This window comes from Typha latifolia, chromosome 8, assembly GCF_019914945.1.
Source record: "Typha latifolia isolate L0001 chromosome 8, TyphaL0001v2, whole genome shotgun sequence".
Classification (NCBI taxonomy): domain Eukaryota; kingdom Viridiplantae; phylum Streptophyta; class Magnoliopsida; order Poales; family Typhaceae; genus Typha; species Typha latifolia.
Window position 1 is genome coordinate 11,011,118 of NC_133093.1, and position 138,079 is coordinate 11,149,196.

Genomic DNA, 138,079 nt, shown 5'->3' on the forward strand with positions numbered 1-138,079 from the left:
CGGTATGGACACCATAACTATAGACAAGAATGTGATTCATTTCAATGAAGACCAGAACAGTACCATGATAGGCAGCATAGAAAATACTCCAATTAAAGGAATTCTAACATAAAAAATTCTTCTTCTAAGTAGTCAGACTCAAAGAAAATACTTGATCATAGATTAAGAAGCAAAAGAATAAGCATGCAATCACCCATTCTAGTAGTTCCTTTCTGGGTCTTGATTCTTGAAGATATGATAACAGTGAGTAATTTATCAAGTATCCACACAAATATCGAGCCTACTGCAATCACCATACATAGTTATCACGTCTACTCATCTCACCGACGGGCTCTGTCCCCTATACTCGTCTACTAAAATTTCAGAGAAATGGAGAGAAAACAGCAAATCTGAGACAATACCCATTTAACAATTCAAATTGGTAAAAATATTCCTTGGTTATATGACAAACACGAGGAAAAGAGAAAGATTCGTCTTGCACTACCGAAAGCCATCAGATAACCATAAACTAAATGAATTCTAATGATCTCAAAAGTCATCAGAAAATTCTTTTCTGGCCACTATATTTATAGAAAATAAAATAAAGTTTACTTTCGGGAAGAACCGATCCACCTAAATAATTCATGCCCTGGTATTTTGATGGGAAAAGGACAGAAGCAGTCGCACCAATTAAAGAGAAAACCCTAGAGGAAAGAAGGGGAAGAGAAAAAAATTATAAAAGAGAAAAATTACCCCTTGCTTTCCAGGAATTGTGCAGTGCCACACCATGAGATTCACCGTTCCATCGGGCATCGTCTCAGGCTTCGCCACGAAACCCTACCAGACCGAAAAACAACAACAAAATCGTAGAAATTTAGGTAAAAGAAATAAAATTTTGGAGAGAGGAGAGAGAGAGAGAGAGAGATAGATTACATACATGGGGGTGATTCTTGCGCCAAGCCTTGCGCTCCTCTGCGAGACGACCACGAGCAATTCCTCCCGACATGGCGTTCGTCTACTCTTCTCCTCACTCAGTACTCTCCTCCTCTACGGCTTAAACTTAGCGACGAAGCTATCTGGTTCGGTTCTTCAATTCTATTCTCTAGCTTTCTCTCGAGGGGTATTAGTAGAATGACCACAATTGAGAAGAGACCCAAAAAGAGGGCAGTGCGACTTGACCTTCTAGAAGTAGCATCGTGGCTCAACGGCACGCATCCACTGGGGCGCAACTTGGGTTTTTATTGGGTTGAGTTGGAAGGTATTGGATTCCGCTATCAATATCACGTTACTCTTCTAAATTTTATTTTATATCACTATAGCTCTTATCCAGTTATAATAGTTAGATTTTCAGTTCACAGCTATCACTTATCTCTAAATAATAATCACTTTATTTCTCCCTATATATATATTGATACGGAACTGGATAATAGTGGATTTAATCCAATCTTTTTTCACCCCCAAGTTTCTCTCTAATTTTTTTTTTCTGATATATATGATATATATACTTATATTAATATTTTTCATAAATGTAAATTTCAGAGGGATAAAATAAATTTTACTCTGAAACACACGAGGGTAGGACGTATTTAAACCGATTTTGTTTATTTAGGGTTAGGGGGCATTGCCCAATTGGATTAATGACATAAGAAGCTAGTAAGAACTTCTTGTTGAGTTGACTTACTGTTATATTCTTGAAGTAATATTGGCTTTCTTTTAAGGTTTTTAAAATGGGCTAAGACTTTGGGATTAAGTTCCAATCAATTTTGTGTATAAGTGGAAATGGATTGAATATGAATCAAATGATAGTAAAATTATATTTATATATATATATATTTTTTTTCGGATATCGGTCCAAATATGGATCTGAACGAATAATACACTTAATTACTAAATGCGCTAAGTATAACTATGAAAATAAATCAGACATCACATATATTTGTTCAGTTGAATACGAAAAAATTTGTGATATAATTACTAAAATTTATACACGATTGATAAATATATGTGAAAGCGAGATTAGATATTAATATAAAAAGTATTTTACATCATTATTTTTATAATATTAATTTGGATGTTATTTTTTAATCTATATCCGTATCATTATATACTAGTTAGATCGGATACAAATTTAAATCTCAACTCATGTTTTACAAAACTCACATACGAAATCAGAGCTAATCCCACTAGTTTTCACCCTTTAGTTTGGTGGAAGAAATTAAGTGGAAGTCGACAAGCTCGGAATAAAGGTCAAAAAAAAAATTAAAAAATTATGGATGAATCACCTCAGCAAGCACTTGGACATTAAGATAATGCTTGAACATTCTGCTTCATTCCAACAAATATTTTTTAACATTACTAACTTTGGTTGAAGATTTTTATTTTTCTCTTGCTAGCTACTTGTAATATGCCTTTCATCCACATCGAATATTTTTCCTTTTCTCCTTATTCTTTATTCTCTTTGAAATGTTATTCAGTACGTAGCATCTGCATCTGCATCTGCCTACAAAACATGATATCTTATGCTTATTATCTCAATCCTACAGCTTTATAATTGCATAAATAGCCAAGAAAATCCAGCAAGAGAAGACATTGCGAAAGCCCCAACATCTCGTACATAAAGAGAAGTAATGAACAATAAAAGTTTTCAACAAATTTTGCAAATAATACATAGCAAAGACATCCACATTTAAATTACAAACAAGAGTATTTATTAGAATCTCGTCATTCATGCACGCCATAGGAGAAAGGGTTAAAGTCGAATTTATTTTTGAGAGAGAGAATTGCCTTAATTAAGGCTGATTAATAGGGTACTTCTTGGCCTGCTCCCGTATTCGTCGCTTGTACTCGTCGATATTCTGCAAATTTTCATATCTTCAAGTTAAAATCCATTGATGAAATGAATAGATTCAGCAATGGCCTTGGTAAAACACTTTGAATGACTAACCTCCCTGTAAACTTTAATACAATCACTAAAAGCAGGATCATTAGGATTGGGGTTATCAAGCAGCTCTTGTACTCCAACTAGAATTTGTTTCACGGTAATAGCTGGACTCCAACCCTTAAAAACCATAACATAAAATGATCATAGTTGTACTGCAAGATGCAAAACGATGTAACTGAGAGGACTTACTCTAGAGAGAATTGAAAGGCACACTTGTCCAGAAGGAAAGACATTTGGATGGAAGAATCCTGGAGGAAAATTGCACTTGGGAGGCTTGGAGGGGTAGTCCTCATCAAAATGGACACTGAGAGGGTAGTAACCACCCTCCCAGTCCGTCTGCCAAAATCGTCATTAGCGTGCATAATTAAATCACTAATAAAAGTTTTAGAAACAGAATCAAGAGGCCGAGGGAGGAGAGATGAATCTTACCCCTTTCTTACCGGGAATCCTGCAGTGCCAGACCATGAGATTGATCGAACCGGACGACGTCTCAGGCGTCGCCACGAAGCCCTATAGCAGAAAGAGGCAACAAAATTGTTTTAAGTATAAAGATACTGGGTTTAGAAAAAGGGAGAGGAGAGTGAGAGAGAAAGATTGCAGACGAAGGGGTGGTCCTTTCGCCATGCCTTGCGCTCCTCCGCAAGACGACCGCGAGCAATGCCTCCGGACATGGCGTTTCTCTTCTTCTCTTCTCTTCTCTTCTCTTCTCTTGTCTTCTCTACTTATGTTTGATCTATTTAACTATTCTGCAACCAAATGGGTTCTTTCTTAAGGAAGGTGGCAAGCAGGTTGTGTTAGGACTTGGACCCAGTCTATTGAATTGTTGATAATTAATTGCGGTTGACCCTTGGAGTACTCGATGACTTGGTAATCGAGTTCTCCTTAATTTCAAAAGTTTACTAGTTAAGCCTGATCAATTTCAGAGGGCAATTTTACCAACCTTGTTTGTTACTATCACTAAATTGATGATAAATACGGTTGATCACTGTAACCCATTAGTCGTTAGTCGGATCTCACTGGCCCCATAATGGACCTGAGTATGGGTAGCCCCACTCTCAAGAAGATTTATTCCATGGGCTGTTATTATATTAAATAAGACCAATTCTAAAACAAATATTTTAATTTTTAATACAGATTTTTTTAATAGCAATATAATTTATTATATTATTTAGTTAAATACTAGATAATGTGTAATCATTGTATTTGATACAATATAAATTTAATATTAAAAATATCGGAGAATAGTGAATTTGTACGGATAAGTATTGGAATTGGTGATGTTTTATACCAAATAATAAAATATTTTTTATTGGGTGTAGAGTAGTGATAATAATATATTTTTTAATTATCATATTTTTATTACAATTGTAAACTTAAAATGCTCAAGATATCTACACTAGGACCGCTTCGCCGCATTCTAAATACTTATAATAAAACTATTTTTTACTCCATTAAAATTAAAATTTATATGCATGTAGCAACTTATGTCCTTCGAGCATATCACTAGGTACTGCATCATAATGCAGAGTTATGTAACCATTATGCAGATATATAGTTATATAGTGCGTGGTAATGCAAAGATGTAACTATGTAGTGCATGATACTGTAAACTTATGTCTTTGTATTGTATCGGGAGAAAAGAGATAGAGAATGAATCTCAATTATAGTTGAGGTCATGTTAATTAAATATTATCTAATCTAGAGATAAAATAATAATTATAATAATTATTAAATTTATTTAAATATATATGGAATAAATGAGAGAGAATAATGAATTAGTATAGTGGAAGAAGTTAAATTATTGTTTAGTTACCGCATCAGAATAAGGCTTATTATTAAACCACATCAGAATAACGAGGCTTATTATTAAAAAAAGACTATTTATAATCTATAAGTGAATAGAGAAATTTGGAGTAGACCGGGTTTCAATTTTGACACCCAATCTATAATTGGGTCGGACTTGTGTTTAATTACAGCTCTAATGACTCAGTCCCAACTCGATACAATTAATACATTTATATTAAATTTTATGTTTACTATTTATACTATAATTTAATATACTTGTATCCGGGTATCTTAATGTTTGTTACATTATAATTTTTATTGTTAAGGGAGCAGGTTGAGCCTAAGTCCGAACCTGACCTGATCTTTAGCAAAGAATACTTATTCCAGGCCGGGTCAGTCTTGGGGTTTCCAAAATTGGTCAGGCTTGGAGTTGGGCTCGATTAGAAGAATGCTCAGCTCTATCCCATAATAGAAACCATAGCTTTAAATCTCCTATTGATGTTATGGTTAATATTTAGTGAACTTTTTATCACAGCGTTATATGTATATTGGTAACTAGTCAGATTATCCAGTCTATGATTAACCTATAGGCTCATTATCTATAAAAAAAAAGAAGAATCGATGATTAATAAATTCCATTGATTTAAGTGTAGAAGATTGGTTTGTTAGGAAGGAATCAAGCACATAGATAAGATGCTTAAAAAGATAAAGTACCAGGTATTATATAAAGAGATTATTGAGAGGGTTCAAACATATGAGAATATAATATCTTCTCAAAAAAAAAAGAAAAAAAAAGAGAATATAATAGACAACGTTGACAAAGTCCATAGTATTACCTGGTCTTCAATATCTGCCATTAGGTGCTAAAACAAAAAAAAGAGAGTTATATATATATATATATATATATATATATATATATATATATATATCTTACACAAATGACTCATATCCTTGAATAACGTCCACAAAATTTATAGGTTTAAAAATTAAATTCAGCTCCTATTTTGCCACTAGTTTTTCTTTACAGCATAGTACTATGCCTGCCATATCACACGCCATTACAGCAGAGATTAGAAGATATTTATGCTGACAAGAAGAAAGGCTCATTTCAATACTTTATTATATTTTATGTTATTAAAGCTCATTCCAATAATTATATGCAAGTTTAAATCACGAACTGTGTCCGATGGGATAGGATAGAAGCATATTAAGCCCAAATGCAATTTTCAATGTTTTATATGGTACTACTACACTAGAGACGCCATCACACACTTCCTATTCTTGCATCCTAAAGGTAAACAAGGTCTGGAAGGTAAAATAAACTGCAAAACTTGTAGAACATTCTTTTTTTTATTTTATTTTTTAAATAAAAATTATTGAGAGGTTTGTCATGTCTAATCTATTGTATCGGAAAAGGATAGCCGCTTTATAATCAACGGGTTCATAAACTATAAAAATAATTATAATTTTTTACCGAATTAAACGTCAATTAAAAGATTTTTCTGTAAAATATGCCTATTTTTATACATTTATGAGAGAAATAGATGAGCGTCTAAATTTTTCGGTTGAGAGAAGAGAATCCCTCTCAAATAATCTAATGTAATTTTTATTTAGAGATAACTATAGTTAAGCCTCGGTTTTATATTACACTCTTTGATTTTTTTTTATTATTCTCCTGGGATAGGTGGCGACACTGGTTAGAACCCTTAACTAATAGCCATATAAATCCTCAACAAAAAAACAAATTAACTCCACGAACAATCTGAACTAAGAATTTTTTTTAGGCAGAGAATGTCTATGCGGTAAAGAAAACGATGATAGTTTAGGAGGCTAAGTATAATTAACTATTTTATTTATTTACCTAAAAAAATTTAAAAATAATTTATTTCTCTAATAACTTAAAAAGTCGAAACTAATTTGAAAAAAATCAACTTAAAATTCTTCTCAGCAACTATGGGCAAATTGTGTCTTTCTTATTTGGTAATTAGATTAGAAAATATTTAATTACATATTCTTAAAATTATTATTTTTACAACAAAAGAAAAAAAAAGAAAAGGTAAAAACTCATATGTATTAAGAGCCACATAACGCTGTCAAAATAATTGAGCTCGGCTCAAAAATAGGTCGAGCGGAGATTTATCTTGAAACTAAGCTTGAAATTAAATTTTCCGAGGCTCAACTTCTCTCTCCCTCCACTAGAACTCTCCCAAGTCCAAGTTCTCAAACCTACCACTACCGGTTGACGCTGACCCGTACTTCATTGTTCTCCAACCAACTTTGTATCTCGGCGTATCACTTCACCTCCCCACGTCAGCATGCCGGCATATCGCTCCACCTTACACTGAGCAGTCTCCCTTGACTAGTAGTATGATTTTAAGCCGATATTAATTCAAACTTACTCCGATTCGAAAATGACTTAAATTAATAAGGCTTAAATTTACTAATTGAGTAGCTCGTTCAAAGTCAAGCTCAACTTAAGTTTGAAATAGATTCGAATTAAAATAATTTCAATTTAAATTTGATCATAAATCTAGGCCCAAAATTAATTTCAACTTAAAGCTTGGTCAGAGACGGGCTCGATCTAACTCTACTCGGTTACACCCGTGCAGCTGCAGTCATGTGTGAACACTTGATGTCATGCGATCGTATCCTGGCCGTTGGATGAGTAGCACAAATATTGGCCAACATGACGGTCCAAGAACATAACATAGATCTGGAAGAAAGGAGATGGTAAATTGGAATTTTCTTCAACCCTGAAAGACGACAAGCTCGGTGGTCCCGGAGCCGGTGGCGAGAGAATATGGTAAGTAAATTACCTACACACTTGTCTAAAAACGGGAAGAAAAAGTGGTGCAGGCGATCCAGGCCCCGTCGCACCGCAATACTGGTATACCACCCCAATGACAAAAAAGGTAGGTAAACCATTGTATATACCACCCTACCTTTAATAGATATTGTAATGCGCATCCTGCACTTTTACCTCATCTAAATTACTACTTCGGTGATATTTGATAAAATCCTAACGATAAAGATTCTTGCTCATTTGCGGGTCTTGAAGTGCAAATTAGCTTACATGCAAGGTGTTAAGTGTAAAAATTCCTAATAAATAAGACCGATGGGTAGTTATGTGCCCCACCAGCGCGGGGACCACCACGTTACCCAAGTTGTCTCCACAAATGGACGGCTGGACGCTCACTTTCCCTCCTCTTAGAATTAAAAAACTTCTCCACTTGCGGCTAGATGACTGCCACGTGTGCTTCTATTCCTGTATCCACTACTCCTTCCCTATGATTGGATTTGGCGCGGAGAGGTCCCACGCCTCAATCCCGGCCGTTGGTTGGACTCTCCCGCGCGCTCCGACCCGTTGAAACGATCGTAGACAAAGCTTATCGAGCACGCTAAACAATGAGATGTGGAGAATACCCAGGAAAACGGAAGAGGGGCAAAGTGTAAAGCAGATACGGAAGTCGGAGGCACGTGACGAGGTCCTTCTTGAGGAATCCCAATTGGATGGCAAACATAGTGATAAGCTCCCGTGCCCGTGCCTGTCGACATCGCTGTGGTCCATACGTACGGACTCGTCCGAGGATGCGGACAGTTTCCAACTCTCGTACGAGGTGGGCCCCACCGGCTCGGGATTGGCCCGAGAACTCCATAACAATTTCACACCTGGGTTTTTAAACGCCTTATATTTTTGCACAATGCCCCTCCTCTTCTCCTCGTAATAAGTTCACCCCCTTCTCCTTTTCCGGGTTGGTTTTAAATTTACCAGGCGGTTGCCATCACCTGATCATCACTTGGGGACATGGGGTTTGGACTTTCTCGGTTTCTTTACTTCACACGGAGCGGGATTTTTCCCGTTTCCACCCCCCACACACCCGCCCCCCCCCCTCTTCCTTTTTTTTTCGTTTTGTTTTGTTTTCGGCAGTGACGAATCGGAGAGCAGTCCTCCTTGTGGTTCTAAATAAAAGGGGGGATTCTTCTCCAAGAGGGAAAAAAAAATCCTGTTGCCATATTTGGTGAGTTCCGTTCTAGATCTCCTTTTCCTCTTACTTGTTTCCTTGTATAATTTCTCACCTTTTTTTCTTTCTTTCCGGTTTCTTTGATGCAATAAGAGTAGGTCGAGGAGATGGTGCGTGGGAAGACGGAGTTGAAGCGGATAGAGAACGCCACCAGCCGGCAAGTCACCTTCTCGAAACGGCGGAATGGGCTTCTCAAAAAGGCGTTCGAGCTCTCGGTGCTGTGCGACGCTGAGGTGGCGCTTATCGTGTTCTCTACAAGGGGAAAGCTCTACGAGTTCGCCAGCTCCAGGTTATTCTTCCTCTTCTTGATCTCTACCCGATGTTTTCTTTTTCTTCTTTTCTTTTCGTTTTTCGCTTTTCTTGATGATCTCGTACAACTCGGTAAGGAACAAAAGTTTGATATTCCACTTGCCTGCCAATCCACCTAGGGTTTTTGGTTTGTTTTCTTTTCCTTGTTCTGGGGTGTTCTTGAAACGCACCTACCGCAACGTCGTGTCTGAATCCTAATACATCTCTCGTTCTTGGCATGGAAGACATTTGGTTTGTTAAGATATTGATTACTAGCTCGACAACTCTTCTTGAATCACTAACAATCATATCCTTCAGTTTCCACAACTCTTACTATCGATCGTTAATAGCGATCTTTGATCTCTCTCTAGTTCATTCTCATTAATTTCGTGAGTCCAAATATAGTACATAAATTTGCACTCGTCGTCTCATCCTATTGTCCTATGTTCTCTTGTAAATGTCTACATTTTTTTTTTCTTACTATTATTATTTTCCTCATCTTCCCCTTGCAAGGGAGCTAAAAGCTTAGAAACTGGGGCAACCAATGGTAACTCCTGTTATGCTCAGGTACTTATCTTTATAATTTAGGACAAACAATGGTACGAGCTACCCCCACTAAATATGGACTCCTACTTCGAAAAAGAAGTAAGAAGTAACTGCTGCAAGAATAGGAAAAGTAACTGCTGCATTAATTATTTTTATCACACTTTCAATTAAATCTGTAAAGAGGTGCACCGAAGTCATATTACCTTTTCTTTCCCCCTTTCTATTTTTGAGCAGTACCATCTCTATAGCCGTGTTAGTGAACTATCACGTACCTCATGAATTGATATATAAAAGAACTTACAGTGAGATCCAATGCGATGTTTAATATCAATGATTATCTTTCTGGGAGTTATCTCAGAAAGGCAATGCATAAGATATTACTTAGAGATGTAGCTCTGTGACTTGCTTATAAGAGATCACGCATATTTATTCACTTGGATACTCCGTACTTTTATCATATATTGTATCAATTTGTATGGCCAAAGACTTATCCTACAGATCTCCAGACCTACTTAAAATGTAGCATATCTTTTCAGTCCAATCCATCAAGCAAGAATTTCTCTAGTTGAGCGGTTTTTGTTTCAGGTTAGCTGGCCGCAAGGGGATTTGATCTACTATTACCTAGCAAACCAAGTTTTTTCCTCCTTAATTCTCTCCTTATTGTGAACTCATATATCATTGGTTTTACTAGAATCATATTTAACCCTTCAAGTTCACTTATGAATTCAGCCCCTTAATGGCGTTCTATGAAATTTAGGGCTTCTGCTGAAAGATTAGAGAGAAATAATCTCACACCACTTCATAGTTCTATGCTGCAAAATAGGAAGTAACGTGGAAATCATTCCTTTATCCTTTTTTGAACTTTTGTGTTTTTATCTATTCTCTTCCTTGTTTGAGTCTATATGAATTGATAAATGCTCTAATTTATGTCATATAAAAATAAAAGCATTTCTGGCTGAAAATGCATGGCAATCTAATCTTTCAAGTAATTGGACTGCTACATATCTCATAATATTCTTAGAATCGAATGCCATCACTGGTAGGCAAATAATCAAGTTAATGACATAATTCTGACAAGGATGGTTGAATACTTTGTGTATGTGAAAATAATGCTAAAGAAGGAAAATGTTCAACAAGGAACGATCGTCTATAGGATGTTGCTTATAACCTTAAGTTGCTGTTAGTATTAATGGGATACATGTATAGTCCTAAAGGATTATGTGATAACTCCTTGTTTGATGCTATCATAATGTTAATTTGGAGTTACCTTTGTTGCATTAACTTTTCTTGGCTCTTATGGATAATAATCATATTTCCCTTACAAGAAAGGTATATGTTTACTTAGAATTATGTATCTGAGAACTACACAGAATCTCATATTTCATACCCTCTTCAGTGTTATCGCATATGTGATCTATATATTAGTTCATCTCTTATGTGTTCTTTTTAACGTACAATTTGTAGATTGGTTAATTGTCAAATTTTGGACTGTTATTAACAAGCTATAAATGCGTGTCTAGATTATAGTTACATCCTATATTTGGTACTTTGCATGACTGTACTTATGTCAAGGTGATTCAATTTTCCTTCTCCTCTAGTCTTTCGATAATAGTTTTAAACTTCTAATAGTAATGAAATATTATTGCAAAGTGACAGTATATCCTCTCAGTGCTAAGGATAATGTTCTATGAAGAGTCAGCTACATGCTTATAGTATCCAATTTACAAGTCGTACTTCCGGGCATATGTAGTCGTGTAAAGGAGAAAAGATCTCATAAACTATCTTTTAGTCTTGTAATTAACTTCCGTGGTTTTACATGCTTTCGAATCTCTAAAACATGAAATAGGCCACATGGGGCTCAAAATCATGTAAGAGTTTCAAAAGAAAACCTTTGTAGCGTGATATACATTTTAGGTTTATGACTTCTAGTGCAAATTCTGATGTACATGATTTATTGGATTTAAGAAGGTACAAGAACATTTGACAAAAAGTTGCTTTGTTGCAGCGACTATTTCCTGTTATTACATCTGGAGTTAAGCCGTTAAAATGCTGTCTCTTTGATGTGTAATCTGGATACACTTGCTACTTGAATATTGACTAGCTTTCTAAAATTAGAGAATTTTGTACTGAACTAAAAATCACAATAGATGGGCAATAAGTATTTTAGTTTTTTGAGAAAACAATAGATGGACAATTAACTTTAGATTTTTCTTCTGGCAGAAAGGCCTATATAGATGTCAATTCTAATGGCAACTGTGTTTTGTAATTTCTAGTAGTGCAACGTTATACAATGCAAACTTTTATATAGTTGCATGTGTTATCAAATAATCAAAATTTATGAGTCGTATTAAGAAACTTTATAACACATTAGTTTAAGTTTTTACAAACTTAAGTTAGGTTTATTGATAGGTAAATCAATGCACAAATTATTTACTTGGGGAATAAATATGTGATGCAAACAAAAGGAAGAAAAACTTGCATTTCATACATTTAATGCAAAGCTGAAAAAATAATTCTATAGGATGACTATTAGGGTATCATGTGGAACAGTATTTTTATCAAGTTGGGATATCTATACTGGATATAAGTTAGGACTTACATCCAGAATGGATAAGTTATCTTATCATGAACATGACACTGCATGATAGATACTTAGGAGTATTGCAGTTATGGCTTCGATGTACACTAGCTCTTTCTTTGGGTCAGTGGAGAATTTCTACTGAGTCCAATGTTAGAAATAAATGCACTTCCTTTCTCTCATGTCAAGAGAAGTTTCTCTAACTTATCTATTAAGTGCATGAGAAACATAAAGATGCAAGAGAAAAGGTAGTGTAACTCATGCGTTTTTCTCTGGGAACAAAATGTGGAATGTAAGAAGAAAAAAAAAAAAGCAAGCAAGAAGACAAATTTTTACGAGGTTCACCCAACTGGGGCTACGTCCACCGAGATTCCACTGATTTTATTATGTAGAATAAAATAGACTATAAGGAAGAAATCCTCTCAACTTAAAGCTAAGAACTTTGCGCTCTTCTTCTCTTTTTGTTCTCTTTAGAGCTCTCTAGGTTTTCCCAAAATTTTTATGCTCTTCAAACTCCTTTAGGAACAAGCTTTATTTACTGAAAAACCTAACCAAGTCCGACACATATTTGTTGGGGCAGTCAGACGCCTTGTCCATAACATCTCCCATGTGGAGATTAAATTGACTCGTGAAATTGGGTTCATCTTCAACATCTCTGTGGTGACAATCTTTGTTAACATATCAGTTTGGGTTCTGGTTTGTAAATATCTTCACTAGCTTCAAAGTTTCACTATCCATGTTGCCTTATGAAATGATGCTTGACACCAATGTGTGTAGTCTTTGAATAAAATGCTGAATTCTTCGCTAAATGTATAGTGCTTTGACTTTCGCTCTACTAATTGCAATTTTCTACTCCATTTCCAACTCCTTCAAGAAGTTCTTTTACGATATCATCTCTTTGCTAGCTTCTAAAGCTACAACATACTCTTGCTTCTAACGTTGACAAAACGACTTCTTTTATAACCTTGCCTAGGGTAAACACATACCTACTAGTACTCTTCCTTTTATCATAATCTCTTGTAAAGTTTTGAGTCAACAAAACCTTCTAGCTTAATCTTAGAACCTCCATAAGATAAAGAGATATATTTTGTGTCAATTAGATATCTAAATACCCACTTCACCACTTTCCAATGCTCTTTACCTTAATTTCTTATGTACCGCCTGATAACTCCCACGCTCACAATATCTGGTATTATATAGACCATAGTATACATCAAGCTCCCGACTACTGAGGCGAATGGAACCTGCACCATCTCTATTTTCACTTGTGTCTTTGTAGATTGCTAACCTGAAAGTTTAAAATGACCTCGAAGAGGTGTGCTAATTGGTTTAGTATTCTCCATGTTGAATCTCTTCAACACTATTACAACGTACTCCTTTTGGAATAGCCTCAAAAGTTGCCTTTCCCTACTTTTTTTAATTCTCATTCTGAGGATTTGCTTAGCTGAACCCAAATCCTTTATAGAGAAAATCTGAGACAATTAATTCTCTAAAGTTTAAATTCTTGATCTCATTCATGTTAGAACCTATAACTAACATATCATCCACATATAAAAGTAAAATAATATATAAATATTCAAACTTTCTAAAGTATCAAGAAAGATCTGAGTTTTAATGATTATACCAATGTTGTACTATTGCTTTGGAGTCCGTTCCGCTCCATATAAATTGTTCTTTAATTTACATACGAGTCCCTCAGATTTTGCTTGCAAATATTTTTTTGGTTGCTTAAAGTATATGCGCACCCTTAAATTTCCATAAAGGAATGCTGTTTTTATATCTGACTGTTTAAATGCAGATCTTCGGTAACTGTAATACTGAGCACAATCCTGATAGTAGACAACCTAGAAGGTCAATAGAAACTGAGTTTATCTTAGCTTCTCTATGGTGACAAGATTTCCTATCATGCTAGCTGGATTCTGACTTGTACGAATCTTCACTAGCTTTAAGGTTCATTGTCCAGATATTTCCTTATGAGTTAATACATGACATCAATGTGTTTCATCTTTGAATAAAATGGTGAATTTTTTTTGCTAAATGTATAGTGCTTTGACTTTCACCATACAAATTGCAATTTCTACTCCATTCTTAACTCCTTTAGGAAGCTCTTTAACCATATCATTTATTTGCTAGATTCTCAAGTCGCAACATACTCTTCTTCCATCGTTGACAAAGTGATTATCTTCTATAACTTTGAAACCCAAGAAATTGTTGCATTGCCTAGGATAAACACATACCTACTGGTACTCTTTCTTTTGTCATGATCTCCTGCAAAGTCTTGAGTTGACAAAACCTTCTAGCTTATTCTTAGAAACTCCATAGCATAAAGAGATATCTATGTACTCACTTCACTGCTCTTCAATATTCTTTAACCTAGATTTCTTATGTACCTGTTGATAACTCCCACTTCATACACAATATATAGTCTTATACAGACCATAGCACACATCAAGTTCTCGACTACTTATGGAACTTGCACCATCTCTATGTAACAGTTAGATAGTAGTTGCATGTGAAAGAATAAAGGTTCCAGCTGTCGAAAGAACCAATCTCGGGATTGGGCATTCGAACAGCTTTTTCGGCGTTTGAACGTCAGTTTCGAGAGCAGAAGAAGCTTTAACGCATTCGAACGAGCCCTCAAGGTGTTCGAATGCAAATTCCCAAATTCCCAAGAGCATGAGCTTTAAAGCGATCGAATGGCTCATCCGGACGTTCGAACGCAAATTCCCAAAAGCAAGAGAGTTAAGGCGTTCGAACGGCCTTGTGGGCGTTCGAATGCCTGACGACGAGGAGCCTAAGTCTAGGTGTTCTAATTAAATATTTTTCTACTTATGTTGGCAATAAGACTCGAGCTTGTTTGATCCTATTATTAAGTCTTGTTAAGCTAGGGAGCCACCTATAAATATTTGTGGTGCGTACCTAACTAGTCATCTTAAAATTAATCAAATATGAGGTCATCTTCTTCCTTCCTTGTTCGACTAGTCTAATCGCGGTATCCCTAACAACACCTAGAGCCGCCGTCGCTACCTTTTTCTTCATCTAATCGGCCCCCCTTGACTCTAAGGAATGGCCCCCACTTATTCTCTATCCCTTTTCTATTGATTACATCGATTTTTACCATTGCCATCTCCTCCACCTTACCACAATCCTAGGCCAATCATCACCATGCCTCTTCGGCCTTCCCTTTCCACGGTCCACTCCGATAGATTTATTTTCCATTCTAAATCTATCTCCTATTCAAAAGCACTAACTTTGGAGATATGTCATAACCGTAATTTTCTGCTTGAGAGTCGAAATCCAATTCCGTTTTCAGATTTGGATTTGTAGCGATCGTGGGGTTAGGAAGATGATAGTTATAGTGGTATCAGAGTCAGTCGAACCTTAGAACACCTTGAAGCTCCTTTAATGGTGAACACAAGGTCTCGAAGGAATTATGAAGAAATGATGAATATGGAAGACCATTAGATCACCGTGAATCAAGAAGAAAGATTGGGGACACTCCAATCGATCCTTGCCAATCGGAACTACTTACGGTTGGCCATGTTAGGTCAGAGAGGTAGACATGTCTCCACGGACATGCTACTACTCAGCATGTTGGAAGAAATAAGGGTGGAACGGGAGGCGGCAAGGGCAACCTAAGAGAAGATGGTGGTACTCTTAGCCGATGCACTTGCAGTTAGGTGACCGTCCCCACGCCTCTGGAGAAACCTAGGGAACACCTACAACCAAGGAATGAACCATTGCTGCCAACACCACAAGGGCAAGAAGAAGCAATAGAAGAGTTACCCGCTTTTGTGCCCATGCTTCCATATAGATCCAACCTTTATAGTAGGCTAGCTAAGCAGACAATAATGCGAAATCTAGGAAGGGAGATTCCATTACTTGTGTACTGATTTATTAGGTGAACCCAAGCAACTTCGTGTAAGACGGAGGGTGGTACTACTCCAAAGAGGATAAACCACATCATGATGTTATGAGAGGCGACCACCGAATAGGCCATGGGCACCCTCCTTACAGACCTGCATTGCGGTGCCCACCTGTGAAAGATCGGAACATTCACACTGAAATGACAAGCATTGACTTTCCCAAATTTAAAGGCGAAGAATTTGTCGAGTGGTTGTACTGTGTTGAGCAATTTTTTATTTTCCAATGGACTGAGGAAGATGCTAAGGTATTGCTAGTAAGTTTTTATTAGAAGAGCTTGCCCTTCATTGGTATAAGTCGACTTCTACTAACGACATTTTGGAGAACCTGGAGGAGTTAAATGCTAAAAATTTTTGACGTTTTAGCGCCGAAGGATTTTGACGCCCTCCTCACCAAGCTTGTGCAACAAACTATTGCTAGTGCTTACTAAGAGGAGTTCGAGAAAATTAATAGTAAATGCAACTTGACATGGCTAGATGCGCTACTATGGAGTTCTTTCATGTCGAGGCTGTAGGGAGAGATCCAAGTGGACGTGAGAAGATGCCTTCCAATTCACCATCCTAATGGAGAGGAAGCACTAAGAGATGAAGAACCAAAGCCGCACTATTGTATCGATTGGGACAGTTGCTACACAGCCCAATCGACTGCGGTGAAGCAGTAGTAGGTACTGCGACGCACTTGCAGCAGCACCTCCTGCTACTGCTGAAAACCTAAGAGATAGAGAGAGAGAAGGGGTGGAAACTGGAAAGAAGTAAAGAAAAAACTAGTATGATGGAATCACTTTTTGGAGCATCAAGTCTTAGGCATTATTATTTATAAGTTTATAGTGATTATGTGGATGAATATTAGAAATTTACGAGAGTCAATTCAGTATTTATCAAAGCTTTTAATTTTGAATAAGTTAATACATTTTCTAAGTTTTTAGGCTTCATATTTGAGTAATTTTATTTTTCTTATTTTACTATCACTTTTTCTAAATTTTTAGAAAATTTTATTCATTTTTAAATAATATTTAGAATTTTATATAATTAAAAAATAGTCCAATTTGATATGAACGGTCGATACATATTGTTTTTCCGGACGGCTGATCTTGATCTCTATCTCGATTCTGGGATCCTTGATTTAGAATAATTTTTACAACTAATGGCTTGTGAATGCGTAATTGGATCATCAATATCCCTAATATACTCAGATCCATGGTTCTCAAAATCATCTAATTCTAGTGCCGATCAAACATTAGTCAGCCAGTTTTAGTCGATTTATCTCGATTGTGTATTGGCTGGATTATTTGAAACTAGGTGAAAACTAATTTTTTTAAAGATTTAGGTTGAATCTAAAATGGGACTTGAAAACATTAATAAATTTTGTTCCCAGCTATAATATTTTGAAGCCTTTTGTTTTACCCTCTATCTCTCGTGCACACTCAACTATCATCTCTCACACTTCACTGAGTTTATTCGGTGTGCTCTTTGGTTACTCCGTACTCTGGTAAACTTGGTGACTGTTTTTTTTTTCTTTTACTTTTTTATTTCTTTCTCTTTCTCGCCCACTCTTTGATTATCTTTTTCTTATTACTGTAGAACAACAATGAAGATATATCGCATTTTCTCTCTCTCTTTATCTCACTTGTTTAGTAGTAATTAACAAGCATCAAAATTTATCAAATTTAGATCAACAATTTAGCATGAGTTTGATTGAGGTTTTTCTTTAGTTTTTTTAGGTTTTATATGTGACTAATTTTTATTTTTTTATTTTCAAAATTTATATTTTTTTTAACTTTTTAAAATAATATTTAGAATTATGTGATGAAAAAACAGTCTGATTTGATACGTGTGGGTGATACGGCTGATATAGTGATTACTTACGTTTTCTTCTAACTATCTATTCGGACTTACTCAGATTCTTACAAATGCACTACAAAATCATCAAAATAGCTACGCACCTAATTCTTTGGGATCTTCTTAATGCTAGTTTTTGTGGCACAATAGTTTCATTAGTTACGATCTCACTATGAGAATGTTTAGATTGTTGATTATTTATCTGTTATTCGTTATTGTTAATTAGTTCGACATCATTAGATACAACATGATTGTTATGAACTTGAGGTATAGGAGATTATATCCTGACTTCTTGAATGATCACATCCTTGACTTCATCACTCTCATTGACAATAACAATTTCAACAATTCTTCTAGTGCGATTAGGACAGCAAAATCTTTACCCCTTTGATTTTTCTGGGTACCCAATACAGAAATAAGTAAATTTTCTTGGGTTCATTTTCTTATCATATGAATTTTGAAGTCATGCTTCTGCCGGGAGCCCCAAACATGTAGGTGCCTCATGCTGTGTTTCCAATCTTTCAATAGTTGAAAAAGTGTCTTTGGAACTGCCTTAATATGAACCATATTTAAGATTTACACAACTATTTTAAGTGCATGCATCCATAATGATATGGGTAAATCAGTGTTATTTATCATACGGGTAACCATGTTCATAAAGGTACAATCGGGTATTCCAGCTACACCATTCTGCTAGGATGTGTCTAGCATTTATGTATTAGGCACAAATACCTAGGCGTTCAAGGAATTTGGCAAAAAGTCCTAGGTGTTTCTCCCTTTCGGTATATTTACCATAAAATTCGACCTCATTTTTAGATCTAATGATTTTACTTTTCTACCTAATTGTCTTTTGACTTCATTTATACAAATTTCAAGAACATTTAATGATTGAGATTTATATGCAATAAATATAGATAGCAATAACATGAAGAATAATCAATAAAAGTAATGGAGTATTTTTCTCTATCAAAAGATGGAACACTAAAAGGTCCACATATGATTGGATATATGTCAGTAATCTTTTATGCCATAGGTAAGATGAATGCTCATTAATTAAGCCACGTTTATTTGCAACATTATGATTCATAGTAAGGAGAGATTTAGAACCAACAAGATTAATCTGATATAAACCATTCACCTGTTACAAACCAGATTTGGACCGATTCGGATGTAATAAAATTATGAAAATTTAGCTGGTGATAGCCTAATGAGTTAGAGTTCTAATGGCTCTAGTTTCACATAAATTAAAAGTCTAGATGAAAAGATATAAATAAAATAATAGAGCAATGTCAGAAAAGGGCAGAACGGTAAATATTTGACGTTACGGTGGTCGTTGGAGGGCGACGGAAGGCCAAGGGTGGTGGTGGACGGCCGTATAATTGGGTGGTTGCTGGAGGAAGGTGGTGGCTAGGATTTGGGTGTTTGGATGAGTTCTATGGTTACGATCTACGGCTAAGATAAAAATGATAAATACGATAATAAGAAAATAATTAGACTTAATTAATTATTAATGCTTAGATGCTTGGATTAATAAACTAAGAAGTCCAGCCTCCTTATATATAGAAATCGGGTACAATGAGTTCTATTCGGACATAGTCCTAAAAGCTTATATGACTCAAAGTAGGATTTGCCCTAGAGACTTATATGACTTAATTGAACTTATTTTAGTGGCTTACATGACTTAACTATACATGCCTTAAGGGTTTACATAAAAATAAATAAATTAAAAGATAAATAGATTTGATCCATCGAGTCTAATATCCTTATAATGTAATCCAATTTGACCCGACGCATCATCATCCAACTTTCAGAATAAACACAGACATAAATTTCTAAATAAACTAAAATTATTAAACTCGAATGAGAAGCTACTGAGGATAAGTTTTGATAATGAAATTAAATTTCAAGATATCCAAGAAACATATAATGTCTCGGCGAGTTCTAAATTAAAATTTGAATTTAAAGGTAAATGAAATGTTTCAATGGCTTCACCAAGGCCTTTACCCGATTTCTCATATAAAGAAAGACTTTATTTGGCTTTGTAGTTTGGGTTGAAAGGTATCCCTACATCATATTAGAAACATGAGTACTCGAGCCAGAATATCCACCATATATTTGAAAGCACATCAATTAAATTTGATTATCTTTCTTTTTGAACCATGTCTAACGTTTCAGACAATCTTATAAAAATGTCCATTTTCTTTACAGAAGTGACTCATTATTTTTTATCCTTATTTAGGGCATTTTGAGCAAATTTATCTAACTTAGGTTGGTCATGCTTTATGTCTCTTCCGGCTTTCTTATTTTCATCACTTTTAACTGTCAAATGCTCCACATGTCCATTTTGTTGTTTAAGTTTTCCTACTTATTGGAACAACATATCTTACAGCTCATTTACATTTCACTTATCTTTAATGTTATGATTGAACTGTAAATGTTTATATCCTGGAAGTAAGAAATTTAGGATTGGAAGAGAAGTATCATCCATGGTTATTCCAACATTCTTAATTTTGTAGCCAAATTAGCTTCTTTTTTTGTTGTTGTCGATAAAGTAGCCAAATTACTTATTTCAATAATGTGATAATTCATGATACGAGTACCAATAAAATGTATAGTGATCAGTTCAGTCATAAGTTTTCCAGCAAGTGATTTATCAGCAGATCAAAAATGGTCACTGAGATTATTAAGATATTTTTTAGCATTTAGTATTTTAGGAAGAGATGTTTTGATATTTGCAACAATCGTCATGCGTAGGAACATTAGGATTGGACCTAGACTAGGCTTTATGAATGATCCTCACATTCTCACTGATTTCTTTAGTATTAGCAGCAGATTTGTCTAGAACCCCCCAAATTGAATTGCACTAGCTCATACCAATCAGAAAAAAGTAGTCTCATCAAATCTAGGAATGTCTGAGCTTGTGAACGAAGTACAATAGAGGTCGAAATTGTAGAATATATTTAAATATGCTTATATATTAATTTTATTCATAACAACATACAAAATAATAATTATATAAGAAAACAATAAAACTATTGAGTTTTTAAGAAGATTAATTGGGTGCTACATTAATGAACAAAATATGGCATTTGTGGATGCCCTATATTTTTTTAATAAAAATTATATGAACCTCGTAATATTTATTCAACTGATATAATTGGACTTGTGGGCGACCTAATATTATATTCATTATTAATTATTAAATTACGAATCAATTTAGGCTAGTGTGGTACTCGGGTGAATCATATACAATTCCTAGTCACTCTGTAAAGCCTTGGTTGCTGATTCTCTAAGTTATGGTGATGGAAGACATATCGACACAATGTGCTTTCTTAAGCCCGGTGGTTTTTTGGTCAATGTGGGGTCTTAATATATTCAGTTATTATATAGCCAATGCCGTTCTCATGCTTTTTGCTTGTTCAGATTGCTTTTATTCTTGCAAAGTTCCGCTGAAATAAGATAATAAAAACAGTAATATCTTACATAAACTTCACATAGCTGCCCTAATTTATTTTTCTGATAGTTATTTCTCTTTGAAACAACAATTGAGAAGACAAACGAGAACAATAAAAGAGCCAATTGGACCAAGAAGAAACATTGATGATCCGCATAAGGGATAAATCTGAGCTAACTAACATTATAGGCAGTAATATCTTACATAAACATCACGAGATTAAAAAAAAAGGTGTTTTGATATGAATTAGAAGACAGAACACTTTCTGTCTTCTGATTCATATCAACAAAATGGCATCATAGCGCCAATATGAAAGCGGGCTTTCTCAAAAAGGAAGTATTACTTCTATTATAGTTAGTGTAGAAAATTATAATTTTTAGAAGAATGAACGTTACTACTTTCGCAAGGTATATGTGGTGGAAGAAGGATACAGGAAGCATGAAGATGAGAGCCAAATCTTCACATGCATGCATGCAGAGAATAATAGGCTTGACGAAGAATGCAAAGATATTGTACCTCATCCAGTAAGAGTTGACAGTGATAATATTCTCCAAGGATTATTGAGGCCTCAAAAGCAAATGAGGCATGAGATTTCCTAAAAGAGGAATTCCAAGAAAATAATAGGGTAATAAGTATTAAACTCCTATTTTTAGAAACAAATCTGAAATTCATAAAATAAAACATGTTGATTATAAGGATGGTCGTGCCGCGACACTTGACATGGCTGCATGCCGACCTTCGTGTCGATGTGAAGCTATTTTTTTAATTTTTTATATTTTCATCAATTATTATTATAATAATTTTAATTATTTTCTTAACAAGCATAGTATGACATGAGGAGCTCATTTTTCTAACTTTTTTTAATTCTATTAATTAATTTTAATATGATGTGTTGAATATTATTATGTCAATTATATTTAGAGTAATCAATCTTATTATGGAATGTTCAATCATTAGCATTAGTTTTAACCAATATATTTAATTATATTATGTGTTGAATAATATTTATATTTAATTATTATTTATTTTTATAAAATAAGTTATTTATAAAAATAATATAAAGATAGAATACTATAATGTAGGTTTTAAAATATATAATTTAAATCAAAAACTAAATATTGGCATACAGAAAGAACCAATTTTTTTTAAAATATTTTAAATTTTTTATTAAGATTATATTAACGGTGTACCGGTGGCACGTCGAGTCGTGCCGACTGTGCCGACCGTGCCGGTTCGCACGGCCCGTGCCACTACCTCGGCTATTGTTATTGTTGGTAGATTTTTTATTTAAAATCATAAAAATCATTGATTAGATGAAGTTGCGTGAAGAAAAAGGTACCAAGCAAAGATAGTAAGAGAAAAATTCTTACTAGCCTACCAGAGAAATATGATTATATAGTTGCTGTAATAGAGGAGGTTAAAGATTTATCTACTTTATAAGCTCAAGAATTAATGAGTTCTCTACTTTCTCATAAGCAAAGAAAAATGAGTCCTACTTATTGGTTTATTGAAAGTGCATTCCAGTCACAGACACATCTAAACTTTCTCCATGAAGGATGGAGAAAATTATCAGAAGAAAGAAGAGAAGAAAGGACAAACAAAAAAAGTGGAGGAAATCAAGATCAAGACACAAAATAAGATAGAAGTAGAGGTATGAGTTCTGAAAATACTAGTCTTACTGCAAAACTTGTAAAAAAATTAAATTATACTACTTTTTAACTGCTTGTGTCATAAAAAGCAATGTTATAACTTATAACTGCAAAAGGTATGGCCATATGGAGAAAAATTGCATAAAGAATATCAAAGTTGGTTCAAATTTTGTCATTCTTTAGCTCAATCGTTGGAGCCAAGCTTATCAAATCAAGTCTTATAGTATATCCTAGCTTAGGTATGTTTCAGATAAATGACATATTTTTTTTTTAACATAACTCTTTCTTGATTTGGTTAGATGAACCTTCATTCATAAGGATTTGCTTCTTTCTAGTCATGTAATTGTGAGAATTTTGCATGTGATATATTGATATGCACGCATTCTAAGGGAGACGATTGTTTCTCTGGGTGATCGATAAGAAATAAATGTTCATACCCCCATATGAAATTTTCACCTTATCAGAATAGATGTCGTAACTCGAAGTCCTCAGCCAGTGTATTTCACTGACAAAACCGTCAATTAAAAATTTAGGTACTACTTTATAAAACTTAAATTGATTTACATGGGACGAGAGAGCACTCACTCGCGATGCTTTTGGTGTTTTTCTCTCACTCCGGTGACTCCTCGATGTGCAACTCCTGTGATGATGGCTCCGACAAGGTAAGAATGTATAAAAATGTATAAACAAGAAGATTAAAAAGAGGAAGTAGGAGATGACCCTCCCCCTAGAGGAGAATAAGCCCTGACTTATATAGGGAAAGAATTGTTATGGGTTTACAGATTCTTTTTTGACAAAATTGCCAAAAAAATTTATTCCTTCCGTTTCCGAAAAGGAGAAGGAAGAAGAATAGTGTCGCATGTGGCCCCAATTTCTTTTTTGAATGTTACAGTATTTTTATAATCTTTCTAGTATGGTTAACTAGTTTAGTTAGTTTAACTAACAGATCAAATAATAGAGGCTTTTTCTGTATATATTCACTAAATCATAAGGCTCGATTTACTCATAATAAAAATATGGAGTGTATTTTAAATTGGGGTGTCATAAACAAAATTTTCTATTAGTTTCAATGAATATATTCAATCATATTATGTGTTGAATAATATTTATATTTTATTATTACTTTATTTTTAAGAAAATAGGCTCATACAAAAATAATTTAAAAATAAAATACTATAATATAGGTTTTAATATATATATATATATAATTTAAACAAAAAATTAAAGATTGACATGCTGAAGAACCAAAAGATATCCTAAAATTTTTATTAAAATTATGCTAAATGTATGCCGGTGGCATGCTTGGGCATCCTGAGGCCATGCTAACCGGCACAGGCCATCGTTGGTAGATTTCATGAAAGATTATTTATTTAAAATTATAAAAATAATTTATTACATAAAATTGTGTGAAGAAAAAATTACCATGCAAAAGATAGTAAGAGGAATTCTTAATATGATTATATAGATGTTGTAATAAGGAGGCAAAAGAGCTATCTACTTTATTAGCTCAAGAATTAATGAGTTTCTACTTTCTCATGAGCAAAGAAAACTAAGCCTTGGATTATTGAAAGTGCATTCCACTCACAGACACGTCTAAAATTTCTCCATGAAGGATGGAGAAAATTATCATACGAAAGGAGACACAAAAAAAAAATTAAGGAATTCAAGATCAAGACACAATAAGATAGAAGTAGAGGTATCACTTCTGAAAATACTAATCTTATTGCAAAATATGTAAAATAAATAAATTATACTACTTCTAACCAACAATGGTCGTGCGGACCGACACAGGCCATGTTGGTTGGCACTTACCATGCTGGCAGCGTACTAGTATGTGGCACAAGGAGTGTCGCACGACACTCCATCTTAGCAGGGATTCGCTCACTGTCGAGCTTCCGTCGCCGCCGACCTTGATGTCGTCATCGCCCATTGCGCCGAAGAGCTTCGACAATGAAGGCATCGTCTCATCTCATCCCACATAAGGATGCCCTAGCCCGAGGAGAAAGATTCAAATCCACAACTTAAGTCTTTATTCACCTGCCTTGACCCATTCGAGGTCTTCTTCCTCCTCGGGCTAAGGCTAAGGCTAGGATTAGGCATCTCTGCATGGGATGCAATGCGACGACACTTTAATCGACGGTGCTCTTCGACAGCGAACGACGGGCGACGATAGCCGTGAACGGCGACGACGAGGTCGAAGAGTAAACTACTGCTAGTCTCCCTCTTCTTTTTCTCTCATTCTTCTCTCATTCTTTTACGGCACGTGCTGTGTCGACCAGTGGTCAGCACTGGTCGTGCCTGTTGCACGGCCATCCATGCTTATGATTGCTAACATCATAAAAAGCAGTGTTGTAACTTATAACTGCAAAAAGTATGGCCATGTGGAGAAAAATTGCATAAAGAATGTCAAAGTTGGTTAAAGTTTTGTCATTCTTTACCTCTAATAATCAATTATTAGAGCCAATCATATCAAGTCTTATAGTATTTCCTAACTTAAGTATGTTTTGGATAAATGACAGAAAAATCTTTCATAACCTTCATTCAGAAGGATTTCCTTCTGTCTAGTCATGCAATTACGAGAATTTTGCATGTGATATACTGATATGCACACATTCTAAGGGAAACAAAATATGTGACGATGATTGTTTCTTTGGGTGATCAATAAGAGATAAATTTTCATACCCCATGTGACTGACTCCACGATCAAGTTTACATTCAAATTATGAATTTATTTGGATTAGTTTAATAAAACTATGGAGTGAGTTATGTTGCTTTGGGTTTATTTGACTCAGATGGATTGGGTTAAATGAATGACATATATAAGAGAGCTTGGGTATACCTAAATGTCATTGGTAGGCAAGAAAGTTTCTCTCTTGTTCTCTTTTTTTAGTAAAGATAAGAGAAGGATCTCTAGGTTTTCTTGCTAATCCAAGGTCTCCAAGCTTTGTTGGAGATAGTGACTAGGACAATCTGAAAGCGGATTTACTTATAGGAGTGTAGAGCGAGAAGTTTTTCCTCTTGAAAGGTTTTATGTCCATTATAGCAGAGGTGATATTTCTCTACTTGTATCTCATATTCTTGACAGTGAAATGGTTCTTTTTAGCACTGCAGATGTAGCCTTGTATTAGGCGAACACATATATTTTGTGTTATGGTTATGCTTGTACCTCCCTCTCTCTTTGGTTTTTATCTTTCTCCATATTCTTGCACATCTTTGGGAGTGGGTGTTGCTAGAGCAAGTGCTTTGACGTTAGAGGTATTTTGGTTCTAGTGATGTATGGAAGAAACCCTCCTCTTCTAAATATGCCTCTATGGTGGAAAGTCAATTTGAGGTGGAGAAATCCAATCGGACGGAATTTTCAGCTTTGGAGGTTCAAGGTTTATGATCAACTAATGCTACAAGGTCAGCACAAGGTTTTACTTGATAGAAGAAAAAAATTCTGGAAGATGTCTTTAAAAAAAAATTGGATGAGATGGATATGAACGCTTATCTAATATTTGCTTGTTTTTAGCATATGAGTTCTCCTTGAGGTCATTGGGGAGATGTCTTTCGGCTTATGTGCAATGCTATAGAGCATGGAACATACTTCGATGGTAACCAATTAGGTCTTCATAGAGAGAAGATTGTTGTCTTTGAAGATAAAGCAAGGCACCAAGTTCTCCTACGATAGTGGAGATGGATGATGAGGATAAAGTCATTGCTTTGTTGTCCATATTGTTGGAAATTTGTGATGGTTTAGTCACAAATTTTGGTTCGTGTCAAGATTCTCTTTGCGTAAACACTTTGGCTAGTAGCGTGGAAGTAGTGGATGTAACACTAGAAAAGGACAACCAAAGGGAGTTAGGAAGTTGAAGGTTATGTAAGATAATGCATTGATACTTCAAAAGAGCTCAACAAGCAAAGTGGAGTATTGAAAATATCAAAGGGATGGAATGGCAGTGGATATTCATGCAATGACGAAAATATGACAACATACAAAGTTATTGGCTCTCATCAAAGGGTTGCTTGTGCTCATGAATTCTTTGTAGGCAGAAAAGGTAGGTTTTAAGGTGACTCCACGATCACTGAGATTGTGAATTGATGAATTTGTTGTCAAGGTGGAGATTGTTTGGTTTGTAATATCAAACTCACCATTCAAATCACGCACTCATTTGGGTTGGTAGTCGATGACAAGTTTCATTTTGTTCTTTCTTCTTATTGTAGAGAAGATAGGATTTAGGGTCTAAGGTCTCCAAATTTGCCGGGTATGATGATTAGGATACTTTGGAACTGGATTTCCTTATAGGAGGTGGAGCATGAAGATTGTATGTCTATTGTAGTAAAGAGGTGAGGTCCCTCTATTTGCATCTTATATTCTTGATAGTAGAATTGTTCCTCTTCGTGTTCTTGGACGTAGACTGGTTTTAAATGAACTGTGTATATTTTGTGTTTTAGTTATGCTTGTAGCTTTTTCTCTTGACTTTTCATCTTTTTTTATATTCTCATGCACCTTGGGTGTGGGTATTGCTAGAGCCAAGTGCTTTGGTATTATAAGTATTTTGGTTCTAGTGGTGCATAGAAAAGAGACCCTCTTATTTTCCTACCGTTAATAGGAAGTTTCAAGTAAACCTGTGCAGGATTGCCAAGGTAGGTCACGATGAAGCAAAATAATTTCCTCCTGCGGAATATGCTTTACCATAACAGGAATAATAATTTAAGATACATTTAAACACATATTTGTCACATTGCTATTGTTTAAGATGCTGTTCGTCAGATTGTATCGTAATCTTACACAAGTTTGCTGCATTTTGGAATGTTCAGCATGCTGAAAACAATTGATCGTTATGGAACATATTCAAAGGACAATGTTGATAACAGAGGAATAGAGCAGAACATACAGGTATGAATTCTTGATATACACACTTTAGATGTTTAAGTTTGACTAAATTATCACTTTATGGGACCTCAATTTTTAAGGCATGATAATCTTATTTTTGTGGATTTCCTTGGATCGCTGGTTTTCAATTTTTTGTGTGAAAAATTTCCTATCACTTCCAAATAAATCAATGCCAAAGATTGAAATTCAAATTAAAAGCTTCGGTTGCATGGGTGCATACATGAGACATTGTGGACCTATAACTCAAAAGTGAATTACTATAACTGTCTGAAAATGAATTGGTTCCAATGCAGCAATTAAAGTTTGAAATTGCAAGCATGTCAAATAAGTTGGAAGCACTTGAAGCCACCAAAAGGTGAGCATTCCAATTCTAGCCTCGTCCTCTTCATAGTAGACTAACAAAGGTTGTGCAGTTAATATTAGAAGTTCAGAGTTGTTAAACTCTGCATGTTTGCCATTGCTGCAGGAAGCTCTTAGGTGAAAATTTAGAATTGTGCTCTGCTGAAGAGCTACATGAATTGGAAGAAAAGCTTGACCAGAGCCTATATAGCATCAGAACAAAGAAGGTAAGTATCACAAGGATTGCATTGAATCTCTTTAGGTTCCGTTCGCTTATGGAAGTATAATTATTTCAATTTCTTATACTACCATAAAAGAGCTTATATCAATATTGAATATAACATAAAGTTAAAATGATAGTTTAAAAATGATTAAACTATTATTTTAATGAATGAATGTGAAGAAGAAAGAAAATAAAAGAGAGAATGATTGAAATGTTAGTTGATTCACGTGATAGTTTTTCGAAGGCAAAATAGTAATTCATAATTAGATAAAACAAGAGTGGAAAGAGAAGTAGATAATACTATACTAGTGTGTACTTAAGTGGTTGTTTATTTACTATACTAATGTAAAAAGACTTATAAATGGAATAAGTAGATTTTTATTCCACAAATGAACAGAGGCTTAAAGATCATCTAGAGATTGACATTCTTCTTGAGACTCTTTTGTATTACATGAACTCCAGACTCAGATGCTGGGAGCTCAAATTGCAAAGCTCAAAGAAAAGGTAGCTTAACATTTCCTACTCAATTGCAAACTGAGGGAAGAGCTACATTATTCATTGACATTATTTGACAGATCTCTGTCTAACATCTAGCCTTTTGATCTTTTGCATCAAAATTTAGGAGAAATTGCTGCTAAAGGAGAATGAAGCACTTCAGGAAAAGGTAGTAGCTACTAATATTTAATACCCTTCTTGACTGATGGAAAATTGAGTATCATGAGCTCCCCAATATTGATGGAGAAAAATCAAAACAAAACAAAATTTTCTAGTCAAAGGACTAACTTGTTTGATCTTTGTTATTGCACTGAAGTGTGAACTTCTGCCTCAGCAACCATTAGGTGATACCGGGGAGGATGCCAATCATCAAATGGAGGTAGAGACTGAATTGTATATAGGCTGGCCGCGGCGAAAGAAGAACCACAACAGGGAGCAAGATTGAATTAAAAAGATATCATCATCAAAGCTGCACATAAACTGGTGAAATGACTTAAGACTTATTCAGAACAATAAACTGGTTATGTCCTGGATTATGTTCCTGTTGTTTCAAATAATTGTGACTTAAAGACAGGAATGACACAATAAACTTAATGAATACCAAATGTGTGAGTAGTTCTCAAATTGCTATCTCAGTTGATGTTATCGCAGAGGAGGGAGGGTGTTTGATTTGGCATGGTCAACCGCGGCGGTGTTGCCCAATGAGTAATAAGTGGGTCCAATTGGAAAGTCAAAAGATATGGTCGGTTTCACGTGTTCCTATGGAAGAGAGCCGTCTTGGAACGAGCTCAAGATGGATAAACTTCAAGAAAAGTCAAGGAGAATGGTGATGGCAAAAAGAAGATTTTAAACACGAGTTTGCCATTTCAATGCGATTCATTTATTAAATGTGGACAATAAACGAGTCCCTTTCTTTTTTTTGATATTATTTATTGTTCTACTCGTGCTCTTTCTTATCTCGAATCACTCCTATTTTTCCTAATTTGGATTTAAGGGTGTAAAGAGGCTCAGCGTGATGGCTTTCGCTTAAGCTATATTCTCAATTAATTTCGAGTCTCAAGAGTTATTCCGGCTCATCATACTAATTTTCGAGATAGAGCTTTAATAATCTCACTTCAAGTTATTCCGAGTCGGGCTCAATTTGAGCCTAATTCGAGCTCAAGGCTTAAATGAGCTAAATTCAGTTAAACAAATCAAATTTAAGCCTTATTCAAACTGGTCAATCTTGAATTAAACAAAGTTTAGTTAGAACTTAAAATTAGGATGAGATAAGAAACATTAATTCTTAACCAAATAACTATGAATTATACACAGTATAAAATAATATAATATATTAATATTTTTGAATCTGATCAAGTCAAGCCTAAATCAGCCGGTTTGTGGTCAGCTCATGGCTTGAAATTACTTTCAAGTCTAAAAATTTATTCAACCTCAGCTCATTTACTTTACAGGCGAGTCTTAGCCGAGTTAAGCTCGACTTGCTTGTTAATTTGATAATGCTAGTTGGATAGCTCGATAAACTGAACATAAGAGAAATGAAGAGGGCCAAAAAAAAAAAAATTGAAATAATAAAAGATAAAACAAATCATTGTTTGAACCAACATTTTTTTCATTTAAAATATAAAAATGTGTTACGAACTAGAATTGGATCAATCTGAACGTAAGAAAATTATGAAAATTTACGTGGTAATATTCTCGTGAGTTAGAGTCTTAATGGCTCTAGTCTCACCAAATTGAAGGTTGAGATAAAAAAATAAAAATAAAAGAGCGGAGCAAGGTCAGAACGGTAAATATCCGACGTTGCAGCAGTCGTTGGAGAATAGCAGACAGCCAAGGGTGGTGGTGAACGGCCGTATAGTAGGGTGACTGTTGGAGAAAGATAGTGGTTAAGGTTTAGAAGCTTTTGAGGTTCTACAGATCTACTCCTAAAAATGTAAAGATGATCTAAGGACTATGATAAACGGTAAATACAATAATAAAAAAAAAATAAACTTAATTAATTCTCAATGCTTAAATGAATAAACAAAGAAGCTCAGCCCTCTATATATAAAGGTCGGTATAATAACTCATACTCGAGCTAGTCCTAAAGGCTTATACGACTCGAATTAGAACCTGTCTTATATGCTTACATAATTTAATTATATTTATCTTAGAGATTTACATGACTTAATTGGACTTACTTTTAAAGCTTACATGGTTTAACTATACTTGTCTTAAGGGCTTACATAAACATGAATCAATTAAAAGATAAATATGCTTAATTCGATCTGATTAGACTAGAATCGCATCAAAATGTATTCGGCTTGAATTTTAACAATTAGTTGGATGTCAAATTCTATTTAATTAGAAGATACGTTCTAGAATTGTCCTACTTAGACGATCTCTGAATGGCTATCAAACCATCTAAACAACTATTTAAGAAGTTAAAATTATCATAAACTGTGTACTGTTCTTAAAACGCTCAAATTCTAAAAAGGAAGTGTCAATATTATGTATCTTTCAATCATAAATATAGCTTTAGAATCCGTCCCCTCTTGCCTCATCATACCATCTCCAAATTAATTTCCAACTACTTCTGATAGGGATACCAAATCATATACATTGGTTCACATTTTTTTTATAAAGAAAAAAGAAGAAAAAAAATAAGAACAGAGAAGTACAATTAACTCCAAATTTAATAAACCTCTAAAATTTATTCCACCATTGGCGGCAAACCCGTCCTAATCTGCCAACCCAAATCCTGATCGCAATCCATCCGTCGATTTTATTACGAACAGTTAGTCGTCGTGATCACTGATCACACGTATCCTCGTTACGACCACTCACCAAATCCGAGCCATAAAATTTTCAATAATCCCACACCCCAAATCCCCCTTCCCCTCCTCGTCACCCAACAGCGGCGACCGGCACACCGGACACGTGGCCTGACCCACGTCGATCCACCCATCGATGCACCGTTGGTGGAATACATGGTCGCAGTTGCCGAGCTCCCGCACCTCGTCCCTCGCTCCGACGTCCTCCATGCAGAATACACACATTGGCCCGTCCAAGTGGCGCCCTCCCGGCGACCTCCAGGCCAGGGCCGCGAGCTCCACCACCCGCAGCCGATCCTTGATCTCCGAAGGGCTGAGAGGATCGGGTAAGAAGATTTGGATCCGATAAAGAGCCGGGTCGGGACGTGGGAAGCGGTAGAGTCCGAGATGGGAGAAGAAGAGTAGGATAAGATGCCTTATGGAGTCGAGAGAGTTGAAGAGGAGAATAAGAGGCTTGGGAGCTGCAATGCAATAAGAGACTAAGGGGAAGCCCATGAGGATCGATAAATTTAATTAGACGAAGGTGGTGTATGTTGAGATAGAAAGCGCCTTAATTTATATTTATATATATATATATATATATATATATATATATATGAAGGAGGTGTCGGCTGGGAGAACGTGAGGGAGTCTACTTTCGTTGAGTTTTTCTTTTTTACGCAAATGTTGATATCGTTCTTCGTTGTACTTTGACTTAGGAAGTAATAAATATATACCATAATATAACTAAGTTGCCTTTATCCAGGGTTGGTGGCATAAGATTATAATATATATATATAGAAATTACACTAAGATGCTATATAGAAATTACAGTGAAAAATGTTATTTAAAATTTGCTTACTTACTTCCTTATAATGTTGAGTTGTTATGTGTCATCATCTTTGTCGGTCTAAAAATTGACTACTTCACCAACTCGTTTCAAGTATTACATTATACAGGATTGCTTTTGTAGCACATCATAACGGTGACTATATTAACTTGAATGCATTTATCCGTCTTTCTTTAAGCTTTTAAAAGAAATTACCAGTTTCCTCTAAACCCAATTGGAATTTATATTAATCTCACCTTATAACTTAGCTGTGAACAACTTGGGCCCTCTAATTCACAGTGGAGACTAACTAACCACTTAAAAAACAAATTAAGGCATCCATTATTCATTCAATTGATGACCACTTTTGTACAATAAACAAAGAGATGGAATTATTAATAATGTAGGGCATGGGCAATAGGAGGATCCTATCACTTGATACTTTGTATCAACTATATATCATTCATTGAGTACTTGACTCTATCATGCAGTTGGGATAACTTTAACGCCAACTATCCAATCTAAGCACGGATTAGAGGGGTGGATAACTCTTATCGAATCTTGAATTGTCACAATCAATTAAGCTGGTGGAGAGCAACGTGGAAGGTTCTTCTAGGTGGCTTTCAACGTTAGCCCCCACATCTAAATATTATACATAAAATTATATCAATTAGACAACTAATGAAAGACTCTTATTGATGTGTGAAATGGACTGCAACCTAAAATTCTATTGTCTGGCTTCACCTCTAGCCTTAATTACAACACTAATATTGATAGAGACGCACTTGTCAGGGCCTACCTACCATTTGGGCTAAAAATATAATTATGGAGCACAAATAACTGAATAAGTTTTGGTTTATAAATTCATGGCTAGTCTTAGGGTAGTCGACTATATTATGAGGGAAAATTTCTATTCTTTATTTATTCTAAACTAAACCTTATGTTTTTTTAATTATTATCTAAAACGCCTCTTTCGTTAAGTCTTGAGATTATTTTGATAGTGAAAATATGAGTCGATTTGAATAGGAAAAAAAAACTAGGGGGTGAAGTAGAAATAGCATTAAAAGAAGGGGAAAGGTATTACAATATATATATATATATATATATATATATATATACATTAGAAAAGAAATTTTCTAATGTTATTGAGATTCGAGGGGGGTCTAGTTTCAGAGAATGTATGACGTATTATAGGACTAAAGATTGATGAAAAGATTGGATCTTTATCCAATTGTCACCGTATAATAATTGGATGGTGATGTATCCACCACCATGTATAAATATGTCTATTAATTTGTTTGGAAGCACTTTAGAAAATATCTTCATTTTCATAATAATTTATTAATAAATTTATAAGATACACCATATAGGTATTTATTATTGGACTATTATAATTTGCTTTTATTACTACAAAATATCCTAAATTTAAGTTTAACGTAGCAACTGCTGATGTAATAGAGAATATTTTATCACTTTTAAAAATAATAAACTAAAATTGTATAAATTACTATCGGGGTCATAAGGGTTGAATAATAAAATCCATATAATGTTAACAATAATATAATAATAAAAGTAAAAGATTGGGCGTAATTTCTTATAAATTTCTCTAATTTCTATTGTCAATGCTAGATCTTTTTATGTACGACTATTTTGAACTCTTAAAAACCCTTTATTTCCTATTGGAATTCTTTAAGGTCAACTAAGAGTAATTGGGCTCATGAGACATGCATATTCACTTAATGGGCTTAGATATGATAACCGGGCGGGCCGGGCCGGGCTTTTCGGGTCAAGCGGGCTTAAGTCTTTGTTCACGGCCCGACCCATTAATCACTCGGGCCGGGCCGGGTTCCGGCCGGGCTAGAATAGTCTAGCCCGTTACCGCCCGTTGGCCGTGAGAGATCGGGCCGGGCCAGCCCAACCCACCCATCACTCGGCCCAACCCATATTTCAGCTATTTTTAGAATTTTTTTAACTATTAGTTTTTTTTTAAATATTTATATTCCTCTATTTAAAAAAAATTAAAAAAAATTAAAATTTTTTAAAAGTCTGCTTAAAATAATGCAAAATGGTATAATACTAAAATATTTTTTACTGTAGCAATGGTGAATTACTGTAGCACGGGCAAAGCACTGTAGCAGACGGGCGGGCTTAGTTGCGGGCTAAACGGGCGGGCTTTCGAGCCGGGTCGGGCGGGCAAAGGGCTGGCCCGTGCCGCCCATGGGTAGTTCAGGCTCGGGCCGGGCCGGGCCTAAACCGGATCCGGGCCGGGCTTAGCCCGATCTAAACCGGGCAGGGTCGGGCCGGGCATGGGTGGGCTGGGCCATTTGATCATGTCCAAATGGGCTAGGACGTGATTATGCTTTGCGATATTCTATGGATCTTTCGATATGACTATCAAATATCAATCCAATCCTTTCTTATATTACTATAGTCTACTCTTTGAACTATATTAAGGCCGAGCTTGGCTTTAATTACACATAACCAATATTTTTTTTTTTAATAAATCTATATGATATTATTCACATAGTTTTTTGTTAATGATAGTAGCGTAGCACACTTGACATAGATACCAAAACCTTTGCATATACCTAGAATATAGGGTTGTTTGTGTACAACTATATAATAGTAGTTGAAATTTTGAATGCATGATTGTGTACAAAATAAAGCATCAAGCTGCATAATATCGTTTATTTATTTTTTTAAGAGATAATTATACGTAGATCTCCTTAACTATAATTATTTTTTGACACAGAGATCTTCCGAATTATTAAAAATATTTGATCCCCTTAACGACATAGATAAAAAAAATTAAAACTGTATAACTATTAACGTGATAATTTATAGATAAAAAAATATAACTAACGAAATGGGTGTGAGAGATATTTTAAATAGTTTAGAAAATTTACGTTAAAATTTTTTATGTCAGTGCCTCACTTGAGTGGGTTGGGCCAGAGTCCGACTCGAACTGTTGCTGGCCCAGTCGGTCGGTTTGGACGTACAAAAATTATTATTATTTTAGATTAGGTTGGGCTTGGCCCAACTAGAATTGATCCGGCTAACAGTTAGGCCCAATCGGATTCAAAGAATGATTAAGCCTAGTCAACTACTGCCCAGTAATATTCTTTATGTTACAAATTTTACATTTGACACCCAATATTTTTTCAGTAATACATTTTGAGCCTCTATGAGCTTGAAATTTAATAAACGATCAGTATTAATTATATTAATGACGTCATGACTCAGGCACGTATTTGCGTCAGCAATGACATCAAAGACAAACACGCCGTGTCAAACGGATTTAGAAGTGGTAGATGTCGATCCATGAACAGGCAATTAATTGCCACCGCGTCTACCACGCTGTTAGCGCGTACAAAGTTGACAAAATGTTACATCTTGCTGCGATTCGACGCGCCAAATGGTGGGAAGGAGAACAAATTTAAAGGACGATCGATGATTGATTAATTTGACCACGACGAGAAGAAGAAGATAAAATAAAATAAAAAAGAGGTTGGTAATGGCTGCAATGCAAGCACGAGGCAGAGAGTTCTATTCGGGCACGATGGTGATTAGATTGAGATAACTACACACCACGCACTCGTCGTCAGCTCCAATGTCGACAGACAGAGATAAGGGCAGGAAAAAAATAAGGCAAAATTCGTCAAATGACCAAGCAAACCTTATCTAGAAAGGTTCTTTTTTATTTTTATTTTTATTTTTATTTTTATTTTTATTATTACCATTCATGTTGTTTTTTTTCTAAGAAATGTGAAACCTCTTAGTGCCGGTCACTTGTATAATATTAGGTTTTAATACTTAATACTAAGTATAAGAAAGCTTATTTTGTTTTTTTTTTGGTTTTTTTTTTTTTTGGTGTGTGTGTATGTGTGTGAACTAATAGACATGATATAAGATTAAACTAACGGTTTCACAAATAACTAAATTAATCTTTTATAATTGATGGATGCTGAGATGAGAGGGAAAAAATTAGGAATGAGAGAGCGGTTAAAATAATAGTTTATTAAAATAATATTTTTGCAAGGATAAAATAAGAATCGGTAAATATAAAAATATTGAATGGAACCGAAGACGAGGGAGAAGTGGATATTACTATACCAGTATAAAGAGGCTAGAGTGAATCGTCGAAAAAGTGTCTCTATTTTTTAAATTTGGAAGAGGGTTCCTATCATAATTAAAAAGTAAACTTGCATCGTAGTCACATGTCGGCCAAAAGAGAAGAATATACATAGATATGTATGCATTCAACAATTCTACAAAATGAAATTGTCAAATTACAAATATTATATAAAAATAAGGAGATTTTATGCATTAGTCATATATATATATATTCTTTGTAGCTTGCTCTCTGAGGTATAAGGATTTTTTTCTCCCTTCTAGCTTAGGGTCTTTCTTCTACCACCCAATGACTTCTCTCTTTTGTCGTTTACTTACCTAGTGGTCAGAAGAGATAAGGGGCTTTCTTATCACCTATGAGATTATCTCTTTTTCTCTCCTCATCCTACTCCTCTCGTCTTGTTATTGCTATCGCATGTCATTCTCCGACTAAATTTGTTCACTTCAATCGTCTTAGTCTTCCCCATGTTCTCCCAACCAACCTCTTTCTCCCTCTCGGAACAGTTGCTCCAATGTTGTTGGCCCTGTCCCATATGAGGGCTAACCCTAGCAACCTTGGTGATAAGCTCAATCTAATTATTCACCAGTTTTCCAACCCATTTAGACCCTAACCCTCTTCTCTTCCTCCTTTCGCCTTTGCCTTTGCCTCTACTAGCTCCGTCCCTTCGCTGCCTCATAACTCTACTATTTCCGATGGAGTCTTTTCTAGGTGAGATTCCCTTAGAAATCCCGGCCCCTTTGACTCCCCGATGCCATCTTTACCTTGTACCACAGTTAGGCGTCCTGTAGGTTTGGGTGTGTTGTATCTTTTGTATTATTTTTTGGATTCATCTCAAATACTCTCCCTCTGTTCCTTTTGTTTACTTATATACTTTTTTTACAGTGATTAATATGTAGCGTCTCTTTTATGACATTAACAGAGCTACAAGATAAAATGGCTCTCTATTGTCTGTCTTCTCTCTAGCCGCCTATCGTGCTTTTTTGTAATCATCAAGAGCGACACTTGTTTTCATGATTGTTGTTATTTTTCTTCCATTTTTATTTGCATGAGTGCCTATATTTGATATCATTTACTTAATATTATGTTGCTTTGTTGTTCGATCTACGATGATTTGTTGCTCATTCTCTCCTTTTTCTTTCTTGTAATTAATTAAATTATAACTGTTTTCTTGAATTATCAATCTAGAAGCTTTTTCATAAAATATAAATGAAAAAACGTTTCTTTTCTGCGTAAGAGGAGGACTACGACCGTTTCTTGCGGTGATTCTGGTCGCGTCTTATATGCATTTCAGTATTATTGCGTTTGTATTGTAGCAGAGAGATGAAGTAATAATTCTAGTATTGATGAGTGTTTGTCCTGACAATTAATAATTCCAGGACTACTGCAGACCAGAAGAAGACAAGACAAGCATCCATTGAAAATTAAGCCCCTCCTAAAAAAAATCAACCATGAACTCAAACTTATTTATGACCAATTTATTTCAACAGAGGGAGGGCAGCGAGGTGAACGTACGGCAAAATGTGTGTGTGTGTGTGTGTGTGTGTGTTTTAAATATATGGCAAGTGTTTTTGTATGTTTTGTTTCTATTTTATTTTATTTTTTAACTTTTGTTAGGGAAAAGTTCATGGGATACCAAATAAGAGAAGTTATTTAGGTAGGTATGAACTTAACAACCTCATAAAAGTACCATTTGAGACCGTCTCATGCGCTGTAGTCTTCCCTAATTACCCCCCTCAAACGCGTTTTCGAATTATTAAAAGCAATAAAAAGAAAGTTAATGGAACCTCTTCAGTAGTAACTGGTGGGGGATTCAGATTACATCGGGTCGTGATGACGTATGAAGCTAACGTAAGCCTTTCAGGAAGACTTCAAGTCAACTCATCTCTGCTCATATTTTTCCGTCATCTCGAGCCCTTCTTCTAAGTTCTAATAATCGAGAACTCACTTCCTTTTTCTTCTTCTCTCTAATGGCGGACCTCCTCCTCTCCACTTCTTCTCGCCACGAGACTCTCCCAGAGAACTACGTCCGCCCCGAGTCGCAAAGGCCTCGCCTTAACGAAGTGGCCGCGGATTCCAACATCCCCGTCGTTGATATGAGCTCGTCAGATAAGATGCAGATCATCTCCCAAATAGCCTACGCTTGCCAATCCTATGGCTTCTTCCAGGTCTCGTTCTCTTACCTCCTCCAAAATCTCATCTTTTTTTGCCTCCTCTCTCTGTTTTACCAACTTGGCACCACTTCCTATTTCTTCACTCCAGGTCGTGAACCATGGGATTCCAGTGGAGTTGCTAACGGAGGTGATGGCAATAGCCTTGCAATTTTTCCGTCTTCCTCCTGAGGAGAAGGCGAAGTATTATTCCGACGACCCATCTAAAAAAATGAGACTTTCGACGAGTTTTAATGTCAGGAAGGAGACGATACACAACTGGCGAGACTATTTGCGGCTCCATTGCTACCCCCTCGAGGAGTTCGTACCTGATTGGCCTGCCACTCCTCCCTTATTTAAGTAAGATAATCTTTTACTAAACTATATATCTTCCTCTCGGTTTCCTCTGTTTCTTTACCAGGATTATAAACATAATTGCATACATGCATGTACTTGCTCTATTTTGCATGATTCCTATCTATTGTTCAACTCGGTACACTTCCCTAAGCTAGTATATTAATTTGGCACGGTTCAAGCTTCACAATTATGCGGCAATTGAATTATCCTCGTACATCGTACTATGAAGCTCATTTCCCGATGCCGGTGAGGAACACCGGCGTGCCTGTCGGCAGATTAACGTCTGTACCTTGTTTTGCTCTATGTCATCACCAATAATTTAGATAGTAAGGACTACAAGAGTCATTGACTTCAGATTCTAGAAGAATCATTTGCTTAATCTCCATGAAGAGTACTTGGTCATTCTCAAGATACCTATTCTTAATTATTTTTTCCCCCTTCATTCCAAGTGGGAAGCAAATCATGTTAGATAGATCTAGCCTGCCTGCTAGCCTTTACAACTTCCATTTATTACTGAGATCGATACCATGTAGTGTCTCCATTAGTACTGCTAGTATTGATCAAGCGGTCCCTTAGAGGAGATAACTCACCAGTGGAAGAGTAATGAACCTAGACTAACTACAAGACATGAAAAAGGCCCACCACACTTGCCATTGCAGTTTCCAGGATTCAGAAGTCCAGAAATCTTAAATAGCAATATGTGAAATCACATGCTGAGAATCTAAACATTGATCATGAGCAACTTGGTCATCCCCCAAATGCCATCATAAATCATGTACTAGGAGATATCTCAGTTACTGTTTTTTCTTTTCTTTTCTTTTCTTTTCTTTTTAACTAGTTCTAGCCTGATTGGCCTTTTTCGTCAATCATAACAGGGATATTATGAGCACATACTGTAAGGAAGTTCGACAATTAGGATTCCAATTGCTTGGCCTAATATCTTTGAGCCTAGGATTGGAAGAAGACTACATTGAGAGGGTTCTTGGTGAGCAAGAGCAGCACATGGCTGTAAACTACTACCCGCAATGCCCTGCGCCGGAGCTCACATATGGTCTTCCAGCCCACACAGATCCAAATGCCCTCACTATTCTTCTCCAGGACCAACATGTAGCTGGTTTGCAGGTTCTCAAGGAAGGGAAATGGATTGCAGTTGATCCACGACCCAATGCACTAGTCATCAACATAGGTGACCAGCTACAGGTGATATGTCCTAGATAATTAAACCATAAATTTTCTTTTATAAGAGAGTTTGATACAGTTGCAATGCATATATCTAATGTTGGTGGAAGATACCAAGAACGCATTTTTTTACTCAAAGCAAGATGCATCACCTAATCTTTTATATTTTGTGAGTAGGTTGGTTAGGTAGTAGGAGTTGCATCTCAGAAGATGTAAAATAAAACCTGTTTTACACATGTATAAAAATTCAAATTGAAGCAAAGCATGTGCTTCTTTCAGATCAGGTGCATTGGATGCTTTTCCTCATCTTTCCTTCAGTTGCAGAAAATTATAATTTGATGTTCTTCTGACAAGTAATCTTATGTTCCACAAAATTAAGATGCGGAAAATTCTATCAAAGCTGAGAAGATAATTTCATATTACTCATAAATTTAGGACTAAATATATCAGAACCTGGTTGCCGAATATAATTTTCTGTACAACTTGAGAAAAGAACAAAGGATTTGCTGTTCTAGATTCAGTTACTGTAAAAATTATAAAAAATAAATTAGATGCAACCTTCATTAGCTAAACTTTTTAATGCAGGCACTAAGTAATGGTAGATACAAGAGTGTTTGGCATCGGGCGGTCGTCAATGCCAACAGCGAAAGGATGTCAGTTGCATCCTTTCTTTGTCCGTGCAACAGCGCACTAATTAGCCCTCCGGAAAAGCTCACCGGCGAGGGATCCCCAGCCATATATAGGAGCTACACATACGCCGAATATTACAGCAAATTTTGGAGCAGAAACTTGGATCAGGAGCACTGCTTGGAGCTTTTCAGGAGCTAGTTGCACCTTCCATATAGTCCACACAAGTGTATGGGTAGCGATCTTTTGTCGGCGCACTATATTACAAGGAATCTGTTCATTGAGATCCATATTTTTTTTATGTTCATCACTGTTGCTTTCCATTCTCAGACCACTCAATGTGCTAGATTCCCTACTTGTTGCCCAGTGGCAGTGGATCGGCGCTTGTTTGGCTGCATATTACCTCTACTGCAACTAGCAAATTGTATCCTTAGTACTTATACCGCACTATCTTTTGAGTATATCTTGTACTGCATTATGTCCGACATACTTAGTTTTCATTACGATATCATGAGTTCTGAGAGAATCTGGTATATTAGGCCCACACCAGTGGCTGCAACTCATTATCTATCGTATATTAATCTCTTCCTTATTCTAATGCCCATGATGTTGGATCGCATTGCTATGTTGAACACTACTGCTATCTACTCTGTAAGGCACTTCATAATTATTGCATAATCCTTGTGTACATTACTAAAGCATAGCTTTGAAGCTCGTCAAGATTCCACCTTCATATAGTTTAGTACTTGTAATTCTTGGCTAGCTTGATGAGTTGCACAAAATAGTCTTACCATCTCTCTCCAACCCCCTAAGGTCGGTTGCCTTCGAGCCACTTATTTTAGTGTCACTTTTCCCCGAACTGACTTGATTCCAAAAGTGCAAAAAGCTTCTGCTAAAAATCTACAGAGTGGACCCTTGGATAAGTCCACTCCATGGGCTCCAGATCCACTAGTAAAGTGGTTGTTCCACTCAAAAGAAGAAAAGATATAGAGCTTTCTTGCTATTATGCCACAAATTCCACTTAAATGAGCTCGAAATAAGATTACTACAGTCAGAGTCTCAGAGATCATTTATTTATTTATTTTATTATTTAAGAGTATGAAAGCTAGATATAGAATTTTTAGATACGGAGATACTTAGACTTCTATTAAATTTTAGCTAATATAATAAGCTACTTAATCCGGGCTTCAAACTACTGTGTGCATTAAGCTGTCGCAGTATTGAGATATGTTATAAACTGTCGCGCTGCTATTTGCTTCTTCAAATCATCAATCGAGTCTGATCGTTGAGCCAAACTATCAAATTATCAAATATTTTTTCCGTATTGTCTAGCAATCAACCGAATTGAGTCAAACCACAAAATAATTAAATAACTTTTCCACAATATTATTTAGGATTGAAGTTGAACTTATAACCTCATTTATTATAGAAAAAGTAACCTACCAACTCTAGTCGGTAATTATTTGAGCTCGGAGTTATTAGCCCAAAATATTGCCTCTCGGGTGGCATTGTCGGTTAACTATAAACAGTGATGCACGACAAAGTCCAAACTGCAGAGCTCTACTGTTTGTGTACATGTATTGACGTGAAAGTTTCACTCATTGGGCTCCACCTTCTTGACCCAATTCTGTTCTCAGGTGCCTCACCGGCCACCCAAATGCTATTGCAATGAAGTGACGTGATGATATTAAGATGATTCTTGTCGGGAAAAATATCTAACCGAGCTTGAAGATATTTTACATTCTTTTTTCAAAAGATTCCGTATTCGAATCATAAAACGCGTGTTACAATTTCAGCCGGCACTTTGTTCGCCGACTGACTGCCTTTTTCAGATTTGCTGCATTTCCTTAGCGCGTTATCATCTGCTAGTCCGATTAATATTTAATATTTCTTAAAAAAAATATTGATATGTATTTTTTCTATATAAATAAATAATTATTATTGAAAAAATTACTTACTAACTCGGATCGATGATTTAGCTTGTTGGTTGTGCGGTAATTTGGAGAAACAGTTTGATAGTACGATAATTTAGAGCAATTGACTTAGCGTGATTTAATTTAAGTTGGAGCAATAGCTCGGTGGTGTAATAGGCAGACAATGGGCCGATTTACTGATAAGGGCTGGCAGGAAGCGTGGAGCCCATATTGCCGTACCGAAAATATGGGCTCCGAATGGGATTAGCCCAGATCAAATCGGACGGTTTTGGACCACACTTGATCGAATTGGTCATGTGTGAGATTAGAAGTAACACCAATTAAAAGTGGGGGTCGGATTCGAACAAAATCCCATGCCTGACTCGAACCTAATCTCACATTCTCACCCTCTCATATACCAAAGCTATCCTTTCTTTGTGGCTTTATCCGCTCACTCTTCTATCTATCTTTCTCCGCCTTCCTCCTCCCTCATGGCCGCATCCATGTCGACCTCCCTTTCACTACCTCCTCTCTCCTCTCCATCCCACAGTAAAACCAGGCTCTCCTCCTCTTTCCTCCCTTCCTTCTCCACCTCCTCCTCCTCCTCCTCCTGTTTGCGCTCATTCATCCGCAAAGCACATTCACCGCTTGTCACTTCGAGGCCTCTCACCATCAAATCTATGGCACCTCCGAAGCCCGGAGGAAAAGCCAAGAAGGGTATCCCGTTTTCTATTGGTTCCCTTTCGGTTTAGTGCTTCAAAATTGGCTTCTTGGTTTTGGGTCTCATCTGGGTCTTCTTGTTGGTTCCTGTTCTTGTTCTTGGATGCAGTGGTGGGAGTTATAAAGCTTGCTCTGGAGGCGGGTAAGGCGACTCCGGCGCCGCCGGTGGGGCCGGCGCTGGGTTCCAAGGGTGTCAATATCATGGCTTTCTGCAAGGAGTACAATGCCAAGACGGCAGAGAAGGCTGGATATGTGATTCCGGTGGAAATCACAGTCTATGATGTGAGATGTTTTCTTTTGCATTTGTCGGGAACTTAATTTTGCATCGAATTTTCTATGACTAAATTAATTGCGTGCCTGCTTATACTACTATACTGTGCACCACTCCTTTTGATTTAATTATACGATCCTGGGAATTGGTTAACTGAGCTAAGTGGGAAATTAATATTTTTTATGGGCAGGATAAGAGCTTTACGTTCATTTTGAAGACTCCTCCTGCCTCAGTTTTGCTACTCAAAGCTGCAGGTATGCTCTTTGTCGAATACTTGGATATAACTGAGAATAATTTTGGTTCCTTATTTCATTCATTAAAATGCTATGCAGTTCTCAGTATACCAACGATAAATTACATATCTTGTTTAGTAGGTTTTGTGATAAATGTACCTTTTGGTCTGTCTTATATCATAGCTGTTGTTTTCCACAGGAAATCTATTGCTGGCTTATATTAGTTTTTCTCTTATGTTGTGCTTGAAAACTCTGCTGGGGCAGGTCATTAGAAGTTGTACTTGTCGTTGTAGTTGAAGAACATTATTGCCATCGAAATGCTATCATAAGGATGAACTACTGAGATCCTACTTAGTTTGCATTTTACTTTTCATATTCTAAAAGTGAATTATTGTTTCCACCAAGCTTTAACATCTCTTTGTCACTTTAAATTTCACAAAATATGGTGTATAACGTACTTGTAAATGTGAGGGGACATAAAAAGTGCCTGCTTACTTTGTTGGTGGATTATGTAGTAGACCAAAGGGAGATGCTCTTTGGTGTCTTAGTTGAAAGAGTTCGTCAGATGTGTCAAATTCCTTTCAAATTTTTTTCTAGCTAGCAAAGCTAAAACACCCGATGGTTGGCTTCTATAAAGTACCTTATTTAAGGATGTTAATGCTAAAATAATATTAACTGTGTATGGAGTGTGGAAATTTTGTCAGTAATATATATATTTCTCCCTTGTACTCATTTTATTTTCTATGTCTGAAATAATATGCAAAGAGTGAAAGGGCTTATCAAGTGGCATTTAGTGACATTATTATAGTTCAGTATCACTTACAATCTATTGATAAACTACATACATAGTCTACACTTGCTATTTTTTTGAGTCTACACTTGCTATTTTTCTGAGGAAAATTAGTCAAGTTATTTGAACTCACTGTATGTCTTCTTTTTTCCTTGGCTTTTCCTGCAAGAAGAAATTCGTAATAATAGAAAAAACCAGCATGTACAAATTTGTGGATGTGGACTGAGCATTTTGAGTTCTAATGGGTCTGATCAGTGTTGTGTAACTTTATATTAATTTTCTGTATTTCTGTATTTCCTGTATGCTATTATGGTGGTCTTTTCAAACATATAAATCCCTAATGTGATGTATTCTGGTCTTTTATATTCGTGGGTTGTCCTCTGTCTTCTCCAAGTAGGATAAGTCCACTAAAATACAACATGATGCATTGTTCAGCTTTTCTTTGGAAAGTGTGATAGATATTTGATAGAGATGCAGGATTGAATATGGAACATTATAAGAAACTTATGCATGCCATCAAAAGAGGAACAAAATAAGTTTGTACCATTCATATTGTCAATTAGAGGATCATCTTGCTCAGAGTTGTTAATTTATTATTAATTGCCTCTATTTGTGATGCTCAGGTGCTGAAAAAGGTTCAAAAGAGCCAAATCGAGAGAAGGTCGGGAAGATAACAATTGAGCAGCTTCGTGCAATAGCCACAGAAAAATTGCCAGATTTAAACTGTACCACTATCGAGTCAGCCATGAGGATCATAGCAGGTACTGCAGCTAATATGGGCATCGACATTGACCCTCCAGTTCTTGAGCCGAAGAAGAAAGTACTTGTATAGCCTACATTTGCTCATCATTCCCTTGATATCCCTCTGTAGATTAGGATTTGTTGTTGTTCAAGAAGACACCATGTTGATCTTCAAAATTTTCTTGCTCTGCTCACGAGTTTGAGTAGAGCCCGCTATCTGAATGGTGCAAACCACTGAGTCTTTATTCTTTTCGTCAGTCAACAAGCCACAGCAGGTCAGGCTGAGGATGTACATGATACATGAATTATCACTTTCAAATCCTCAAAAATATGCTATTTGACCTGCTTTTATTTTGAATGAGATTGTGTCAAATCTACTACTAATAAGGAGCACAATATTGCAGGTGACATTCAAATAGTTGAGCAATTTGCGTGTCCAATTGTTTTGATAACTTACACTAGGAATCCTTTTCGTACTCTCCCCTCCCACCCCAAGCCTTAGGAATCCCACCAGTAATGGTTAGGGTATAGGGTTTTCATCCCTACTTAGCACCCTCTTAGTGCACGAGAAGGTGAGAAGGTGCTGAAGGGAAAGTTGGATTTTGCCCTCCACTTAGGGTCGGTGTTTGCTTGCCATCTTATTCGGCTTCCCTCTTTGCTAAGAGGAATATTCTCTTAAGCCGACAAAGTTCGATGAGTGAACTTGGGCAGTGGACGTGCTTTTATCATAATTATTTTTGCTGGATTTACATTGTAGTTTCTTTTATATTTATTTCGTTGCTCTGTTGGGTTTATTAATTATTAGGCTAAATATTGGGAGTTCTCAGAATTATACTTTTGCTGGATTTACATTGAAGTACAGGCAAGCATCTTTTGTTTAGTTGAATATGTACATTAACACTTGATACGATCGCCACCGTCCATCCACTCGATGCTATTGCACGAATCAAGAAGTCAGTCTAGGATCGACCAACAAAGGAAACGTGGAACATAGCATAAAAGAGCACAAAAAAAATTTTTTTTAATAAATGGAAAAAGTTAGCTTGCATCATTCTATAATAAAATTAATATTCATGAGCATCGAAGGTGCTCGACCGCGTTGCGATTCCCAAAACAAAAGGTCTCCATCTCCCCGAGAGAAAGAAGAGAGAAAGGTAGCGGAATGCATGAAGTGGAGTACCCAAAAATAAAAAACAAGAAAAAGAAAAAGAAAAAGAGATCATCACTGCTCTAGAAGAAGGGAAAGCTGGCGCTCTCTGCCGCCGCTGCTGCTGTTACTGTGTCCTTTCGTCACAGTCCTGCAGCAATACCCATGGACCACAACGACATCTCTTGATAAAAATTATACGTGTTAATAGAGGCGTCAGTTTCCCATCTCCTTTGACCTTCCACCTCACCTTCCATGTCAAAAGGGGCCATGATTCCACTTTTTTCTTTCTTTCTTTCTTTCTTCTTATTTTTTTGTGCAGCAATGCATCCATCGTCATCAATATCAGCAGCAAGCGCTGCTGTACGTGAAGATTTGGTGCACTGCCGTTGCAATCTCGTCCGCTGACCCGAGCTTGCAATCCTCCTCCATCTGTAAGAGAAAAAAATATATGAGAAATTTTCATATGACACCCTATAGTAAGCAAATTTGTGGTTAAATCTTTTTGATTAAAAGAAAACTAATAGAAAATAGAGCTCTGGAAAATGATTAAACCGAGGGGTAAATTTATACTCTTTGAGAAGTGAGAAGAACTGGGATGTTAAAAAGCGAGTTTCTGACCTGATCTGTTAATCTCCTCCCATATATATTACCATTCTACTGTAGTCTACAAATAATTTATAGAAGGCGTAAATTATTTTCTCAAAAGCACGCTGACGTAGTTACATAATAAATAATTAAAAAAACAGTAGCAGGATAATATTATTTTTTTTAATCAGAAGTAATAGATTGCTTAAAAAACTAGATATAAAGCGTTTCCCTAGAACTTAATCGCGGTCTGGATAGAAGGACATAAGGGCTTCTTTTCCATGCCGTCCACTCCAGTAAGGTCGAACTCAATCTAATAGAATGTATAATTTGACACATCTACGAAACTGAAGATTTAGAATGTAAAATAAGCATATTAAGAGAGAGAGGGACCTTGAGGTTGAGGGAGTAGAAAATTGCACTTTGGTCCAAAGAGGTGATGCTGAGATGGAGAACGGAGAGGCCAAGCCCCTCCATTGCCGCAATGGCTCTCACCAACTGCCCTGGCCGCCGCCTTCCGGCGACCTTCAGATTCACGTGGCCTTGCACCATCGAAGCCTCCACGTCCACCTCCTCTACCACTACCTCCACCTCTCTTTTGATGCCAGCTCTACATTTCCTCTGCGAGTAACTCGTGTACTGCGGCGATACGAAGAAACCATCGACCACTCCGGAGGCAGTCGCACCTCTCACCTGCTTCTCGGCTTGGAGCGAAACGAGGAGCTGCTCCATCTCCTTAACAAAGTCGATGGCCCCACCTATGATAGAGGCCTGGTCCCCCTGCACATACCCAAATCGGGAAAGAAATCATCAAATGACAGCCGTTAGATGAGCGATGAGGATAGCGTTGGGACGTACGCGTAGCACGAAGGAAGGAGGCACGAGGGAGCGGAGAGTGGAGAGGTGGTCGTTCATAAGCCGCCGGCGGTTTCGCTCCACGGCGATGTGGGTCATGCGCTGGATCTCGGTCTCCGTGGACTTCTTCGTCGCCGACGAGCGAGAGCGCTTCCTTTTCTTCGCCTCTCTCGACGTGGTTGGTTTCGCCGTGAGCAGCCCTTCTTGGGTGACGCAGCTCTCCGCCGTCGGATCTCGGCTCTGGTGGTTGTTTTGGAGGCGGAGGAGGAGCTGAAAGTGGGATTCCTCTTGCTCTGCCACCTCCCCTGCTTCAAAGATTGCTCCTTGGAGAAGTTGGAGGAACGGCATTTGCTGGTGGTGGCCCGTGATTAGGCTCCCAGAGCTTATCATCTCCTCACCAACCAACTGTTTTATTTCAACGATAAATTAAGATGGAAGTAGCAACTGGGTTCACTTAAAAATCGAAACTTTGCAACACGGATGGCTTTAAAATAGTTAAAGCTTAAGGAACTTGTTTTACTTCAACAATGAAATGGCATTAGCAACGTTGGAACAGGAATGGTTATAAAATAGGCAAAACTTACAAACCCAGAAAGGAAATCGCCTTTAGAAGGTCGAAAGGAACTTTTCAACACTTGCATTGCATTGAATGAAATGCCCATATGGAGGAATTCGTGCCCACCTCTCTTCCACCTAGAAATGGGTCTTCGCGAGAGAGAGAGAGAGAGAGAGAGAGAGAGAGGGTAGAATGTGGGGGAATTTAAGGACTTACAAAAGGGTTAATGGGGCCTTGCAGCCTCTCCATTAGAGCAGCAGCAGAAGCAGCACCACTAGTAGTAGTAGTAACAGCAGCAAGAGCAGAGGAGCACTAGTGATGGGAATTGACCACTCCCACTGCTGCACGCTCTACATGCAGTGGAAGGAAAGTACCTCTGACTCCGCTCCTAATTCCTTAAAACGATCCCCCAACCACCTCTTTCTCTTGGCAATCTGATCGAAAAGGGGGCTTCTTTAATTCTCTCTTCAACGCCCCACCTAGAGTAATAAATGTAAGCCACAATGACAAGCCCACCAAAGGAGCAAGGCCTATAATCCTTGTTTTGGTACTCAAAGGAAAGAAGAGGAGAGGAGAGACGATGAAAGGACGACTAAGTCACGGAAGGGAGCAAGGAACGAAATGTGAGAAATGCTAGGAAAAAGTGGGCACACAGTAATGCTTTATATAAGGTAACTAATGAGACAATATTAAATTTGGGTTAAATACAATTTCACCCTCTTTTACTCTGGTATAGAATCACTTTACCATTTAATTACTTTTTTGCTTATGACTGGTATGAGGTTAATGATGCCTTTAAATGAGTATTTAGAAGTACCTCAGTGCTCCTATTATTTTTGTTAGATAATAATTTAATAAGGATAGAAAGTTTTTATTTAAACAATAACAGCAATGTTTTCTTCCTCTATGCTCTAATATATGAGGCGATGTTTAACTCAATTTAAGTTTACATATGATAATAGAAGGATATTTTAGTCCTACGAAAGTTAATAAATGGTGGGAATCCAATTGGTTAACTATATATATATAAAATCTTAGGTGTGGACACCAGTAATTCAGATTGAAAATTTAACAGCTTTAAATTAATCATAAGTAGAATGTGATTAAATGATACAAAAATAAATTAGAAAGGAGTAAATTAATTTTATGCCGAAAGTACACGAGGTGAGACACATACAACCCTACTAATTTGAATGATGACAATATTATAGTTCATATCTCTGTTCCGTATTTTAATTATTTATTCTTATAGTAAGTATGCTAAAGAAATTTATGCATAAATTGTAGTACTTCATAAAATGCATAACATATATAAAGTTGAGACTGTGACAAGGCCGTAGATCCTCTTTATACTGAATCCTTGGTTTTCAAATGGATGCTTCAAAAGGCTGAGTTCATTGGCATCGAAAACAGATATAAGGAACTGTCATGCCATCTTCTATGTTTTCTGTGACCATAAACCTATTTCATTCTATAGACACTAATTCTAATACTTTCTGAGTCACTGGTGTTAGAAAGACTAACCTTTGGCTCCTCTTAATTTTTTTTTATTGGGTTAGAGAGGATTTTTATACTCTTTGTTAAGGTAACATAAATTAGGGTTAAAAGTGGAGGTTAGTAACATTTGGGGTTTGTCTTTCTTGCATGTGGCCATGCATTATTGCAGATTTGTCGGGTGACAGACATGAAGAAAAACCGTGGTGGCGGGGTCTCTCTCTTTCTCTCTCTCTCTCTCTCTGGCTCTCATCTCATTAATATTGGAAAGTCCTTTGTCCACCGCTTCATTTTACCGCACAAGCGAGCGAGAACCAACCGAGTGCATAATTGTTTGGAGAGATTTTAAAAACGGAAAGCGATGCAGGAGTTCATGCAGAGGACCCTCCGCTCCTCCTCTCTTGTCCCTTCTAACTATAAACCAATCAAACTGTAACCCTCCATCTCACACACACACACATCTTTTATTTTCTTTTCTTTTTTAATTTTAAAATTTTGACTGTTTGATGATTTCTTTTGTACGGTTTGCTTCGTCCTCACTCGTCATAGAAATAGTCTGCAGGCCATGTCCATCTGTCTACTATAGGGGGTAAGTCTGTGAACGGGACCTCGGAATAATTGGCCATAGGCTTTCGATCGCATTATATATGTTTTCTGGCATGTGATCCTGCCATTCCTAGCTATTTTTTCTAGAATTGGAACTGGATAGTATCGAAGCGACCAATTATTTACTAGATTACTGTATCTGTTGATACCGTAAGTAGGTAAATGATTTGAGAGTTAGTTGTTTATTAATCAGTTTATTAAAGATTTAACGATTAAGATTCTTAAGAATATAGTAGAAATATTAAAAATTTTAAAAATATTATCGGTTTAATAGATAATTCTTTTTTTTAATATATTATTTTGCATATTATTTTTATAATAATTATATTATCTTAATAATTTATCAAGTAAAAAACATATATTTCATTAAGTGAGAGTTTTGTATATATATATTAGAATAAGGGTATGGATGTCTTTTTATAATTAATTAATTTGATGAAATTTTAATTAAATTTGATCTCTTTGATTATTTTTTATTATTTACATATATCTCTTGTTAGTTTAAAATTAAATTTAATGGCAGATAGAGATAAAAAAAAATATATTTAAATTAAGTTATATCTCCAAATAATCAAATTTAAATTATTTAGTATTAAATGATATTTCCTATAACTAAGGCATAATCATATCTATCACAATCATAAATTATATCTAAGAGAGAGAAATTTTATGTGTAATTAAGAAGTTAGGCACACATAATTAAATCTTCTTAACTAATATGTCACTTTTTTTACATAATATAATTTTGGAATTGGTACCAAGTATAAAAACTAGCTATTGTAGCCGTTAGATTAATATTATAAATTTTAGAGGGGTATTAAAATATTTGCCTTATTTATTTTATAAATTAGTTGTGTGCTTGTTTGCTTGCAAAATATATAATACTCCTAGCCAAATCAAAATCATCATTTCAGAAATTAATCCTTATCTTACCCCTCTAAATCTAAATTATTTTTCACAAAACTAAATTAAAATCTCATTTCCTAAACTAAACCTTTTATTTTTTATTTCAAAAGGTAATTTAATATTTTTTTATATAAAATATTAAGCGTATTTTAATATAATACGCTTAATATGCCGAACAAATATCGTAATCATTTTATATACTTTTAACATTGAGATATATATATATATTATTAGTTTTTATAAAAAATTTCATCTAATTGTGAAAGACTCTCGTGTAGAAGTAGATGACAATGACTTGCATCCGCATAGATGATGCTATATATATATATATGCAACTATGCATGCAAATAGACTCATAGGTGAGACTGCTCTGCCTAAATTGAGGCATGACTGACATAAGTCAAATACCACAGTTAGTCTACCACTATTAGACTCAATAATTACTAGCATAGGTTTGACTCTACGGCTAGCTGGCATAAGAAAAGGTACAGATCCCTATCATGATTTGATCATCGATCTGATTGGGTTCGGATTCGAGTACGTATAGAATACTAGCAGGTCAATTAGGGCTCCATGGCAGCCTTTCGCCTAACCTTTCTCTCATTTAAAACAAGCTGTTAATGAAAGAAAACAATTTCTAATCACACCTCAATAGTGAAGAACACCCTTGCCTTAAGTATCAATACAAAATCTGAACTTCTTCTCAGAATATTTTTCTCAAAAGTTTTTTTTGGTTTTTTTTTTTTGTTTTGGAGAAAATCTATAAATATATTTAATTCATCCATTGGAAATCATTTGATATACAAATTGAGCGAGGATACTTTAGCACATGATAAGTATTACGACAATGAAATATAAAATATTAAGTATTAGGATACAAATAAGATATATAATGGCAACATAGAAAAATGTAATAGAGTGAGAGAACAAAAAATAGACAAATTAAATGACGAGAGAGGACAATGGCGATCAAAGGAGAGACAGATTTGAAGCTTATGAATGTGAAGAAGGCGAAAAATAAGATTTTAAAATAGAGAAAAGACAAGGAAGAAGATAAAGAAAAGATAAATAAGAGAAGAAGATCTTTACTTTTTTTAGCCACTCCGAGTAAGAGAGAGGAAGGGAGGGCAAAAGCTCACCGACGACGATAATAAGAGAAAGACCATGTAAAAGATGAGAGTAAACTATGATTAGTGTTGAATAGTTAAAAAATGTTTTAGAGGTATTTTCATTATTTTTCCATTAACATTGGGCAGTTAAAAGATTTTGCAATTAGATTCCTTTTTTTTCTATAATTTTTATATAACATTCTACTATTATAACTATTTCTAATCATAGTATATGATTTATATAACTCTATTAATTATATTACTGAAATACTCTTAATTGTTTTAAACGATATCTCATCATAATATGCGTCAGTAAATTGAAAACCTGTTTCTACATCTAATCACTCTACCTTTTCCACCAAAAAATAACTTAGATATTTTAAAAATTATTGTTAGTATTGTAACATAATATTTCTTGTTGATACCTTCAACCGAAGGATAATTTAGATATTTTAGATTTTACTTTTAGTATACTAACAGGATATTTCTTGGTTGATAATCTTTCATTTAAAAATAATTGAGTTTAATTAACTTAGGGAGTCATAAAAATGGGTTAAAAAATGTGAAAAAACAGAGTGCTAATAAAAAAATTGACTGTTATTTGCAGTGCTATGTAAAAATCATAGGAGAAGAGATGGATCGAATGACAAATAGCTCTACCACGAGTCGTCAAATTATAAACTGACTAAAAAAATGTAGAGGTTTATTTAAGTATTCCAAATTCTAGAAGAGATGGATTAACTCAGGGCTGTCATTAAGTAGTAGAGATCATAGAGAGACATGGAATCTCGAGACAAGACAAGATGGTGGCAGAGAGCAGTGTGTGTGGTGTGGGGGGGGGGGACTGGAGAGGAGTATGGTTTTAATATCAAAGAAGAGTTCAAAATCGTTCTGGGCTGCGCCAAAAAAATTGGCAGTGGTGAAGGAAGGAGGACTGCAACTGCAACGAGGGAGTCGGTGTTTTCGAGAAACTACGAGCTAAGTTTGGGCTACGCTGGATTAAATTGGATCATCTTATCTTCCAGACTGTAATAAAAACTTTTTCCCATCTCTGCAAGAAACCGGATAAAATAGTAACAAACACTCGATAGTCACATCTATCTATCTATCTATCTATCTATCTATCGTCACTTGGTGTGTCAAAGACTTTTCTTATCGTTTCTTCTTCTTCTTCTCTCCTTGGCTTCCAGTAAAGTATGGCTAGGCCCTGCTCTTTTGACCACGGAAGACGTATTCCCGAGGTCTGTCAGCTTTTACTCGGATAGATTTCTTCCTAAAACCTTTTTTTCCATTTTCAGCAGAAGATTGGAAGTATTCTAGATGGCCGAATTGGGTTTCGTGGAAAACAAAAAAGAATTCACAGATATTTAGGGGTAGATTTATTTCATCCATTTGTTACTGGATAATTATTTTGTGGTTGATGTATCGAACGGTTATAATCACATCTTTTTAAAGCCACTGATATTCTATAGGACATATTAAAAATATTGTTCTGATAGTAAAATATAATAAACTTAAAAATATTAATTTTCTTAAGCGGAATATTTGGGCTCTATATCTCTTTATTGACAACATATTATCTAAACTCACTTTGGATATTATTATTATTATTTTAATTTTTCTTAGTTTGGTCGCTGAATTTTATTAATTGCATCCCTATAACTTCCATGTTACGATGAACACTTCAAACACACACGCACCAAAAAAATATATATATATATATATATATATAATAATAATAATAATTGAAATTGAAATTGAAATTAATCGAATATTTGCAGAATCTCATTTTAATTCATTGCATTGCAAGGATTCCGGAAAGAAGAAAAGCCTCACCTCAAACTTCCATTTCAACGTAACCCACCGTCGTCCCTCCCTATCCACTTGACGCCCAAATGAACGGCTGCCGTTTCACGTAGCTCGCAAATATCTTCGCGCCAAACTAACCAAAACCAACGACCACTCCTCCGCAAACCCAACCAACTTTTAAAAGGCGAGGAGGCAGGGAGGGGAAGGCAACAACCCAGAGGACGCTAGAGTTACAATACCGCAGACCCATGGCTTCCACCACCGCCGCCACATGCGCCGCTACTTCGCCGGCCGCGGTGGAAGCGAAGCCCACCTTGCGCCGCCACATGCCGCACAGCATCGGCCTTCCGCCGCTGCCGTCACCGCCGCGCGCCGCGGCGCCGGGTCGCCTCCAGAATGCTTCCTACTGTGAGTGTTCTGTCCTTCTTGTTATAATAGTTCTTGATCTTTTACGCTAGGGAATAGTTTGATTTATTGGAAGTGGTTGCATCTAAGGTGTTTGACAGTTGGTCTTGCATAGTGTGTTGAGAAAGAAGTGCGAATTCTTGATGGCTATCTATCTGAAAAGGGGGAGTTTTTGTAGTGTTTTTGCTCGTCTATTGTTAGCTAAAATGTGTAAAACGTGTCATATTTGGAAATATTTGGAAGGGAACAAGGATGGACAAGGAAGCACACTAGATTCAAGGGGCATTTGAAACGGGTTTGTTAACGAAAGCAAAGTAATCTAGAAAGATTCATGGCGTTCCCTAGATTTAGGGGTTCATTTACCATATTGATCCGGTTCAAGTGCATGCGCCAACTCCCAATAACTCACATAGATAGTAAAAGTGATCTGTAGCAGAAGCAAAGCTTTTGTATTTTTTTGTATGTGTACATCCTAAAACTTTTCATGTTAAATAAATCGTACCATATTATAAATCTTATATGCCGCCAAAATCTTTAAAAGCCGCATATCTGCCTTTCTAATGAATTGTTGAAAGAGCTTCCTTTATTCATGTATTGTGCTTTCTGAGATGGCTGACCATACTATTGCATACATACTCGTTCACCATCTCGATGCCCTTTTTTCTTTCTTTTTCTTCTTTTTCCAATGAAGTGGCATAATGCTTTTGTTGAACTTTATGAATAGTTGTTATGCAAAAGACCAAGCAGAAACTAAGTATCTAACCAAACATTAGCTTCTTGTTCAAACTAATCTAGGTCGTAGAATTGCACGAGATGTTGTTGCCATGGCTGTAGGAGAAGCTTCAGCTGGAGTTGCAACTGAACTTCCTGAAATTGTGAATACCATACAAGGCGCGGTCAGTTTTTCACTGTCTTATCAGAATATTATGATGTCCTCTTCACCTCATGAAATAGTTACTCTTGTTTCTGGACAGTGGGACAGACTCGAGGATAAGTATGCTGTGACATCCCTAGCGTTTGCTGGTTTTATTGCACTCTGGAGTACATCTGGAATGATCTCGGTCTGAACACTTTTTACCACCAATATTAGCTCTCACAAGTTTTAGTTTGTAGATCAAGTAATTTGATACTCTATTTGAAGAATTCTAACAGCTTCGCTTATGGCAGGCTATAGACAGACTTCCTGTAGTTCCTGGCGCTCTTGAGCTTGTTGGAATTGGTTACTCAGGGGTAAGTTCTTAGTTCTTGCACATCATGTATTGAATATATACATCTGGTTAAGACAATGCAATTCGAATTTTGTTATCACATCTATTCTTGTAGTTCAGGTAGTGTCCCACTGGGCATACTGTTAATATAGCTGCTTGAAGGGATATACATATTATGCTTGAAATATGAAGTCTGACTATAATGTAGTAAACTCGCTGACCACATGTAGAGGAAATCTTCTGCTTACACAGATGATGCCTATGATTTCAACTTCATAAAATGGAAATTTTACTACAGAGTGATTATTTACTCACAAAGAACAAGTTGATGTAAAAGTTACTCTCAGCTGCAGCGCAAAATCTGCATGTCAGCAACTCAGCATTATTGCTTAAGTGCATATTGAACAACTTCACTCGATGTAGAATGACCTTTGTTGATTTTTTTTTTCTTGAATTCACATAAGAATCTTATGATGTCAAAGCTGATTTAGTGAGCAGTTAATTGATCTGTAGAGTTTTGAACTTATGTTAGTTCTGAGAACGACTTCTGTTAATTGCTATTTTCTGTTGTTTACAGTGGTTTGCATATCGTAACCTGGTCTTCAAGCCTGAGAGGTAAACTCCACCTCTCTATTTTTTTTTTTTCAATTCAGATTTTATACTAGCATTGCTGTGTATCCTTGTTGCTCATCCTACACTAAGCATTATTTCTATGAGAGTTGCAACTATCTGGCATTGGAGTGATGGTATTCTTTACAATCATTTTATGGTCTTTATTCTTGAATCTTGATTTTCCTTCAAGAAGATTGGAGCAAATAATTGTTTATGTTCACTGTTCCTTTGGATTTGTGCATGTCACTTTCCTCTGAAGTTTCATTGTCTATCTTTGTGTCCCTGTAATTGAACACTCAAATAGGTTTAGTGAACATGGCTTACCATGAAAATTATTGAATTTATGGTTCTCTGATAGGTACTACGCTAGCAGATTCTTAAGCAATTTTATTTTGCAACAATTTTGGTCATGATTTTTCCGTTGAATATGTTGTAGGGAAGCTTTGTTAACAAAGATAAAAGGCCTCTACAACGACATAATTGGGAGCAGCTAAATGAGAGAATATCTAGGATATTGCCACACGCTATGCAATGGAGGAATTACTTTGGAGGGAAGAAATAATGTGTAGCTTTTCATCATTTCTCCTATCATATGTCAGAATTATATACTTACCACAACACATTGAGTAATAGAAGATCTATCTGAATGTTTTTATGTAACTCGGTGATCTGAAATCAAGGTAATTGTCTCTATCCAGATAGAGAGGAAGCTACTACTAAGGAAGTTAAAGATATACTCTTTGAATTGCGAACGTTTCTATTGATAGATGAAACCTTCTTGTGAGGCATAGAGCTCTGTTTTGTGATGATAATAAGTGAGTTCTTTCATCTCTATGCTCTAGCAATGTGTTTAGATGCCTGCTAATTGTGCTAAGGAACAAGACTGTTCTTGAGAAACACTGTAGCTTATAAAACTATATGGGGGCAAGCGACCTTCACGTTCGTTGCTCAAGCAATGGCGAACATTTCTTCATACACCATCGTGTGAATAAGAAAGACTCCATTATTTCTCTGCAATGTATGATCAAGAAACCACGGATAATTAGTTCCTTTAATTTTTTTATCCAAAATAATAATAAAATACAAAAAAGTAAAAATTATATTAAAAATATCATAATTGGCAAATTCAAAACAAAAAAAAATGCATTTTAACCAAACATTTTCTAACTTCTGAGATCTAAGATTATAAACCCCAAATCCTACTTAATGTCCCAATTTACCTCCTTTTAAATATATTATAATGGAAGGAAAAAAAAATTCTAATAGGGGTATAAGTTTGATATTTACTAAAACAATAGAATTATTAAAATCACAGGGGCATTATAATAATTTATAATTTTTCGATTAGTTTGGATGAAAGAAATTAGTAATTACATATTAGTCTACATCGCATGTGACAAAGTAATACAAATACAAATTTAAAAATAATTTGATTTTAAGCATAAAATTACAAATTGTAATTTATCGTCGTTATTAAACTTTTCACGGGTTAAAGGGCAATTAGCATTTTTAAGCCACAAATTTCCTTTTCTGGAAGCGAGAGACACGGGAGCCACAAACAAATTAATGATCAAATGTGAGCTCGAAAAAGTCGAAGAAATAGCAATAATACAATGTGAGGTCAGAAAAAATTACAATTATATAATATGAGGCCAGAAACCTCCGGTTTAGGTCCGCCACATCAGCACGACACGGCAAGTACATCCACGTCATCACCATTCTCGGGTGCCAGGACGACAACGAGGCTGGCCGGTGTGAGCTCCTTTTTTTTAAAATACCTTTTTAGCCCTCTCTCTCTCTCTCTCTCTCTCTCTCCTCGACCTCATAAACTCGAATGGTCGAACCCCTCACTCCTCTCGCACTCTTTCTATCCTACTGTGTGGCTAAGGAAAGCCTCCCCTCTCTCCTCTTCTTTCTTTCTCTTGAGCCAAAAAGTGCGAAGTGGGGCCCAGCCCAAGCGCCACCCACTACGCTTTCGCCACATGGCTTTCCCTCCCCTCCCTTCCGCTCTCCTCTCTGCCTCCTTGGCCTTCTTCCAGCCTCAAGATCCCTGGGGATTCCCCAATTCCCTTGCATGGTATTTATTACCTTGGATTCTACTCGGTAAACTTTCCTCTCGGGGAAAGAAAACGAGGAGGAGCTCCATTAGTGGCTCAGGTTTCTCTTAGCTCTCTTTTGGAGGTGGTGGTGTGTTTACGTCTCGCCGAACGCGTTAGGCTCCCTGTTGGATCTCCTGAATCCTTATGAATAGCCCCCTCTCTTTGCATCCTCATCCATCGCCTCGGATCCCACGACCCGAGCGTTGCGGTGGAAGTGTCTATGTAGTGTTTGATTCTATAACTGAGTGAGTGAGGAATGAGGATGGTAAAGGTGAGAACTTTGGAGGTGTCTATGTACTGCTTTTTGAGTTTGTCGAATTGCTGAATTGTTTCTAAACTTTGGAAGCTAAATTTTGCAAGAACGCTATTTTGTTATAACTTATATGTGTTTAGGCAAATGGATGTGAGTTCTTCTTCTGAGGACTTGACGTCTTTAAAGGTGAATAGGTGATCACTGGGAGGAATAATATCTCATTGCATCAGTTGTATTTTGTAGATGAAGTTGGTCTTTCTGCTGACATGCTTAATTTGAAATTTTGTTAGAAGAGGAAGCCATACACAATAACGAAGCAACGGGAGAAGTGGACTGAGGAGGAGCATAGTAGGTTTTTGAAAGCTCTGAAACTTTATGGCAGAGCATGGCAGCGAATACAAGGTAAATTTATATATACTGTTAGCATATGATGATGCACTCTTTTCTTATAAAATTATCCTTTCGATATATCAAGGATCAAAAGATTATTGTAATTTATATTTTAGTTCAATCATCTCATGTTTACCAAAACAATAACTGTTGTTGTGCTGTTAGTATTTAAATCATTCTTCCATTACATGCTCATACTATTATCTGCTATGTTCACTGCACAGAGCATATTGGTACAAAGTCCGCTGTGCAAATCAGGAGCCATGCACAAAAGTTCTTCTCAAAGGTCAGATGGAATGTTTGTTTTTCTGATCTGAATATCTGATCCCAATTAATTGGAAAATTGGGGGTATTCAAGTGATCAAAAAAAAAATTTCCTACGTTTCTTTTGTTTAGCATTACCATTTTTTCTTTTGGTTTCAGGACTTTATTAGCTGCAAAATTAGTTCTTTTCTTCTTCTTTTTTATCACGATCGGAGTTTAGAAAGAGAGGTTTTCACTGATTTCATCTTGCCTTGTCGTTAAAACTTGTAGATCACAAAGGTGTTTCTTTTTTCTGGGTGAAAACACGATCTGACTTCTTTGTTGGTTACTGTATTTTGTAAACCATTTAACTTTGACCACGAACAGCTCATTTATTACCATTCTTATCTTAGGATTAATAGATTATGTAATGTTTTGACCACTTGTTGATGTCTAAGTATGAAATCTGAAGCATTCATCCCACAAGTACAAGTTGAAAAATGCATTCTCTTAGCATATGAACTTTTCCGTGGGAAGTTGCAAAATGTTGCCTTACGGAAACATAAAACTATTGGATGAGATGTTTCAATACACGGCATTGTACTTTTTACAGTATTATTCTGACATTATAAGGGAAAGGTAAATCATGTCCTTGTTACATAAAAGTATTAAAAATGCTCTGATCTAGCTGCAGTTGGAGAAAGAAGCTCTTGCAAAAGGCACTCCTGTGGGCCAATCTCATGACATAGAAATCCCTCCTCCACGCCCTAAGAGAAAACCAAATTGTCCATATCCTCGAAATACCGTTATGGTAGGTTCGAGCTCTCCAGGTGAAGAGGCAATTGATGGAAAAGTCACAAACTCTATTGCTTCTCCGGGTGGAAGTAAACTAGTATTCAACCATGATGGCGGTGCTTCTCATGAGGTACTTCGGTCCATTCATAGAACTCATGGTGATTATTTTCTTATTCAGAATATATTTCTTCTGATACACCTTAGCAAATTTTATCAGAAGCTTCTCGCAATAGAGAAACAGAGAAGGGCAAAGCAGACATCTGAAGAGGGAAGCTGCTCAGAAGTATTTAATCTTTTGCCAGTTGCTCCATGTTCTTCTATATCTTCAGCAAATAAGGGCTCATCAAATGTGTATACCTTCAAGCATTATTTGTCCCTTACAAAAGAAGACGAGAAGATTTCACCAAGTGAATCCTCCCAAACTGTCAAAAGGAGGCAGGAACAGGAGCAGGAGCAAAACAATGCCCATGCAGATGTAGATGATCTCAGACATAGAGGAGTTTGCATCAATTGGGAAGAGAAATTAGCACTTCAAAAGAAGATGGATGCTGTAGAGCAACATGAAAAATGCAGCCCACTATTCCATGACAATCTACAGAATACTCAATGCTACTCAAACCATGTCCAGGTGCAAAATGATAAGAGCAAGCAAATAACTTTTTCTGGTGATTATGTTCTGACGCAAACAACAGATCAATTTAACACAAATCCAAAAACTGACCATTTTTTAAATTCTACAACTACTGCAAAGGATGACTGCTGTACAGATAATACAATGTCTTCTATTTATCAACCTTGTCCAGCATTATCACCTGTTACTGAATCATCCAATTCTTCAAGTCTCATCATATCAACTTTGTTACAGAATCCACCAATTCATGCAGTAGCGAGCCTTGCAGCTTCATTCTGGCCGTCAGGTAATGTCAACGTCTCAATGAGTACAACTCCAGATATCACTGATGGGGTGGGCCAAAATGCACAGATGAACTCCCGAAGTATGTCGGCCATTGCAGCAGCCACAGTTGCAGCTGCATCTGCTTGGTGGGCAGCTAACGGCTTGCTGCCACTTTCCTATCCTCCTCAGCCAACCTATGTTTTTCCACCGCTACAGACAATGCCACTTTCCACAATGAAGACTACCCAAGCTCAAGAAAATAAAGAAAACGAGGATGTTGGAATTCTAAATCTTCTGCAGCCAAATGTAAATCCAGTAAACTCTGGAGATTTGAGGACGGGGCCAACAGATTCTAAATCAATGCTCTCATCAGAATCAGAAGACGATCATAGAAAAGGTGAAACATCACAGTCTGCTGTACTGAAATGTTCGATGGACGATAAGCCCAAGGCTGAGTTTCGTGATTCTAATAAAGCACAAGCTAGAAAGACCTCTGTTCGCTCTTCCAAAGGTTCTAACTCGCCTTCCAGCAGTGTTATAGATACCAAAAAAGTGATGAAGAAACAGAAGGAAGTAAATTCTGAAGCTGAACAAATTCATTTTGCTAATTATTGGCATAGGGAGGCTAGCAACTTTCAGCTTTGTAGTAGTGGTGGGATAAATAAGGAGTCACGGAAGGAGTTCTCTGGAGAGGTTGTTGTCATCTAATTATTCTTTATTTGTTGTTTTTTAGCACATATCTTACAAGTATTCATCACTAATCCTCTAATATCCTTCAATGTTGTTAGGGCCATCCAACCCCTCTAGCGCTTTTCACTGGAGAAAATTTGCCAAAGTCGCTGAACAACAAAGATGGCTTATGGAAGAAGGAAGACTCGACTGCATCGATTGTTGACCTCAATGGAGAAACATCTAAATCAAGTAATGAAGCTACTGTTTACCGCAAACAAGTTTCTTTGGTGGGGAAAAATCAACATGTAAAGCTGAAGGCAAGCCGAAGAGCATTTAAGCCTTACAAGAGATGTTCAGTTGAAGCAGAGAACCAAACAACTATAAATGCAGATAATACTGACAAGAGGTTCCCTCTCGAAGAATAAGCATATGGGTGTGACAGTTTGCATGAAAAATTTCTACGTACATGATTGGTTCTTCTGCACAAGCAATTAGCTTTAGTTTTAAAGAAATGAGCATGTTCTAGTAGTTAAGAACTTGCAGAATGTCATATCCTACGTTTTATTTTTCCAGTGATTCCATAGCCTGTCATGTGAGGTTCACCACTGCAGAATTGTCCTAAACTTAATTGTGCATCTTCAAAGCTCTCTTAATTGACGATATTGTCACTACGATGCACTACAGGAAAAGTTGAAGGATATCTTATCACGAGGTATAGGACATAAACTAGTCGTTTTAATCCTAAAATGAGCCAAAACTCCATTTTGATTTAGAGGTTCTTCTCAACTTAGGCGATTGTTGATAACTACAATCGCCAATTTGAGGGCTATGCAATATGAGCAGCTCCAAAGCCGTGCATTTCCATCTAAAGTTATTGATTCACATATTTCATGTATTGTCTTTGCTTCTTAATCAGATGTCCAGAATGCAAGAAATAAAAACTCCCACAAATATGAGATAAAATAGTGCAGGGTGGACCATACAGAATTAATCAAAACTTCCTCCCAAGGAAAAGAAAATTCACTAATGTCAAGTCAACCGCTTCTCTTTTAGACAGCGATACCTACGGAAGTCACGGGCCTCGATATGAAACTTATTATGCAGTCTTAAAAAGCTTATTGGTCATCGAATCACTTCAAAGAAAATGAACTTTTTTTTAATGCTTAACATGCTTAATTAGTCAAAGTCTCCACACTTGTTATAGAAAGCTGGATGTGACAGTGCATCATTGCATCACTTGCAACTCGGGTATGTTCTCAAATCAATAGTACATAGGACAAGAACTGCAATAACTTAACCATAAGAAGTGATCTATCTGTACAGCCTGTAGTTTTTCTTTTTCTTATTTACAAAAGGAGGCATTCATATTCACATTCATATTCATATTCTTCATCTGTGGATCTCTCCAATCAAAACCAATCTGATCCGATTGTGGATGTCCGCAATAAGTATCTTATTTTGCTATTGAATGCGGTCCACTAGTGCTATTGATTCTACTAAATTGTAGCTATACACTAGCAAGAACAGTCGTGAGTGTGCGTTGGATGTGGCTCCGCCATCTGAGTATTGCACATGCGAGTTCTTAAATTCATTATGTATTTGTGGATGCGGCGGTGATCTAAAGGAGAAAGGGAAAATTGTGGACTCAATTGTAGTGACATTGCTTCAACCATAATAAAGGTGAGCAATATGATTGCTTTTGAGTATGATGCCGCTGCACTGTTCCACTGTCCCATAAGCTCCTTTACCTGAAAAAAAAATTAATAGAAATAAACAGATAGATATAGGAAAGTTTCGCCTATCACTAGGTATAAAAAAACTATAATTTAAAATTTCCACTGAGCTGTCCAGAAATAACAGTTGCAAGTTGCAGCAGGCAAGCAACAAGCCAGTTGTTAAAGCTACAAGAGACAAAGTACAAGGTGAATGAATATCCCTGGGTGGCCATCCATCTAGAAGAACGACAGGAAAATGAAATAGAACCATTCTTTTGCTAAGACAAGATCCTCATTTTTCTAGTACAAAGCTTTAATAGATAACTAGTGTCTTTCTGTTCATGTAAATTCAGCAAGTAAAATATCGATCAAAACATATTATGCTAGAAGCAACTCAAGAATTGGTGAATGAGTATAGCTTTCAGAATGTCTAAATGAGAGACAAAAAGTTGGAACTAAACAAAAAGTTCAAAACTAATGATGGCATAATAAAATTGTGAGATCATTATGCTAAGGTGAGGAATAAATACAAGCCCACATATAAGGTATGAAGGATGTCATGATTTAAAAAGAGAAGAAAGAGATTCTCACAGCACCACTTCTCCCAGCCACTAGAGCTGTCTGAAATATGATCTCCATTGCATCGGGCATATCCACATTCTCTAAATAACCAAGGTGGTTAGGACTAAGAATCAATAAAAGAGCTCAAAAAAAGGAGCAGAAATCAACAGATATCAGCAAAAAAGCCAAACCATTAATTTCCTGCAAATGAGTGGATATCTCTTCTGCTCGATCATATGCACAAATAAATCCCCTTTCAGCCCAACGGGAAATAGACAATGCCAAGTCCGTCCCTTCTATGTTTGAGTCCATCCCTTCTATGTTTGGAGACATATTATGCTTCCAATGATGCAAATTGTCAGTAGCTGAAGTTTTAGGAACATCTCCCACAGGCATTTGGGCCATCCATATGCTACACAAACGAAGAGCCTCTTTCCATATTGCCAATATCACAAGTTCAACTGAAAATGATTCCATATGGAATCCTGCATAATGCTGTAAGAAATATATAATTCATCAGCAATACGCTTTTTAAGAAGGCCTTCATCATAATAGAGAAGAACAAGGGATCTTGTTAAAAAGATAAGTTATTCTATTAATTTGTTGCACATAATACAAATGAAAAGGCTCTTAACCTGTAGGCCACCAATTAATACTAGCTTGCAAGTTGCAATATCAACTGCAAATAGAGGAAGGATCAGGATCTTGTTTACAAATTCAATTAATTGGATGCGCAAAATGCAAATAAAAATGTTCTTGGCCTGTAAATGGATCTTAGTTTGCAAGTTGCAATATCAACCGCAACAATTAATCTATTTGAGTCAAACAATTAAAAAGCTAAAAGCCATGGATTGCGGTGCTGCAGAAGAGAGAGAAAAAGAGGAGGGAGACTAGTGGCGCTTCACTCTTCAACTTCGTCATCACCGCTCGCTACCGTCGTTTGCTGCCGGAGATTAGGGGTGTAAACGAGCCTGGCTCTGATCAAGCTTAGATTGAAACTAATTTCAAGCCTGGCTCTTTGATCAAGCTTGAATTGAAATAATTTCAATTTGAGCCAATTTTGAGCTTATTTCAAACTCGAGTCGAGCTCGAGCTTAGCAATTTCAAGCCTTATCAATTCAAGCTATTTTCAAGCATCAGCAAGCTTGAATTCATTTAGGTTTGAATTAAGCTTAAATCAAGTTTGAAATAAAACCTAATTCAACTATAAAGATATAAATATTATTAAAATATAAATTACAAGCAATAAAGATAATTATGTTAGAAAACTAGAAGCAACCCAAAATAATAATAATAATAATAATTATTATTATTATTATTATTATATATATATATTTTCGAGTCTTATCGAGCCAACTCGGGATCAAGCTGGGCTCGAATTTAATTTCAAGCCTAGCTTCAAGATCAAGTTCGGCTCAGCCTATTTTCGAGCCCAGCTTGATCGAGTCGAGGCGAGCTAGAGTCGGCTCGATTATTTCGGCAGCCCTACCGGAGATGAAAGCATCGTTGCATCCCACGCAAGGATGCATTAGCCCCAACCCTAGCCCGAGGAGGAAGATCTGGATCCTCAACTTATCTCTTTATTCACCCACCCTAACTCGCCCGAGATTTCCTCCCTCCTTGGGCTAGGGCATCTTCGGGTGGAATGCGACGACACCTTCATCGATGAAGCTCTTTGGCATGACAGGCGATGATGGTGGCGACGAAAGCTCGACAACGAGCAAATCGCCGCTAGGAGGAGTTTGTATAGCAACCCTCGTGTCACATGCCGGTACGCTGCCAACACGCTGCGTGCCAATCGACACAGCCATCATTGCTAAAAACTTATAAATATGCAATAGTCATAATGCAATCTTTCTTTTCACAAAGTCTTTTTGCTCAATGATCATAAAGCTTTTTATTCAAAGGAAAACAAATCAAAAGGCTAAACATCAACATATAGGGAGTAGGGCTGGATATAAAGGGATAAACTCGTAAAGGGCAGGTGATTTGAGAGAAGCTAGAAACCATTCCATTGTACTAATATGGTGAAGCTAAGTCTCGAAGAATGAAGCTAGAACTGCTATGATATCAAAAGACGTTAGTATTATTATATGGAACATACAGCAGATTTTCAGAAATTACTCTGTTAGTACCTTTTCCTCAGCAAGTTCTGTTAGAAAATGGATATATTGATTCAGGAGCCGAAGTCTAGAGAAAGGATGAAATGGCATCGCCTGCAAGTCTTCTACTGCTGATGATTCAGATAAAGGTAAGGGAGCAAAAGTACGGTTCTCCATGCTGTCCAGGTCATGTGTTGAATCTCCAGCTTGAATAAGGCTAGGACCATCGGTTGTCGGTGGTCCATCATTGGCAACTCTGCTTGAAGAACTATTTTGCATAGATATCTCGAGTGAAGAAGATAACAACTCCATTAAAGTGAAATCATGATCAACAATAACATATTCTCGTTCAATGGAGTCCAATAAATCAGAAACTGGATAAACAGACATCAATTTAGCTCCTGACAATTATAATAAAAAGTTCACAACAAACATAACGATGTACCACATGAATTGTGTGTGTACGGATGGCCTTTATTCATGCTGCTAGCATTAATATCAATAACATCGCACGGATCACGATCTCTTAATTTAGCAGTATTCCTTGTATCAACAACACCTGCATTTATACTGCAAAGAAGCATCCGACTGTCAGGATTTTTCCATATGGTATGGTTCATAGGTAGATAAAAGCAGATATACTGATACCAGATGGACTCTCACTTCATTCTCTGAGTGAGGACAATAAGTATGAAAAATCATATGAGCCAAATTTGGGAATACATCCAAATTACTTGGATACTCTTCTTTTAGCTAGAAGGAGAAAGATGTTACTTTTGAATTTTGATAAATCCCGACATCAAAAGTCATTTCTCCTTCATCTAGAATTTTCATGTCTAGAGGGACTTGAGGAAGGTTGTTCCTCCAATGCGTCGATCTAAGAATCTAAGATACAACCAATAAGAAGTAGCTTTGACCGCCGGTATCTTTATTGGTTTCATGCAGAGACCATCTCTTACTTGAGTAACTCTTTTGCTTGGAGCGAGACATAAAATCTCTGGAGGTTCTACATTATGTCGACAAGCAAGTTTCATTAATACTGCAAATTCTTTCTTGAAGCCTTCTCAATTTAAACTAAGATCTATAAAACCCCATGTGTCTTTACAAAGAAGATTTTAGCAAACAAATTCAGTGAGCTGTACCACAATTGGTATGTATTTACTAAAATCGAGTGCAAGAAAATGAAGATAATGACCTTGTTGCTGCCATGAACCCATGGTTGAAAAACTCCTCAAATGCTAATCTCTCCACTGCAAAATTATAAAATGTGAACTGTTAACTTTTTTATATTTCCTTTTTAAAATATTTACAGATAAGCACCAAACAAACTGCAACTGTTACATTTCTTCAGAAAGTTTTGGAGGATACTTTTGGAGGATACTCCAGATGACATAAAGGTGGTGCAGGAATCCAAAGTGAGAAAAAATTTCTTCTCTTTTCAAGGCTCCAAGTAAAAGATTTTGTAGAATGCCGATAGATGAAATTGAATATATTAAAAGGTACTACTAAATTGATTCATTATCACCAAGTAACAGATTTTGTAGAATGCCGATAGATGAAACTAAATACATTAAAAGGTACTACTAAATTGATTCTTAATTCTTTTTTTCACAAGTAACTACTCAGAAATATATACTGTTGCACCTTCAACTTTGAGAAAAGGTTATCTCATATCAAAGCAAATCATGTGCTAGATATTCACAACTTATCATAGTTCTGGGATGTATCTACACAAATTTAATAGTGACCTCAGAAACCTAAAGCATAGATACAAGCAAATATTGACTTCCAGAAAGATACAAATAACATTCAAACTCATTCTCCAGAAGACATAAGAAACCGCACCTGGATTTCGACGCAAAAGACCTCTACAGAGATCAATGCAATCAGGATGCAAATCCGCCAGAACTGTTGGTGGAAACTGCAGATCATCCGAGGCCATTATTCTCTGGAAAAGCTGTTATTAAAAAGAAAATAATAACAATAATAAGGTAATCTAATTTCTCATAATGGAAAAACCGTAAAAAAATAAATAAAATTTCTTAACCTGATAATGAGTTTTGCCATCAAATGGTAGATTTCCAGTGACTAGCTGAAAAAGAATTATTCCAATGCTCCACAAGTCGGCCTGAATTTATCAAATTCAAGCTTCTAAATATAAAAGATCTCAGAAATCCACCAGTAAGCATATGATAAATCGAACCTTAGCATCATATTTTCTGTCCTGCATGATTTCTGGAGCCATGTACAGCGGGGAACCACAAATCGTGTCAGCTAATCCTTGAGGCATCAGATATCTATCAAAGAGTTGACTCTTCAAAGAAGTTAAATAGGGCATCATATGAGACAGAGAGAGCAGTGAACTAATAAATTTGTTCACAAGCAGCTTGAGCTCAGATAAATAAGGGTAGTGCTCAAATAGTTAAAAGCAATGAGATTGAGTATAGTATTAACTATGTCTGAGAGTTCTTTCATTGTTATGTTCCTACATTTACACATAATCGAACTCGAGGGGACATAAATCTATGAGTTGAGCCAGTAAATTTCCAAAAGGTTGAAGCTTCACGAATGAAATGGAAAAATGAATTGAGGATCTTAGCATGACAACGTAACACCTGAAGTAACAGAAAATAAGCAATCGCATATACTGAATTTCTCTCAGGAACTGAGTGCAGCAGAATAAATCTATGAGTTGAGCCAGTAAATTTCCAAAAGGTTGAAGCTTCACAAATGAAATGGAAAAATGAATTGAGGATCTTAGCATGACAACGTAACACCTGAAGTAACAGAAAATAAGCAATCACATATACTGAATTTCTCTCAGGAACTGAGTGCAGCAGAATATAAATTTTCTATCATGCACATGAAACCAACCTGCTTTATTGTTTAAAAGCATCCAAATCAGTTGTAACTTCATCTGTGCTTCTTCAGATCTCGAGATAAATATATTTTAAATAACCAATTTATACTAGTTGAAATTTATATCCATGCTACCTCCAAGCTCCTAAGGTTGGGAGCGTAAAGCTTTTGGACTTGCAACTAATTCATGTCAAAAATACCATAAACTGAATCTAAAGAAATTTTCTCATGATAAGTCAGACAAAATTAAGAAAGGGCAAAAGTCAACAGAAGGTCCTCTAGTCATATGACCCTACCCATTTAAAAGGAACTCATACTGCAGAAATATTTTGCTTGTGAAATGGGACAGAGCTCGTCCAAAGACTGAAAAAAATATCAACGGAGGTTTATATTCTCACCTGGCGAACCCAAAATCAGCAATCTTCAAGACAGGGTTTTCAACACTAGTTGTCAAAAGAAGGTTCTGCAAATTTTAATATAGCATGGTCACTATGCTGAATGAACTTGTAAAAATATTCCATTTAAAAAAAAAGTGTTATCACGGACAAAATAATATTTGGCATGAGATCTCAAAAGGAACAAAATTGAGTTAAACAAATATTAACCTCTTATGGGTAAACCATCAGGAAACTTCCATATTATCATATAATAAATTATCATTTGTCATAGCAGCTAAAGTGAAAGCAGATGTAAAATAAAGGTGACAACTTCAAAACACAGACTGAGATGTTATCATATAAATTACTCTTGTTTCGGTTGTGCACAATCCATCAAATGAGCACCAAACAGCCGGTCTTTCCCCCAAGTTTGCATGGCATCTGCCAATTCATCAAACACTGATGGAGAGATGATTGAGATGAGGCAAACAATTGAACAGTCCACTAAATGCAGATTATAGCATACATCACAGCAGTTGCCTCTGATTTGACCGCCTTGAAACGGCTTGTGTCAGTCAAAGGATAATGCAGTTCCAAATAAGGATGCCTTTCAATTTGCCATTCTCAATTACCACTAATGTGTTAGTGAGAGAAGTGATTGAGTTGAGATCATGGATGGTGCCATGTGTTACCAACGGGTGTAGAGATTTATTAAGTAATGAACCTAGCCCAAGCTCCTTTTTGGCTAGGTTCATTACTTAATAAATATCTTACGGCAAGGTCAAGGTTTAATACAGCAAAACAATTCGTCCTTGTCCTCACAAGACCCTGCATTGGAGGGAGACTCGTGCAACAACCACCCTGGGTAGACTTCCCACATGTCCAACCTAAAGTCACTAGAGGTAGTACCCGAAATAGACAGGCCTCTAAAGCAGTTACATATGGAAACAAGAAAACGGAAAGGAGAAAAAAGATACTTATCATGTAAGGAACTTTCACCGATCGCATGCACAGTGAAAATAATTTAATACTCAATTTGAGCCCACCATTATGACATGATGCACCTAGCACTCCAGTAACTATGCAGCAATCAAGATATATCAGTACTAAAAAACAATTGTAAATATCTAAAGCCCTAAGTAACTAACTGCTCTCCTACTGCAAATAATCTAATCTGAAATAGAGTTAATCTAAGAAGATTAAGTATGAGCCTTCATTACAGGAACAAATTTGTCATAGAGATAACAAATCAAGCAATGGGATAAGAATACACAAGAGAACATTGGAATATTAGAACAAAAATTGCAATGCTTCAAAATGAAAGCCGACCTGTGGTTTCAAATCTCTATGGATCAGATTATTCTCCCGCAGAATTTTCAGCCCCTCAGCTGCATAAACCCCTCATAAATCTCACAACCCACCAAAAATTTCCCAAGGAAGAAGAGATTTAAAAAAACCAATTTTAAGCAGAAAAGGCTAATAAAAACCTACCCAATTGCCTCATAAAGCTCCTCGCGACCGCCTCCGAAACCCTACCGCGATTCCCGTGCCGCATAATATAGTCCGATAAATCGCCCCCGGAGCAGTACTCCAATATAAGGAATAACTTATCCTCCGTCTGTTCAACTCATCGATAACGATCAAAGATAAGAGGAACAAATCAAGAAAGGGAATAAGAATAAGCGATCGGCGGACCTGGATAGCCTGGTAATAGCGCACGATGTTGGGGTGGGAGATGTTTCGAAGGATGGTGAACTCTTTCAAGAACCCGTCCCTGACCTTGCTATCGACCTTGTTCTTATCGATCTCCTTCACCGCCACCACCCCGCCGTGATGGCGATGCCGCGCTCGCCAAACCACCGCGAACGATCCGGACCCGATCTTTTCTCCCAGAAGGTAATCTCCCACTGCTCGGACGCCTTCTTCCATCTCTTTCTGTCCCTCTCTCTAGGAATTGATCTCCTCCGTACTCTCTCTAGAAATTGCTCTCAAAGGAGGGAAGAGGAGGAAGAAGACTCGCGAAGGGCGTGAAACTGACGCTTCCAAGGTAAAACCTTTTCTATCCGACGGTGGATAGATGGGAAGGTCGTTGGGATTTCACACGCGGCGATCTCTCAGAGGGCGAGAAGTAGTCCTTTTTATAATGTGGATACCATTATCGTTATTTTATTATATTTGCAGATCACCACCTATAATTTAGTTTATTTCAGAACATGACTTCCGTACATGCCATCATCATGGGATAAAGGATATCGATAATTTGATATCCAAAAAGGAGGATTAAAGAGGGAACTAAACAGCCCCCTGAGGAGTTAATTTGTAAATATCCGGAAGGGAAGTCTTTTTTTCACAATGGCTAGAATCTAGGTGCTAATATGCAAGAAAAAAAAAAAACCTTTCGGCAAATCTTTGGCTAGTTAGTTGCGTGACATGGAAAAATTAAGATAGAATAAAATATGAATTTATCCCCGGATAGAGACGATGGTATCCCAGTTTCTTTCTTTCATATTTGGTTGAAAAAAAATAAAAATATAATGTAATAAGTTAACAACATCTTGATGGATAAAATATAAGGAATAAGAATATTGTGTAATTTTGATCCTTGAAGTAAGTGGTAAATTAGCCTTATTGCCCTTGCTTTGGTTTAATATAATTTTTTTTAAAGAAAGATGAGAAATCTTATTAGATTAAAATTAGATATAAAATATAATTTTATTTCACAACTATTATATTATATTATCTCGGTTATTTTTAGAATTTGTCGGATAAACTCTTTTATTCCAGCTTAAGTTCCCTTTGTTGCTTAACAAAGTAAGCAAGGATGTGCTTGAGGAGCAAGCCATAATTTTAGCAATAAGATAATAATAATTAATGCATGAAGAACTATATCACGCTAAGTGCCAACGTAGGTTCTTGAACGGTTCGACCTTCGTAATACTCTATAATGCACCATGATTGGGAATTATTCTTCTTTATTAAGACAAAGATGTGTTCTGCTAATATTCTTTGAGATGGCCCAGACAAAAGAACCAATACCAACAAAAATTAAGAGGCAAAATGTGATAGAATTTATTTGAAATTGTTGGATTTTTTAATTTCTTCTAGATAAGTTATATTTTACTTATTTTTAATTGAGTGCGTAAAGTGTAAAATATATAAAAGTAAATTAAAAATAGAGTTAAATTATAATTTATTTATTTTTATTGTAAAAGGTTAGAAGAGTTATTCCAGAATAATCTCGAAAGAGTTATTCCAGAACAATTGTAAAAGCATCAGCATTGTTTTTCTTTATGCACTTCTTTCCCTATCAAATAGCTTCACTGTAGTTAGATTTGGAAAATCCTATTCTTTTGACTGTTTGCGGTGTAATAGTGAAGGAATTTTCACGAAATGATGATAATTTTTTTTTGAAACCTATCCTTCTCCCTCCTACGCCGGCCCTAGCTCCTAAGGTTTGGTGCAAGAGCTTTCTCCCCCTTCTTGAGAAGGGAATTCTCCTTCCGGGCTTTCTTCCCCTCTCCTCTCCTAGCCAAAAGCGAAGAGTTGTTCTCCTCTCCCCTCTTTTACTTTATCTTATCTTTTTGTTTTTCTTTCTCCCTTTTTCTTTTACTTCTTTTCGATCCTCGTTGCTGCTGCCCTTTCTCATTGTCTATCGTCCTCCTCTCTTGCCGCTCTCCCTTTTGCACCGATGTTGCCCCCAACCTCTCTCTCTTCTCATCACATCTTACATCTTTTCTCATTCACCTTCATATTTCACCATCCCTTTCTTCCACGAGCAAATAATCATATCTTCCTCTCTTTCCTCCGCTCTCTATGGTCGCGTGTGTCACTAGAGGATTTAGCTCCGGTGGTATTGTTGCCTTCCTTGCCGTCGACGCCGTCCCTGCCAGATCTCCTCAACTTGAGTTGTTCCTTTTGTCACTACTCAAATCACTTCCTCTTCAATCAATACCTCTAGGTCCTAGTGGTGCTTGGTCGGTGTTTTTGTATTGCTCAAGTCTTGGCTTTGGCCACGATCAGATTGTTTGGTGTTGATCAGTTTAGGATTTGGGTAGACCTATCTCACGCTATGGTGTGTTATCTTTGTTAGGATTTTAGCTTTTGCAAGTTATAGCTTCAATCGTGATACCGCTCTTGATCAAGGGGAAGCTAATGCTGATGCTTATTTTTCTTGTTGTGCTAGTAGAGGGGCTCTCCAAAATATCCCCCCTTTTCCTTTATGTATCAAAATTGTAAAATTTCACTGAATGAAATGCCATTATCTATCTGGGAGCTTTGTACATTAAAAAAATAAAAAACTAGTCATAATTTTCCTCCCATTAAGCTGCCACTAGATCTTGATGTTATTAATGCACTAAAATAATTAAAATATATTTAAAATTTTCGTAACAAATATTAGCAATTTGGGTGAGCTGCTAATGGATTTTAATTGTTCCAATAATGAAGCGAAATGTCCCATCCCTAGACACGAATCCCAAGAGGAACCGAATTTATAGCTCTGGTGAGGCGCATCGCCGAGGTCTGTCAAGTCCGACAGACATCCTTAAATTGCGGGATCCGATCATCTCCTCTTTACACAACCAACCAGAGACAACATTCCAACAATAATTTCTGAAATTATTTGGAAGAAAAATAGACGAAGCGTGAGTTGGCAGAGTACAGAGCCTGTGCCCTGTTTGGATTTTAATACCCGATCCTGGCAGCCGTGTCTTGAAACCCACAAGTCTATCAAACACGGAGTCAGTCCCGCGTCCAGATGCTCATAAACATCTCCACATTTAATGCCATCAATCTCCGTACGTGGGAGAGAAAAGAGAAAGCTTGCAAGCTCTCAGACTTCCCATGGAGTTATTACTCCTGAGAGAACTCTCTCTCTACCTCTCTCTCTCTTGTTTTTTGCTCTGTTTGTTTGGATGCCGGTGTCTTATATGTATCATGGTCTCCAGCTGTATTTATTTTCATGCAAGTGTACTGCACAACGGGCAAGGGCAGTTCGTCGCAATTAATTTGTCTTTAAAAAAAAAAGAGAGTAAAAAGGCATCGAATTCGGATCCTATAGTTATGCTCAGTATCCACTGGATTATATTTGGTTCGACTCCGGTTCGAATTTTGGAATAGTTACTAAGAGCATCAGCCGTCGCCGCATGCATCCGTTGTCTATATATATATATATTATAAAATATTTCATCCACAATTTTGCTAATTTGTTTCTTGTTAATTGTCCTCTGAAAAATATGTGACTCACATAAATGTTTGGATATTATAAGGCAATTAGAAGGTTTTTTATAGTTAAAAAGTCAATATGTTATGTAAAAATAAGCGGCAGTACTAAGGTCTATATGTAATTATTCTTAATATTATCTTCTATGTTTTGAAGTAAATAACACTAAAATGTGATAATATACAAAAACTATATAATATTGTATAAACTATTTTATTTTTGGGATAAATAAAAATTTTAATCAAAATTTTTTTTTTAGAGGTTTGGTTGGAAAAAGAATGATAAGTGATAGGGATAAAAATATGAGATAAGACGTTAATTATGATAGTTATGATGAGGGATAAAACTAATAAAATTAATTTTATTATTATTTTTCCTAGTTTAATATGAATATATATTTATTTTGGAAAAATATGAAAATATTTGAAATTAAATATAAATTGTAATGTTTTTGCAACTATTATATTATCATATCATAAATTTTTTTAGATTTTTTTATCAAAAAATAATTTAACTTAATTCATCATAAATATTGCAATGTAAATACTATCACAAATAGAATTCAAATAGACATTTAGTATCAGCATATTTTCAGAGCACAACATTTTTTAATTTATTATATTATAATCATATTACAATCCAGTAATTTGGTAATTATATTAATTTAGCAACATATAATAATATATTATAGTTATATTATAATTCAGTAATTTAACTTTTTGAAAGAGGCAATTCATTAATTTAGAAAATTAGGATAAATTGTGAGATATCGCCATTTTCTCATCTCAATTAAAAACTAGAATAAAAATATCCGGATAAATAGAGTTTGTTTATTTTCTTATTCTGACAATAATTTTATGAAATAAAGAAGAGTTTATCCCGGCTAATCTCACTTATTCTAACTAACAAAACATAATAAGTCCGTCAGTTGGTAGTTTGCAATTTTACAATGGAAACGCAATTTCTTTCAGGGGTAAATTTGATATTATCAAACTTACTGAACGACCAGTTGTACAAAACCAACCTAAAAAAGAATTTAGATTACATGAGGGTGTGAAATGAAAATTCCAAGACATCCACTAAGTCCCGAGTCCGGACACCTCGACTGGCTGGGAACAGTTACTAATCTACTCACGAATGGGAACCAATCTAAAAAAGAATTTAGATTATATGAGGGTGTGAAATGAAAATTCCAAGACATCCATCAAAGTTCCGAGTCCGGACACCTCGACTGGCCGGGAACAGTTACTAATCTACTCACGAAGCCCATTCCTCCCCTTCTCCCGTGTGAACGCAACCGAACTACTTACACGAGCAATCCACCGAACTCCCTCGCAGCAGTTAAACTAAACCACCCCATCCCCACACGTGCGACCAAAACCGCCTCTAAACCTAAATGGTCTTAAAATAAAACCGCCCACCCACCCGTCTCTCTCTCTATTCCACTCGAAATAAACTCGAATCTGCCCCCACCTATCTCCGATTCCTCCCTTTCTCCTCTCCTTTTGCTCTTCCCCCCTGCTCCAATCTCTCTCAAGAATCCATCCCAAAGAAATCGAGATAAGAAGCGAAGAGAAGGGAGAGAGAGAGAGTCGCGTTGATACACCGATCGAATCTTCATCTCGCGAATAATATCTCGACCTCCGTTATATTTTCAGTTTCTCTCCTCAATTCTTGCGTGATTCGTACGGTATATCACCGCTCTTCTCTCTCTCCTCCTCCTCCCTCTCCTCCTACTCCTCCGTAGAAGAAGAAGAAGAAGAAGAAGAATAAGAAGAAGAAGAAAGGAAGTCACTTTTCTACTCTTCCACTCCTCTTTTATTACTCTTCCTAGTTACTTGAAAGTTGTGGCAGATATGGGAGACGACCCGGCGGTTAATGGAAGCCACTCGACCTCCTACTGGTTCGACGCCTGCGAGGACGACCGCTTGGTCGGCATCGACTTTGGCAGCGCCGCCGACTTTGACCCTTCCTTGCTCCCCGCATTCGACAACGGCTGCGACGATGGGTTCCTCTCCGAGATCGATCGCATTCTCGAGAGCATCAACTCTGAGCAAAACCCAGCTCCGCCACATCCACCACCTCCACCGCAGCCCAAGATCGAGGATTCGAAGGAGGAGGTGGCTGCGGCAGAGAATTCGGCGGTTGTGAATTGTACTGTGAATGGAAAGGTGGAGTCTTTGGATAGTAGCAAGAGGGGTAATTCTGTTTCTAAGAGAGATGGAAGCTCATTGAATGGGCATTGGAGGAATGGGAAGAGGATGAAGGAGGAGAGAGGAGGAAGGCATAACTGGCGGAGGTTTGCGCGCGACCGGGGGGAGGATTGCGGTGATCGGAGGAGGCGGGATGGTGATTGGGGCCGGAAGAGAGAAAGGGATGGCGGTGGGGATAGGAGGGAGAGCAGGGGGTATTGGGAAAGGGACAACAAGTCCGGGAAGGTGGTGTTTCGCGTCGGTTCTTGGGAGTCGGAATATGACAGGGAGGGGAAGAGGGCAAAACAGGACAGCCTGGAGAGGTCTAGGGCAAATTCCGAGAAGAAGGCGGAGGAGGAGGAGGAGGAGGAGGAGAGGAAGGAGAAGCCGGTGGAGGAGCAGGTGAGGCAATACCAGCTTGAAGTGTTGGAGCAAGCCAAGAGGAGGAATACGATTGCATTTTTGGAGACAGGGGCGGGGAAGACACTCATCGCGGTGCTCCTCATCAAGAGCATCTCTGAGCAATTGCTCAAGGAGAGCAGGAAGATGCTGGCCATCTTCTTGGTGCCAAAAGTTCCTCTTGTTTACCAGGTACTAATTCAATATCTATAGAATATTTTTTATATTTTGGTATATTGTTGCTGAGGGAGGGAATCCATTACAGCAAGCGGAGGTCATTCGGGAGAGGACTGGTTATAGAGTCGGACATTATTGCGGGGAGATGGGCCAAGATTTCTGGGATGCTCGGCGGTGGCAACGTGAATTCGAATCTAAACAGGCAAGTATTTCTTTTTTCAACCAATTCTTTTTTATTCATTTTCTTGCTTCTAGATTACTAGGTAGATATATGTTTCTGCAATGACTATTTCTCTGCATTCTCAGTCCTGTAGATGTAAATAAGTCTTTACTCGAAATTGGATGGATAATTTAGGAGAAGATGGAATCAACTGCTTACTTTTTTAGTTCCTCCACGAATAATTTTATGTGGTTTGAATAGTTCACCAAAGGAAAATGACTTTGCAACTATGGTGTGCTTCTTTAAGTATGTGAGAGAAACTGGCGTTGTTTGTTGGAGGGTCTTATGTGCAAGATAAACTGCATAGGATATCTTATCAGATTGGCTTCCAGCCAACAAACTACGTTTTTCTGTAATTAGAAAGAGAAAAGTCATCCACCTAGTGTGAGTTCATTCATTCCTTTTTTTGTGGTTTTTGTGTATAATAAACTTGGTTCATTTTCTTCCATCAGTTTCCTCTATAGCTGAGTTTGCAAGTTCAGCTGAGGACATTTTCCTAGTGAAATTTTGGACTGAAGTATGAAAAAATGTTGATGCATATGGTGCTATTTTTTTATTATCTTTTTGAGAAACAGCAAGAGACCTTCATACTTCATCGAACAAGATATTTTGCATTAAAAATGAGTCCTTCTTTGCAGGTATTAGTTATGACAGCTCAAATTTTACTAAACATCCTCAGGCACAGTATAATTAAAATGGAAGCTATCCATCTTCTAATTTTGGATGAGTGCCATCATGCTGTAAAAAAACATCCATATTCTTTAGTGATGTCTGAATTCTATCATACAACGTCGAAGGATAAAAGGCCAGCTGTTTTTGGTATGACGGCTTCTCCTGTCAATTTGAAGGGTATGGTCCTTTGTAGTTTCTCTTGCATAATTTTATTTCCATTTGTTTCCTTTCTCTGCTAGCCCTACTGATATTCTTTTTTCACAATTTTAGGTTTCTTGTATCTTGTTAATACAAAGTATCAATTTTTCTCGGTGCAGGTGTTTCTAGCCAAGAGGACTGTGCAATCAAGATCCGGAATCTTGAGAGCAAACTAGATTCTATAGTTTGTACAGTTAAAGATCGAAAGGAACTGGAGAAACATGTCCCTATGCCTCTAGAAATTGTTGTCCAATATGATAAGGCAGCTACTCTGTGGTCCCTGCATGAGAAAATTAAACAAATGGAAGTTGCTGTTGAAGAAGCTGCACTTTCTAGCTCTAGAAGAAGCAAGTGGCAGTTCATGGGAGCTAGAGATGCTGGATCAAGAGATGAGCTGCGCCTGGTGTATGGTGTTTCTGAAAGAACTGAAAGTGATGGTGCAGCTAATTTGATTCAGAAGTTGAGAGCTATAAATTATGCCTTGGGTGAACTAGGTCAATGGTGCTCCTATAAGGTACTCAATTGTGCCAAGTAATCAGGTAGGAAAACCTTATTACCATATCATCATTTTTAACAGCTCTCGTAAAACTGTTTTCAGGTTGCACTGTCATTTTTGACAGCTTTGCAGAATGATGAGAGGGCAAATTACCAACTTGATGTCAAGTTCCAAGAATCATATTTGAAGAAAGTTGTTACTTTATTGCAGTGTCAGCTATCTGAGGGAGCTGCTCCCACTGAAAATGATACCAATGTTGCAGATACATGCAATGGTGACAGCCATAGCATAGAAGAACTTGAGGAGGGAGAGCTGCCAAACAGTCATGGTCAGTGCTGCCATGTGCTCATCTTCTGAAAGCAGATGATATCCAAGTTTCATGTCTGCTATCTAGATTAGTCTTTTAAGTTATATTGCTTGAGCAATGGTGATGTTCTCTTTCAATTTTGCATAACTTCATCTGACTTTGTTTGCATTATGATACACTCTTGTAGCTGTTTCTGGTGGTGAACATGTGGATGTCATCATTGGAGCTGCTGTGGCAGATGGAAAAGTTACTCCTAAGGTGCAGGCTTTGATTAAAATACTTCTTAAGTACCAACAGACAGAGGATTTCCGTGCTATCATTTTTGTGGAGCGAGTTGTTACTGCACTAGTTCTTCCCAAGGTTAAATTTTTAAGATTTTTATTGTTCGTGTATGCTGCATTTTGAAAAGATTTTTTTTTTTGTAATGAGCTTGAATAACTTTAATTTAACTTTTATACATATCCAGGTCTTCACAGAGCTTCCATCTCTAAGTTTCATCAAATGTGCAAGTTTAATAGGACACAACAATAATCAGGAGATGCGCACATGCCAAATGCAGGACACAATTGCTAAATTTCGTGATGGTCGGGTATGTTTTTCTGTTCCTCTCTTGATTTATGACTTAACTTTTCAAGTCTGATTAACATCACAGAATTTACATGTTTTAAGTGAAGTTTTAGCATGTGTTGACTTCTTTAGTGTAGAAGCACTGTAACTGATAAGTTGCAGGAGTAATTTTTTTGCATCAAACGTTCAGGTTACTTTATTAGTAGCTACCAGTGTTGCTGAGGAAGGACTTGATATTCGGCAGTGCAATGTAGTTATTCGTTTTGACCTTGCAAAAACTGTTTTGGCCTATATCCAATCTAGAGGTCGTGCACGAAAGCCTGGATCTGACTACATATTGATGCTTGAAAGGTACATGATTGGAATTTGAGGCAGCTTGTTTGTATTGTTACTAATGTCTTGCTTTGCTAAACTAAGTTGATGTGCTGTCAGGGGAAATTTGTCACATGAAACTTTCTTGAGGAATGCCCGTAATAGTGAGGAAACATTGAGAAAAGAAGCTATAGAAAGAACAGATCTCAGTCATCTTAAAGATACTCCTAGGTTAACTCCTGTGGATATATTACCTGGTTCAATGTATCAGGTGGAATCAACAGGTGCTGTTGTCAGTTTGAATTCTGCTGTCGGGCTCATCCATTTTTACTGTTCCCAACTACCGAGTGACAGGTACTTGCTTTTGTTGGGATCTTAGTATATTGTCTTATCACATGACAAACTTTGGTTTCATATTTATGAATTATTTGCTTTTTATTAGATCTTAATATATTGTCTCTTCTCACATGACAAACTTTGGTTTCATATTTATGAATTATTTGCTTTTTATTAGATATTCAATACTTCGTCCCGAGTTCATTATGGAAAGACATGAGAGGCCGGGGGGCTCAACTGAATATTCATGCAAGCTTCAGCTACCTTGTAATGCTCCATTTGAGAAGCTTGAAGGTCCTGTATGCAGTTCAATGCGCTTAGCACAGCAAGTATGATGCCTTAAAAAATCAGAAATAAAAAATGTCTCTCGGTGATGTAATGTGGCATAGTTAACATTAGAATGATAGTGAACCCATGTTATCTTTATTGTGCAGGCTGTATGCTTGGCTGCTTGTAAGAAGCTACATGAGATGGGGGCATTTACAGACATGCTTTTGCCTGATAAGGGAAGTGGGGAGGAAGGTGAACAAGTTGGGCCGAATGATGAAGGTGATCCTCTTCCAGGAACAGCACGACATAGAGAGTTCTATCCTGAAGGTGTGGCAGAAGTTCTGCAGGTGAGTTCATTTTATACTGTCAACTTTTTCACAATGCTAATGTTTGTTTGAAGCTCCTAAATGAATTGCAATAAGACAGTTCTCTGTGGCAAATGTCACGTTATTTGACTAAGCTATGGATTTAAAAGAAATTAATTCACTTTAATGATTTGATTTCTATAGCAAATTCATGCCCCTACATTTACCATAGCCTTGCGGGAAAAAGCTAAGCCAAATGATGGTCTGACATCTTTGTTTGTACATTCTTTTTAGCCATTTTCTGTTTTCTTTGAGTTCTGTAAAGTTTTTGTCTATGATGAGTTAATACTGAGAGAAGTCTGCATGCTTATGCACATAGAGCCACAGATGTACATGTATACCACAATTAGCAAATAGTGCTGTTTTAAGCTACTCTTTGGATTATCGAATAATTTTTGGTAAGTTCCCTTTGATTCCACAAGCATAGTCATAGAATAGGTTTTTCCATGGAACTCAGTTTCAACTGATCCCGATCCTAAGCCGATACCCGATCAATATCGAGTCGGGATCGGCTGATCTTGCCCAATACGAGAGAGAGAGAGAAAATAAAATAAAATTTGGCTTGTGGCAGTAAGAGAGGAGGAAGAGAGATAGGATTTTTTTTAAGATAATACATTTTAAAAATTTTAGGCTTCATATGTAAGTAATTTTTATTTTCTTATTTTATTATCATTTTTTCTAAGTCTTTATAAATTTTTCTGCATTTTAAAATAATATTTATGATTTTACTTAATTAAAAAATAGTTCAATTCGATATGAGCGATCGATACAGCCGATACGAGTCGTATTTTGTTTTTCCGGAAGGCTGATCTCGATCCTGATACCGCGTTTCGGAACCTTTGGTGTTTCCCCTCTTTCTTGTTAGATGACTTCTTATTGGCAAGGCAATATTCTATTTGATAGCAATATGCAATACTTTTCCCTGAAGATGTAACCTTTTACCATTATTTCTGATTATTGTGAGATTTTTGGTTAGAAATTATCTGAGCCTCCGAGAGTTTCTTCTGTGATCATAGGGGGAGTGGATTTTATCTGGAAGAGATGGCTGTCATGATTCTCAATTGTTTAAACTGCATATTTATGCTGTAAACTGTGTTAACGTTGGGACTTCTAAGGATCCATTTCTTACACAAGTTTCGGATTTTGCTGTCCTTTTTGGCAATGAGCTGGATGCAGAGGTATATTGAACCATCATTTAACACATTTGAATCTGGAGATTTTGATATGAATCTCTCATACAAGTTATTTGCAGGTTTTATCGATGACGATGGATCTCTTTGTTGCTAGAACAATGATAACAAAGGCATCTCTCGTCTACCGGGGTCAACTAGAGATAAAGGAAACTCAGGTTAGTTGCCCTGTCAATATTTTTAGCATATATAATCATATGAATGGCAACTTTTTCTGATATTCATATTCATCATTTTTTATACTTTCTGTTTAGCTTCTTTTGCTGAAGAGCTTTCATGTTAGACTCATGAGCATTGTGCTTGATGTTGATGTTGATCCCTCGACTACTCCATGGGATCCTGCAAAAGGATATCTTTTTGTCCCACTTTTAGCTGAAAGCTGTCTTCATTCTGCAAAAGAAATTGACTGGACTTTGATCGAGAACATAGTGAAGGCTGATGCATGGATGAATCCACTTCAGAGAGCACGCCCTGATGTTCACCTTGGTACCAATGAGCGAACACTTGGTGGAGATAGGAGGGAGTATGGATTTGGAAAATTGCGTCATTGTATGGCTGTTGGCCAGAAAGCTCATCCTACATATGGTATCAGGGGAGCTGTTGCGGAATTTGATGTTGTGAAAGCTTCTGGATTAGTCCCCAGCCGTGATACTATAGGATGCACTGATGATGTTTATCTTACTCGAGGCAAATTATTTATGGCAGATTCTTGTATGGATGTGAAAGATCTTGTTGGGAAAATTGTAACTGCAGCACATTCAGGGAAAAGGTTCTATGTGGACTCAATTCGGTTTGATATGAATGCAGAGAATTCATTCCCGAGGAAGGAGGGCTACCTAGGGCCGCTAGAATACAGCTCATATGCTGATTACTACCGGCAGAAGTAAGATGATTATTTCTTAGTTGGACATCTATATATGAAGCTGTTACCGCTCTATAACTTGAACATTGGGATTCTATTATGATAGCATGCTGTGGCTATGGCTGTCAGACTATATAGTGTTTTACTTTTACATCTCATTTCCTTTTCCTGACTTGCAGATACGGGGTAGAGTTAATTTACAAGAAGCAGCCTCTCATACGAGGACGTGGTGTTTCATATTGCAAGAATCTTCTCTCCCCTAGATTTGAGCATTCTGAGGGTAGCAATATCCATCCATATGTCTCTTATTTTTCCCTTATGCTCCTTTCTTATAAAAGTTGGTTTTCCACTCACAGCACGAGAAGGTGAATCTGCAGAAAACCTGGACAAAACATATTATGTATTTTTACCACCTGAACTCTGTCTTGTTCATCCACTCTCTGGAGCCCTTGTTCGTGGTGCTCAAAGACTGCCCTCAATAATGAGAAGAGTGGAGAGCATGCTTCTTGCAGTTCAGCTGAAGGATACCATCAAATATCCTGTCCCTGCTGCAAAGGTACCTCCTACACAATCGTTTTTCTTCTCCATGCCTTTTATACTATCTTAAGAGAACATCTGGTCATCTGCGGTTATGTTTATTCCTCTTATGTTGTGCCTTAGGTGTTAGAAACCATTCGTTTGCTTCTTATCTGCTTGTCTAGTCTAATTGAGAGCATATTCTCCCGCAGATATTAGAAGCCTTGACTGCTGCTTCATGTCAGGAGACTTTCTGCTATGAAAGAGCAGAGCTGTTGGGTGATGCATATTTGAAGTGGGTTGTTAGCAGGTTTCTTTTCCTAAAATATCCCCAAAAACACGAGGGACAGCTGACCAGAATGAGGCAACAAATGGTGAGCAATATGGTTTTATATCAATATGCCCTAAATAGAGGGCTTCAATCTTATATACAAGCAGATCGTTTTGCCCCCTCGAGATGGGCTGCTCCAGGAGTGCTTCCTGTTTTTGATGAAGACAGCAAAGAATCAGAATCCTCCATTTTTGATGAGGAATCTCCTGTTGTTGAGACTGAAGTAGAAAAGGATTTCTTTGATGATTTCATCGACAATATCCGAGAAGATGGTGAAATCGAGGGTGATTCTAGCTGCTATAGGGTTCTGTCTAGCAAAACTTTAGCAGATGTTGTTGAAGCGCTTATTGGAGTCTATTATGTCGAAGGTGGGAAAAATGCTGCAAACCACCTTATGAAGTGGATTGGGATTCAAGTGGAGTTGGATTCTCAAGATATTCCTTCACCAAAGCCTTACAACATACCCGAAAGCATAATGAGAAGTATCGACTTTGATGCACTTGAAGGGGCACTGAATATCAAGTTCGAAGACAGAGGCTTGCTAGTTGAAGCCATTACACATGCTTCAAGGCCATCATCCGGTGTTTCCTGTTACCAACGTCTCGAATTTGTTGGTGATGCTGTATTGGATCATTTGATTACGAGGCATTTATTTTTTACATACACCAACTTGCCTCCTGGCCGACTCACAGACTTGCGAGCAGCAGCCGTAAATAATGAGAACTTTGCGCGGGTTGCAGTGAAACACAAGCTGCACATGCATCTTCGTCATGGGTCAAGTGCACTGGAGGCACAGGTTTGCACTTTTATTTTACAATCTATGATTCATTTTTATAGAAAATTTGTCTGAACCGTTTCTTTTTGGTTCTCTTTGAAGATTCGGGACTTTGTGAAGGATGTTCAAGAAGAGCTACTGAAACCAGGCTTCAACTCTTTTGGTCTTGGAGACTGTAAGGCTCCGAAAGTTCTTGGAGACATTGTAGAGTCTATTGCTGGTGCAATTTTCCTTGACAGTGCACGTGATACTTCAGTAGTCTGGAAGGTAATCCTGAGTTCTACAGCAATGACTTAATCAGAAAGCTTGCAACAGATCTCCCTAAAAGTTTGCAATTAATATTTCCTTATACTTCTGCTATCAGGTATTCCAACCTTTGCTGCATCCGATGGTGACTCCAGAGACTCTTCCAATGCATCCAGTGAGGGAGCTCCAAGAGCGATGCCAGCAGCAGGCAGAGGGTTTAGAGTATAAAGCAACACGGACAGGCAACATAGCTACTGTCGAAGTTTTCATCGACGGCGTGCAGATTGGTGTAGCTCAGAACCCACAGAAGAAAATGGCGCAGAAATTGGCCGCAAGGAATGCCCTCGTCGTCTTGAAGGAGAAAGAGGATGCATCAAAGAGGGATACAGAGAAAAATGGAGAGAAGAAGAATGGAGTTCAGATGTTCACGAGACAGACCCTTAATGACATCTGTCTGAGAAGGCAGTGGCCAATGCCCCAATACCGATGTGTCAACGAAGGGGGCCCTGCCCATGCTAAAAGATTCGTCTATGCAGTGCGTGTTAACACATCTGATCGCGGATGGACTGATGAGTGCGTTGGGGATCCCATGCCTAGTGTTAAGAAAGCCAAGGACTCCGCAGCTGTTCTTCTTCTCGAGCTTCTCAATCGGTGTTATCCTGATGGCTAGTAGTTTTGTTATTGTTATTGCTCTAGTTAGTATTGTAATAGTAATTTATACTGTATTCATTTAGTTATTTCTGACCTCGGCTCAATGGGAGCCTTCTGTGAAAGGGGAGGGCTATTTTTCGTACGAGTGAATCGTTGTCTAGGCATTAATTATTTATTGTTTAAATTTGTATGAGGGAAAATATGCTTGAGGTACTTTGTAAACATCCACTATTTTTCACGTTTAACACAGCTTTCTTATTGTCTATTCTAGAATAAATATTTTAATTTTTAATATCAGAAAAAGAGAATTAAGTTATTTTAATATTTAATTTAATGTTAGCATAAGAAGAAATAATTTATTTGATATGATATAAAGTTGATATTAAAGTATTAAAAAATATTTGAAAATTTATGATGTTTTATATTAAATAATAAAAATACTCTTAATTGAATGTAAAGATATAGTAATAATATATATTCATTTAAAATTATAATATTTTCTATTATATTTGCAGAATTAAAATATTTTATATATTCTCACTAAAAGAAAATAATTATACATTGGGAGATAATTTTCAATTAGTGCGGAATTACAACTCTGCACTATATTCTTACAAGCTCACGCTACGAAAAAAAAATTATGTACTACAATAATATTTTTAAATATTATAGGGAAAATAGCTATATAATATAATATTTTTAAATATTATAGGGAAAATAGCTATATAATATAAGGTAATTTTAGACCAATACATAGTTATAAGTCTACACTGCCAAAATTAACCTTGTACTTTAATAATATTTTCAAATATTACAAGAAAATATCTATGCAGTGTGAAGTTATTTTGTAAGAGTGCAGGCTTAATTTTCTTAAAATAATTTTTTGAATAATTTTTTAAGTTTAAGAAAAAAAAAGACTGAATCTCAACTATAAGTAAAATAGACTAATATTTAAGAGAAGAAATAGAGGATAGAGAAAATCTCATTGTAGCTAAGATGAGTGATATTAAAAAAAAAAAAAGAGGGAGAGAGAGGATAATCTCAATTATAGTTAAAGTGATGTGTAATTAAAAATTATTTAATCAAAAAATAAAATAGTAATTATGAGTTAATATTAAATTATTTTTAAAGAATTGTATAAAATAAGATGGAAGAGAACGATGAATTACTGTACCAGAATTAAGTAGCTGTTTAGTTATTATACTAAAATAAGAAGATTTATTTTAGAATAAGACTATTTATATTCAAGAAGTGAAATGGGCACATGCAGCCATTTCGTGACCATAAGATTTCTTCCCTCAGCTGGCATCTTCCACGGTTCTTAGGAGTTCATATTATAAGAATTTCACACGGTAATTGATTTGCCGGATCTTGTTCATATGCACTAGGTGTCAGTAAGCATTAAGATACGTCGGATACTTGTTTGGCATTCCATTATATGCTGCCAAATATATCGATTACAGGACTGTAGACTATCTGATACTCTTCAGTGTCAGACAGGTATAATGCTTATCCAACACGGCCTCTTTGTGAAAAAATACAAAAGAAAAGAAGTTGACAAATGGAAACGAAATAAAATACGTCGACTTCTCACACGCTGGCGTGATTCCTGCCGTCTATTGAGGCTTAAGTTTTGAATCATTGAAGAACATCGAGTCCAACAAAGAGTGCCCCAATCTTATTGTCCGATAGCAGTCGCCTTATGTCGATAAAAGTCCATGCTTTTAACCTTTAGCTAACATCTCACATTCCAACTTCGCCTATAATTTGGTCATATCTGCATGACCAAACTCGTCCAATCAATATGATCTTCTGCCACTGTACTATGCATAACTCCATCACCATAATTAATACCCTAGTGGCAATGGACGCCGATCCTGTTTGATTTATCCAAATGTGCGTTAATGTATTAATCATGTTTGTCTACCAGCCTTGATAGCGTTCGGATCGATCGATGTGCAAAAATTCATAAAAGAAAGAATAACGATAGCTCCTGTTTATCCTGCCATGCATGCACCGAACTCTAATTCCATGTGCGGAGCTTGTGAGAAGATGCAACTTCTTCAACGTATGGCCTACAAAACCGCATGCCATCTTTGGCACTATGCAACCGTGACAGCCAACCATTTTCGTCTCCATTGGTTAGTTTAATCTCCTCATCGCTCGATCACACCCTTGGCTAATAGTTTAGTGCCTCCTCCAGTACAAATCCACCTCGTTTCATCTCTTTCCTCTCCATTTCCTTTCTCCACTTGATCTTTGTTCCTATAACGCCATGGAGCCCAACTTGTATTTTGCCAAAATGGCCTTTTCCTATGCTGGCTACCCAATTGTTTCCATGACTTTTCCCCGTGTTCCCATATGCAAATTGCTTTATCTAATTGATAACCACGAGACCATTGCTCGTTACTCATATGTATATATATATATATATATATATATTGAGGTGGAAGAAGAGGACTACAGAGTGTGCTTGTGTCTGTGTGTGTGTGTGTGAGAGAGAGAGAGAGGGAGAGAATGGGGCTTAGGAAAGAAGTATTGTTAGCTTTCTTGGTGGTCTTCTGCTTGAGTAGTAGAGAGATCGAGGGTCAGATAGTGATAAGGATTCGGATAGGGTTCTATTTTGGAACATGCCCCCAGGCCGAGCTGATCGTCAGGGACGAGGTCAGGAAGGCGATCGCGAATAACGCCGGCGTCGCGCCGGGGCTCATCAGGATGCACTTCCACGACTGCTTCGTTAGGGTGTGGATAATTATGGATAAAAACCATACACTATCACTGTTTAATTTACAAATCCGATCCTCTAATATTCTAAAATTTTGACAGATCTTATCTCTGTTTGTAATTGTGAATATTGATAGGGGTGTGATGGGTCGGTTCTGATCGACTCGACTGCGTCGAACAGCGCCGAGAAGGACTCTCCGATCAACACTAGTCTTTTTGGGTTCGAAGTTATTGACAGAGCCAAGGCAAGACTGGAAGCTGCTTGCCCGGGAGTGGTCTCCTGTGCTGATATACTCGCCTTCGCTGCTAGGGATAGTGTTGCTCTGGTAATATTCCTAAAAACCCTTGCCTACAAATTAATCCTGTTAAAAGAAAAAAAAATGAGAGGAGAATAATTTCATAAAATCAAGATGGAATATTATGTTATTTTTTTTAAAAAAAGAGGGTGTGAACTGTAAATTTGAGTGAAAGTTATATGTGAGCAGACAGGTGGGTTCAGTTATCAGGTGCCATCTGGGAGAAGAGATGGAAGGGTATCATTAGCCTCAGAAACATTCGGTAATCTCCCACCTCCTTCCTTTAATCTCGACCAACTCACTCAAAGCTTCGCAGCCAAAGGGCTCTCCCAAGACGAGATGATCACTCTCTCTGGTAAGATAACAAGAAATATAATTGGGAGGTTGAGATATGTTATGATTACATTGGTTTAATTGTGACTCCTAAGTTTAAATTACTGTTAATTTACTTTGGCTCCTCGATCAGGTGCACATACTGTAGGCGTGTCCCAGTGCAACTCCTTCAGCAGCAGGCTCTACTCCTTCAACTCCACAGTGAGCCAAGACCCGAGCTTGGATCCAACCTACGCTATCCAACTCAAGCAGCAGTGCCCGCAAAATAGCAACGGGGTCGTCCCCATGGACCCTCGAAGCCCCACCACGTTTGACTCGAGCTACTACTCCAGCATCCTGGTGAACCGTGGGCTGTTCACTTCGGATCACACGCTTGCCTCGACCGCCGCCACTGCGGCCAAGGTCAGGGAGAACGCCTCCAATGAGGCGCGGTGGAAGTCCAAGTTCGCCGCGGCCATGGTTAAGATGGGCCAGATCGGCATGCTCACCGGAAGCAACGGGGAGATCCGTTCCAACTGTAGGGTTATCAACTGAGGGTGGAGAGGTTTTTCTGATGATCACCGAGTGTCTATTTATCCAAATGCAAACAATAAAATGATGTTTGAAATATGGACGTCTTTCTTAACGCGCATATTTGAGGCTCTGATCTTGCCAGCTCTAATTGTGCGACTCTTCTACATTCGCTTTTGAGTATGATAGGAATCATCAAATTAATAAAGAAAAGCACAAAGTCTCGAATTATAACTTCATACATAAAAAGAGAGGGAGAATAGAATGGCAATCATTTGACATAGTCACACACTTAAACTAAAGTAGATAGCACTACTAAGAAAAGCAAAGTGTCAATCTGCGTTATTCCACTTGATTCCACTTGAGAGTCTCTAACTTAATTAGAGGCTTTAATTAATTAGAGTGGATGATCTTGTTCCCATCGACGGCACTATCTATGCCACATTGCCACATGACCATCTCCAAATTAAGCCGCCCACCACATACTAAGCAATGTAAGTGCTATATGTCAAATAGATTATGTACATCAAAAGATTAAAAAAAAGGTCTTAGCTATCCACTCCAATTTTGCCACCTTAATTTGGTCAGCTCTCCATGACCAAGCTCGTCAAACCACTATATCCCCGCAGCCACTACTATACATACAATGTAATATATTATATATGTGTGCTCAAATCATCGAATTGTATGCATGTATTGCATCCATAAGTGCCCTCCTGACTTCCATTGTTATTTTTAATCTCGTAATGCTCAGAGAGCATGCAGCATGCATTTGGTGGAGGGCTCTACCGACATTGACGTGCCTTGTTTGATCTCTTCTTCACCATCTCCCTCTCCCCTTCCTCCAGTAAACTTTTGCCAAAAGATGGACTTCTCAAGACCCACTCATGAATTCCAGCCTGTTCTCCATATCGTATCTACCGCCCCCTAAGTGATAACTTGCCTAACTAGTCCTTTTTATATAATTGACTTGTATATATATATAGATGTAACATTGTGCTCTAGTTTACTTATAGAAGAGGGAGTTAGAAGAGATAAGAGAGAGAGAGAGAGAGAGAGAGAGAGAGAGAGAGAGAGAGAGAGAGAGAGAGAGAGAGAGAGAAGAGAGAGAGAGAGAGGAATGGGGTTAGTGAAAGCTACAACATTAGCTTTGGTGGTGTGTTTGTGCTTGATTATTGTGCATGTAGAGTCTCAGCTTCAAGTGGGGTTCTACCAGAGCACTTGTCCTCAGGCTGAGTTAATTGTGATGGATGAGGTCAGGAAGGCCATTTCTAGTAATGTGAGTCTGGCTGCAGGACTTCTAAGGATGCACTTCCATGATTGCTTTGTTAGGGTAATTATATAAGAATCCATCAGTTAATCATTTATTTACTCCTATAATTGTTTGATAAGTTTTTTAACCTTTACTTTTTGGCTATATAATTTGCCTTTAGGGTTGTGATGGGTCTGTACTCATTGACTCAAACTCGACAAACACTGCAGAGAAGGATTCTCCAATCAACAATCCCAGCCTTCACGGGTTTGAAGTCATCGACAGTGTGAAGACGAGGCTGGAAGCTGCATGCAAAGGAGTTGTCTCCTGTGCTGACATACTCGCCTTTGCAGCCAGGGATAGTGTTGTCCTGGTAATTAGTCCTAAATCTAGTCTTATATACTAATTAAAACATCTTAAGTGATGTATGATGTACTCTTATGCACTTTTCTTTTCTTTATTTCTTTCTTTAAATGAACAGACTGGAGGTAGAACATATCAGGTACAAGCTGGAAGAAGAGATGGAAGCGTCTCATTGGCATCAGAAACATTCTCCAATCTCCCAGCTCCAACTTTTGATGTCAGCCAACTCACTCAAAACTTTGCCGACAAGGGGCTCTCCCAGGATGAAATGGTCACTCTCTCTGGTAAGAGTTAATTGTAGACTAGGGATGTAATCAATTTGTGACCATAATCTGGATGTGTACAAATCACACACATCACATTCACTCTAGTCGTCAAGACTGTTGTATGCATGCGATTGATATACTAATGTAATATTCCTATGTCTACCTCGCAGGGAAATTAATTTTGAACCTAGGAAAACTGATCGAGTTTGACTCATCTAAATTTAAGCCAAGTTTAATGTAACCTAATAATGAACCGAGCTTGAGCCAGGGTGTAGGAATTTCCTACTTACATCAAGCCCACCTTTTAATTTAGGTTCACCATGAGTACTCAATCTCTGTCCATGTCTCAGGTGCACATACCATCGGCCGTTCTCACTGCGGCTCCTTCGACAGTAGACTCTACGACTTCAACGCCAGTGTGAGCCAAGACCCGAGCTTAAATCCAACATACGCCACCCAATTGGCGCAGCAATGCCCACAGAGCAGCAACGACACCAGCCTGGTTGTCCCAATGGACCCTCGTAGCCCAAACACATTTGATTCGAACTACTACGCCAACATTTTGGCGAGCCGTGGACTGTTTACATCTGACCAAGTCCTTTTGTCGAACACCTCGACTGCAGCCGGAGTGAGGGGGAACGCCTTCAATGGGATGCTTTGGAAGGCTAAGTTCGCTGCGGCAATGGTTAAGATGGGCCAGATTGGTGTGCTAACGGGAAGCAGTGGGGAGATACGTTTGAATTGTAGGGTTGTTAATTAAACTAATTAAAGGGTATGAGGTGTGTGCTGTCTTAGTTATGGTGTAAACCTTTTGTAATGGTTGGTTCATACATAGCCGTGTAATAATAGAAAGGGTAAATTACAAATTGCACCCTTTATAAACTTCCATTTATCACTTTGCCCCCTTATAAATATGGTTGATGAACTTGGTTTTCAGACTATGTGAAACTTGCTAATTTGTTTTATCGAAAAAATTTTAAAAATAATTATTGGGGAGAATTTTTCCCACCATTTGCATATTAAAATTTCTTAATTGTCCTTCTTCGTTATTAAATTTACTTATTATTATCATATTGTTAAAACTTTAAAATAAATGCACTTTCAACATCTTTTATCTTATACATCTAAGATTACAAGCTCAAATCTTAATTATCATAATAAACCTCTCTTTTGAATATGGATGAAATTTTTTAATCATCTTAAAACTATGGGTAAAAAATTAATACTCATATAGAAATTATAACAATTTAGAATGAAAAAATTAATTGTTTAATATTATTCTAAATCACACGGGGTAAAGATAATTAAAATTTACGCTAATAGAAATCCCCTATATTTTATCTGGAATTATATATATATATATATATATGTCTCAGGAAGTATAAAGACAAGCAATTTGCTCCCTGAATTATTTAAAATATATAAAAAAAATTATCGGGGCAAAGGTTAAATTATACCTTAAAATTTTCGAGGAGTGTAGTGTGATATTAATTCTAATTAAATGTCATTTGGATTTGTGCACATAACTTGGATTGAAAGATGGAATGAGGAGTAACAAAATACAAAAATTATGTGACAATATTTTAATTATTTTTCATTGATGAAGTTCTAAGACTTATTATTTGATAAACCATTGAAACTAGAAGCTTCTAATATAAATCCGAGCAAGACAAACACGAAAGCCGACTTAGTTATCACGTCTCTCCGATACGAAAAGGGTATAGAAGAGGGAAAGCAAACGAAAAAGGGGAAGAGGAATCCGTCCTCTGTTGCTCCTTCTCAACCGAAAAAGGTTCTCAATTCATGCTTCAATTCTTCTTCTCTTCTTATTTTCTCGTTCTATTGATATCTGTAAGTTGTATACTGCCAATCGCTTCTTCTCCTTTTGTTTTACAAGAAGTTTCTTGATACAATTCAATAGTTCTTGTTTCTTTTTTGGAATATTATTGATTAGTTGGTATGGTTAGTAATTTAGGGTTATTCCGTTGTTTCTGATATTTTAATTGGTTTATTAGATCAAAGGAGTTTTGGTAAAATTGGGACTAAGATTAGGGTTTTAGGAATCAATAATTCGATGTTTGGGATCGTTGGTTTCATGGTTGATCTCGAATCAAATGTATGGCGAGTTGAGATTAGGCTGAATGATCATTAGAAGAGGAATAATGGAGAATGAAAAGAAACTAGAAATATTTCGGAAAGAAATTTATCGCGGTCTATTTAGATGGTTGATCATCGTGTTATTGGTGACAATTGATTCAAAAGAAGCAGAAAAGTTCAGGCAAACTCGAAAGAAAGTTTGGCCTTTTTAATCATTACTTAAATTCAAGTTGTAATTGCTTGGAAGACAGTTGTGATATAATAAAGTATGATCATATTCTCTAATTTTCTGGGTAAGTATAAAAAGAAGGTTTGTGGATATTGGGAATATAGAAAAGCGTGTTTGCATTTTTTCACTTCCTTATATTGGTGTTAAATGAAGTTTATTCCTATTGGGAGGTTGTTATTAGCCAAACTGTGAAGGAAAGTTTTTTGGTAGCTTATGGATTTGAATCTTCTAAAAATGAATTTGTTTTTTTCCCCCACTTGCTGCATGCGAATGGATCCTGCTTCCTGCATCACACATATCTAATTTTGCAGGTCCTCTTTTCTTGTGTTATCACATTTCAGTAGCGTGAAATCAAAATTATATATTCTAGCATTTTTACCTCTGTACAACATGATATCTTGCTCGTGATGAAATCTAATTCTTCTACTTACTTTTCTTAGTTACACAAGTGTCTTAAGATTCGATTTTTGCTCAGTAAAAGTTTTAAGCAAGTAATCTAACTTAAAGAATCTAATATTGGTGCATTTTCTCTGCAGTAATGGCGGATTCATGGATGAGGGAGTTCAACGAGGCTTCCAGGCTTGCTGATGATGTTAGCGCCATGATCTCTGAAAGAGGTTCTTTGCCATCATCTGGTACAGATACACAACGTCATACATCTGCAATTCGAAGAAAGATAACAATTCTTGGTGCTAGACTCGATAGCTTGGAGGCCCTTCTGTTTAAGCTTCCTAGTAATCAACCAATGTATGCTGTCTCTGTTTTAGCTTACTACTCTGCCAGAAGTGATAACACTTCTACTATCTTTTAACAAGCTGATATTGCTGTTACTTCTCTGTTCTAGCTTTTCACTTTTTCCCTTAAATCAGGGAACAAATAATTAGAGTTCTATCATTGAATACTTGCTGTTTGTGACCCTATATATACACACACTTATATTTGTTTGTGTGTGTGTATATATACCTTATTTGCTTAAAGTTCTAAACCTCAATGTTTCTACCAACCTCTGGTTTTCGCAGCACGGACAAGGAGTTGCATAAGCGTCAAGATATGGTTTCCAATTTGAGATCTAAATCTAAACAGATGGCCTCTACATTAAATATGTCAAACTTTGCCAACAGGTTTGTCTCTACGGCGTGTCAACCTCTGAAATGACATCTCATCTCTTGCAGTTGTACTACAACATAATTTTATGGTTGCATTACCTGGATGTCTTTTTATTCTTGCGTTCTATTGTGAGCTAACTGTTGACAGGAATTATTAAAACGCCTTTTGTTAGATAACCAGTGTTTATATGAATATAAGCAAATCTATTTGTCAAATTTAGGGAAGACTTACTTGGACAAAGTAATAAAGCAGTCGATGAGTTAAGCCGAACTGCAGGTTTGGATAATCATGGTATTGTTGGTTTACAGAGGCAGACTATAAAAGGTACTTGATTTGTTTTGCACTTTATTAATACTCAACTTTCTCTTGATGCTTAATGCTATTTCTCACACTGCACAGAGCAAGATGAGGGCCTCGGTAAGTTAGAGGAGACAGTACTTAGCACAAAGCATATCGCTTTGGCAGTTAACGAAGAACTTGATCTGCATACAAGATTAATTGTATGTACCCTCATGGCACGAAAATAACTTTACCTTTTGATTTTTTAGTTCAGCTATGGATGATGACAACCTTAACTTCTATAATGCAGGATGACTTAGACCAGCATGTGGACATAACAGGCTCAAGGCTTCAGGTATTTATGCGATTGGCTATTTGAATTCATATATTGCACTAGCATTATCGTCTTGATTGGTGTTAAGATGAAATCAGTTCCAAAATTTCACTAGAAAAAGCTTCTCAAACTACCTAACTGCTGATGTATCGTTCTGCTTAAATCTTAATATAAGACCAAAAGAAAGCTAGAATTGCCATCGAAATTGTGAATTTATACTTTTATTGCTTCATTAAGTATTGTTGCAAAAAATTCCATTTGAGTTTTGACTATGTGAGAGGAGTTTGAGTAAGCTAACCATCTTTCAAGCATAGGGAATTCTTCTGACTAATATTTATGTTATTTTGATTCAGCGGGTGCAAAAAGTGCTAGTGGTTCTGAACAAACGCACAAAAGGTGGCTGTTCATGCATGTCTTTGCTCTTATCCGTTGTTGCAATAGTGATACTCATCGTTATAGGCTGGCTTCTCATCAAATACTTGTAACGATGGAGCTTGATTGCTCTTTGCTTGCTTCTCCGTTTGCCAGTAGTTGCTTTCAAATGAGCACACTCTGGAACTTTTAATCTTTCTCAACAGTGAGGTTTTATTTATTTTTCTTATGTAAAGAGCGCGACTATGTGAAGCTGAAACCTGTAAGAGACTATTTTGTGTGGATATATATAAATGTATTACAATTTGCTCATACTTGGTGCTCTGTTCTTTTTCTGTTGCAATAGTGATACTCGTCTGGCTTCTCATCAAAGTACTTGTAATGACGGAGCCAGTGCTTGCCTTGCTGCTCGTCGGGAGTTGCTTTCACACTCTGGACCTTTTATCTCTCTCCACAGTGAGGGTTTGTTCATTTTATTATGTAAAGAGCGAAACTACGTGAAGCTGAACCCTGTAAAAGACTATTTTGTGTGGGTATAAATGCACCACAATTTGCTCATACTCGATGCTCTGTTCTTTTTTCATTGATCGCATACCTATAATCTTTTGCATGTATGTCAAAATTTGTTGCTGTTCAAAATACACTCTTCAATGCATCCTAAAGAATTTGATATCTGAATACTCATATCTATCTGGCTTAATCTTGCTCCCTTTGTCATATAATATTTAAGAGATTTTTACTACTTTTCCGCTTTACAATTCTTATCTATTAATTAGATAAGTTTCTTGAAAGGACTTCACATATATTAAGTCTACACCTACATGTTCCTTGATTCCAGATCCTTTTTAGGTACCAACAAGTGCATCCATCATAGCATAGGGAAAGAAAGATCTCAACAGGGTCACAGGAGTACCCCACACCAACCGCATGCTCTACAGAACCACTCAATTCCAAGTGCATGCCGAGAACCTCTGTTCACATGCAGAGCTACTTCTTCACTTAAACCAAAAGCTAAACAACCCAAACCCTCGTTACATCATTACACCCAGATGCACGAACATCATAACAACCAGTAGAGCCCTCAACTGATCATCACCATTACCACAAACCTTAGCCTCACATGACATGGCAAGCATTGACATCATCGTCGTTGAACATGTTGCTGACCTTGTCCTCCCCACGTTGGGGGACCGGAACGTGCCCGTGCTTGTCGCCGTTGTACCCGTGCCTCCAGTAGTTGTAGCTCTCCCTGAAGGATTCCTCGTCGCGGAAGTAGTTGTTCGCCGACGTGAAGTAGAGAGGGATGTCGGGGTTCGGCCAGAACTCTGCCTTCTTGCCGCTCCTCCTCACCTCCTTCAGAACTTTGTTACGGTCGACGTATCCGGTCACCGTCACCTTCTCCATTGGCAAGTCCACCTCCACAGAGTCAACTCCTATAAATATTCAATAACTCCTTAAAAAAATGGCAATTTATATCATATATTTACTTATTCTTGTGTTATATATATTATCACCTCTTAGTTTTAAGAGAGCATGCTTGACAACCCTCTCGCACCCTGTGCAACACATCCTCACTTTAAGCTCCACTGTCTGCAAGAGAGACAAAGTGTTAATTAAAAAAAAAAAGAAAAAAGAAAATATGAGACAAAGATATGAACTAGTTAATAATTAATTCCAAATCCTGAAAGAAAACTTCAAAACAGAAACGGTCGAGAAGAAGAGAAGTAGAGGACTTGTAAACATACCTGCAAAGAGAGAGGCCTTCCCTTGCCCATCCTTCTAGTATGGTTGCTGCCTTGAGAGTAGTAGAAAGTGTCACTGCTGCTGTGGTTGCTGCTATAGTAGTAGGAGTTGCTTCTATTACTCCGATATCGATCTCCGCGATGGCGAAAGGGATAATATATAGTGGAGAAGATGGAGTCTATAGCCCTCCCAAGAGCAGTTGCCATGGTTCACTTCTTCTTCTAGCTTTAAAAAGAATAATGCTTGGATATGGTAAGAGACTTAGTTAAGGCAAGCAGCTCAAGATATTCCCGCTGAAGGCATCACTTTATTATTATCTCTTGCGTAATATTCCTCCATGGCTAAGTTACTCTTTCGAAATAATTCAGCCTTTTGGGCAGGGAATATGGTATCTAAAAGACACCTCTCCCCCTCTTATTAGTGCTCGAATTCTGGGTCAAGAGCCCCCACCGAGAGACATGCAGCTTAGTTTTATTACATTGGAAAGAGTGAATAAAGATGGGTTTCAAAGAGGGGGGGAAAATATATTTCGGAAATCGATCTTTTTATGCCTTTATTCAAAGTCTTTTGAGAGGCCTATATCCCATGTGTGAGTGACTTGGGCTGGCTAACAAAGTTGTGTACTTATGGTGTCCAAGCTTTTGTACACATTACATGCACTTAGTTTCTCTGCCTTTCTCTCTCTTTTGGTAGCTTTTACAGCAAAATTTGGCTCACCACCCATGCCATGTTCACTGTTCCATTGATATGGGTGATAAAAGTTTGCCATGATTTTGCTAGGAAAAAGAAAGCAGTGTCATGATCATAGGATATTATTAAGATGAGAGCAGCATTCAATTCTTTGATAGAACCAAAATGAATTTGAGTGTCTCTGAATGAATACTCTGAGGCTGACCGTAATTGGGTTGCTATACATATGATTTAAACTCGACCTAATCTATTTTTTTAAATACTATTTAATTATTAAACTTATATATTAGAAAGAGTTAGATTATAATTTGCTCATCTATTCCTGATCTTTAATTCTTTATATATATATATATATATATATAGAGAGAGAGAGAGAGAGAGAGAGAGAGAGAGAGAGAGAGAGAGAGAGAGAGAGGGAAAAGCAAACCCTAGGATAAAACTATTGTTGCTAGATTAGTGCTTGAATGCAGACCTATGTTGCAGCATGGATCTGAGCATCATAGCATTTAGAGAAAGATATAATTGGAAAATATAATTATGATGCTTTAAAGTACTATGTCCAGTACAGGCTATCATAGAATGGTAGAGCTTTAGCATCAAAGAATCCTCCAACTAGTAAATAATCCATAAATTCCACCAGTGAGTGAGCTAGCAATTAAAGATTCATTTAACAAAGATTAATCTTTAATCCATGATGCTTAAATTATCTTCTCATAGAAGCCATAGCAGTGTAACGGAGACAAGGCCTAATTAAGATCATTATATCAAAAGCTAGAAAAGTGTTGAGTCTAACACTGCCAAAATTGAGGTCAAATCTTTCAAATGTCACTAATAATGATCCAAATTCTCTTTCGGCCATGATCTTGTCTTCATCATGGCCACTAATTAATCTTTACCAACAAAATTGGTTGACTGAAATTTATTTAATTAATGAGGATTCTATCTTAAATATTTTAAGTTAATCAAATGGTCATATTGTATATTAAAGAAACAGCTTATTGCTTACTGAGCATCATCATTACAAACCACTCATCGCAATTGCATTTTGCTCTAATTTATTGGGCTAAGATCATAATGGGAGGTACGGTTTTGATAAAAGATAGTTTGTCAAGGACGAAAAAGAATAAATTAAGATGCTGGTTCTATAGGGCATTCTCAGTAGAAAAATTAAATTAAATGTTTACTTTTGCATAAAAGCCCTCGAGGAAAACACAAATCATTTCGTTCTACATGTAGTTTATGAAAACATTGCTCAAATCTTAAACCCTAAATCCTTTTATATATATATATATATATATATATATATATATATATGGAAGGAATATTTTTTGTTCCACTTATATTCGATGTTCATTGTATTATCCTTAGTTAGAATTATTTTTAGATAAAAGTATCCGATACTTTCTTTTTAAAGAAAGGGAAGTGATATTTACATAGTAAAAGCTTTCTAGAAGAGATAATTATACTTAGACACTTTAAATTATTACTTATTTTAATATATATACCTCTCATTTGTTATTTTACTCCCTTAATTATATAGAAACTTTGAAATGGTGTTTAATTTCTTTTTTAATTTCAGAAGCTCTATAGAGTGTTTTACTTTATTTTATAAAATAAGAGGAAATTTAAGAGTAAATTAGTTATTTGACGCGTTCCATTAACACATTCAGTGCCGAGAAATATTAGATTAAATACGAGGATTTTTATAAAAAATTAAGCGATAGTTTAAACAGTCACATTTAAAATGACTTATAAAATGACAAACAAACCTTTTTATTAATCCTGTGGTATAAATATCATTTAAAAGATATGGATAAGCATAGAAGTTGTTCTACATTCACAAAGATATTCCGCATAGCAAAAATGTTTCCACTTTATCCGAAAGTCCTCCATTTACTATTCTCCTATCTTTATTCTTCTGGATAGTAGTAGAATAGAACCCCCCAAAGCCTTGTCATCCATTAATCAAACCCACTATATATAATGACTAATTAATTAAAGCACTTTTAATAGAGAGTGGGCATCTCAAACAAAAGTAGCCGAAAGCTTAGTAATGACTACATGTTAAAAGCCTGGGTTTTACCATTATTATTGCTATCAAATTTTACCTAACAACAAAGACTACATTCATAACCTGAAAACTTTTTGAGAATTATATTAAAATCCTTACCACCTTCTTTATTCTTGTGGGAAAAAGAGTATATCTAAAGCTTAAACCCTGCGTGCTGATGCTTCCTATTTAGATAGAAACGAACTTAATAGATTCTGTGAGCACTTGAGAAGGGAATAAGATTACCTGGAGGGAGTTCCTTTGTTACTAAGTAATAAGAGGAATATATTCAGATGGAAGGATTGAGTTCAAGGTTCCTTTGCTGCATAAAGTATTGCTTAATGAATCGCAGCCGTTTTTTTTTTTACAACTTTGGATTGATCACTGGAGCAAATTAATTACAGTTTATCCCTCTTGGTTTAGCTCGATTTATCTTTGTATTTTAAACTTAAGCATGCAACCTACGTCTAGATTAAAGTGCAGTTGTTAAAGTTTTCGTTCAAAACTAATGGTATTTTATTAGCGCTAATATTTTTTTACCGTGAATAAATAGCAAAATGACTAAATAATCCATCAATCTACAAATTAAACTATACTTTTTGTAGGGGTAATTAAATCTTTCTTATGTCCCAGTTAATGCTTAATTAATCATTGCAAGTCAGTCTAAATCGCAAAAGGGATTCTGTACTTGAGTTTAAAGCATATGGAGGTAAGTTAAGAAGGTTAATTATAATTTTTTCTAATCACTATCTAGAATGCTCGTAAAACTTTGGATTAATCAATGGAGGAAATCATAGTTTATCCCTCTTAGTTTAACTCAATTTTAATTTATTCCCTTGTATTTCAATCTAAGTATTTAACCTTCATCTAGATTAAATTGCAATTCTGAAGATTTCATTGAAAACTAATAGTATTTCATTGGCGCTAATATTTTCACCATTGAAACTATCTCTCCGTCTACAAATTAGGCTGTAATTTTAGAGGGATAATTATATATCTTTATATCCCAATTAATATTTAATCTAACTGTTATAAGTTTGGTCTAAATCACGAGGGGGGATTAAGTGCTAAAGTTTAAAGAACTTAAAAAATAGGTGGTAAGTTAAAATTGGGCGAAATTACAAGAGGTTAAATAGTAACTTTTCCTATGTTTCTGAACTCAAATAAGCCGTTTAGAATAAGGTACTGAGGCCTACTACTAAGAGTTAGAGAATAAATGTGGGCTATCAAAGTTTAAACCTATGGCCTCTCAATATCATGTTAGATAACCAATTGATAAAAAGAAAAGAAAAATTGTTATTATAAATCATTTCTTCTAACAGTCCTAAATTTTGGAAATGATTTTGATTCATAAATCAAACAAACCACCTATAATTTAGGCTTAAATCCATGTTATAAGTAAAGCCAAGCCAAGAGCAGCATATAAATTGGAGTTGGAGGCCCATGATACTAACAAATTGAGCCTAGAAGAGGCTTTATTGGGCTAAATAACTCTGAGCCCTTTACAAATATTAATACTCGGGCCATATCTGCAATTAATTGTTTTTGCGAATAACTACCTACTTTTACAATTATTTTAAAAAACATCCTCCTACTCTTTTATGGGTATATTTGCGAAAAACCACCTTTGCCTACCTATGGCTATGGTAATAATTATGCTTAGAATAGAATATTCACTTATACTTTGATGATAAAATCGAGAATTTGGTCCCATTAAATTACCAAAGGCCCTTAGATTTTATTTTATTTACCAACTTTGGCAGGCCGAGTGGAACTTACCTTCCGACTAATGGGCCCGGATTGGGGCCCAACTAGCTTTCACATCAAGAGTAGTGACACGTGGCTCCTTCTGAAGAATTAATAAGTTTCTTCAATTATAAAACTATTTCAAGAACCTTTTTGTTTCGGAATCCTTCGACTATCCTGTCACGACCTTCTCCCTCAACGATGAATCCATTATCCGGTGGTTTCCCCAGTCGCCGCCGTGCGCCGGCGGTGACTCCGCCCTCCTCCTCCTCCTCCTCCTCCTCTTTATCTCCATTAGCTCCTCCCTTCACTGTCGATCGCCCGTTCCCTCTCGCCCCCACCGCCCCCTCCCTCTACGCGCCGCCGCCGTCCGATCTCGCTTCTACGGCCGTCGGATCTCGATTTATTACTACCACTCCCGGCGTCCTCGATCCTTCTCCCTGTTACCCTTCTTATGATTCGAACCCTAATAACTTCCCGAGATCCGGTAGTGGCGATTTCAAACCCTTCGAGGGTTTGGTCTTCGGTGGGGAGCGATCGAGTGGTTTTGATGGGAGAAGTTCGTGGATCGATCCCTCCTCGTGCTACCGAGTCTCGCCGTTGCGCAAAGGTACTTTCTTGGTTGTTCTTGATAAGATCTTTTATTAGCTGTGTATGAGTTATTTTAATCTAAATTTGTCATGGTGGCGTGATCTTTTTGTTGTTATATGGTTGAGGATTTATCTAAGATGATTCTTTTTTTACTCTTTCAAGTTATCTTTTTCAATTTTTTTTTTTTGTTGTAATTATGAAGTTAGGGTTTGTGGAATCGAGGTTATGTTTGTTCAATGTCGTTGCCTAGTTCTCCTTGGTGATAAAACCTAAGTTTAAAGATAGAGATTTAAAGCAAGCTAATCCCTCTTCTTGGGTGAAACCCTCAACATATCTATATTAAAAAGAAGATAACTTAGTTAATCCTTAGCAAGAATATCACATGCAAGTACCTACTGGAAAATTCAATTAAACATGACAACTTTATTCCTAAATGGCAGCAATGTAACAACTGCAACAACAGCAATCAAACATACTAACACATAAACCAGCTTGATAACACTTTGGCATGAAAACCTTTGTCACGGAAAGAAGATTTCTCATGCAATACTGTTATTTTCGTGCTCTCAATTGGTAATATATTATTAGTTGATACTTTGCTGACATCTTCTGATGGTGTTCTGGCATGTGAAGATGCGCCAATCGTTCAAACTGGAAATCTCAGTTCCTTACCAAGAGCATATAATGTCGGATCAGAAAGCTATCAAGCAATTCAGAGAGGCAATTCTGGTGTTCTGGCATGTGAAAATGCGCCAACAGTTCAAACTGGAAATCTCAGTTCCTTACCAAGAGCATACCATGTCGGATCAGAAAGCTATCCAGCAATTCATAGAGGCAATTCTGATGTATTTCCTAGCAGTTTTAAATCATCAGCAGTTCTGGCTCCCAATGCATTCTCAAATGAAGTATCTGATGCTCTCTCAGCAGACCCATCTTCTATGGCGGAAACTCACAATAAGTTCTATCAAACTTCCTCTTATGATGATTACCTTACGCAGCTTGCTTTGACTCATAAACCACTTGTAGCATGTCTTCCATTGAAACAAGAATATGATCCAGTAGAAAGAACTATTTCTCCAACAGATCTTGGTGCCTTAGAAACTGGATTTTCTACTATTCAGTATGTGAATCCATCTAGAATGTATTTTGATTATCTTGAGACTATGCCAACCGAGCAAAAGGAATCTGGAACTTATCAAAGTGATGACAATGTTTATGCTGACCTCTTGAATAGAATCAGAACTTGTTTCCCCAATTCTACTTTTGTAGAGACAAGTAATATTATAGGCAAAGGCAATGGTTCGGCTGCTGGGAAATCTATGGAGCAGTCTCTAGAAGTTAATTATGGGTCAAACCATATGCACTTGAACTGCCCTGACTCTTCTACATCAGAATCTTATTCAGTTAAACCTCATGATCTGAAGATGATAATTTCTTCTGACTCACTTGATCAACATAACCTTGGGGTAGACTCCCCATGTTGGAAGAGAACTCCAGCTTCGCATGAATATATATTTGGTTCTGAGGGAAATGATTCTTCTAAGGTTGCAAGGGGATCAACTGTTTGTAGAGATTTGCAGCAAGACCAAAAGCATCTTCAAGCCGATGTTAAATATGCAGGAACATACCCAGAGCACATTGGAAGTTCCATTTGCCAAGAAAATCAGCATGATCATTCTTTATCTTATACAAAGGAACCCTCTTATGCTGTTAGTTTGCCTGGCAGAGGCCAAAAATGTGAAGATGACATAGATGTGAAGCTAATTCCTGTAGAAACTGGTAACAAGGTTAGTCATGTTGCAAACGTTCTTGTTGAACTGACTAATGAAGAGACAAATGATCTACTTGCTGATTCTGGTCCAAAGGCTTATGAATTTATACAGTCAAACCAACAGGAAAATGTTTCCCCTGGCAACGAATCCACACTGGTAGCTGAACTTGTGTGTCCTGGTCTCAAGGAAGCAGTTCACGATAGTTCAGCTGTCCTTAATGCTTGTGCTAAATATAACATAAACAAAGTATCTTCTTATGGAGATAAGATTCTTAGAGAGAATGCCACAGTACCTGGGTCATCTGATCTTTCTTGCAGCAGAGATTCAGGTAATGTTCAACTGCTTATCAAGTCAATGTACAATTTATCACAAGTGCTTCTGGGCACTTGTAGCAATGATCATGAATTAAAGGAACCTGAAGTTGAGCTTCTTCAGTTGGTAATAGAAAATCTTAAAGCTGTTCGTGCCAAAGACAAAAAGGTAAGCAATGCAATCCTACTTACATTTATGCTCGTCTAATTTCTATTATGGATGATTGATTTGGATGGATCAACAATTTCATTGGGTTCAAGGCAGAATTCCCTGAAACTTGTGATTTACAACTTGTTCTTTATTTTTGATGAAATTATTTAATGAAGTTCTTTTTTAGAAAAGAAGAACAGAAAAGTAACTGCATAAAGAGATTAATTTGCTCTCTGAAATTGCCACACAAGATTTTCATGCAAAATATAACATAAAATAGAGTTTTTGTTCTTTATAATAATAAGGAGACACTGAAGATAGATGTGCTGGTGTATGCTAGTGTAATTTCCACTCGTGATCATTATAAAATTCTATGAAGAGTGCCACATACTGCTAAATGTTTAGGCCCCTCTTTTGTTAACTGCATGACTTTGCAGTCCATCTTGATTGGAATGTATATCATAGTATTGCTGTGTTTTGCTATGACAGGCTTATCTTACATTGAAAAAATACTTGCAATTTAGTTCCAACAGTGATAGTGAGTAGTGTTCCATTACTATGACTCGCACCACATGGGGCTGCTAGTTTCTCCAAGCATTGGTTGAGCATAATGGCCTGCAACTGTGATATGTGACTTATCTACCTGAATGATTCTTTCTTCATATTTTGTGAACTTAGCATAAAGTTCATGCAGGTGCTTTTGACAATCTACATCACTCCCAGTAAACTCCTCCCAAATGTTTTATTGTCAAAGAATAGTTTCCTTTATATTTGGAAAACCAAGATTTTACATTTCCCTTACTAGCCATGTTAGTATATGTGCTGGACATCCTGGAAAGCTAAGATTCTATCTTTCTTAGGCACCATCTCTTCAGGTACTTCACCTTCGGACTTCAGATTATGTATTATCCCACCTTTTACCATCTTAGGTCTTTTCATTTTAAGCTCATCCTGTATTTTACTTACTTTGGAGGTTGGGAGTACCAAAGGTTGTTTTTTGGACAAGGTAAGATTCGAAGGATACTTTTTGGTTTCGGTGTTTGTGGAGTCTCAGTTTTGGCGGTTTAGGACATGTGACATCACCAATGTAAGCTGTGAAAAATATTGAAAAATGTAGAAAGTTGGAATAACCTAGGATAGATATTTTGTAGCACTTTGATATATTATAATGATGCTCTAAACTAATATTTTAAATGATATCCGACTTCAAGTTTTATCATCTGTCAAGCTGATGGCACTTTTTCCTTTTCATTTTTACTGCTACATGGGTTATATCAATTGATCTAGGTAATGCATTAAAATGTTACAAATAAGCTACAGCATGACTTTTTATTTGCAATTTTGCCTTCTGATGACTCTTTTATCTTTGAGGCATCAAATTCAGAAATTTCTTGATTATGGACTTTGTCGTCATACCTTTTCCATTAAGGAGTAACTTCTTGTCACATCCATGTACTTCTAACATCCTTTAAGGAGCAAATTTGATGTTTGTTGCTCAAGTCTCTTACTACAGCTCTGCGTCCCTCTCAGGTTGAACTAAATACTGATGAGACTGATAATATTATGAAATTGAGAAACACTAAAAGCTCTCACAAAATGGATTGCATATGGCAAACTGCGAATGATGATAAGCCCATTCACTTTATCCCCAAAAGTATTGAAACTGATATCGCGAAATGTATTGCTCAGGTAGTGCTTTACTACTGGTACCCTAGTATAGTAATTTGAGATAATTACTGGATAAATTGTAACCTTTTGCCCCCTTGCAAATTTCTCTGCTACTTGGTCATCTGCAGGCTCTTGATAATCTTCCAGATAATAGTTATTTTGACCAGGAAGAAGAGTCTCGGACACTTCTATACAAAAATCTATGGATTGAGGCAGAAGTTGCATTATGTACAATGAAATATGAACTTCAACTTGCCCGCATGAAACTTAAAATGGAAAATCAGAAGCTTGAACAAAAAGGTGTAAATTTATGCTTGTGTTATTTTCCTTATTTATTACTTACAGACGAGTAAAACCGACTTCCTTTTGCAGCAAATTCTAATGGCTCATCAGATGAAGTTAAGTTTTCAGAATTGACCAGGTTAAGAAGCCTATCATCCACGAAAGCACTTGATGACCATTATGAAGAAAGAAATAAGGCCAAACAGGGCATCTGCAATGCTTCAGCTTTTGGGGCTGATGGGACTCATAGCGGTGACGAGCAACCTAGCGGAGGAGGCACAGACAGTACAGATGATGCAGATGCTTCTGTCATGGCTAGATGCAGAGTTCTAAAGGGACATCTAGATAATATGAATTCTCTGGTTGAAAGCAACTTCAAGCAACATCATGATGTAAAGACAAGTATGGCAGATGAGGTTGATTCTGCTGTTATGACCAGATTGAGAGTTCTCAAAGGGCGGGTTGATAATGCTAGTTCTGAATGTTCAAGTATGCATCCAATACTTCAGCATTCTGTAGATTTAGGAGTCCACTTGGAGACAGAAGAGACGATGGGCAGCCTTTCTTCAGCAACTGGTAGTTTTACTGGAACAAGGCACCAGGTGACAGAGCTTGCTAACTTGGATCTTATGAGGCAGAACCAGCAAACAAGTGCTGATCATGAACATGAAAATGTGTGTAACTTAGTGAATAGCAGCATATCCAGTGATCCGCAGATCTCTACAAGCTACAGTGAGGAAGTTGGACCATTTCCGAACTATGCATGGTTTGCAGCAGCTAGCGGATCTCCTGCATGCATAGCAGATGGTCCATCCTCACAGGGGAGGCAAATCACTTCCAGTGATCCTACCAACTCGTCGTCAGAATGGGATTATGTGCTGAAGGAGGATATTTTTTCATTCAACAGCTCCTGAAATGAAAGTCAAATATTCCTAGCTCCTGTTTTAGGTAATGCATTTGTGGTATAAACCCGAACGGGCCATGAAGTGATATGGAGTGATGTGAATGGCTAAGAAACTAATCATTTGTAATTATGCACATAATATTTAATTTCAATTGCTTGCACATATTAAGGAGTATTCATTCCGCTGTGCTATACTTGTTTTAGTTCCTACTGACTGGGAACCTTTGGTTTCTGTTTTCTAGACTTGTTTCAACGCTATATGGCAAGTTATAGTTGTCAACACAAAGGTAGTAACAATGTAAGTTCTAACTCTTATACTCACAGTAAAGATATACAATAAATCTTTCTGTCTTGCAGCTGATGCAGTCAGTGTTGAGCCTGCTGGGTTTATCCAGGTTTTGGTTCAGTAAAGCACTTTTTGACTGCACTCAGTAAGAATCCTAGCAATTTTGTTTTGCTCGTATCCTTTTGGCTTCTATTGGAATTTTATTTCTTTTAACATTGAATTCCATCCATGTATTTCATAATGTCGTACTTATTGAGGAACCGATAGTGGGAATAAATAGGAGAACAACACCAGAACTTTATATATATATATATATATATATATATATATATATATATTCTGAGATTGTGTACATCAAACGTAACTTTGCTAAACTCAAGAATATATCCCTCTTGCAGAGAAAATTTTGGATTTAATTTTTAAGAGATAATGACAAGGGACTGTTCTTGTTATTATGCTAGATCGACTGTACAGTATAAATGAGGAATTTATGAGAATAACTCCTAGATCCATAGTGGATGAGTGAAGTGAAGAAGTCCTTGTACCTTGCCTGTAGCATTCACAGGTACATGATGCAGCAACATCTATAGTTCTGAATGTGGAGCCTTTTTTTTTTTATATTTGAAAGTATTAGTACAGCCTGTTCAAGAATGTTAATTAGAAACAGTATGAATTTATGAAGTCTCTTAACTATATCCTAGCAGTTGAGACACCCAGTTCCTCACTGAAAGACTGAATTCAACTCCCCGGATGGTTGTTTATGATTTAATTGAACCATCTTAAATTCTCATTATCTAACAGTAAAAATTATAGAAAAAAGGTAACTCTCTATTGTTCCCAGGTATATTCTTCTTGTAGAGCATATTTGGATCTGCCAAAAAATTTCCTGGTGCTCTATCTCTGAATATATCTTACCCATGGATATGCCTGCCATTCTACCACACGAAGGTTATATAATATCAAATTCAGATAACGAACGAACTATGGTATGATACAGTTGCAATCTGCACCACCAGTAAAGAATAAAGGGAAAAGGAAGGAAGAGAAAGTTTTGGTGCTGAACAGTGATGCATTGCTGCCATTAATAAATAAAGCGCGTCGGGGAAGCATTTAGGAACAGCTGGTTTATTTAAGCACTGCTTCAACATTCAGCAGTAGCAGCAGCAGCAGATGTTTTCCTCTTCTTTTTTTCTTTATTTTTTTTTTCCTTTGGCTAATTTACATGTTTCACCTTTCTATTATGACCAAATATTAGGTTACACATTAATATTAGAAGACATGAATTTGCCCTTTATACTATTGAAAACTTAACAAAAATATTGTATCTTGATAATTATTTCGCCTCTTCAGCAAATATCAGCTTTAGGCCAGCTTCAATGGTAGATTACTGGCAAGGTTGGGAGGAGAATAATGAGATACAATTTATCCAAGTTATTAAATCTTGTAAAGTGAAAATACCTCTTCTAAAGAAAGGGACCCGGGCAAATTACAATTTACCTTTATGTTAATCCCCAACCTCTTCTATATCATTATTTTTGTATAAAAAATTTAACGATTGTAACTTAATTTATACACAGATCTTAAGTGTTTGAGCTCGAAGTACAGAAAAGTGAATTAAAATTTTGTCAAACTATGGAGAGATACATTATAATTTTAAGAGTATATCTTATACTTTTATTCTTCATAGATGATAAGATTTTTTATAATATAAAAAGGTAAAAGTGTATCACCTTAAAAAAAGGGCACAACCTACAAAGGCAGCTCAGCTTTCATGAAAAATCCTGGGGATGATATGAGATAGAGTGTGGGTGAAAAATAAATTTAGTTATTCTTTTCTTTTATTGGCTAAACTTATATAAAGCATCGATCCGAGAGAAGAAAAAGTAATAGACTGACTCTCTGCAGTAAGACTTTTCATCTCTCTCTCTCTCTCTCTCTCACTTCTGAGAGTGGAAGAGAGAGTTTTGTCTCCGCTTTGGAGAAGGCATGAAGGCTGAAAGTGACATATCATAGGAGCCTCAACGGTTTTCTCATGCAGAGCTCTGCCCGAGCTGCCCGGATTTCTAAAACGGGCAAAAGTCGGATATGCTTCCCGCTCTCTCTCTCTCTCACCCCTAATACCATACTCTTCACAATTTCTTCTTTTCATCAACTCCAGCGGTCCTCACGCTATTAACTAACTTTTTATTCATTTATACGGGAGATAAATTTATTTACACCACAATGCGTCCTAGCTAGTTTATATATAGGATTTCCGTGTCCCTCGCAGTGGTCCTAAGTCTATCCACTTCCTCATGGTTCATTAAGAGAGATAATAATATAATATCACCCAATAATGTATATGTAGTAACGCTAATATAAAAGACAAAGCCCCCTCTCGTCCAACTAGTTAATGACACATGCAGTGAAGCAAGAGAGAGAGAGAGAGAGAGAGAGTTAAGAGGTAGAGGTCCCCCACTTAGCCAGCCTTTATATCTTTCAAAGGCCAACCCATCATCTCATCTCCACCTCGTTCTGAGTGTCCATTTCGAAGAAGACCAAACTCCTTAAAACTCCAAACCCCACTACCCCACACCCATCGATCCATGCATCCCCCTCTCATTCTTGGATCCACTTGCCTTTGTACTCAACCTTGAGGTCCTTGACATGGATCATAATGCAGTCTCATGGTGCATTAACAGAGAGAGAGAGAGAGAGAGAGAGAAAGAGGGACTTTGGGGGGTCTTTACAAGTGTCACCACCTACATGGTAGTCTCTGTCTCTATCACTCTCTCTCTCTCTGTGCCCCCCCCTCTCTCGGTATGGTTGCAAGCCCCCAGCCAATGGCATGGCCATCACAATATATATATATATATCACCTGTGACTTAAAGGGTCCATGTACATCACTAGTTAGGGCAACCACCCACATGGCTCTATTAACAGTGCATATCAAGCCAATATCCAGCTAGGCCTTGGTAGATATTTGCCTTGAAACCCAATTTGAATGAGATGTGATTTAGCTGGTCGTCCATTTCCCCTCTCTAGAATCCCTCCACCGTGCCAGCATCAAGTTAGGATGGATGGGGGTCACTACTAAACTATGGTACCTTTGGTGCAACATGTGCACTCTACCCGTGCTATATCCCACTTGCCATCTCACCCCCTCAATCGATCACTTGGAGCTAGCTACTCATTTTGATCCATGGAATTGGCGAATTTCGCATGCCTTATCCTGGGTTGAATCCCCACCCCCCACTCTCTCGGTTGCAACAAGTGGGGCTTCCCCATATAAAGTCCTGTATAGGTTAATACCGCGTGTTAGAAATGAAATATAAAAGTTATGCTCATCTAATAATTTAAACTTTTAGAGTAATCGATAAATTAACTGTACGGATATATATATATAATATGTATATATATCATTTTTGCCACGCTATAATTTGGGAACACATCTCGAGAATATCTGGGAGAGGAATTCTCATGGTATCTCGTAGATCAGACGGCTAGGGTAGGTTGATGGCCCGTTGCAGTCGGTGGCAGTGGTTGCAGTGCCCTAGCTTCTTCCAATTTGTTGTCTAAGAATTAGGAGATCTGAGGAAGAAAGATAGAAAGAAAGAAAGAAAGAAAGAAAGACAGATTATATATATATATATGGAATAATGTTATATTGTTTTTGTGGGCCTCTAGGAATAGGGTGCAGGCGAGTATTATATTTGATGGTGATCTTTTGGGAAGAAGAGAAGCTATTCAAAGAAGGAAAGAAGATCACACAATAGGTAAGTCTCCTTTGGGTTACATGGAAATGCATATCTCCTAATCTATTCTATGAATAACCCTTCATTAATTAAAAAATGAGCCTCTCATTTACTACTTGCTGTCTTTTATGCAACCCGTCTATAGTAATCTATCCAACTATATACACATATAAACTCTTAAGCATCATGATGGCAAGTCTTGGATCTATAAAAATTATGACAACCTCCAAGGTCTCAATGGACCATCTTATTGGTTTTATTATCATTTATGACTGTACTTAGTGCTGATTTGTGCCATTTGAATTGGCCCTTTGTTGTTGTCTTATTCGCATAGAGTGAAACAGGTTGGATATCATCTTTATCTTGCTGAATAAGAACATGAAATGAATGCCCTAGTTATTCTTCCTTGATTATAAACTTGTTTGGTCCCAAAAATAGAATAAGGAAACATTGCGAAAAAGGTTGATGTACACTACTTATTACGATGAGATATTTCCTTCTTTCATGTTCTTATTCCACTTTTTAAAAACAAACGTTCTTATTTCACTTGCGTTTGTAATTTTTAGAATAGAATTATCAAGTTACACATCAATGGGTCATTGTTTAGCCTCTTATGTCTGATTCCTCACCGTACTAAGAAATAATTATGCTCCACTGCAGCATCACTCGATCTGGATTTTTTCAACTTTTAGTGATAATGATTGAGATTTAGTCACTCAAACTGCGACAAACTGCGATTGGAGCTAATTAAGTTTCACAAGCAGGCAGATAATTATCTGTGAGGAAATAAAATTCCTAGGCATGATCTTCAATACACTTGCTTGCTATAAGTGTGAAATATTAAAGAGCAAATAAGTAATCTCAAACACAAGCAATTTTTTATGGATTAAGATCGGATCAAATCAAACACTAGAATAATTATGGCAATACAATAACAATTTATAAATCATCCATCAACACTCATCACTGTATCTATAATGGTGTTGCTTGCTAGAATTTGTGACTCACTTCTTTTTGTGATTGATTTCCAAATTCAATAATCTTTGAGATTATTACAACCATCTCGGTAACACTCGAGATATGGTCATCCAAAATATAAAGAATATGAGTTGATTAATAAGTAGATTCAATACGTTCTATTGCATAGCCTCTTCAGAGCCGTGACATTTATTTTTTCAAAATGCTCCCTAATGATGCTCCAAGGGATATCCTAAATTTAAGTTAAAATACTTTTAAATATCTCTTCTAAATAAAGTCTGGAAAGCCCTTCAAAAGTGTCCACGGGAAAGTAGAAAATTAAAATCCGTACATGATATCAAATATAAATTAGTGCATTCGAACACTATATATCAAAAATTACTTTTCTCCATTTCTGTTCCCAAATTAGTTAGAATTAAACTTCTAATACTTGTGCATTAACAATTCTTTAATTTGTGTGGTTTGAGTCATTCCAAAGTGGTTAGAACTACTTCCAAAAGCTGTCACTCTCTTTAATTCTGCCTCATCTATTATATAATTTGACTTGCGCATATATTTATATAAATATCAGCCATCAACCCTTACTATAGGAGAGCCTTTGCTGCAGTCTCAATGTGTTCATATATGACATATGCTATATCAATAGAATCTCTAGTAATTATCACATGTATCAGGTAAGCTGGATCCTTGTTGATCATAGAATGGCGTGCTTTTGAAGTATTATTATAGATACAAATAAGATGAAACATTTGTGGTGACTATAGTAAGCGTGCATGGATTACCTTTTACTCATCCACTCTTCGTTCGGTCCAAGCACAGTCTTTGCAACCTTGGTGAACGGTGGAGCATCAGTAGGATGATATGGAAATATGAAAAATACGTATCTGCACCATGGATACAAGACGGTCGAGTTGTGAAAATGTTGGAGGAGTTGAAGAAGAGCCCTCGTTTGGCCTCTCCCTCTTTGAAGTCACCCATTCTCGGCAGAATTACTAAAACAGTAACAATAGCAAGAAATAAACACATGAAATCCAAGTCAAGATGATCACTGTGCAACTGACATGAAACTTATTCGAAAAAAGAACCATAATTTCAAATCCACATATTTTTTTTCGCAGCATCAAATGTCGAGAAAATCCCTAAAGAACATACATGGAGAACAAACTATCCAACCACCCTGAAAACCTTTGAAGATGTTGGAGATGAATGAAAACTTTTAAAAATCATAGATTATGTCTTGATTTGAAATGAGAAATCACAAGATTTGGACGAGAAACACAAGGAGGAAGAGTCATAGAAGTCCGTGGAGGCAGATGAATAAGAGATGGTCTGAATTGAGGATGAGAATTTACGGTTTGGACAAATATTTAAGATTTTTGGGCTCGAGCATTCGGGTGCAAGTGGAAATGCAATCAGAGAATCTACAAAAATATTTGAAGCCCCAATATGCAATTGAAAGTATCAATTAAATCTCAAGAAATTTACATTATAAAAGTTTGAATTTTCAATAGCGAGAATCATTTACAGCAAAATATTTAACAAGTCAGTTTGAATAGTCGTTTCGAATATTTTTGTTAGTACATTAAAAAATTTAGATTAATTTATTATTAAGGTCCAACATATTATAAAGTCAAAGAGGAATTAGATGCACAAATATATATATATATATATATCAACCTATTATAAATTAAACAATTTAATCATGCAAAATTATTAAAATTAAGACTTAATTATAGTGCCTTGTTACTCCGCTCCGGTAAAACACTAAAATATGAGTCAATTCTTAGATACCACCAAAAAAAAGGCAATAAACTAAAATCAACCCAAATTTAATTTATATTTCCAGATATTTATATATGTTTAAAATATATTACCAATTACATCGAAACCATACCGTCTATTTTTCGACTTGTATGAGATAATAAATCAATAAGCACGATTGTCAGGAGTTGTTAAATTCTTAATCACATATCATAGCAGGTACGCCGCTGCTGGCTCTCGTTGTCTGCACCCAAGATTAAATCGTAATCATCAGATTAAAATTTAGCAAGTGCACGCTAAAAGGTAGCCTTGCAGTGTACGATTTAATCACCCAATTGAGAAATAATAAGATGGCAACTAAAAATTAGCAAATGCTTATCACATGCTAAAAGTAGCATATGATCACGTCTCGTTTAGCTCTCCTACTCTACTACCTGCATTTGGTAGTCCTTTTTTTTTAAAATCCTTTTGGCGGTTTTTATGTCGGAAAAAGAGTGTGGAATTTTGATCCACTTGCAGTGATTATGATATCACGGCCAACGAAAAGAGTTCTTGTTTGATGTAAATGTATCGATGCCAATCTGGAAGAACCAATTGGGTTTTATTCTAAGGACAAAGATTGGAGTTACCAGGCCACTATTTCAAATCTCAACACAATAATGCAAGCCACTCACTCACTCTCTCTCTCTCTCTCTCTCTCTCTCTTTCTCCAAGAAAAAGATGGTAATGGAATTGTAATTTGCAACCTAGTAAAACTTGCAATTTTAGCACCATTTGTTCTTGACTTTGTTATGCTTTACAACCTAACACTTCTTAAGTCTATATTTGCCATTTTATTCTCCTCAATTTATGTGGGAAAATATTCCAACTTATCCGAGGAAGCACAGATTTTATCCCCCAATGCATATACCAACGCAGACCAATCAACCCACACAAAGTCTAAGGAGTGCTGCTTTTATTCTAACAATCCTGATGTAATTTGCCTATAATTATTGGACTAACCTAATCGAGACTCTACAACAAACATGAGCAAAATAAAAATCAATAAGCACGCAGTTTGGAAACACAAAGAGGTAAGCATATAATAATACAATACATGGTGCGAAATACAATAGGATTCCCTCGTACTTGTGTGATACACTTGTCAGGGCCACCGTAAGCAAAGCTCTTGGTTTTTAAAATTATATATATTAAAAAGAAAACACCTCATGTGCAGGGTTTTTATTTTTATTTTTACTTTTTATTTTGCAAGGCTAAGTGTGGAGCTGTGAGCGTGGAACAAGTTGGGAAGAAGTCAATAATAAACAGTTGTTAGTTATTTCACTCCCCACCCCCGACCTCTATTTTCCCGCGCTAATTTAGTCCCATATTTAATACCGCTGACGTCCCGCCACGTAGCTTCGCTCCCGGGTGGTCGTTGACTAATAATATCATCAGATTCCACGCGTTCTTTCTATTCTTATTATTTTTAGTTTTCTTTTGAAATATAATATATATAGTTTAGGTGTGGGACGATATTTTAATCCAATAAGGGAGAAGGGATGGGGGGAAGCTATGTGGCTCAAGCAAAGCTTCATGTTCCCAGTCGCAAGAGTGATGCTGTGGATAACCTTAAATATTCCTTCGGAGTTAGCTTTGGTGTAATCGAACTAAGCTCTATAAAATATTAAGTTTAAATTGATTATAATTCATTTTAATTTATTTTTTATATCTAATTAAAGCCGCTTGATAAATAAATTTAAGTCTAATTCAAGCCTGAGCCTCATCAAACTCTAAACCACTTGTAATTAATATGAGGTCAACGTAGGAAGGATACCTACAGAGTGTTATCTTTAAAAAAAATTATATATATATATATATTGCTTCTTTTTTTTCTACTCTTGTCACACCAGGTGCCATTAAAATATTTAAATTTACATACTACAATTAGTATCATGTTAGTATCGTAGGCATTTGTTTATAATTGTTTTCAAGACTTTGTGGTCAGAAAAGGAATTGTTTATAAAATTTGGAAGATTAAATAATGTTGGGGATTAAGGAGTAACTCCCTCCACTACCTTTTTGCACCTCAAGTACGTACGAAAAATCCTAGCTGTCCATCATTAGTGGTTGAGAGTGATTAGGTTGGGATTAGACTACCCATTAGTTTCTAATTAAAAGGATAGAAGGGGATTTAATTAAATATGAAGAAGGTATTACGCATGCTAATAAAGACAACTTGAGATTTTAAACGACCTTGACTTGGTCAAATGTACTTGATTTAAGTTATATAGGTAGAGATTTTCTTATTATTATCATTCTAATAGACTCAAGATGTGTGTTTTGAATTGAATTATTTAGATATCTATTAGTTTAGAGCTCTGGATCTCCTTCGTTATCTTCTTAACTCACCTCCTTGTCATTCTTTATGTTGTGCTTTTTGGGTACCATGAGCTAAAAGAAGTTCCAAAAGGCAGCACATACTAGTACTAGTGGATCAGTTGACAAATAATAATGGATTCAAAGGAATCTTAAGGTTGTTACTAATGTTGAATGGAAAAGGATATAGCAAGTAGAGTTATAATAGATTGATGCCATCTTTAGGATAATTAGTTTTACAACAAGTTGAATATACTATGAGAAATCCAGAAGACAATAAAGAATAAGAATTAATTAGAAAATTCAAGATAATCTATATAATATATATGGTAAATTACAGTTTACCCAATCTAATTTGGCACGAATTTTTTTTTTATATTTTAAAATTAAGCACATATTCTCATGTTGTTTACGTTGTTGATTGGGATGTACAAAGACTTAATTACCCTAAAAATATAATCTAATTTGAGGTCGGTAAGAATAGTCATTTATCAATTTAGTTATGAAGAGAAATATTAAAGTCAATATGGTTAAATAAATGAGGTAAATTATAATTTAGAAATTTTGATAAAAACAACTATTTGTTTTGCTTTTATTATTGTTTATACTGTACCTTATAAGCATTTATTATTTGACCCTTGCATTATGAGTTTCATTTTCAAAGATACCCTAAGTTAAATTTAATTTACCACATTGATAGCTCATCGCCTAGACTCCATCTTTCCCTTCTACCATCCTTTCTTCCTTCTTTTCTTCCCCCTCTCATTTTCAATAGATGGCAGTGGAGCTCAGAGAAAACTTAGAAAGGGAAAAGGTTTAGCAATGATGCCTTAGTTATTTTATATCTGTAGTTAATTTAATTAATATACATGGTTACATTCGATTAAAAAAAACTAATATTGAGGTGTTTTTAAGGATTGAACTCAAAGTAAACAAAAAATTGAATGATAAATATTTATACGTTAGTATATATGATCCATTACCTAATAAACTTATTTGGTTATTTTACGATTATGGGGCCAGTAAAATATATTGTACTTAACTGGATGATCGAAGTCTAAAAGAGAATAGAAATTTGATACCTACCTCATTTTTGGGACAGATGCCAGTGGTCCAACAAACGTCTTATTATTGCTGTTGGGAGATCGGAAGAATTGGTTATTTTATTCACATAATTAGGTCGTCACACCCAAAAAAATATTAAAATTAAAATCAAGTTTTGAATTTTCAACTCGAAAAAAGGAATAAAAGAGAAAATAAAAAAATAAATATCAAATTCAAAGGGCCATGTAGTAGTATTATTATTATTATTATTATTATTATTACTACAAGCATATTAATTTGGTGATGATGGGAGACCCGAAAAGTGTAAGATGCCACAACGTATAATATTTTGACCGAATAACGAAGAAGGTTCCCTCTATTCTTCTTTACTGGGCCTTTACTTTATCCGAGAAGACCCAGTCCAAGGCTTGGAATAGAAGCAATAATTCGGATACTAAGTGGAGTTATCCTCGAATTGTTATCCAATTAATAATCCTGTACGTGGTAAGAGGAGGGTGTTGGGTTATATATTAATAACTTATTATTGCAATTGGATAACTTTTTTATCCAATTCGAATAGATAAAGAATAAGGTGGGTGAGTAATACCGTGGACGGCGGATGTGGATTCCCCTTTACCAATAATTTTAGTACTATTTACGAACTCAGAGTTTGGTTTGTTAGGCATCTGATCAAACTCACATGTGTTCGTATTACTATTACATCACCACTTTATAAAACCCGCAAGTTCCACTTTCTCCCCCCTTGAGGAATCTTTCCTTTCACCTCATTAGCTGCTCGTAGAGTCGATTAGTAATTTCATTGACTCACTTCCCGGGAGTACATACTTCCAACACCGAAAGTCAAATAACTCCAAAATCAAACTAATCATCGTATGGCAAGGGAGAGTTTTATTTTTATTTTTTTACACAGTTAAAATCATCATATGCCAGCTCACTTCACAGTAGTACGTTCACACATCAACACCTCCATTATTCAAACAGTCAAATCAATCTTAAATTAAGTTAGTTATATTATAAATTAGTTTTTTTTTTTTTTTACTGTGTTAAACTTAATGTCAGTGTATATTAATAACTTATGAGGGGGGGGGGGAAAGAGATGAAGAGTGAGTTTAAAACAGCGGGTTCACACGTTGTCTATAGAACAACTGGCTTATCGCCAGCCATATATATAAATCCCCATATGATGAGGAGGACAAGCTCACATGACCCCAACCAGAAAATTCATGGGCCCCGCCTCTCCTTTATAAAGCTACTCTCCCCCACTTTCCCCTCTCTCTCTCTCTCTCTCTCTCTCTCTCTCTTTCTTACCTTCTTCCCATCTCCTTTGTAGAAGCTAAAAGAATCTCTATCTATCTACCTTCTTCTTGGAAAGTTCTAGGGCAGTGCAAATCTCATAATCCATCATCTCCCAAGATAGAGGTCAATGGGAATACTCCCTTAGTCCAACTTGAATCGCCAACCCTCCTCCTCCTCCTCCTCCTTTTTCTCCTCCTTATTCTTTTCCTCTTTGACTTAGATGGAGCTCACACAAGGGAGAAGTAGAGATGGCTTCTACACCCAAGAGGAAGAAGAGCAAGAAGACGGATCCAAGAGACAAATCGCTACGATCTTCCCGCCATCACCCCTTCCTTCTTCTTCCTCCTCGTCCTCGGCTTCTTCTTCCTCCTCGGTGGTGCCCTTAACGTGGTCCGGCGTCGAGAAGGAACACATGTTCGAGAAAGTGGTGACGCCGAGCGACGTGGGGAAGCTCAACCGCCTTGTGATTCCGAAACAATACGCGGAGAAGTTCTTCCCCTTGGACTCGTCGTCGAACGAGAAGGGTCTTCTTCTCAGCTTCGAGGACCGGAATGGGAAGCCGTGGTGCTTCCGCTACTCCTACTGGAACAGCAGCCAGAGCTACGTCATGACCAAAGGCTGGAGCCGCTTCGTTAAGGAGAAGCAGCTCGACGCCGGCGACACAGTCTCCTTCTCACGTGCCGCCGACCGCCGCCTCTTCATCGACTGGAAGCGCCGCCCTTACGTCCACGACCCACCTCGGATCCCGGGGCTCCCGCTCCCCTCCATATCCTTCGCCCGTGCCGCCTGGGGCGGCCGCCTCTTCGTCCCCCCGCCGCATCAGCCACCCGCCGCCACGCTCTACGAGCACCACCAGCGCCAGTACGCGTACGATTACACTGCCCTCATGCCGCAATTCGCCGTCCCGGTGGTCTTAGACTCGATGCCGGTTGTCGATAGCCAGGCCGCGGCGAAGCGAGTTAGGCTTTTCGGAGTAGATCTCGACCGGCCGCTCCTCCAATTACCGCCGTGCGGCAGCGGGGCGGAGTCATCAGCGGCTTCGCCTTCGTCGTCGTCGGAAAAAGATCAACACTCGTTGGATCTAGACTTGTGAGAGTGCATGAGGACTTCTAATTATTACAGTTTGCTATTGAAATTGAATCTCCAATTCGAATTGTAGATATTTTGCATAGATTCATACACCCTACTATGAGCTAGCTACATATGATAACATTTGCGCCCCCCTCTTTCTAATTTGTTCTAGATTTAGCCTCTTTCTGAGTAGCTACAAAGCACTGAGACACATGCCTTAAAATGGAGGGTAGACAGATGGAGCAGTAAAAGGTCAGATCTTAACCATTTCTCCATTCATTTCCTATCTCTTATTTATTGGATGCATTATTTCGTTGCCTGCTATGCCAGCACCTCGTATGCGACCTTACCCATGCATGATTGGAAGAAAAAAAAAATCCCTTTTCTTGAGGAGCTTTCTACAGTATTCTGGATTTTTATTTTTATTTTCTTGGACATATATATGTGGCCTATTAATTGCAAGAGTTCTTAATGGTGCAGCAGAGTGTAAGAGCATAAGTATATGCCAGTTGAGGATTTAAGAGATTCATGTGTTGCAAAACGTTTCCAAACTTTTAACTGTGCTGCAGTATTCATGACATGAGCTATGCTATAGGAATGGCTTTGCTGCAGGAACTCTCTGAGCTAGCTATTCCGTAATAGGTTCTGTTTGTTTTATTCAAATACTAGGTTCACAGTACCCAAAATAGGGCAACAATTAAAAGGAATGCAGAGAGAAATCATAACGCTCATTGAATGTAAGATAATAGGACATATTTAGCTACTCTTTGTTTGATTCTTTTTGTCACTCTTTCTTCACTTTGTTTTCTCTCTGGTCCTTGATTAATTAGATTGAGTTAGTTTTCTTTCTTTCTTAATTCCCATTCTTGAGGTAGCTTGTGTAGTACCATGCAGAAGTCGATCACTTCATATAGCTAGATGTTGTATTGATTGAGGCTTCAAGTGCATTGATATCTAAGTCAGACACATTATAATATTGCATTAGTTTTGAAAAGCTCTAAAAAGATCAACACAGTTTATTAGAGGTACAGTTTGTTCAAATTTATTACAGTACCACGGTTCCGTTAACCTCCTTAATTTTGATCATAAAAGAGTAATTCGAATGCATTCCACTGCTTCTTCTTCCATGTATCAAATTTGGGTATGCAATCAGTTTGAGAATAATCAATAACGAAACCAAATATGTAATCATACAAGTTGTTCCTTTTTAATTTATTCGAACTGTTGCCAAGAGAGAGCATTGTTAGACTGTAAATCTACTCATGAATATGAGTTAATATCTTGCATACGAAATCTGCAGTCCTAATTAAGTTGCCTGCCAGTTTTGTGGAGATAAAAACATAGCACCATAAAGGATAACTACAATAATGAATAGGAACTATCATTGAACAGCCTTCTTTATCAGAAAATTGAATGATAAAACTATAATAATTTAGCTTATTTTAGTCATGAGAGTATTTATCTTCAGTTCTGAACAAGGAGATCGAGACCATATACATATATATATTGTTTTCAAATTTTGTTGCACCCTATGCATTTGAATCAACATAGTTAATGACATGATTGCACTATACGATTCTGTGACAATTTATAGTTGAAAACAAGGATGTTTAATCTGATCACTGCTAACATCAGGTGCTTTTCAGTTGTTTTGACAGAAAGAACGTATGATATGTGAAAGTGCAAGTTGTAAGTTCAAGCATTTGTACAAAAGCATAATCTCGTATTTACCGTGTGAATCTGACGAGCATATACAAGAAAAATCATTATATAACATTTCTGTAAACATATGAGAAAAAATTACGAATTAGCAAGTATTCTGAATCTGCATTTAGCTTGTGTAGATGTGTACTTGCTACAATTATCTGACAGTTTTACATTATACTTTGAACACTTTGTGGCATCTGGTAAAGATATCATTCAGTATGTCTCTGACCATATGTTCTGAGAGCATGTATAGTTGGTAGTTGTGTTGTCACTTGCTGTCCTTAGATCAGATATAAAGTTTAAATATAATGTTATTACTAGAATTTAGGATTATTTGCACATCGTTTTTAGTCACGGTGGAATCTTTTGCCATCAAACTTTCCTTCTTCATTATTTCTGCACATGATTGTCAATATGATCTCCTTGATGATTTATAGGCATGGTCAGATATGAGCATAGAAAAGGAACAGTAGGTAGAACTAGCTGCCATTCTAGAGTAATCCCATTCTTAATCTAAGGAAGTCATCATTGAGACCATTCATCCTTTCAACAAGCTAACGTATTAATTGATCTAAAATGGACAGGAGTAAAATTTTCCAAACTTAAGCAAATGGATAGTTTTCATATACTCCTTGTACCTCACTACTAGCATTGAAGACGATGTAATTTGAGTTTGACGATTCTTGAAGGTTGCTAAATATTGTACTAATTTCCGAATGCTGTCAAAGTTTGTTTTCAGGAAGATCTTGCCGAGTCCAAAATAGTGTCTTGTCTCCTTCCACTAATTCAACAAAGATAGAACCACAACTTCAATTTATTGACCCAATATTTCTACTTGTAGTGCTTTTAGCATCCTGGCCAGAGACAACTGCCACGTGATAATTCTTCTCGGATCCCTTCGCGACAGAGATGGACATTGTAATTCCCATGCAGGATCATTATAACTATATAGACTTACAAGTAAAAAAAAAAATAACTGAACAAATGTCTATATCCATTGTTATCCTTCGTTCTCGTCACATACGTACGTAGACATGGAAAGAAAATGGTCTTGTGTCCTTATCACAAAGACCCAACAGACCTAACTTGCAAAAGGCAATTGGTTTTCTAGGGCACAAGAAGACAGAGAAAGGTTGCACGCGAATGTCCTAATCACCATGGGTGGTCCATTTTCTGGCACACAGTGTAGGTGGGGTTGCACTCTACAGTGGATACCTTACACTTTGCTTTCATCTCTCACGCCAGTGCCGCGCGCCCATCACAGGGGGAAAACGTTGCCTTCTTCTTGGACTTTTAGCGGCATCGAATTGCTCGTCTTCTAACAAATGTGGTTGGATTCTACGATAGAAAAATAAGAGAAGAGAAGAGGAGAGAAAGGGAGAGACCTCCATTCGATCTCTCTTAACATGTTTATCCAAACGAGATAAATATTTCTCTCCTCTTCCCTCTATCCAAATAAGGTGTAACTATTAATTCTATTAATGATAGGCATAGTTAATTTGGTAGTGATCAATTAAGGCCATATCTGTTCTAATGCATCTATCCTACAAGTTATTGTAAGAGTAGACTGGGTGACATTGGATGCACGGGATTGACATCCTAAAAAACAAGGTAAATTCCTGCAGTCATGCTGCAGCGAATCTAGATCGAAACTAGCAATACTGTAAAGTACTATATATATATATATATATATATATATATAGCTCTACCTTATAATTATAAAATTTTAGATTTTACTCTGACATAAATGGAGACAAAATGACGACGCAGCCGATCCCATAAATCCATCACGCATCAGATGAAAGGAACCCTTTCATGCATGAAGGTAGCCGTAACATGAGAAAAGATTTTTGTTTTTTTTATTGAAAAAAAATACTAACAAAAAAAGTAAACTTTGGTAACTGGAAAGAATAATAAATGTACGTACGTACGTAGGTAGTAACACGTAGAAATTCCCTAGTGATCACCATCCATCATATGAAAACGAGAGCACCGTTGAAGAAACGGTGAGGAGTGTGGCGGGGCCCCATCTGCAAAAGCCTGGAGGTGGGGCCCACCATGTATCCCATGCTATGACCTGCAAACGCCATTGAATGCCTCATTTAGTAGAGGACAAAACTAGAGAGGAGGAGAGCAATGGATTTTTGCATGCACCCTATCTATGAGGAAGCCTTTCGGCTTGGCCATGCATGCATGCATGCATGCAAGTTGCAGCAGGTACCATCCCCATGCCTTTGCCTGCACAACCACCCATTGCCATACTTGCTTTCCATCTCCTCCCCCTGCTCTCTGTAATTAAGCTTTTATGATCCCATTGCCAAGTAGAAGGGCAGATAAGTGCCGCAGAGGAGCAGCAGTCGCAATTTGCATGGGTTGTAGGGCTCCATAATATGGGATCATCCTTCTTGGACTCCCCGCCCCCATATAAGTGTAACTAATTAAAAGAGAATATTGATATATATTATTATACTATTCTCAAAGAATGATCCACATTTATTACGGCCTCGTTTGCTTTTAGATTTAGAGAAAAAAAATATCTAGAATACTTATATTGTACCTCAAATTTTTATTAGGGTAGTCTACTTTTTACTTGTAATCTAAAATAATTTTGTAATACTTATCTTTTTATGCGATCTAAAATAATTTTATTTTTTTCCCCTAATTTAAAATAAGAAATATATAATTATAGAAACTATATATATATATATATATATATATATATATATATATATATATATATATATATATATAAAAAGCAACTTGCTAAAGATTTGGACAAGTGTGCCTGCCGCATATTAAGTGTGATAAGTCTGCATCGCATTGAATAAAATCTCATCCCTTGCATTAAATATAAATAATTTTTAGTTCTTTCCGCACATCGAAACATCGTTTTTAAAGGTCGGGACAGAAATAATAGCAAAGAGCTGTCCCTTTTCTGGAATTAAAATACTTGAAGGTGGGTAGTTATAAAAATCCTCTCATCAACGTCCCTAGAGATATGGCGAAAGATACTGTGCTTGGTTTGGTTGAGAAATTTTGGTCCAATAAAGCATCGTTGTATGCTCATTGGGAGGCACCGACCACAATATATATATATATATATATGAGTACTTAATTAACCCCTTAATATATAAAGGAAATCTTAGACCTAAAACTTAGTGTGGCCCACTTAGTTGATAACACGAATTTTGTGGTGGAGATTTTGCAAGTCTTTTCCGTGGCTGTCGGTGTTATATTTTTCCAGCACATTGATCTTAAGGTTCACCTTTTTTAATTATAAAGAATAATGTTTCCTTCATAAGTTTATACTACCATGTGATGTGATCTGATGTGATCATCACATCAGTCATCAGGCACGTGATGTGGACATCTCATCAGAAATAATTTATTAATAATGGGCCGGGCCATTTACCCATTTCCTAATAGAAGATCCGCTAAAATTTCTTTTTGGAAATTTTATCAAAAAGACCTTACCTTTTGCCTTATTGTCATTCGCACCTTTATTTTGCACTCGGCTCACGTAAAGGGAGCCCAATTTGTAGGAAGAGCCCATTACTGTGTGGCATGGCCCGTGCCCATTTTCGATACCAAACCCTCATTGAAAAATCAATGGGAATTTATCAAAAACATACAACGATTTCTTTTTATTATCATTCATGTCCCATACGTTTCACATTTAGTACTTTAAAACTACCCCCCCACCTTAAATCTACCCTATCAAGTCTAAAAAGAGAATAGAGAATATTATGTTATTTCTAAAAATAAAAATATTAAAATATCTAAATTATTTTTTATTTGAATTTTAAAAATTTTAGTTCTTATTTATTTTTAACTTATGTTTTAAAAAATATATATATATATTCAAACATATTAATATCATTTTGCATCTATTGTTACTCAACTGACTCGTGTGAAGAATGTGAAATGGTAATAATGATAAACTGTAGGGTGTTTTTGTTAAACTTTTTATAAAATCTCTATACCCTGCTAGGGTTTTTATCCCACTGCCCACTGCTATCTCTACGCAGAGCAAATACGAAGCGCGATAGCGGAGATAGTGGAGAATGGATTCCTTCTCGTCGCCATCGCTCTCGAACGGCTCGTCGTCCTCGTCGGGGATATCCACTGAGGCTGTGATGGATGGTCTCAAGGCCCAGCTCGCGCAAGCCTATGCCCAGGAATTCCTCGAGGTCGATTTTTTTTATCCCCCTTTTAACGTTATGAGGCTTTTCCTTACTTTCTCCCAACTAAAGATCTCATCTTTGTTTACTTGGGGAGGTTTTGTGTTAGATACTGATGCATTTCGACTGATTTGTTTAGGTTTATTAGATCTCTTTTTATCTTGTAGATTGTTATGTAAAGGGCGTTTGTATCATTTTAAATTTATTATGCATGAATGAGCCAAATTTTTATTAGGTGTATGTGTAATTTTACTTCAACATAATACCATTGGTTGTTTGTAATGATATGTTATTATAGAAGAGACTAATTGGTAGTTATTTGTAATTATTCGATATGCATTTATTTGTTATAAATTTATGCTCGTATTTAAATATGTCTTTGAGTTTCAATAGAACGGCATATATCTTTCAACATAATAGCATTATAAAACCATGTTGGATTGTGGAATCACAAAGAAATTTGTTCAAGTGGGCATAAAAAGTAAAAAGTGCATTGTTTAAATGAGGTTATTTTATAGATATGCAGAGCTAATGTCCTGAAATCCTTCATATTAGCTACACGAGCACAAACAGGAGATGATGTTATTCTATACTGTTTTAAGAGACTTTCAAAAAGTCATCTCAAAGCTCCTATATTTGTTTATCCTCTTTCTTGGATGAACTATTTGCCCTTATATTCTAATCTACGTGTTGTTTGAATTCTCAACTTAATTCTACAGACTATAAGCAGCAAGTGCTTCACAAAGTGCGTTACAAAGCCAGGATCAAGCTTGAGTGGGAGTGAGGGAAGTTGCATCTCTCGTTGTGTTGATCGGTACATTGAGGCAACTGGTATAATCGGCAGAGCTCTGTTTAGCTCTCCTCGTTAGATCCAAGCCTTTTGGAAGTATGATGCTCTCAAAGGCTTGAGGCCATCGTTCTGAGAAGATGCTTATCAACTCGCTAGAACAGCACATTTCTTGTTTATTTTGGAATAATGCGACGTTGACATCAACTGTTATTTGGATTTTTTTCGTGCTAATTAAGAGAAGCAGATTGCCGTTTAGCTTGAAGGGTCTTGTACTTTGTTATATAGCTCGTCTTTCTTACAAGCAATCTGTAGTTGACTTGCCGAGGTTCATGTAAAGATGCAAAACTTATTAATCTGAACTTGTTCAAGAATCAAGATTATTATGAATCATATCTTTATGTCAAAGTTGTAGATTGTTGATCAGATGCATTCATGAGCAGGAAACCTTCTTTTAGAAAGAGATGATCTTTTGAAATACATAATGTGAAACAAAGAAAATTGTAAGAGAAGGTCATGCATTCTCTTTTGGAATTAAAGCAGTCTGCCCTAGGGACATCGTCCTCTTCTTTCTTGTTCAAGCAATTTTCCGACACGCCTTATGCCAACCTGTTCATCAGTTGATTACCCTACAATTTCTCCTAACCTCTCCATTGCTCCCCGTGAGGACCTGAATCTGGCCCATATTAACCATCGCTGCTCCAAAATTGATCAGAAACATAGACGAGTTGTCTGCCTTTTGCTTCACTAGTGCTGCAGTAGTGTCGCTCGACATGAGAGTCTGGTCGGAAGTGAGTAATCCACGGTTCACCAAAAGGTTCCTATAATAACTCGTGTCAAACAAATTCGGGCTAATAGGATCCATTGGCACAGCCAAGCTTGCATTAGACTTCCCTTGTGGACATTGCTTTGTTAGGTTGGTGGCAAAGCTAGAGTCCAAGCTTGGATCCTGGCTCACACTAGAGTTAAAGCCATAGAGCCTGCTGCTAAATGTACTGCAGTGTGAGACACCAATGGTATGAGCTCCTGTGGAATAACACCAAAGACATATGCATAAGAACTAACAAGTGAAGCATAAAGTTTTGGGTGCTTGGTCAAAGTAGTTCAATACCTGAGAGTGTGACCATCTCATCTTGGGTGAGACCTTTCTTTGCAAACATTTGAGTTAGTGTGTCAAGGTTAGCAAACGGAGGAGGGAGGTTTCCAAGTGCTTCAGATGCCATTGAGGCCCTTCCATCTCTCCTACCTGCAGGAACTTGGTAGGAGACTGCTCCAGTCTGCAAACTTACCAAGTTACAAAACTTTTCTAGCTAAGCTAAGAGATTAGTATGCAATGGTCCTTCATTACCAGCACAATGCTATCCCTGGCTGCAAAGGCTAGTATGTCTGCACAAGATACAATCCCTTGACATGCCTTCTCCAACCGCGACTTGGCGTTATCGACGACATCGAATCCTCGCAGGCTACTGTTTGGAGGTGAATCCTTCTCCGCCGTGTTATTCCCCGTCGAATCTATTAGAACAGATGCATCACAGCCCTGAAAGTATATATGTCATCTAAGTTAGCTATACATGAAATGCAAGAAAGATATACATAAGAGTGTGTGAGAAGAGGAACTAACTCTAACAAAGCAGTCATGGAAGTGCATCCTAAGAAGGCCAGCAGCAAGGCCAACATTGACTCTTACAGCTTTGCTAACCTCTTCTTTTACAATTTTCTCAGCTGAAGGGCAGATACTATCATAAAACCCCACTTTAAGCTGAGCTTCTAATCTTATAACACCAAGACACAAGAACAAAACAATAGTTAGCACCATCTTTACTCCTCCTATAAATGCCATCACTCTTCTCTTTAAACACTCGTTACCTCAACTCCTTCAAGTGATCAAGCTCTCGGGCAGTGTCATCTTATAGTAGTATGGGGATGTGAGAGTGGAATCTTAGACCAAACTTAGTTAAATGAACAAATTAATGAACCATGTCAGGTCTATAGCTGGAAACATGAGCGAGATTTAATCTAGGCTTTGGGAGTTGAGATCACGAGTTATTCTATTGCATTAGGAGTCACTAATGGAGTTAGATTATTAGCACTGCGTGTGGCCATATACGCATCCAGGAAATTTCTTTGGGTACGATTACGAGACCTCAGCTCAACTGCCCTCTGTTTTGTCCCCTGATATCTTATTTGCTCTCTCTTCGGAAGACAAAAATATAATAAACTGAGGTGTTTTAAGAATCGAATCTTTGGTGGAGAAACTAGGAGTTGAGAATGAGCGGTGGTAATGGATTCAAACCTTTTATTTTGATGAATTATTCGCAAATTGGAACTTAATCTTTTGAAGACAGAATCGTAATATCTGAACGAAATAGAGATCTACCCTTCAGAAGTTGAAGTAACAATAAGTAAAAGTAGGATTTGAATTACAAAGAATTGAAAGTTAATCACACAAATAACTAAAATATAAGGTTTATTTAAAAATTGAAGTACAACAAAGTCCATTGTAATTAAATAAAATCGGAAGACGATCCCAACCACAAATGATATCAATACAACAATCGACTAAAGGGAATTAATTCTCCCGGAAAAATGAAAAAAAAATAAAAGTAGCATAATCAGTTGATCTTCCTGCAGTTGAGTCGTATCTCGCCATTTCTCCCGGTGAGAACTCCAACCTGGCCCATCTTGACCATAGACTGCGCAAAGTTCCTCAAGAACAAGTTGGGATTTGCTACGTATTGCTTCACCCTAGCAGCACTAGCAGAGGAGGACAAGAGTGCCACGTCGGTTTGCAGGAGACCACGATTAGCTACGACGTTGTTGTAATAGATGGAGTCAAACGTGTTTGGGCTACGTGGATCCAACGGCACGACTGGGTTAGGGTTGTTGCTCGGGCACGCCTGCTTCAGTTGGTTGGCGTAGTTCTTCTCCATGGATGGGTCCTGCTTCACAGTCGAGTTGTAGTTGTACAGTCTCTTGCTAAATGAGCTGCAGTGCGAACGACCAATGGTATGTGCTCCTGCGATTTTAAGAATATATAGAGATTTTATTATTATTATTTGTTCATTCCACACTCTATTTTACGTGTTAATTATCGCGATTTATATAAATGCTACCTGAGAGGGTGATCATGTCATCTTGGGACAAGCCTTTTCGTGCGAAAAATTGAATGAGCTGAGGGAGGGTTAGGTTAGGGGGAGGGAGGTCGGTGGTCTCCGATGCTCTCGATATTCTTCCATCTCTTCTACCGGCCGGAACGGCGTAGGAGAGTCCTCCGGCCAATGCAACGCTATCTCTTGCAGCAAATGCAAGTATATCTGCACATGAAACGTTTCTCTTGCACACGGCCTCCAAACGTAGCTTAGCCTTGTCAATGACTTCGAATCCGCGAAGGGATAAGTTCGGACTCGCAGTTTTCTCTGCGGTATTGCCGGAAACCGAGTCGATGAGCACCGACGCATCGCAGCCCTAGCATATATAGGAGCATATATATATGCAATATTTTGTTATACTAAAGCTTGAAGAGAGACTAAAATATTAGAATGTGGATTAATAGAAATATATACTAACCCTAACAAAGCAATCATGGAAGTGCAACCTCAGAAGGCCAGCGGCAACTCCGGCATTAAATCTCACGGCTTTGGTAACCTCGTCACGTACGATGGATTCAACTTGTGGGCATATCTTGTTGTAGTATCCAACTACAAGTTGGCCTTCTGTAGTAGTAGCACTTAAGAACAAGCTCACAAGAATAGTTGTTAGTGTCACCTCTCCACCTCTCATGGCCATTGGTTTCTTCTCACTTAACCTCTCTATTTAGAGTACTCCTAATTGTGTTTGGTTTGAGTGGCTATTTATAAGTGAGGAAGATGAAGAAGGTGACATTAGTTTAATCTTTTGGAGGGTTTAGAGAATTGAGATGGAGGTATAGTTGTGGGAGGGAGCAAAGGCCAAGTCCTACTATTTTCCTCCCATTTCTTTCGAGCTATTTAGAAGATATTTAATTAATTTAAGACGTGCTGTGATGTTAGCGCACCCAAAATGTTGGATAGTAATCTCAAAAGATTATTGACAACTGTGACATGAAATGATACAACCATGAAGAAAATATAGTATATGTGGAATTTTCCTCGTCTCTTTTTGGGCATTTTCAATTCCCATTTTTTCTTCTTCTTTTTCCACGTAGAAAGCATGAAGCAAAGACGTGCTACAAATTTATCAAGAGAGAGATTAACATACTTAGAACGTGCATGCAAGCCCATAATTTGCTCAATAATCCTTCATTTTTTTGGTCTGTCATCTAAGTTTAGCTGTTGTGTTTTAGTTTATATTGAATAATTTACTAGCAAATTATATATCAAAACTGGTATCATATGACCATAGGGCTAAAATTTGGGCCGGGCTCGAGTCCGGAAACATTTGGCTCATAGCAATTACGGACATTTATATAATTCACACCATAGATTAACTTTGACTAACAGAAGCACTGGGATAGAGACTATTTCGTTATCCTTGAAAAAAATAATTACATTCTTCTTTTATCTCTATTCTTAATCTTAAATAATATGCTTAAGAGTGTTTAGATTATTTTTATTTTTATATTTAATTTAAACCTAATATTATTGCGGTATTAAAGACTAAAATATAAGAATCAAATATATACACACGCGATAGTAAAGGCAAAGCAAACGGGGACCATTAGACTTCATATGTTTTTAAATACCTTTTTTTTTCGTTATTTCCAATGGCTATATTTGGCTCATATGCTGTGCGTTGACATTTAAATTAAATTAAAACACATTCCCTCAATATTAAATTAAAAAAAAAGATATAAACAACCCCACGATATTTATGATAAATCCCCAAAAAGCTATATTAAAAGGATTTGATATAGATAAATTCACGGCTAATATTTGTATAAATTGGCATCAGTTGATGTATCTGAAAGCATAATGAGAGAAATTACACTAAGAAAGAGAGGGGAAAGCCAATTAGAAGCGTAATTAGCTTAATGGGATGGAGTAATGTGCCAGCGTGGCAGCATTGGATTCTAGACGGAAGAGGAACATCCCTGTAATATCTGGACAGGTGTCTCCGGATCAAGCGCCCAAGTCACGTGCAATTAGCGACCGGACGGCGTTAGGGCCCCTGATTTTGACGGGCCACGTTTCCAGCCTTTGTCCTCATTGGATGGCCCTTGTTCACTGCTGCTTAATACCCTCGCTTTAGAGGAAATTACCGTAATTGCCACTTTGTTAGTCTTTTCAATGTTCTTTATTGGAGCTATACATCGCTACATCTTTGTAATTATATTACACACTCTTTATTTATACTAACTACTAATAATAATATTAATTTATACACCACGTTGTAGACGAGCTTTATTGACCAAATTATTTTTTCTACTAGTATCCTAAAAAGGTAATTTCACAAAGGATTTGTAAAATTTGAACGCGTTCATATTTTTATTATAAATTTGGATCACATGAGTAAAATAAATTAAATTAATATAAATTTTAAAATGTTATATATATATATATATATATATATATATGAAAGATGGAAGATTAATGCTAAATGAGGGTTGATGTGAGTACGAGGCTAAGGTGGATTATTTGTGCTGAAGTGGTAGATGATTTGGTGGTGAAATTAGTGAAAATGGTGAGATTTAGAGTATAGGAACGTAATGGAGCTGATAATGACGCGGGATAATGAAGATTGTTAGCATTAAAAAAGAAAAGAAAATTGACGAGTGAGTAAGAAGGAGCTAGCCGATAGCTAGGGTTTAAGGGAAGAGAGAGAAGATGATCAACTCTATTGGATTAGTTCAATGAAGGCTGTTCTTATATTTCGCCATTTGAATGTCGTTGGTCGAGCGATCAACCACACGAGTCCAATACTTATTAAAAAATAATAAATTATGAATATTAAAATAAATATCGGAAGATGAATCAATTAGGCTCCTATCACATTAGTTGAGCTCAAACATTTTTAAAATATATACCAGACCTAAGAAAAATAAATAGGAGAAGTCGTGTAACAATAATGTATCTAATCATGTTGCTTATGATGATGTTTTGGTTTGATAATCTTTTTTTGTCTTAATGTTTTTCTTTTTCTCGATTACAATGATTTTTTTTAGCGCAAATTCTTCTAAAACCAAATCTATTATTAAAACTTATGAAAAAAATATGTGAGAATAAAGGCTTTCCTTTCAAAAAGCCTTTGGATGAAAAATATAAGCCTTGAATATTAATAAGAGATACCATCTATTATATTTCCACAGAGAGCATAGAGAACAATAAAGACTGCATTCCCGGGCCCTCCCTCCTCTGAAATCCTCTTGTCCACGGCACGTACGCCGCTAAAAAGCTAATGCCACCTTCTTTTTCTTCTTTATTTTTTCTCTGTCTCTCCTTTTTACTTAGGTGTTTTGCTACTCAATACTCAACTACTCGGCAAACGATACTATGAGATCAATTAATCCACACTTGAGTACAAAACTTTGGTCAAACCTCACAAACATTCACAATATAAAAGCCAACAACGCATTAAGCCGTCCGTTGACACCGAACCTGGAAAGAATATTTCTTAATAGAAGTGGTGCTCAACTTTGGAGTATAATTTAATGAGTGGCATTAATTTTTGAAGTGGAAGCATTGCCTTGACAGGAGAACAACTGACAAGGATTGGATATAACACGAATGGATGTCTGAAACCTTCCATGCCACTTTTCACCTAATGCCATTAATATTTTCTCCCTCATAATAATAATAATAATAATAATAATAATAATAATTCTGTTCCTGTTTGGTCTTATCACCTGAAATGAATAATCTCTTGTGTCCATGAAGAAAATTTGGCGTGTAGGAAAAGTAACGCACGTTTAGGGACAGAGTTAATGCGAAATATTCTTCTATAGAGAAATGAGTCATATACTATTCTAACGGACGCCTCGAGGTCTCAGAAGTTAGTTGGAGATCAAATTTTAATCCTTTCTTTTTCTCGTAAACTTAAATGAGAGTAGTAGTAAGGTAGAAAAAATAATGTGATTTTTATTTTCATTTTCTCTGAATAATTTATATAAAATTAGAGAGTCAATTGGACAAATAGGCTCTAAACGGTAACGTAGTTAAATTAGAGCTCCAAACTAAATACCGCTGAGTTAGATATTTTAAATCACTGTACTCTTTGAATTGCCGATGAGTTAAACCGAGTCGAGCCGAGCTGAACTGCTTAGCTAAGCTAAAAACATGTATATTTACTTTTTCACTGCCTGTGGCCGGGCTCTAATCTGTGACCAGCCAGAGAACTGCTTGCCGAACGCTTAAATAAACCTAATTTTCTTTGCCAGTGAACAAAACTACCTTTAAAAAGGAAACCAGAAAGTGTAGTATCTACTGCCTCTTCTCGTGCTCTGTCTATATTTTCGTACGGTTATCACATAAAAAGGACAAAAAAGTAGAGGAAAAGAATACTCGGTCTATCATAGCAAAAAATTTGTCCTTGTAATAATCTCCCAACCGGCATCAAATCTCCTGCCAGTATCCGTATCTAAAATCAAATCACAAAGAGACAATAATCCTGGAAACGAAAATTGGATTTTTCCAAATGACCGCCCACATTTCAAATGTATTACACAAAACTTCCGTTTTTTTAATACGGAAGGAATTTGGAAATATGCAAAAGGGAAGTGGTTTTTTCGCAATAAGAGCATAAGGTAGGCGCTTATTTGTAAAAGTTTCCAGAAAAACGTTAGTGGCAAGATTGCAATAAAGACCAACTCCAGCTGCATCTATTTCTCAACGAGTCTCTACTCTCTCTACTGTTCCCTAAACTTTATCCCCACACCAATCAAAAATGCTAACTTGCTTATAATTTAAGGCTAAATTGCGAATTTCGACGCCGGAATCCAACGGCTTCCACTCTTCTTCTTCGTTGCCTATTTGGCTCTAACTCAATCCGAGAGACTCGCAATGGAATACGAGCGAATCCATAAGCCTTCTCCTCGTCAGGTCGTTCTCTCTCTCTCTCTCTCTCTCTCTCTCTCTCTCTCTCTCTCTCTCTCCGTCTCTCATTTCAAGTGCTCTTCATCTCATAGATTCCCATCAATAACAGCCTCTGCTTCGATTTCGCTGCATTTCTTGTCGGATTCCCCTTTTCTTTTTCCTGACTTAGTTCCGTACCAGATTTTAACGGCTGATTAATCCGTGAGAAATCTTAGATGGGTTTCTTTGGGTTTTTGGATTCGATGAGTTTCGCATGTGAAAGTTTAGATTTTTAGCTTTTTAATGCTTGAAATTGGTAATTTTTTGACGTTGGGGGTCCTGTTCCAGAGCGGTGGGTTTTCCCCGAGGAAACTCCGGGCGATGCTTCTTGGATTAGAGCAGCAGCGCAAGGAGGAGGAGCACGCCGAAGAGGAGGACCTCGATCAAGAAGATAAAGGTAAAAATTTCATCTTTCTTTTTACCAATAGAAGGACAATCTTTGGAAAAATCCTAGTTACATCGAATTGTTTCAGGCGCTAGTGCGGCGGACAGCTGCCGTGATGTAGAGTACTCCACCTCTACGGAGACATCAAGTTGTGGCCACCGCTCCATGGGCGGATCAAGAATTAGGACGCAGGACGAGGACAGCTTCGACTCCGAGAGCGTTTCCTCTGGTTTCGATTTCCACAAGGTGGAGCGAGCTGGGCCAGCTCAAAGATTGCCGTTCTCCAAGCCGGCGCCGTCGAAATGGGACGATGCGGAGAAATGGATTGCGAGCCCCACGTCGAACCGGGGAAGCCGGGCGAGCGGTGGGCAGGGCAAGAAGTCGAATTTGGTCGGGGTCGGAAGCCGGCCGCCGCCGGCAACCAAGGTGGTTATGGAGGTGATGGAGGAGGCTGAGAAGGCCAAGAAAGAAATAGGTGGATTGAAGGTTGTGAGTTGGGTGAGTGGGACTTTCCCTGTGGTGGATTCTGGAGTGAAGCCTAGGATTATGGTTGACAACCCACTTGCTGATTCTACTGGTAAGGAAGTTCTCTTCTTCTCATTTTTAGTTCTTGTGATGTTGTTATTTCTCTTATAAATTTTTGATTAAGTAATGCGGTGGAACATTGAAGAGTTCAAATGAAGTATAGTTGAGGTGGAGAAAGGAAAATAATGGAAATTAAAACTCTGGTAACATTAGTTCTTTATCTCCCTTCCTTTTTGTCATGCTTAGTAAGCTTAAGACAATTCAAAATCTCATAGGACTTTAGATTGATTTATTGTAAAACTTATCCTAGCTTGCTGATAGTATGCTAACTTGGTTTTGTTGGAAAAATAGCTACAGAATCTACACTATTTTGTTCCCTGATTAATCTGTAATGAATATATATATTGGAGTATTCATTTGATTTTACTTCTACCTTTGCTAGATCCTCTTGAATATTCATGTCTTCCATCGCTTTCTGCCGCCCATCTTAGTCAGCATGATTCAGCTGTATCTGTTCCAGCTTCTTCAGACATTGAAACACCTGATGCAATTAGGTCTGTATCAATGAGAGACATGGGCACGGAAATGACTCCTATTGCAAGCCAAGAGCCTTCTCGGACCGCTACTCCTATTAGAGCCTCAACTCCAAAGCGCAGCCCAAATTCTTCGCGATCATCGACTCCACCGCGAGCCACTCCAAATTCATTTCCAATTGAGTCAGCTGATTGCAATGGTAACTCTAACAACGGGGAATTCTCTGAGAAGGAGCGACAAGCGAAAACCAGGAGAGAAATATTGGTCCTTGGCCAACAACTGGGTAAGACCAATATAGCTGCCTGGGCAAGCAAAGAAGAGGAGGAAACTAATGCAACCGTTAAGTTTGTAACATCAAGTCAGCCAACTAAAAGTGTTATTGAGACTCGTGCAGCAGCTTGGGACGAGGCAGAGAAAGCCAAATATCAAGCCAGGTAGTTCAACTCTGGGCTCATTTGATCTCATCTGTAAAGATCTCTAGATCTCTTTCATTTCTTCTCTTTCTACGATGATACAGTTTGTGTTAGTGTAATTCCTCTAGTTTATCTTTATATTGTTCTGAGACCAGCAAATCTTAATTCTAGGTTTCTGCGGGAAGAGATTAAAATCCAAGCCTGGGAAAATCATCAGAAAGCAAAAGCTGAAGCTGAAATGAGGAAGATAGAGGTAGATCTTTTCATATTTCGTACTCTTTTACGCTTCATGTATATAAATTCTCGTGGCGCTAAGGTAAGATATCAAATTCCAATGGGATTACTTGCAACCGTGTATTGGAAGGACATCAGTATAGGATGTAAAGCTTGTAAATAATTAAATTTTCTGATTGAAGGAGATATTGCCATACATCGCAGGTTAAGATAGAACAAATGAGGGCTAGTTCGCTAGAAAGGCTTTCAAATAAGTTAGCATCTGCTAGGCATAAAGCTGAGGAAAAGCGAGCAGCAGCGGAGGCCAAGCGAAACAAGCAAGCGGCGAGAACCGAACGACAAGCTGAATACATCAGAAGAACAGGTCGCATTCCTTCCTCATTTTCCTGCTGGAGTTGGTGCTTGTGATTTCCTAAAGAAT

At 36.9% G+C, this 138,079-nt stretch overlaps 20 protein-coding genes across 31 annotated transcripts in view; 13 read left to right on the forward strand and 7 right to left on the reverse strand.

Annotated features, from left to right (window-relative positions):
• LOC140793856 (SUMO-conjugating enzyme SCE1) overlaps positions 1-1,192 on the reverse strand; it is a 2,905-nt gene extending 1,713 nt beyond the window's left edge. The window contains exons 1-2 of the mRNA XM_073145604.1: positions 917-1,192; positions 733-816 (exon numbers count right to left, since the gene is read on the reverse strand). Coding sequence (XP_073001705.1) covers positions 733-816; positions 917-985 — 153 coding nt within the window. The 5' untranslated portion in view covers positions 986-1,192. The remainder of the gene's footprint in view (positions 1-732; positions 817-916) is intronic.
• Positions 1,193-2,568: 1,376 nt separating this feature from the next.
• LOC140793963 (SUMO-conjugating enzyme SCE1-like) lies at positions 2,569-3,663 on the reverse strand. The gene is made up of 5 exons (XM_073145754.1): positions 3,523-3,663; positions 3,350-3,430; positions 3,110-3,256; positions 2,924-3,037; positions 2,569-2,834 (listed from the first exon to the last, which is right to left on the reverse strand). Exons 1-5 carry the CDS (start codon positions 3,589-3,591, stop codon positions 2,769-2,771), a joined length of 477 nt encoding a protein of 158 aa, XP_073001855.1. The 5' UTR covers positions 3,592-3,663; the 3' UTR covers positions 2,569-2,768.
• Positions 3,664-8,460: 4,797 nt separating this feature from the next.
• Positions 8,461-29,561, forward strand: LOC140793616 (MADS-box transcription factor 50-like). 6 transcript variants are annotated; one of them, XM_073145197.1, is made up of 8 exons: positions 8,461-8,724; positions 8,826-9,016; positions 27,805-27,883; positions 28,174-28,235; positions 28,347-28,446; positions 28,840-28,946; positions 29,065-29,106; positions 29,254-29,561. In XM_073145197.1, the coding sequence occupies exons 2-7, from the start codon at positions 8,835-8,837 to the stop codon at positions 29,078-29,080; spliced, it is 546 nt and encodes a 181-aa protein (XP_073001298.1). In that variant the 5' UTR covers positions 8,461-8,724; positions 8,826-8,834; the 3' UTR covers positions 29,081-29,106; positions 29,254-29,561. The 6 variants fall into 6 exon arrangements, with proteins under 6 accessions (XP_073001298.1, XP_073001299.1, XP_073001294.1 ...); XM_073145198.1 differs by having other exon boundaries at positions 29,272-29,561; XM_073145193.1 differs by having other exon boundaries at positions 28,905-28,946.
• Positions 29,562-38,486: 8,925 nt separating this feature from the next.
• LOC140794129 (flavanone 3-dioxygenase 2-like) lies at positions 38,487-41,461 on the forward strand. Its single transcript, XM_073146005.1, has 4 exons — positions 38,487-38,855; positions 38,950-39,197; positions 40,070-40,394; positions 40,959-41,461. Exons 1-4 carry the CDS (start codon positions 38,658-38,660, stop codon positions 41,199-41,201), a joined length of 1,014 nt encoding a protein of 337 aa, XP_073002106.1. The 5' UTR covers positions 38,487-38,657; the 3' UTR covers positions 41,202-41,461.
• A 1,857-nt stretch (positions 41,462-43,318) lies between these two features.
• LOC140794507 (uncharacterized) lies at positions 43,319-46,026 on the forward strand. The gene is made up of 4 exons (XM_073146593.1): positions 43,319-43,630; positions 43,743-43,915; positions 44,095-44,158; positions 45,551-46,026. Exons 1-4 carry the CDS (start codon positions 43,405-43,407, stop codon positions 45,757-45,759), a joined length of 672 nt encoding a protein of 223 aa, XP_073002694.1. The 5' UTR covers positions 43,319-43,404; the 3' UTR covers positions 45,760-46,026.
• A 644-nt stretch (positions 46,027-46,670) lies between these two features.
• On the reverse strand, positions 46,671-49,449 carry LOC140793960 (transcription factor bHLH57-like). 2 transcript variants are annotated; one of them, XM_073145753.1, is made up of 4 exons: positions 49,031-49,449; positions 48,262-48,663; positions 47,797-48,183; positions 46,671-47,247 (listed from the first exon to the last, which is right to left on the reverse strand). In XM_073145753.1, the coding sequence occupies exons 1-4, from the start codon at positions 49,061-49,063 to the stop codon at positions 47,161-47,163; spliced, it is 909 nt and encodes a 302-aa protein (XP_073001854.1). In that variant the 5' UTR covers positions 49,064-49,449; the 3' UTR covers positions 46,671-47,160. The 2 variants fall into 2 exon arrangements, with proteins under 2 accessions (XP_073001854.1, XP_073001853.1); XM_073145752.1 differs by having other exon boundaries at positions 48,843-49,105.
• A 5,301-nt stretch (positions 49,450-54,750) lies between these two features.
• On the forward strand, positions 54,751-57,623 carry LOC140794274 (protein CURVATURE THYLAKOID 1B, chloroplastic-like). The gene is made up of 6 exons (XM_073146235.1): positions 54,751-55,146; positions 55,939-56,039; positions 56,118-56,204; positions 56,311-56,373; positions 56,929-56,966; positions 57,400-57,623. The coding sequence occupies exons 1-6, from the start codon at positions 54,987-54,989 to the stop codon at positions 57,455-57,457; spliced, it is 507 nt and encodes a 168-aa protein (XP_073002336.1). The 5' UTR covers positions 54,751-54,986; the 3' UTR covers positions 57,458-57,623.
• A 1,095-nt stretch (positions 57,624-58,718) lies between these two features.
• LOC140794273 (protein CCA1-like) lies at positions 58,719-62,923 on the forward strand. Of its 5 annotated transcripts, none has more exons than XM_073146230.1 (7): positions 58,719-59,333; positions 59,456-59,501; positions 59,606-59,717; positions 59,930-59,991; positions 60,643-60,873; positions 60,961-62,331; positions 62,427-62,923. In XM_073146230.1, exons 2-7 carry the CDS (start codon positions 59,460-59,462, stop codon positions 62,733-62,735), a joined length of 2,127 nt encoding a protein of 708 aa, XP_073002331.1. In that variant the 5' UTR covers positions 58,719-59,333; positions 59,456-59,459; the 3' UTR covers positions 62,736-62,923. The 5 variants fall into 5 exon arrangements, with proteins under 5 accessions (XP_073002331.1, XP_073002332.1, XP_073002333.1 ...); XM_073146232.1 differs by lacking the exon at positions 58,719-59,333 and having other exon boundaries at positions 59,355-59,501; positions 60,961-61,371; positions 61,609-62,331; XM_073146233.1 differs by lacking the exon at positions 58,719-59,333 and having other exon boundaries at positions 59,388-59,509; positions 60,961-61,371; positions 61,609-62,331.
• Positions 62,924-63,486: 563 nt separating this feature from the next.
• On the reverse strand, positions 63,487-71,968 carry LOC140793968 (serine/threonine-protein kinase ATG1a). Its single transcript, XM_073145767.1, has 13 exons — positions 71,620-71,968; positions 71,416-71,542; positions 71,254-71,312; positions 69,946-70,010; positions 68,892-68,985; positions 68,736-68,816; positions 68,534-68,645; positions 67,884-67,938; positions 67,134-67,258; positions 66,722-67,062; positions 64,778-65,081; positions 64,617-64,687; positions 63,487-64,058 (listed from the first exon to the last, which is right to left on the reverse strand). The coding sequence occupies exons 1-13, from the start codon at positions 71,851-71,853 to the stop codon at positions 63,825-63,827; spliced, it is 1,902 nt and encodes a 633-aa protein (XP_073001868.1). The 5' UTR covers positions 71,854-71,968; the 3' UTR covers positions 63,487-63,824.
• A 4,616-nt stretch (positions 71,969-76,584) lies between these two features.
• On the forward strand, positions 76,585-86,492 carry LOC140793836 (endoribonuclease Dicer homolog 1). Its single transcript, XM_073145574.1, has 19 exons — positions 76,585-77,928; positions 78,002-78,115; positions 78,772-78,982; positions 79,123-79,517; positions 79,602-79,827; positions 79,994-80,166; positions 80,273-80,395; positions 80,564-80,724; positions 80,806-81,039; positions 81,200-81,350; positions 81,456-81,638; positions 82,673-82,834; positions 82,909-83,004; positions 83,101-83,729; positions 83,888-83,988; positions 84,065-84,264; positions 84,437-85,351; positions 85,433-85,597; positions 85,695-86,492. The coding sequence occupies exons 1-19, from the start codon at positions 77,002-77,004 to the stop codon at positions 86,244-86,246; spliced, it is 5,718 nt and encodes a 1,905-aa protein (XP_073001675.1). The 5' UTR covers positions 76,585-77,001; the 3' UTR covers positions 86,247-86,492.
• A 1,614-nt stretch (positions 86,493-88,106) lies between these two features.
• On the forward strand, positions 88,107-90,187 carry LOC140794329 (peroxidase 5-like). The gene is made up of 4 exons (XM_073146335.1): positions 88,107-88,969; positions 89,089-89,277; positions 89,437-89,602; positions 89,714-90,187. Exons 1-4 carry the CDS (start codon positions 88,745-88,747, stop codon positions 90,112-90,114), a joined length of 981 nt encoding a protein of 326 aa, XP_073002436.1. The 5' UTR covers positions 88,107-88,744; the 3' UTR covers positions 90,115-90,187.
• Positions 90,188-91,099: 912 nt separating this feature from the next.
• LOC140793869 (peroxidase 5-like) lies at positions 91,100-92,907 on the forward strand. The gene is made up of 4 exons (XM_073145622.1): positions 91,100-91,423; positions 91,524-91,715; positions 91,824-91,989; positions 92,322-92,907. Exons 1-4 carry the CDS (start codon positions 91,211-91,213, stop codon positions 92,729-92,731), a joined length of 981 nt encoding a protein of 326 aa, XP_073001723.1. The 5' UTR covers positions 91,100-91,210; the 3' UTR covers positions 92,732-92,907.
• A 688-nt stretch (positions 92,908-93,595) lies between these two features.
• LOC140794303 (syntaxin-52-like) lies at positions 93,596-96,701 on the forward strand. Its single transcript, XM_073146287.1, has 7 exons — positions 93,596-93,763; positions 94,834-95,044; positions 95,317-95,418; positions 95,625-95,728; positions 95,804-95,904; positions 95,994-96,038; positions 96,371-96,701. The coding sequence occupies exons 2-7, from the start codon at positions 94,836-94,838 to the stop codon at positions 96,500-96,502; spliced, it is 693 nt and encodes a 230-aa protein (XP_073002388.1). The 5' UTR covers positions 93,596-93,763; positions 94,834-94,835; the 3' UTR covers positions 96,503-96,701.
• A 380-nt stretch (positions 96,702-97,081) lies between these two features.
• LOC140793859 (heavy metal-associated isoprenylated plant protein 44-like) lies at positions 97,082-98,570 on the reverse strand. The gene is made up of 3 exons (XM_073145607.1): positions 98,135-98,570; positions 97,904-97,979; positions 97,082-97,822 (listed from the first exon to the last, which is right to left on the reverse strand). The coding sequence occupies exons 1-3, from the start codon at positions 98,336-98,338 to the stop codon at positions 97,506-97,508; spliced, it is 597 nt and encodes a 198-aa protein (XP_073001708.1). The 5' UTR covers positions 98,339-98,570; the 3' UTR covers positions 97,082-97,505.
• Positions 98,571-102,785: 4,215 nt separating this feature from the next.
• Positions 102,786-108,460, forward strand: LOC140793878 (uncharacterized). The gene is made up of 5 exons (XM_073145643.1): positions 102,786-103,228; positions 103,843-105,461; positions 106,974-107,132; positions 107,240-107,411; positions 107,484-108,460. Exons 1-5 carry the CDS (start codon positions 102,820-102,822, stop codon positions 108,305-108,307), a joined length of 3,183 nt encoding a protein of 1,060 aa, XP_073001744.1. The 5' UTR covers positions 102,786-102,819; the 3' UTR covers positions 108,308-108,460.
• Positions 108,461-119,679: 11,219 nt separating this feature from the next.
• LOC140794284 (B3 domain-containing protein Os02g0683500-like) lies at positions 119,680-121,018 on the forward strand. Its single transcript, XM_073146251.1, has one exon. The coding sequence runs from the start codon at positions 119,997-119,999 to the stop codon at positions 120,867-120,869; it is 873 nt and encodes a 290-aa protein (XP_073002352.1). The 5' UTR covers positions 119,680-119,996; the 3' UTR covers positions 120,870-121,018.
• Positions 121,019-126,552: 5,534 nt separating this feature from the next.
• On the forward strand, positions 126,553-127,930 carry LOC140793282 (mitochondrial import inner membrane translocase subunit Tim13-like). Its single transcript, XM_073144673.1, has 2 exons — positions 126,553-126,744; positions 127,455-127,930. Exons 1-2 carry the CDS (start codon positions 126,619-126,621, stop codon positions 127,602-127,604), a joined length of 276 nt encoding a protein of 91 aa, XP_073000774.1. The 5' UTR covers positions 126,553-126,618; the 3' UTR covers positions 127,605-127,930.
• A 28-nt stretch (positions 127,931-127,958) lies between these two features.
• On the reverse strand, positions 127,959-129,400 carry LOC140793281 (peroxidase 5-like). Its single transcript, XM_073144671.1, has 4 exons — positions 129,144-129,400; positions 128,871-129,059; positions 128,634-128,799; positions 127,959-128,548 (listed from the first exon to the last, which is right to left on the reverse strand). The coding sequence occupies exons 1-4, from the start codon at positions 129,360-129,362 to the stop codon at positions 128,139-128,141; spliced, it is 984 nt and encodes a 327-aa protein (XP_073000772.1). The 5' UTR covers positions 129,363-129,400; the 3' UTR covers positions 127,959-128,138.
• Positions 129,401-130,134: 734 nt separating this feature from the next.
• Positions 130,135-131,308, reverse strand: LOC140794370 (peroxidase 5-like). The gene is made up of 3 exons (XM_073146382.1): positions 131,090-131,308; positions 130,636-130,987; positions 130,135-130,538 (listed from the first exon to the last, which is right to left on the reverse strand). Exons 1-3 carry the CDS (start codon positions 131,306-131,308, stop codon positions 130,135-130,137), a joined length of 975 nt encoding a protein of 324 aa, XP_073002483.1.
• A 4,015-nt stretch (positions 131,309-135,323) lies between these two features.
• LOC140793787 (uncharacterized) overlaps positions 135,324-138,079 on the forward strand; it is a 2,944-nt gene continuing 188 nt past the window's right edge. Inside the window, exons 1-6 of one of the 2 annotated variants that reach the window (XM_073145482.1) lie at positions 135,324-135,534; positions 135,856-135,964; positions 136,041-136,529; positions 136,920-137,445; positions 137,596-137,677; positions 137,863-138,079. The exon at positions 137,863-138,079 is cut by the window's right edge and continues 188 nt beyond it. In XM_073145482.1, coding sequence (XP_073001583.1) covers positions 135,496-135,534; positions 135,856-135,964; positions 136,041-136,529; positions 136,920-137,445; positions 137,596-137,677; positions 137,863-138,066 — 1,449 coding nt within the window. In that variant the 5' untranslated portion in view covers positions 135,324-135,495 and the 3' untranslated portion in view covers positions 138,067-138,079. Of the gene's footprint in view, positions 135,535-135,697; positions 135,730-135,855; positions 135,965-136,040; positions 136,530-136,919; positions 137,446-137,595; positions 137,678-137,862 lie in introns of those variants that run through there. The other variant, XM_073145483.1, reaches the window with a different exon arrangement.

Coding starts and splice junctions, on each gene's coding strand:
- LOC140793963 (XM_073145754.1), bottom strand. CDS start 3,591: ATGTCCGGAGGCATTGCTCGCGGTCGTCTTGCGGAGGAGCGCAAGGCA. Junction 3,431..3,522: donor GGCGAAAGGACCACCCCTTC/GTCTGCAATCTT, acceptor TTTCTGCTATAG/GGCTTCGTGGCGACGCCTGA. Junction 3,257..3,349: donor GGATTCCCGGTAAGAAAGGG/GTAAGATTCATC, acceptor CGATTTTGGCAG/ACGGACTGGGAGGGTGGTTA.
- LOC140793616 (XM_073145193.1), top strand. CDS start 8,835: ATGGTGCGTGGGAAGACGGAGTTGAAGCGGATAGAGAACGCCACCAGC. Junction 27,884..28,173: donor GAATAGAGCAGAACATACAG/GTATGAATTCTT, acceptor GTTCCAATGCAG/CAATTAAAGTTTGAAATTGC. Junction 28,236..28,346: donor GCACTTGAAGCCACCAAAAG/GTGAGCATTCCA, acceptor CCATTGCTGCAG/GAAGCTCTTAGGTGAAAATT.
- LOC140794129 (XM_073146005.1), top strand. CDS start 38,658: ATGGCGGACCTCCTCCTCTCCACTTCTTCTCGCCACGAGACTCTCCCA. Junction 39,198..40,069: donor GCCACTCCTCCCTTATTTAA/GTAAGATAATCT, acceptor CAATCATAACAG/GGATATTATGAGCACATACT. Junction 40,395..40,958: donor ACATAGGTGACCAGCTACAG/GTGATATGTCCT, acceptor TTTTTAATGCAG/GCACTAAGTAATGGTAGATA.
- LOC140794507 (XM_073146593.1), top strand. CDS start 43,405: ATGGCCGCATCCATGTCGACCTCCCTTTCACTACCTCCTCTCTCCTCT. Junction 43,631..43,742: donor CGGAGGAAAAGCCAAGAAGG/GTATCCCGTTTT, acceptor TCTTGGATGCAG/TGGTGGGAGTTATAAAGCTT. Junction 43,916..44,094: donor TGGAAATCACAGTCTATGAT/GTGAGATGTTTT, acceptor TTTTATGGGCAG/GATAAGAGCTTTACGTTCAT.
- LOC140793960 (XM_073145752.1), bottom strand. CDS start 48,920: ATGGGCATTTCATTCAATGCAATGCAAGTGTTGAAAAGTTCCTTTCGA. Junction 48,664..48,842: donor GCGATTTCCTTTCTGGGTTT/GTAAGTTTTGCC, acceptor GAAATAAAACAG/TTGGTTGGTGAGGAGATGAT. Junction 47,248..47,796: donor TCTACTCCCTCAACCTCAAG/GTCCCTCTCTCT, acceptor TTTCTCTTACAG/ATGGAGGAGGATTGCAAGCT.
- LOC140794274 (XM_073146235.1), top strand. CDS start 54,987: ATGGCTTCCACCACCGCCGCCACATGCGCCGCTACTTCGCCGGCCGCG. Junction 56,040..56,117: donor TGAATACCATACAAGGCGCG/GTCAGTTTTTCA, acceptor GTTTCTGGACAG/TGGGACAGACTCGAGGATAA. Junction 56,205..56,310: donor GTACATCTGGAATGATCTCG/GTCTGAACACTT, acceptor CGCTTATGGCAG/GCTATAGACAGACTTCCTGT.
- LOC140794273 (XM_073146230.1), top strand. CDS start 59,460: ATGGATGTGAGTTCTTCTTCTGAGGACTTGACGTCTTTAAAG. Junction 59,992..60,642: donor CACAAAAGTTCTTCTCAAAG/GTCAGATGGAAT, acceptor ATCTAGCTGCAG/TTGGAGAAAGAAGCTCTTGC. Junction 62,332..62,426: donor GGAAGGAGTTCTCTGGAGAG/GTTGTTGTCATC, acceptor CAATGTTGTTAG/GGCCATCCAACCCCTCTAGC.
- LOC140793968 (XM_073145767.1), bottom strand. CDS start 71,853: ATGGAAGAAGGCGTCCGAGCAGTGGGAGATTACCTTCTGGGAGAAAAG. Junction 71,313..71,415: donor GAGCTTTATGAGGCAATTGG/GTAGGTTTTTAT, acceptor GGGTTTATGCAG/CTGAGGGGCTGAAAATTCTG. Junction 65,082..66,721: donor CAGAACTTGCTGAGGAAAAG/GTACTAACAGAG, acceptor TATTTCTTACAG/CATTATGCAGGATTCCATAT.
- LOC140793836 (XM_073145574.1), top strand. CDS start 77,002: ATGGGAGACGACCCGGCGGTTAATGGAAGCCACTCGACCTCCTACTGG. Junction 78,983..79,122: donor TTCTCCTGTCAATTTGAAGG/GTATGGTCCTTT, acceptor TTCTCGGTGCAG/GTGTTTCTAGCCAAGAGGAC. Junction 81,351..81,455: donor CAATGCGCTTAGCACAGCAA/GTATGATGCCTT, acceptor TTTATTGTGCAG/GCTGTATGCTTGGCTGCTTG.
- LOC140794329 (XM_073146335.1), top strand. CDS start 88,745: ATGGGGCTTAGGAAAGAAGTATTGTTAGCTTTCTTGGTGGTCTTCTGC. Junction 88,970..89,088: donor TCCACGACTGCTTCGTTAGG/GTGTGGATAATT, acceptor GAATATTGATAG/GGGTGTGATGGGTCGGTTCT. Junction 89,603..89,713: donor CGAGATGATCACTCTCTCTG/GTAAGATAACAA, acceptor CTCCTCGATCAG/GTGCACATACTGTAGGCGTG.
- LOC140793869 (XM_073145622.1), top strand. CDS start 91,211: ATGGGGTTAGTGAAAGCTACAACATTAGCTTTGGTGGTGTGTTTGTGC. Junction 91,424..91,523: donor TCCATGATTGCTTTGTTAGG/GTAATTATATAA, acceptor ATTTGCCTTTAG/GGTTGTGATGGGTCTGTACT. Junction 91,716..91,823: donor CCAGGGATAGTGTTGTCCTG/GTAATTAGTCCT, acceptor TTAAATGAACAG/ACTGGAGGTAGAACATATCA.
- LOC140794303 (XM_073146287.1), top strand. CDS start 94,836: ATGGCGGATTCATGGATGAGGGAGTTCAACGAGGCTTCCAGGCTTGCT. Junction 95,419..95,624: donor ATGTCAAACTTTGCCAACAG/GTTTGTCTCTAC, acceptor TGTCAAATTTAG/GGAAGACTTACTTGGACAAA. Junction 95,905..95,993: donor ATCTGCATACAAGATTAATT/GTATGTACCCTC, acceptor TCTATAATGCAG/GATGACTTAGACCAGCATGT.
- LOC140793859 (XM_073145607.1), bottom strand. CDS start 98,338: ATGGCAACTGCTCTTGGGAGGGCTATAGACTCCATCTTCTCCACTATA. Junction 97,980..98,134: donor GAAGGCCTCTCTCTTTGCAG/GTATGTTTACAA, acceptor TCTCTCTTGCAG/ACAGTGGAGCTTAAAGTGAG. Junction 97,823..97,903: donor TGCTCTCTTAAAACTAAGAG/GTGATAATATAT, acceptor GAATATTTATAG/GAGTTGACTCTGTGGAGGTG.
- LOC140793878 (XM_073145643.1), top strand. CDS start 102,820: ATGAATCCATTATCCGGTGGTTTCCCCAGTCGCCGCCGTGCGCCGGCG. Junction 105,462..106,973: donor TTCGTGCCAAAGACAAAAAG/GTAAGCAATGCA, acceptor CGTCCCTCTCAG/GTTGAACTAAATACTGATGA. Junction 107,412..107,483: donor TCAGAAGCTTGAACAAAAAG/GTGTAAATTTAT, acceptor TTCCTTTTGCAG/CAAATTCTAATGGCTCATCA.
- LOC140794284 (XM_073146251.1), top strand. CDS start 119,997: ATGGAGCTCACACAAGGGAGAAGTAGAGATGGCTTCTACACCCAAGAG.
- LOC140793282 (XM_073144673.1), top strand. CDS start 126,619: ATGGATTCCTTCTCGTCGCCATCGCTCTCGAACGGCTCGTCGTCCTCG. Junction 126,745..127,454: donor ATGCCCAGGAATTCCTCGAG/GTCGATTTTTTT, acceptor TTAATTCTACAG/ACTATAAGCAGCAAGTGCTT.
- LOC140793281 (XM_073144671.1), bottom strand. CDS start 129,362: ATGGCATTTATAGGAGGAGTAAAGATGGTGCTAACTATTGTTTTGTTC. Junction 128,800..128,870: donor CCAGGGATAGCATTGTGCTG/GTAATGAAGGAC, acceptor GTAAGTTTGCAG/ACTGGAGCAGTCTCCTACCA. Junction 128,549..128,633: donor TGAGATGGTCACACTCTCAG/GTATTGAACTAC, acceptor GTTATTCCACAG/GAGCTCATACCATTGGTGTC.
- LOC140794370 (XM_073146382.1), bottom strand. CDS start 131,308: ATGGCCATGAGAGGTGGAGAGGTGACACTAACAACTATTCTTGTGAGC. Junction 130,988..131,089: donor TCCATGATTGCTTTGTTAGG/GTTAGTATATAT, acceptor TATATATGCTAG/GGCTGCGATGCGTCGGTGCT. Junction 130,539..130,635: donor TGACATGATCACCCTCTCAG/GTAGCATTTATA, acceptor TTAAAATCGCAG/GAGCACATACCATTGGTCGT.